Raw genomic sequence first — 144,179 nt, forward strand, 5'->3', positions numbered from 1 at the left:
CGCTGGCAACAGGTGAGTTCTGCAGGTATATTGATGCACATGATTGTATGGAATATCTGAATCAAACCTTTACTGCAAGACCTGACATACGGGATACACCTTTAGAAAATGTAGATGTGACATTTAACACAGATGGGAGTTGTCATAGACAAACTGACAATGGAGAGTTATGTACAGGTTATGCTGTGGTAAATGATTAGGACGTTATAGAAGCTGAACCTTTCGGCCCACCACAATCGGCCCAAGTTGCGGAACTGGTGGCATTAAAGAGAGCGTGTGAATTAGCGGAAGGCAAATTCTGCTAATATCTACACTGACTCTAGGTACGCCTTCGAGGTAGTACATGATTTCGGTGCCTTATGGTGTCTGAGAAAATTTATGACAGCAGCAGGCACACCAATTGCACATTCCAAACATAAAAGGACTACTAATAGCAATCCAATTGCCAAAGGCAGTGGCAGTAATTAAGTGTAAAGCCCATACATGTGAGGATGATCCAGTGTCACTGGGCAACAACAGGGCAGACAAAGCTGCAAAATGGGCAGCAGGGCTAAAAATGAATGTACCAACTGAACAAATCATGATTTTTCAAATAATTGATATGCTGAAATTAATTGAGATGCAAAATTTGTGTTCTATCCAGGAAAAGTCAGTCTGGAGGTCCAAGGGATGTGGGCAAGAGTCTTCTGGACTCTGGAGAGATGGACAAGGTAAGCCAGTGGCTCCCAAGGCATGCTACTCCAGCCTGGCTGAGGCAGCGCACGGTCTGACTCATTTGGGAAAGCAAGGTATGTGCAAGTTGGTGAGAGCATACTGGTGCACAATGTCCTGTCTGACCTGCTTGAGGAAAAACATTGGGAAAACAATCCCTACTGAACCATCCCACATTCCTCCGACTGATGGACTTTTCTAGGTAATACAAATTGATTTAATCCAGTTACCACCCTGCAGGAATCTCAAGTATGTATTAGTGTGCACTGACGTGTTTTCCAATTGGGTTGAGGCATACCCAGCTGCCACTAATACTGCTGCGTTTACTGCCAAGAAAATTGTTCAAGAGTTTGTGTGCAGATACGGTATCCCTAAAATTATCGAGAGTGATAGGGGTACTCATTTCACAGGTGATGTTTTCCAAAATATGTGTAAACTGATGGGTATTAATAGTCGACTTCATACCCCCTACTGACCGCAAGCCAGTGCCAAGGTAGAGATGATGAATGGTACTATTAAAAATAAATTAAGTAAGATCATGGAAGAAACTGGACTAGGATGGCCAGAGGCATTACCGTTAGTCCTACACAGCATAAGGACCACTCCTAGACCTCCTCTGAATCTGCCCCCATTTGAAATACTGTTTGGTAGACAACCTCATTTGATTATAAGTCCGCAGCAAGATTTGAAAGGTACCAATGAGGTAACTGTAAGGTATCTTATATCAATGAGTAAACAGTTAAAACAGCAACAGCAGAAACTGAAATTGATGTCCCTTGATATGCCTGAAACAAACTGTCATGATGTTGGACCTGGAGAATATGTTATGATCAGAAATTCCTTGCCTTCAGGTTGTTTGACTGATCATTGGGAAGGTCTGTATCAGGTGTTGCTGACGAGTACCACATCTTTGAAGGTGGCCGAGAGAGATACCTGGGTCCATTCCACTTACTGCAAGAAGGTCAACCAACCGGTGGAGAAACAAGGTTGGCGTGAGATATCTGAACTAAATAAATTTGCAGGTCATTGCTACGGCAATGGACTGGTCTGCTGTGTTAATTTTTGTATTCCCTTCCAGAGGCTCCATCATCCTGGTTTGTTTGGGGATCTCTGGTTTCTGTGACAGGGGACCGATAGAGGAGATGGGAGCTAATGGCAGTATTGATGGAGTGGAGTCAAGAGGAGGAGTGCTATGCCAATCAGGGGAGTGTCTGACCAATCTTAGTGCTGTAATTGTTAAGAGATCTGCTATTTTGGATACTCGGAGACAGTGTGAAGGTCTATTGTCTGAGGATTATTGTATGTGTGAGTTCTGTGGGTCCGTAGTCAACGAGAGATGCATCCAACAGTGTCAACCTAAGTATAATCAGTATTGGGGTGGGTGTCCTTTAGAGGATTATGACACCATGGTGAGCAAAATTTTTAACCAAACCGACTGTTGGGTGTGCTCTCAGGTGCCCCAAGGACAGCCTAATGTAGGTAATATAGGATTAGTGCCATTCCCATTAAATGTCTCTGAAATTCTAGAATCACAAAGAGGGCATGCACTAGATGGAAAATTTCTCAAATCAAAACCACCTCATTTTAAACTCCACCAGTACCAAGTAGATAAATCACTTTTACGTTTGAACATCACCAACTGGAATAACCAGACAGTGAACTTCTCACTACGAGCTTAGCATGAGCCTATGAATTATGAACTGTTATGCACAATTAGGTCAGGTGTAAGACATTTCTGGTATAAATATACACTGAGTAACACCAAAGAAATGATTGGTAGGGTTCCAGAAGGGTATTGTGCCAAGGTATTACAACGAGAAACTTGTATGAATCAAATGGGAGAACCTGAAGTAGGATCACTTGCTAGGGAAATGTGTGGGTTATTGATGTTTACTATCCCTTATGTTCTCCCCGATGATGTATATTATATATGTGGAAGGAAAGCGTATAAGTGGCTCTCTCTGAGTTCCAAAGGTTTGTGTTATTTGGGAAGAGTAGTCCCAGAAGTTATGACCCTTGGTGAAATGCTTGGTATTCATAAAGACACACCATCACCATATCTTCACACACAGTATGAACACAGAGACAAAAGAAATATGATACCCGGTGATGTGCATAAAGCCACTTAGTTAATCAGTGAGACAACTGACTTTCAAGTTTTGGTAGCATTGGATCCCACCAGGATCGCTCGGGATACACTAAATTTTAGATATATCCAAGACCTTGCTAAATTAATAGATAATATCACGGAGATGTATGATGACACATACAGGTATACAGGTAGGAAGTTGCAGGCCTACAAAAAAGAACTGGTGCAACACAGATTAGTCTTAAATTATTTAACAGCTGTCACTGGAGGGTATTATAACTTTGGCCACCCAATTTGGAGTTAAGTGTTGCACTTATATTACAAATGATACAAGCGATCCCAAGGAGGTAATAGACCAGAAGATGGATGAAATTCTGCAGCTAAAATGGGAATTTCGAAAGAACCATAATGCTTCAGTGGCTGAAGTAGAGGAGAATGTAGAGGAATGGGTTTCATGGTTGAACCCAGTGAAATGGTTCTCAGGCCTAGGAGAGTGGGTCCAGGAAATGATTGCGAGCATAGGTAAACTCCTGAATCCTCATACTGGTTGTCATCATAGTAATTGGCATATGTGTCAGGTGTGTTCCTACTGTGTTGAAATGTGGAAAATGTAAAGATAAGGTAAACCGGAAGAATGAAATTATGATGGTGGTCAGTAGTAACAATGTGAATACTGAGGTAAATTTAGAACTGCATTACAACCCTGAACTAGAAGGTACCGTCGTATAATATATAAGATTTAGACATGCATAAAATGTATTATTAAAATTTTATTTTAAAATATCTTAAATAATGTAAGTCCCTATTCCCCCTCAAGACTTCCTTTATAGGTTTGGTGCATCCCCACATCTTTCCCATGATCTCCCAAGATCCGCAGTGTGCGTATAGGGGTAGTTTTATGTCCCCTCCTAGAAACACATTATAGATGGATTAAGAACCACCTTGTGCCATCCCATAATATAACATTGAATAATATGTCATAATGTAAGCCTAAATTAAATTTTCAGATAAGAGTATGATAGCATGTTGTTTGCTATCAAAGGGTGGACTGTCGAAGCTGGATAATTGGCTGAGACAGGTTCGGTTTAAAATTAGATCGGGGTGACGTCATTTTGCAAATGGCAACGAGACGCCATTTTGCGACTGACCGCCTAGCGCCATTTTAGAGAATCACGCCATTATAAGTACATACGGTGATACTATTATTTAGCGTTGTATGATTACCACGCAATAGAAAGAAGTTAACAGTTTTCACCATACAAATACAGTCACTAAAACATATAAAATTATTAAACCTACAAAACACGTACCTTGGTGTACTCCACAAAACACATAGTCGCACAGCGCTAACTAGCGTCTTTTCCCAATTCCCCAATACTTACACACTGCACACTTACACAAAAGGTTCCTTAACATTAAAGTGTAATATTCAAGGTTTATTCAGTAATTATTAATGTTGTGAAATAAAGGTTATTTAATATCTAAGGCTAAGTACATGGTAAGAAGACCGTGTTTGGTGTTTTACAGATCCACTGTGTCTCAACAGATTTCCGGTATCATCGGTGAGAAGATCGGAACATGCGTCTGCAAACTATGGACTATAGAGAGTTAAAATACTAAAATGTACTCTGTAATGTTATCAGCTTAGATTAGCATGCAGCTGGAAAAAGGACACAAAGGGCGGTTGGAGGCTGTTTGCGTCTATTTGCATTGACCTATGAACTATCCTGTAACAAAAGCACCTTTAAAAAGAACCAATGGAATCATGCCAATCTGTTCTATTGTATTGCCTTTCCCTGTAAGTGTATATATGTGCGCTCTCTGACCCCAGTCTGGCGTCTTCTTGCTGTGCTGTTGACGGAGGTTTCTAATGCTGATGCCGGTATCTGGGCCCAGAGCATGTGCGTATATAACAACTGTACCTTGGGTCTGTATGATTTATTTGCGCTAATTGTCTTTAGATCACAGCGTGTAACCATCTGTTTTTATATTGAATAATAACCTTTTGTGCTTTGGAATCACATTCAAAGTCTGAAAGCATTTATTTACTGTGCAACTCATTACGCTAAATAGCGACAATTTTAGAAGGTATAGGCAGGATTTTAGAGGTTTTAATAAGGTATCGATACACTGAAATCCTTGAAGTGCTTGCGGTAAGGTAAGTCAACCACAAGCGCTGCGAGCTGTTCTGATGGTCCTCGATGTACCAATGTTTTAATACACTTCCTGGAGATGACTTGCGCTAGGGGGCGTCTCTACATATGCTAATGGGCGTCTACATACACAAAGTGATCGCTCGGCAATAAAAAGTGGGCGTGCTTATGCCTTTCCAAGCCAGCGCATGTCATGCCGTCACTTAGCCGAATTTGCATACGCTGGGGGCGAGCGATCCTATATGCCCATGACACTCCCAGAAGATGGAACCCAGTTAAGGACCAGAAAGTGTGGTCCATCAACAGATGGATCAATCCATACAAACAAGCGATCTCCGCCTTCCATGTGTAACCCCTGTCAATTAGACTAACTGGGGAAACTTCTGCACGATATATGGGCCTTATATCATTTTAGTGAACACAAAGTTAAATTGTTGTATAAATATATGTACAGTATATGACTTGTAAATGAAACATTACTACAGCATATAGGTCAAGAAAAATATAGTGAAGATAGAATTCTTCTTTATTTAATTTAGCAAAAAGACGACTTGTTGGTAAGGTTCTGTTATTTAGGGCGGAATGTCTGAGCATACAAAAATTACTTGTGAACAATGTTAAATTGCTTCTAGTGACAGAGGTGTGATGCTTTTCATTTATTCCAGGAAGTATCCTGTGATACAAAAACGTTTAACTATAAAAGATTGTGGGTTATTGAAGGTGGGTTAAGAAGGTCCTTGCAGCTCTGCCCTACAGCCAGAAAGTACGAGGAGACTCCGTCGGAGGAAGAGGTCACAACAAACCGCACTATCCTTCTACATTACAAGAGTAAAGGCACACATCCACTAGATGATTAAATTGAGCAATTGAACTATAACAATATTGTTATCGTTCAGTCGTTTGCACATCATTTTAAAAAATGGCTAAAATGACCAGCGATGCGCGTTCCCACTGGTCGTGTAGACATCTATCATCGGCCAAATATGTTGTACAACCTGACAGTAACGTCAGGTTCAGCATGTTTGGAGATGATTGATGTTCCTACACTGAACGACTGCTCATTTAGTGTAGGCACATCACAGACTGACAAACGATTGCACAATTACAATGTCGTAATCATGCAGTCGTTTTCATGTCTTTAAGTGGATGTGTGCCTAAACGTGTTTGGAATTCTAGAGATACATCAGAGTGTTACACATGCGCATGTCTGCAGGTCACTCACTGTGAAGGAGGTGGAGGGATCCACTCAGATCTCTCTTTCAATCCTGAACCTCCTTCCCATAGGAATGAGCGGGAAGCTGGGAATCAGCACCACCTGAAGATGGCGTGGATTCTCGCAAGCTAACTTCGATAATTTTCAGTGTTCGGGGCTTGGTGAATATTGGACGGCCATATCAGGCCCCTAATAATGAATGAGTCTGTTAGTTAGAACAAATATTTAGTTGTGATAGAATTATGAACCGTTTGTATAAATAAATTAAATTTGTCATTACCAGCCTGTTTATATGCAAAGATCCGTTAATGAATATGTTTGATTGATGTATCAGGGGTAAATAGGTACCAATCCTGGGGTGTGACATGCTGTATGCTGGGATAACAGAGCATAAAATGGGACCTGGCTCTATCACTGGGATCTTGGAGGGGAGAACAAACCTAGCTGTTTGGGGGCAGGTGGGAGTGCTGGGTACAGCCGTGCACTGTTGAGACAATTTCATGCCCCATAAAGTTAGCCCTGGCTGCAAATGATCACAGGTATTGTTGTTGTGCTCAGACTCTGACTGTAGGAAAGGTAAAGTGAGCGGACAGTTGATTGTAAAAAGAGTCTGTGACTTGAAAGACCCCAGAGCCCAGTAACTGAGATTTTCCAAATGCATAGGAGAGGTCACGTCTGATCTGTCAGTGAAGTTAGAAGTGTGATCTGATGTACAGGGCCATATTCATTATGTTAATTATTGGGGGTCAGGTGGCATCTGATAGTTAGCATTCTATTTCGCCAGGAACGTCGGAGCAATTTATCAGTTTCAGTCAAAAATCAGCTGTTTCCCTGCATTTGTAGCAGTGAAAATGATCACTGACATTAGTGCATGAACTAGGGATCACACCGGCGCACAAAGCCCCGGCAGAAGGAGCCGGACAGGGGCAGAGGGATCCGAAAGTATCCCTCTTCGCAACCCGGGACTCCTTCCCACAGGGAAGCAGTGACAGTGCACTAACAAATGGCAACTGAAGATGATGAATGTTCCTGAAGCCAAGCTTGATGAATTTAGGTCCCCACACTAGTGTATGGGAATGCCGGGCCACATTGGGAAGGAAAGTAAATAAAGTGATGATGAATATGGTCCTAAGTGAGAGCAAGGTGAATGACTAGAGGCATGCTGTGTACAGGTGATAAACCAAGCGGCAAACTCAGGGCGGGATGTACTAAGCATCGGATCCGCAATGTGACACATCCCGCCTGTCTTCGGGTACATATCGCGGTTCATTACCATGGTATGTAGCTAGAATATCGCAAAGGACAGCTCTCCCGATAGGAGCCGTCCTTAGCGATGGCTTCGGACAGAGGGGCTTCCTGGTTTAACACTCAGAAGTCCCTCTGGCATCCTTCTGCACATGCGTAGAAGGCCGTGGGGACAATGCATTCCGGTGCTTTGTACATATGGGGAATGCAGTAAACCGGCATTTTCGGGGGTTTTACCGCATTATCCCCGTTATTACATCCCACCATCAGTCATAAAGTAAAGACAATATCAGCTCTTTAGATCACCTCTGTGAGCCATAGCTTTCATACGGTCTGTGCTGTAGCTAAGAACTTTGCAGAAGAGACACAAGATGCAGTAAAAGTTTATTTTATCCTGGCTGATGGTCTAATCTGATTACTCCTAACGGTGTGTCATCGGCTCATGAACCACCTTACTAAACCTGCATACACCAATGTACCAATGTTCATTTTGAGATACTGATCCAGAGCAAGATGCAAACTGGCTTCACTTACGCCACATATAGGGCTCAATTCACTTCAACACGAATTGAATAGCGCCGGGAAGGAGCTCCTGGAGCTATTAATCCCGACTGAAGGATTTCTTCTCGCACCCCTCCTGGGGCCCAAATAGAAATCCGACAAAACTGCTGTCGCGATGCCAGTTTCTGCCCTGAGCACGGTGGAAACAGCATCGCGCCAGGCACTTAAGACGGAGAATACCGGTTCTAGCGACTAAACACCATGTTTGGCAGGAGAACAAACATTCTCCAAAATAACAGCATGCTGAATTGAATGGCTCCAGGAGCTCCTTCCCAGCGCTATTCAATTCGCATTGAATTGAATTGAGCCCATAGAGTGCAATAAACAATTTGTAATATGTAATATTGCCAAGGTCCTATAACTGGAATAGTCCTTACAAAATAAAAAAACTATATACATGGGTTATTGATAGAGCAAATAATTACTGTACCTGTCACCTATATTAATGTAATCAGACATTGGGCCTGATTCAGCATGGATTGCTATTCTTCTTATATACACACAACTGCATTGCTAATATCTGCGGTGCTAATTAAGTGTGTGCATTCATATTGCGTACTCAGCCTGACATAAGGATGCCCACTTACCTTTACAGACATCCGTAGACTTGGCCAACATAGAGAAACAATCGGTACTATCGAGTAACATTGGACCCAGACGCACAGGTAAGGAAGCCTAGACCTCACTCAGGAATTGCTAACTTCTGCTCATGCTATGAGTACTCAGGAGGCGTCTGGTATTGAAGTGGCTAATTTATGCACGCCCCTGCAACACCGTTGAAAAGCACAGCCATGCCTGCGTTCGCACGACCACACCCCCGACATCACCCACAAACGGCACTTCCTGTCATTCACTCTGCTCTGGGTCTGCGTAGCCTCTGCAAACGCAGTTTCCATCGCAATTGCTAGTTCACGCACTCCGCTGCATACTCATGCGCAGTGCGAATTAATCGACCGATTGTGGGCGTCTTTGTAACTGCGAACCAAGCTGAATCAGGCCCATTGTTTGCTTTTATGTGTAATAAATTCACAAATAGTTTTCTCCCGTCTTATAAAGTATAAGGTAATAATGGTCACTAAGGAATTCTGTGATCACATAAAGGTATGAAGCTGAAAGCTGGGTGCTTTTATAAAAGTATCTAAATTCTGGGGGGACTTTTGTTATCTATAATAATTAGGGGTGTGTTATAATTCACACATTTAACTAATACACAATGAAGTGAAGAATGAATAGAATGATGTAGGTGAATGCACAGGTTCACAGCACTGTGTCTAACTTACTTATGCAGACTCTCTGCTTCCTCAATGGTTTCTGGGAGAGTCTGCTGTCCTTTGGTTTCTGGGAGAAACAGCACAAGTACGCCAGACAGTATTCCGATCACAGCTGTGTACACAAAATAGGCCAGAAAATAGCATGAGCTCAGCATAGCACTTTGGAAAATCATTATATTTACTATATAATAAGCGAGAAACCCTGTCTGTCTGTGAGTTTGTTTGTCTTTTATGCATGGCCAGAGTTGTGGACCTAGCTGCACAAAATCTGGCATTAACAGGATTAGGTTTTTACCTAGGATTGAACTTCGTCAGGGCCACACACTATCACACAATACATAAAAAATGGGGACACTCTTAAATTACACTGGTTCTGGGGCTGATTCCAGTGGAAACTGTCAGTCTGATAAAAACCTGTGAGAAAGCTACAAAAGTATCCTTTTAACCTCAGTCTGAGCAAACACGATGACTCAAGCAAGTTCATATTAAATCCAGAGCCTCTGTGTTTGCATTCAAGGGCGTAATTAGAACTTTGTGGGCCATATAGCAAGATCTTAAAAGGGCCCCCCGTGTTAAAAAAACACATCCATTTGCCCCCACATAGACCCCATTCAATTTCTGCCACACAGAGCCCATTCAGGTTATGCCACGCACTAGTAGTGCCCCTTATACATTATGCCTCACAAAATGCGAAAAGGCAGTGTTTTACTATGGAGAAGTGGTTTCTTGAGAAAATGACAATTGCAGAAAAGTTCTCTCGAGAAAAATTACCTAATTTTCACTGAAAAAAAGGTAAATAGAATTGGGAGGAAAGTTATCTCACAAAAATTGTACCACATGACTACGGGTTTATGGGAGAAAATGGATTATCGCATCTAATTGGATACCCCCCTTAATCCGTAACTACTCCTCACAATAAAATATGTATTAGCAAACTAATATAATATATGTCTATTTTGTGTTACTTTTTTATATGTAGGTTGTTTGTGCACTATAGCAAATATGTTCATTTGCAAATATCTATTATGTCACTCTTATGGCTGTCTTACTAAATACTATAAGTGGTAGCTCCTTCCAGACATTTGCAAATCGGTAAACAAAGAAGGGCGTTTTAGTTCCACCAATATCACACACTGATGAGCAGACCATTATGCCAAGGATTCTGTAATAGGCATACCATACATAAATATAAGACATAATAACAGATTAGATAGATACATTCCTTGTACTATAAATTTCTGTTGCCGACCTTGGCTGTTGCTGCTGTCAGAAATGGGGAGGGACTGCGGCAGACATCGGAGGTATATTCGGGGTATGCTTAATATTTGCGGATATCCCCCGACACATCCCCATTGAGAACACTCTCAGTCCCACAACCCCCCCCCCCACCCTCTAACGGTTGCAGCATGTCAACCATACTGCGGCTCGGGCGGACTGCAACTTCTTTGCTGATCATTAAACATCTGTCTTGTATGCAAACCATTGGGTTTGCATACAAGTGTGAATCTGGCCTTATGTATTATCTGGTTGAAGCTCAGTTATATGATGATGATATTTGTTATATTTCTATGCAAACAGGCATCTTCTGGACCGTGACCAGGCATCTTCTGGTCCTTCTGCATGAATAGTGAATACCAAATGAAAACACTATCTACCCAGGGAGGATCAAATTCTTCAGAGGTTCCTCATTGCAGAGAAAGCACCATATAGGTAAGAAAGACTCTCGAGCTGGCTTGTACTTGAGGGATGGGTGGGGAGGGAGGACAAAAAATTAGTGCATCTGGCCCTAGGTTTCTGTTGCCAGCCCTGCACCCCTTAGTGACTTGCCACAGCCCCTGGCTCACCCCCCATGCTGGGCTGATTCACAAAGGCTGCCGGCTGCCACAATCGGAGCTCAGATCAGTGTTCAGAGTCTCTGCGCATGGTGCAAGCTTCAATGGAAGAACCGATGGTTGCCACTCTGCAGACCCCACCCCATTAACATAACCACCTCCACCAACCAGGGGAGTAGTGAGGGTGGTTCCAGTGGAGCATGAGCTCCAGGCGCCAAAATGGACAGAGGGCACCATTCAGGTTTCCCAAAATTCATGGGGCACTGCACAGTATGATGGCCGCCTGTTATTTTTATCTAGGTTTCTTTTCTCTATATCCTAAATAAGTTTTGGATCTGAGGGGGCGTGGCCTGATAGTAGAACTGAGCAGAGGTGTTTTGTGGGAGCTCCGGCAATAAAGCCAAAAATACCCCTTCTTTACCCCTTGAAAAAGGGTAATAACGGTTCCTGCCTTGCCATACGGGTTAAATTGGGCTTTGGAGAACTGTGCAAGACACCGGAACTTTGAGGCCTACTCCACGCCAAAAGCCGCGGCCTCGATTGCGTGCGCTACCCGCCGCTGATTCCGCAATACCGCGGATATACCTAAGGCGCTGAAGACATCAAAGGTACTCCCTCCCGCTAACCCCTCAGCCGCAAGTGACCCCAAGTACCTGCCGCTAGAGATTGTGGGCCTCATTCAGAGGCGGTCGAAGGATGCAAGCGGTCTCTCAGAAACTGGGCAGCCACTTGCATCCTGACCGGCCGCCTCTGTTGCGGTCGTTAGGCTGTGGGTTAACACCCACAGCTCTAACGACCGCTCCTGTGATGGTCGCGATGGTCAGAGACCATCGCGACCATCGGGGCTTACGACGAGACCCTAGGGTAGGGTCTCCCTTGTCGTAAGCCCCGGAGAGCTTCTGGCTCTGTCTGGGCTGCCACCCCCCGGCCCGCCTTCCAAACGGGACGAGCTGTCAATCAACATCGACAGCTCGCCCCCTTTGGATCGAGACACCGGCGCCATCGTGCGCATGCTCTGTGGGGGCCATCGACCCGGTCCGAGCGCATCTGCGCTAACGACCGGGTCTGAATGACCCCCTGTGTCTTGCTGGGGAAGCCGGCGGTGTGCTGTAGCACTGATCCTCTCACTCGGCTGGTTCACTCACTGCCAGCCGCTACAGCCTTGGTCAGTGACCTCCATCTCACCTCTCCCCGCCTGACTGACCACACATCTGAGGAAAGCTGTGCCTCCTCATTCAAATACCTGGTGAGCTGGAGAGTATATAATATAGTAGGGGAAATATTCTACAGGACATAACTTCTCCCCACATAAGAGATCCCATTGTGCATGATCTGCTACATTATACATGCAGCTGTGGATTAGCCCTCCACAACAACAATAATAATAGTATAATTTAATTTATCATACTGCCATTCACAAGGGTATTTAAAGTTATTAGGAAATTACATGTTGCTGAAACCAAATCTTTGCAGTTTTACTTACTTGACTTTGAACACCTCCTGTGGTAAATTTCAGTACTGTAGGAGATACACAAAAGAGACTGAGATGGTTCTGAATGCTTGTTAAATAACAAGTTATAACTACTTCCAGCGAGCAGACCTCAGCAAAGGCCGCTTTTAACTGAACTCCTTCGTAGGCAGGAGAACGCTGCGGGACTGATTCCCCGCAGACATACATCGCTGGAAGATAGAAAATCGCTGCTTATCCCTGTACAAGTGAACCGCAAAGCGCAACTATACAGGTGTATATAACAGCATACACTACATCCTTCAACTTGATTATTTGCATGGAAATGTACATGGCTAAACAACAGCGTGGCCCGAGAGGGGGCACTATTCCCAAAAACAAAGAGAAAAATACTACTGCTGACCCTCCTCATCTGTCTGGATCCCCGGAATACACCTGACATGACTGAAGAGAACTCTCAATATAGTGCTCAAACTCTTCAAAGAGCTCAGGAAATATCAGAAATCATATCTCCTTTGCTGAACCAAAAGTTGGCAGGAATTTCTGAGCTAAAACAATCTGTAGAATCAGCACTAGGCCAATTACTACAACACTCACAACGTCTAGATGAGGCAGAGCAGAGAATCTCAACTTTGGAGGATGAGCTCACAGAGTCAAAGGCCTTAATTCAGAAACAGGAGTCAACCATGGCCACATTTCACGACAAATTGGAAGACTTGGAGAACAGGAACAGGAGCAATATTCTCCGCATCATTGGCTTGCCTGAGTCTGTAAAACCAAGAGAACTGATGGACTTGGTGTCGCAATGGCTTCCTATAACGCTGGGCATCTATACTAAATCTCATCCCATTCTTATTGAACGTGTGCATAGGGTGGGCCCGGAAAACCACACTGACCAACGCAGGCCAAGACCAGTCATACTAAGAGTTCTAAACTATGCTGAAAAGGTTCATCTCTTAGAAGCCTATCGGAAGCACATTGATCTGACATACCAAGGTGCAAAATTACTAATTTTCCAGGACTCATCCTACAGTGTTGCTATGCGTAGGCGTGAATTCTCTCCGGTTTGCAAAGAACTGTTCGAAAACGGCTTCAGATTCGCATTATTGTATCCGGCTAAATTATGCATTCTACACAATGGCAAAACCCTCTTCTTTGACTCCCCAAAGACAGCATCTAACTTTCTTAGCTCAGCTATGTCGGTGTCTTCTCCTGTAGCTATGAGTGGTGACAGATCACCACACAACAATCGCTGATCAACTATTGTGATGCAAATATCCTTTATCACAGTGTAAATGTCTACTTTTACAATGCACTTAAGTTTGAAATTGATAGTATATTGTTTATACTTCTTTTTTTTAGGTTGCTTGCCTATGTTTTATAGATATTGGAATTCATGTATATGGGTACATGTTACATGTACATTTTTCTTATCAATTAAGTTCTATTTGTTGTTAATGGGACCATACCAGTTCCTAATTTTGGTTCTTAAAATGACACACATTGTCATAAATAGATGTAGTAGATACTTGTTAGACTATTTAAGATATATGATTATTCAGTTGAAATTGAGTTGTTCACTGTCCCATTTTGAGTCACGGCATGAGGGCTGGGACATGCCATGGCTAGACAAAACATTTAATCACATACGATTTTGGGTCAAAATAGGGATTGGCTAGATGGCAAAACCAATAGACACAACTCTAGACTCAGTAAGGGTGAAACATTCAGTTAAATTTATATCTTGGAATGTGGAAGGCCTAAACACCCCGATAAAAAGGAAAAAAAATAGTACAACAATTGAAAAGGTTTAGACCAGATGTGGCTCTACTTCAAGAGTCACATTGGAAAAATACAGCTAATAATGTAATCCGAGCTAATTGGATTAAAAATGTCACTGCGGCCTCATACTCTACAAAAACTAGAGGTGTAATTATTCTATTTAGTAAATCAATACAATATGATGTTATTGACACTCTTATAGACACACAAGGGCACTATGGGGGTCATTCAGACCCGGTCATTAGCGCCGATGCGCTCGGACCAGGTCGATGGCCCCCCACAGAGCATGCGCACGACGTCGCCGTCGTGCGCATGCGTGAGACCCGCTACGACCGACAGCGCTGGTCGAAGCGGGTCTCGAGCCAAAGGGGGCGAGCTGTCAATGTTGATTGACAGCTCGCCCCGTTTGGAAGGCGGGCCGGGGGGGTGGCAGCCCAAACGGAGGCGCTCCCATGGGAACGCCTACCATTTGGGGGAGGCCCCCGCTGACATCACTAGTGATGTCAGTGGAGAGCTTCCGGCTCAGACAGAGCCAGAAGCTCTCCGGGGCTTACGACAAGGGAGACCCTACCCTAGGGTCTCGTCATAAGCCCCGATGGTCGCGATGGTCTCTGACCATCGTGACCATCACCGGAGCGGTCGTTAGAGCTGTGGGTGTTAACCCACAGTCTAACGACCGCAACAGAGGCGGGCGGTCAGGATGCAAGCAGCCGCCCAGTTTCTGAGCGACCGCTTGCATCCTCCGACCGCCTCTGAATGAGGCCCTATATCTTTATGAAACTATACACAGACGGAGAAAAAATGACAATTGCTAATATTTATGGTCCAAACAATTCACGCAATCCTTTTTTTTCAGGAATATTTACCATTTTACAGGGATGGAGGGAAGGCCCTTTAATCCTGGGAGGTGATTTTAATACGGTGCTCTCCTCATCCTTAGACAGATCAGGAAATTTGGGTAGGCCAGACGGTAGTATACCCTCTTCTCTGTTATACATGAAGGAGTCAATGCAATTAACAGACCCTTGGCGACACCAACACCCAGACGATAGAGAATACACCTTCTACTCACATCCTCATGACACATTCTCCAGAATAGATTTTTGGTTAATATCCCCTTGTTTACTCCATAGAGTGATAGACTCTGGCATTTATGATATCATGATTTCAGATCATGCCCCCATTTGGTTCGTTCTTAAACTAGGCACACCAGTCTCCAGCTCATATAACTGTAGATTTCCCGCTTATCTTGCTAATTCAGAAGACTTTAAAAAACAGCTAGAACATAATTTTATAAATTATGCCACGGACAACTCACAACACATTCCTGACATTAACTTATTCTGGAACGCCTTGAAACTTGTGATGAGAGGCCATATTATTGGCTATGTCACTCACCGTCATTGGAAATTGCTTCATAAATTAAGAGAACTTAGTCAGACACTATCAGGAACATATTCCTATTTTATGCAACAACCCCACGGAAGACAACAAAAATAAATATAAAGAAGCCAAGCTGCTTTATGATAATGCCTGTGAGGAGCAAGCCTTATTAGATGTCACATTTCAAAAACAAAGATATTTCAAATGGGGTAACAGATCCGGCAAACTGTTAGCCTCCATGCTTAAACAACACACGACCCCTAAACATATCACGAAAATACTTTCTGACACCTCAGTGATTCTTGCGGACCCCAACAAAGTAGCGGAGGAGTTCCTTCAGTATTACCAGCAACTATATGAACTCCCAAACACTGATCAGAACTTAGGGATTGAATTCCTACGTCAGGCAGGACTGCCTACACTCAATGAGGAGGAGCGCTCTAGTTTGGACGACCCAATAACTGAGGAAGAAATTAAATGTATTATTAACTCATTACCAAGAAGAAAAACCCCGGGCCCTGACGGATTGAGCGCGGAATACTATAAAATGTTACTACCACACATTACCCCTTACCTTAAAGATTTGTTCAACTCCATACTGAATGGTAATACAGCCCCACCACAATTTAACGTGGCTCGTATTATAGTTCTCCCTAAGCCTAACCGTGACCCTACCTTAGCTTCATCCTATCGCCCCATCTCCTTGTTAAACCAAGACTTAAAAATATTCTCCAAACTAATAGCACAAAGATTACAACCTATCCTTTCTAGAATTATACACCCATATCAAACAGGCTTTATAAAAGGGAGACACTCCGTGCACAACATCAGAACTCTTATAGTGGCAATGACACACCCACCAGGCCAAAGAATTATCTATTATCATTGTCTTTTGACAAGGTATACTGGTCTCACTTGTAAAGAATTTTTCACTTACAACATTTTGGTCCAAATTTTAGTCATGTTTTTAAGGCGTTATGTAACTCCCCATCTGCATTCTTGACAATAAACAATCTGAATACCAAACATTTTACTTTACAAAGAGGAACACGTCAAGGCTGCCCGTTATCCCCCCTGCTATTTAACTTAGCAATTGACCCACTAATAAGAAATTTTTTACAGCAGGAGGGATGGAAGGGTATAACTATAGCTAATCAAGAACTCAAAGTTTCAGCCTTTGCTGATGACTTATTATTGTACTTCCAGAACCCCAGACAGGCTATCCCTTTACTACAAAATACACATAATATATTTGAGTCCATAGCGGGATTTCAGGTTAACACTGTTAAAACGGAGGCTTTAGCTTTCTACCCGCAAGCAAGTGATAACTGGGGGAATACTTTCCCTTTTAAATGGGCTTCTTCACAAATAAGCTACTTAGGCATCAATATACCTACACACCCCTCCCAATTATATGCTGCTAACCATGGAGGAATTCTATGCTCAAATGTTGAGAGACTTTAAGACATGGTCTATCTTACCACTATCTTATATTGGACGCTGTCATGTTGTGAAAATGGTGAGTTTTTCTCGCATCCTATATATAAATCAGATGGTACCCTTACTATTTAAGAGAAGAGATCTCCAGCTCTTGAATAAGGAGATGCGGAGATTTATCTGGACAGGAAAGAGACCCAGAATATCTCTTTTTAAACTTCAACAAGCCACTGATTTAGGTGGGGTAAACTTACCATGTATTAAAACTTATTCTTTGGTGGCTAATTACCGGTTTGCCATGGACTGGATTGGTGGCCATAGTAAGTTTAGCAATTATGGTATTGAACAAGCGTTTAGCCCTGGTACACATCTGGCAGCTCTATTACATATGCATCCGTCGAATATCCCGGCAGACATTAAATAGAATATACTTTTATCCACCACGTGTGCAGCCTGGAGACAAACCCATTCAACATTAAAATTATCCTGGTCCCATACTCTTTTTCTCTCATTGTCAGAGAAACCCCTTTTCCCTGGCGGTTGGACATCTCCTTACACGAAGGCCTGGTCCCTTCATGTTTTAATGTACTTATATCACATGATAGACACTAACACTCAGCAACCATACTCACATAGCCAACTTCAGCAACAATTCCCTAACCTACTCATTCCTATTTTTCCCTACTTACAAGCATCAAGCTACTTACAAAGAACAATGAGAGTACTTACAGAGGCAGACAAGCAATTTAGGCTGGATGAAATGCTACGTCTTCGGCTGGGTGATCCCTTCCCCTCTTCCAATATATATTCATATGTTAGACCCATAATAGATTTATCTAAAATAACGGGTGGATTGGCCAAGTGGAAAAATGACTTCCCTGATTTGGATTTATCCTTCCTAACCCAAGCCACCAAAAGACTAAACAAAGATTTAATTTCTGTCTCCTACGCAGAAATGAATTACAAAATTCTACACAGGGAATATTATACCCCTAGATTACAGTACTTAACAGTGAAATCCACAAACACTGACTGCTTTAAATGCAAATCTCCTAATGCTGATATCTACCATTGTCTATGGTCATGCCCATATGTCAAACAGTTTTGGGATCAAGTCTATTTGTATATTAAAAATACATTACACATGGACTTTTTGATGACTCCAGAATGGGCCTTTTGGAGTAAATATGAATCTTCTTCTGTATACATATTAAACACATCGGAAAAACTTCTACTGACTAAAATAGCAGCTACAGCCAAAAAAACAATCTTATCCTGCTGGATAGAACCTAATGCACCTTCCCTTAGTCTGATGATGCCAATAATACTTAACTTATTTAACATGGACTGGTCTTCCACAACTCTAGACAAAGAAAAGTTAACAAAGAAATATTTCTCAATATGGCTTCCTTTTATACATACATTAACACCCAAACTGAAATCGGCTCTGAAACGTAGTTTTCAGTGGACAATTTGGTAAAATTTAACAGTTATAGAAGGACAAGCACCCTTCTAATACAAAGAGAGAATTTAAAATAATCGATTTAAATGGTTACAGTCATATTTTTCTAAAGGTATATAGTTATGTGTTTATAAATATGTTGATGTTTAACTATAATTGTCATATAAGATATTATTACTCCAGGAGATAGTTGGAGTTGTTTAATTATGATACAAGAGAATACAACAAAGTCTACTGTATTATCAAATTAAATTTAATGTAATAACAATGTATATTACAACAAGTATCCTACAATATCATAACTTTTGAACTTATGTCAATAAATAAAAAAATTATATTAAAAAAAAAAGTTATGGATCTGAGATCAGTTTCTACATTTCATGCTGCCTCAAGCTGCCCAGATTATCCCCCCCACCTCTGTAATCATCTTCTGTCACCTCCCCTTTCCTGTCAGAGTGATTACATTCACTTCTCACCTCTTTAATTCCATCCCCTCTCTACCATGGGATCGGCTCTTTGCCCCGTCCACACTTTTCTTATTGGCTTCTATCACCACCCTTCTCCTCTCCTTTTCTTATTGGCTTCTGTCACTGGCCATCTCAGATCAGCAATTTCCTCTCCCCTCTCCTCTTTGATCCCCACCCTCCTTCTCTCCTCATTCATTCATTGTGTTTCAATGGACTTAATTAATAGTTACACATATGAGGTAAAATCCTAAACTTCAATTATAAGGTATGAGTTTAAAAAAAGTCACTGCTTCGCTATTAAAAGTAATGGAGGTGTTCCCAGGCATGACCACACAGTGTGCTTTGAAAGGTCTTTTAAAAAATATTAGGAGACCTGAAATAATAATAATGGTGGTAGACAGAACATGACATGGTTAGTAGTACTCACATTAATATAGGTGCATTTGTGAAGTAGGAGAATAGCTGAGAATGGAGCTTCCCATAGATGTTCCCACTCCAGTAACTAAAAACTGCTTGGGGCAGTAATTGCAGTAATATGCTGAGCACCCTGTGGAATCTCACTCTAGCACATGTATTCTGTCACTTTAAATTAAATGATCAGAATATATAATATATAATACAATCTCCTCTATTGATTAATAACAATGATTCAAAGGAGACAAAACTCAGATCCTAGGTGCTATACATAAATAAAGAAGTGCCAAAGGAGCTACCCCTTAATGTGAGATTCTATTCCACCAATGGGACCTCCATGCCCAGCATCATACTGCCACTGTATGCTGTTTTTCTCTTCACTTCAGTATTACCCCCGCAGGCTGGCCATACAGTACCCCACTGGCAGAGTTCAGTACAGGGAGGAAGGGCGATATGACATGCACTTGCTCCGTGGCGCCAAGGTTCCACACTACTCATCTGCCACCAACTATAGGGCTGCTTCAAGAAATTTTCCCGATTACTTTTCCATCCCAATCCACCCCTTCTGTTTATGTATTTCTATTCATATCTCATTGCCCCTCTGTGTGGATGTAGGTCTTCTATCCTCCTCTCAGCCCATTTGTTCATCAGAAATACACAAAGTAGCTTTCAGTTCCCTGGAACCCCCTCCAAATGCTGCAATAATGCCATCCAGATATGTAAAAATTCACAATCTCAAATTGAATTTGTTTAAAAAAAAATTATGAATATTTAAAACATTTTACTCATTTAAAAAATATATTTTAATTAGATTAATCTGATGCTGCCATCCTGATATGGTGACAACAGGGTACGTATTGCGGTAGTACAAGTACCTGTGTCTTGTGCTTTGCCTGTGCATATATATAATACTTCCCAATATTTAGTCATGCGAAATCTGAACAAAATATGCCCCACCCCCAACCCACCCAAACACCGGCCTGAGCACCGCCTTTAGAGGAAACTAAACCTGCTTCTATATAAGCTTTGCCGCCTTTGATGTATGCAAATTGGGATACCCGAGAGTATCAGAATTCAGCCACATTCATTGTGAATGAATTTACCTTTAGCTATGGATTTGACTAAGAATAATTGAAGAGATTAGAGAAATAATATTCCATTTATTATTCTTTTTTTTTTGCGATTTTTGTTTTGTAGTCTATATCATTTATTGTAAAATTATATTGGTATAATATTATCTTGACTGTGTACCTGATAAAAGTTGAATACAGCTCAGTATTCACCAAACTAACAATTTCATAGGACAGTGTAATACCCATTCTGCTCACACAGCCCAGTGTTACTCTAAGCCAATGTGATGTGATGTGATGTGATGTTAGACAGAATGTACTACACTGTTTGAAAATTAACCATGTTCATAGTTCACATCTCTTTCAAGACAATTACATACAACATTTGAGGATATAGGATATATTATTTGATTCTGAGTACTTAAAGACACATTGTCCCAATCTAAGCTCTTGCTCTCATTACCTACAGCAGAATCCTGGATGGGGATAACAGACAACCAGGCAAATTACCAAACCACCACTTGGTACAGTATAATATGTTTAAGTTATGTCAGAGGCACTCTTTGCTGGCCATTTCATGTATTTGACTCCATGGATAAAACTAGTCAACCTAATAACTTGTATTTTTATTTATATCCCAAACAAAGTACATATAACAATCTCATGTCTACTGTGTATATCTGCCATTACCCTGCACATCTTCCTTGCCTCTTCCCTGTTCCATCTGCTTTGATTGGAATACTGTAAGTAATATTTAACTTACATAGTGCATGCACAGCAAGGGAAGACGGTTGGATGGCAGGGGTCACATGCTCCTCCCAGGCTGGTCCAAAACTCACTGTTGCGTGCTAGCATTTGCAGGCTGAGGAGCATGTTGCCTGCAACATCACAGTGGCCCCCCGACCCCATGCAGCCATTTACACATTGCAGCGGTACAGCCTCTTGCTTGCCAGCCCCTCCACACACTATATACCACCAACCACCCACTACATAGATCTGCTTAGCTCAGGGACATGCAGTCAGGGGAGGCAGAGTAAGAGCCCATTGAAAAACAGGAGATGCGGCACCGATAGAAATGCCTAAGTGACAGAGACGTGCTTTCAGCCCACAACAAAACACGCCTCTGTCACTGTAGCAGATGTGATTATGCACTGGGCAACATCGTATCTAGCACTAGCAGCAGTGATGACCGTAGCGGGAATAGGTGCGGTGAGCGTGGCAGTAGTGGGCAATACTGATGCTGCCCGGCAACACTGGTGGCGGCATCGGTTTGGGCAAAATCGGCATTAGCGTGGCATTGGCGGCGGCACTGTGGGCATCGGCGGTACAGGCATCGGCATTGCGGGTAATGGGGCATTGGTGGTAGCGGGCATCGGTGGCCGCAGCAGTCTTTATTGGCGGCGGACTTGGCCTGTCAGCCATTACCTATTTAAAAAATGTCACTGCAGTGCCATTTTTGAAATCCAAGATGGCTGTCGCGAGCCAATTATGGCTCGTCACGTCATCGCCCTGGTCCTCTGGGCTGGCTTATAGAAGCCAGTGCAAGGCAGCGGCTGGCAGTCCTCCGGCAGAGAAGAAGCATGCAAGACCTCCTAAAGATAGAAGACGCCGGAAGCCCTGGGGAGGCAGTGGCCATCTAAAAGATCTTAAAGGCTGCTGCCCCCCAGGTAAAGACGCTGTATAAAAACTTTTATAAAGCAATCAAGTCTCTTGTATTTTTATTTATATTTTCTTTACAGGCGGAATACAGGTGCCAGCAGGCTCTTAATGACTGGGCATGTAGGCACTTGTGGTTCTCCAAGTGCCGGCATGCTGGGGCAGGCTTGCTGGGAACTGTAGGCTGCCTGTATAGAACAATATTATTATACCATGTACCCGGCACCCACCGCCACCAGGGGTGCGGGGCATAGCACTGGGTTTTTAGCCCAGTGCTGGATATTGCTCGGAAGGTGGAAACCCAAATTTAATATTTTTGGGATCCCCATGTTCTGAGGAATTCCAGCACTGGGCTGACTAGCTTGGGGGTGGTTAATGTGATAGTAGGGGGACCCCACACTGAGTGTACCCCCTGCTTTGGCATTATCCCTCTGGCTGCTTCAGCCTGGTGTTGGTTACTGTTAAATAAGGGGAAGCCTATTCTATTTTTTTTATATATATATTTATACAGGGGGGGTTAATCAGCCAGTGCCTCCCTAGCCATTGACCTCACCGTACGTCACTGGCTTAGCTACAATGGTTTAAACGAAAAATCATAATTAGCTTTATATAGTTAGAATTACAAGGCTTCTTATGCAGGAGCAGTTAGCTAATGTGTTAATTGGCTGACTATGGTACATGAGGTTGGAAGTTCGAGTCTTGTGTAAAGTATGCCGAGCATTGTCTGTTTTATGTATAAGGGGGTTTAACTGAACATAAACCTATCTCCTGTATGGGTGCAAGAACCAATAGAACATGCCTGCTTGCCCCTGCCTCCCCCCCAATCTGTAAAACATCCGGAATATTATTTGTGCTTGTAAGGAAACAGATATTCTCACCACTGCAGAGTTAGACATCGGCTATCGGAACCAATCCATCAGTGGTTCCAATGAAACGTCTTTCAATTCCCATACCTAATGTATGTACAGTACCTCCATCTCAGAGCTGGTCCTAGGCATAGGCAAACTAGGCAAATACCTGTGATGTTGCAATACCAAAAGCTTAGGGCTGAGCTCAGCTTGACAGTAGGCAGTGGCGGGACCGGGACAAGCGAACAGTGCCAACGGCTCTGCTCTTGCTGCCCTACCACAATCGGAGCTCTCAGCTCCAATTGGGGAGTTGCTCATACAGCCGGCAGCACCAGAGGCATGGAGTAGAGAAAGTGAGAGCAGAGGACAGTAACAAGGATGGCTGCTGGAGAAGTTCTGCTGCGCATACCCAGCCACAGCAGCTCCTCCTCCCATGGGTCTTTGCGGAGTCCAGCAGACTGATCGGATTCCGATAACCATACGGAACACACAGGGCTGAGCTGAGCATAGAGTGAGGAGCACAAACATGATGGCTTCAACATCTGCAGATTCCAGGCAGGCTGGAGGTGATGAGGTCACAGTTTTATTGGCCGGGAGAGTGCTGTGCAAGGCGTGCAGGAAGGTTTGGGTGTAATAATGTGTGGCATAATGTGTAATGGGCATTACTGTGCGGCATTATGTGTATAAGTGCATTACTAATGTGTGGCATAATGTGTAAAGGGCATTAATGTGTGGCATTATGTGTATGAGCACATTACTATTATGTGGCATAATGTGTAAGGGCTATTACTGTGTGGCATTATGTGTATAAGGGGTGCTTCTACTGTGTGGCATTATGTGTACAAGGTGCACCACTGTGTGGTATAAGGTGTATAAATGGCAGTACTGTGCGGTGTAATGTGTATAAGGTAAAGGGGTACTACTGTGTGGTGTAACGTGAATAAGGGACACTACATGTTATGTTATATAAATAATGTTGCACTACTGTGTGGCATCATTTGAATTGGAGGTACTATTGTGTGGCCACGACCCTTTTTTTGGCATCCCTATTAAAATATGTGCCAATACGCTAATGCTCTTGCTGGCCAGGGCACCAAAATGTGTAGTTACAGCCAGGCCCGGTGACAGGTGGCCTAAAGGTACACCCATACCGGGCTCCAAGGTCCAGATGGGCACAAAGCGGGGCAGCTGACGGCAGACTCAGTGCTCCAGCCAGCGCACTGTGGCCACTGGTACCCATTTCCGCTGCCCAGCTCCCTTGTAGTCTGGCCCGGACAGCGTTGGGCTCAACTTGCCGGTGTCTCAGACGCAGCCTGGGCCGGACATGACCTTTCAGTAAGCAACGCAGCGGCGATAGATCATAGGTCACGCCTCCACACATCATCCGCGTCTGTCAGGCACACAGGGTTGGTGAAGGGCTGGGTGCAGAGGAACTTGGCACAGGTGGCAGAGGAAGGCATAAGGGATGAAGGAAGGGGATAGAGGTAGACGAAGGTGAAGGGGTTTGGGGCTGAGGAAAATGAAGGAGGTTGGGGGTGAGGAAGGTGAAGAGGGCTTAGGAAGGTGAAGGGGGCTGTGGGCTAAGGAAGGTGATGTGGTCTAAGGATAGTAATGACGGTATGAGGCTGAGGAAGGTGATGAGAGGCTATTGGGCTAAAGATAGTGATGAGAGAATTAATTTGAGGAAGGTGGCTGGCTACAGAACTGAGGGTGGCTGGCTACAGACATTGTTCCTGCACCTGAGGGATCCATAGCACTGTCATCAAGAAGACCTTGGAAGAGATGGCAGACAAGAAATACAGCCTGCATCATCAGTGACAGTGTGGTAAGTAATAGTTTATTTTACTTTATTCAAAGGCTGGCATATCTGCAGTTAACATATCATGCTTCACATATCACACATGCAAGGGAGGTATGTGTGGATGTGGGGTTGGAGCTGATGGTGAGAAGGTGGGGCCCCCTGAGATATCAGTGTACCAGGCCCGAGATTTCTGTTGCTGGCCCTGGTTACAGCTCTATGTATGAGGATTGCTATGGGTGAGGGATGATGAATTTTGCTGGCTGCTACTGTGATATGTGCTGCTGGGTGATGGGTGCTGTGCTAGGAGAGGGGTTCTGGGTCAGAAGAGAAACTAGCAGCGGTGCTAGGGGACACCAGGAAAAATCTTCCCTAGGTCATCAAATTGTTTAGGGCCGGCTCTGCTCCATCTAACTTCATGGCCACGATACATAATTGGGCATCTTTGTCTCATTGTATGTTTCTATTCTCTTGTTTCTCTACCTTTGTGGCCATGTGGCTATGTGGCCCTGTGTATCTCTCTCTCTAATTTTGTATGTGCACCATGTCTCCCTATTTTTCTTTTTCACCTTATGTGTTTATCTTCACCCAAACCCCCCAGTAGTTATGTCTGTATCAATATTATGGACGCCTGACCCTTTGTTTCTCCATCTTTGTTTGTAATTATCGGTCCTCCAACCCTTCTGTTCCCTCATCTGCCCCACCACCCACATTCCTCCTGCTGCACAGGGTTGCCTACCCTCCCGATTTTAGCGGGAGTCTCCCGTTTTTTAATAAAACCTCCCGCTCCCCCGCAAACATTAACTAAACTCCCGATTTCTTAATCCCCCTAGGACTGCGCATGCGCGAACCAGTCTGTCGGGGGGCGGAGTCAGCCGAGGGACGTCACAACTCGTGACGTCATGATACTTAAAGGCCGGCCACTGCGGGGTTGTGGGTAACGGTGCCGGCTAGTCAGCAATCAGCGCACATGGACAGAGTGTGCTTGGGCGCGGCGGTGGCGGATCCAGGGGGGGGGTGATTGAAGCGATCGCCCCCCTAACGTCCTTGAATCTGTTCTGTGACTCGGAAGTAACAGTGCGCATCGTCTTCATCCTGGTTGGTGATGGGCCTGCCTCCTGCTCCCCCTCCTGCTCTGGGGACTAGTGCTGCTGCTTGCTGATGGGCCTGCCTCCTGCTCTGCTCCTCCCCCTCCTGTGTCCAGGGACTGAGTGCTGCTGCTGGCTGATGGGGCTCGCCTCCCACTCTGCTGCTCCTGTGTCCGGGGGCCTGAGTGCTGCTGCTCCCCCTCCTGCTTCGGCAGACTAGTGCTGCTGCTGGCTGATGGGCCCGCCTCCCACTCTGCTTCTCCTGTGTCCGGGGCCTGAGTGCTGCTGCTGGCTGAGACCCGCGAATCACGGGATTATGCCGCGGGGGGTGGAGCCTGATGATGGAAACTGCTCAGCCCCGCCCCCATCAACAACCTGCTGCAGCATGTCAGGATAGGATCCAAAAGTAAGTGTGTCTTATGATGAAAGTTATATAAGTGTGGGTGTGTATGTATGTATGTCCCTATGTATGTGTGGGTGTGTATGTTTGTCCCTATGTATGTGTGGGTGTATATGTATGTATGTCCCTATGTATTTGTGGGTGTGTATGTATGTGTGGGTGTGTATGTATGTATGTCCCTATGTATGTGTGGGTGTGTATGTATGTATGTCCCTATGTCATACTTGCCTACTTTTGAAAACTAGTTTCAGGGAGATTGTCGGTGGCTGAGGGGGCGTGTCATGTTCAGCCCTGGAGGCGTGTCTAGCTCCACCTATGGGCATATCTATTATCATTTAGGGGCGTGTCCTGCAGTGGCAGATGATAACTATAGTACTAAGAGCAGCATACCACCAGAGCTAGGTTTTGTATGGGTATCATACTACCAAAGGCTGTACAGTCAAATATCATGTGTTAGTTGCTATGTGATTGATGGTTAAGATGTATCTGTATATAATACTATAGTATGGTTTCAATCAGGCTGAAAAATTGTAAAAAAAAAAATTAAAACAAAGTGGCCGCCCTCATTCAGTGCAAGCGCTCGTTTTTTGCGATTGCCTCTGAATGAGGTCCTGAGTCCCCTCGCAGTCATTGATAAATTGTTTAATCAAGCACGTACAATGTGCAAACTAGAGAGGGTGCAGGGTGTGGTCATTGTGGTATGCAGGGCATGGAAATGCTGCCCCCTCTGAGCACTTTTCGAAAAACACTAATCATTGGAATCTATTGTTTGAGGCCATTTTATGGTTAATATCAGGCTTGTCTACCCTCCCTATATTAGCAGGAGGCTCCTGAAAGTACAGCTGCCTGTTAAAAAAAATATATAAATCATATATTGACTTGTTAACCATTAAATGTCCTTAGACAATAGTTGCCAATGATTAGGGCCAGCTGTATTTTTAGTTCCCTTATTGTGAAATATCATATATCCAGATTACAGTCACAGGCAACAACTGCACTCTGAAAGGGCACTCACTAACAGCTATCCATTTATTGGCTGGCAGTGAGTGCACTTTCAATGAGCAGTAATTGCCTGTGACAGTCAGCACCCCAACAGATATATATAAATATATATATATATATATATATATATATGGACAATAGTCCAGCATTCACATAAATCCACAGTCCAAAAAGTGCTCAGGTGCCTCCTAATGAAAGAAAAATATACTGCACGAAGAAGTGGCACTCTGAGACTTGAAAGCAGATAACGAATAATGTTTATTCCATGGGCTGGAAAAGAGACCAACGTTTCGGGGCCACACCGCCCCTTTGTCAAGGTGAGTAATGAAAAATAACTGAAAGACATACCTTATATATCCAAGAAAACCCGCTAAGAGAAGAAGCATGCCAGGAAGTTGTGCAGGTGCGCGGCTGCCGTGTCTCGGAATGATGACGTCATCCCGTCGATGACGCCCGGTAACCCGGGTAACCAAAGACGCGGACCAGCCTGAGTAGTAAATAAACAAAGGAAAGTGTTCAGTGACGGCTGCGGGGTCCGTTATAAACCCCGCAACACAATAAAACCAAAACAGTACTAGCACCAAGAATTAAAAATGCATATACCCGAAAGGAAAATAAGAGAGGGATAATAAAGACAATGAATTAAAGCCAATAGTTAAATGCCCCATAGGGAAGTAATCATAATAAGAAAAAGGCAAAGTTTACATACGTGTGTGTACTTAAGCTGTAAATACAGCCTCTAAGTAAACACAATTAGCATAGATACATGCTTATTCTCCGCAAAGTGACGGGCAACTGGCTGATATGTACTTTTCCCGCTCAAAGCCGCTTTGATGGCCGAGCGGTGTAGTGCCATCCTCTCATGAAGGGATCTGATGGTCTTCCCTACATAGTATTGACCGCAGGGACAAATAATAATGTATACGATATACGAAGAGGTACAGGTTAACACATGCTTGATAGTGAACTGCTGTTCAGTGTGTCGGTGCTTAAAGGTAGAGCCAGTGATCATACTGCGACATGTAGTACACCGTAGACACTTGTAACAACCATGCTCCTGAGAGAGGAAATTAAGAGATCCCGGAACCTTTGTAAAGTTAGTAATGTCCATATGGACAATCATGTCCTTGATGTTCCTTCCGCGAGTAAAACATGCCATAGGTCGTTTATCCTTGAAGCATTTTAAATCACTGTCTGTAGAGACTATAGGCCATCAATGATCATGTATCTTAAGACAGCAACAATATGGCCACTCAAAGCGAAATGACGGGCCACCGGTTGGACACTGCCAAAAAAAGCCGCTTTAAAAGGTTAGGAGTTGGGACTAGAAAGGGGTGGTGCCAGGACAGAAAAGAGGAGGAGTCAGGGTTATTATTAAACCGCCCCCCCCTAAAAGAAAAGTCTAGATCCGCCACTGGATGGCGGTGGCAACGGGCAGAGCGGAGCAGATCGGAGGCGACTCAGCAGCGCTGCACTGTGTGCAGAGACAGGTGTATGATCTGTGATGGCCTCACAAAATATAATTAGAAGCGGCCATTGAGACCTGTGTCACAAGCGTCATGAGTATATATATATGTCGTCCAACAGTGACAGCGAATTCGCCACCCGACTCGGACTTGGACGGGTCGCAGGAAACAACACCAGTCCCTTTAGGGACACCAGCCGTTACTACAAAAGGTCCAAAAGGCAGAGGCAGACCACCCACAGGGGGGCCAGAACTCGAGGCTCCAAAGACCTAGAACCAAAGAGAACCTAATTTACAACTTGTCTTCCAGAGAACTGAGCCCTACTGAACTCAGTGTCCTGGATAAAGGACTGTCTTTCATTCCAACCAATCACTACAACGAATTGTCTTGGAAAATTGATCTACACAAATTTTCACGCAAATTGCGTCTACAGGAGCATTTCCAGACTATCCCACCAACGCCTGTTACCACACATCAAGGCTTCATTAATTCTAAATCCAAGTTGAAATTTGACCCTCAATCGACTAACGCATCAATTAAGTCATTTACACGTCTTCTTGACAACTCTGTAGCTAGATACAACACTGCCGTAACCACCAAACACCACAATCTGTCTAAAAAAGAGAGAGAAGCATTAAGGGATTTGGGCTCATACAGGGACATTATTATCCGCCCCGCAGATAAGGGGGGCGGGATCGTGATTATGGACTTGAGTGCATATAGATCTGAGATCTGCGGTCAATTAGCGGCATCAGACACTTATAAACGTCTATCCGCGGATCCGACGGCACAATACAAGAGAGAACTGGACTCCATCCTAATGGAAGCAGTTTCTCAAGGTAAATTAACTAAGGAGCTGGGTACAGCACTTCAGCAGGAACACCCTGTAGTCCCAATTCTATTCACGGTCCCTAAAATTCACAAAGACTTAAGGAATCCCCCCGGGCGCCCGATCATCTCGGCAAGGAATTCCCTCTTCCAACCAATATCTGAGTTTCTTGACAGTATTTTACAACCCCTGGTGATGAAACAGAAAACCTTTATTAAAGATACTACAGGTTTCCTTAATCTCCTTAATAAAGTGGGCAAGATACCCAGTGGAACCCTGCTGTGTGTGATAGATGTCAGCAGCTTGTACACTAGTTTACCCCATGCTGGGGGGCTTACAGCTATGAGGGAATTCTTAATTAAAGAAAATATGGAATCAGTTAATCTGGAATTATTCCTGTGTCTATTGGACCTCACCCTTAAAAGAAATTATTTTCTTTTTGATGGGGATTTTTTTCTCCAGCTTAACGGATGCGCGATGGGGAGTAACGTGGCCCCTTCCTACGCGAACATTTATATGTTCAATGAGGAGAGATCTATGTTTTTTGATCAGCCTGAGATCTCAAAATTTATACTTACCTTTGCTCGCTATATTGACGATCTTTTCATGCTGTGGACCGGAGGTAGGGATCGTTTCTTTGAAATAATGGAACATATCAACCACAGAGATTCCCCCATCAGACTCACTTACCAAATGGACGAGTTTAGTATTAACTATCTTGACGTTCAAGTGAGTATTAATAATGGTTCCATTGGCACCAAAGTGTTTACCAAAGCGACTGACAAGAATACACTTCTGAGGGCTGATAGTCACCATCCACGCGCTTTAATAAAAGGACTCCCTAAGTCACAAATGATCCGTGTGGCGCGTATTACAAGCGATCATGAGTCCCTTGGAAACGAATTAGATATTGTGATCAACAAATTCTTGTGCAGGGGTTACAAACTAAACACCCTTCTTGAACATAAGGAATCAGTTATGGCGATGCCCAGGTCCCAACTGTTATTACCCCAGGTGAGGTCCAAAGAGGAAATTATTCTGTGGGTCAGCAAATATAACACCTCTAGTCCTGTCTTACCAAGGGCAATGAGGGCTTTGTGGCCTATAGTCTCTACAGACAGTGATTTAAAATGCTTCAAGGATAAACGACCTATGACATGTTTTACTCGCGGATGGAACATCAAGGACATGATTGTCCATATGGACATTACTAACTTTACAAAGGTTCCGGGATCTCTTAATTTCCTCTCTCAGGAGCATGGTTGTTACAAGTGTCTACGGTGTACTACATGTCGCAGTATGATCACTGGCTCTACCTTTAAGCACCGACACACTGAACAGCAGTTCACTATCAAGCATGTGTTAACCTGTACCTCTTCGTATATCGTATACATTATTATTTGTCCCTGCGGTCAATACTATGTAGGGAAGACCATCATATCCCTTCATGAGAGGATGGCACTACACCGCTCGGCCATCAAAGCGGCTTTGAGCGGGAAGAGTACATATCAGCCAGTTGCCCGTCACTTTGCGGAGAATAAGCATGATTTGCTTCACCTTAGACATATGATAATTGATCATGTGCCACCGTCCCTGAGGTTGCGATTGGGCTAACAAGCTTCTCCAAATGGAAGCTAGATGGATGTACAATTTGAACACCATCAGGCCTCACGGGTTGAACGAAAGGATCACGTGGAGTGTGTTCTGATGGTCCAATATTCGGGGTCCGGACAATCAGTCGAATTGGTCCATTTGCTTTACTTATAGGCTCCCCCATATTTTTGTTAATCTATGGCTAACAGTTCCAGCGACTTTGTTATGCACTGATATGCCTGTGGCTTTACAGCTCTTAGCATGTACCTCCTCCATTAATGCATTTTGTATCTATGCTAATTGTGTTTACTTAGAGGCTGTATTTACAGCTTAAGTACACACACGTATGTAAACTTTGCCTTTTTCTTATTATGATTACTTCCCTATGGGGCATTTAACTATTGGCTTTAATTCATTGTCTTTATTATCCCTCTCTTATTTTCCTTTCGGGTATATGCATTTTTAATTCTTGGTGCTAGTACTGTTTTGGTTTTATTGTGTTGTGGGGTTTATAACGGACCCCGCAGCCGTCACTGAACACTTTCCTTTGTTTATTTACTACTCAGGCTGGTCCGCGTCTTTGGTTACCCGGGTTACCGGGCGTCATCGACGGGATGACGTCATCATTCCGAGACACGGCAGCCGCGCACCTGCACAACTTCCTGGCATGCTTCTTCTCTTAGCGGGTTTTCTTGGATATATAAGGTATGTCTTTCAGTTATTTTTCATTACTCACCTTGACAAAGGGGCGGTGTGGCCCCGAAACGTTGGTCTCTTTTCCAGCCCATGGAATAAACATTATTCGTTATCTGCTTTCAAGTCTCAGAGTGCCACTTCTTCGTGCAGTATATTTTTCTTTCATTAGGAGGCACCTGAGCACTTTTTGGACTGTGGATTTATGTGAATGCTGGACTATTGTCCATATATATATATATATATATATATATTTATATATATATCTTTTGGGGTGCTGACTGTCACAGGCAATTACTGCACATTGAAAGTGCACTCAATGCCAGCCAATAAATGGATAGCTGTTAGTGAGTGCCCTTTCAGAGTGCAGTTGTTGCCTGTGACTGTAATCTGGATATATGATATTTCACAATAAGGGAACTAAAAATACAGCTGGCCCTAATCATTGGCAACTATTGTCTAAGGACATTTAATGGTTAACAAGTCAATATATGATTTATATATTTTTTTTAACAGGCAGCTGTACTTTCAGGAGCCTCCTGCTAATATAGGGAGGGTAGACAAGCCTGATATTAACCATAAAATGGCCTCAAACAATAGATTCCAATGATTAGTGTTTTTCGAAAAGTGCTCAGAGGGGGCAGCATTTCCATGCCCTGCATACCACAATGACCACACCCTGCACCCTCTCTAGTTTGCACATTGTACGTGCTTGATTAAACAATTTATCAATGACTGCGAGGGAACTCAGGACCTCATTCAGAGGCAATCGCAAAAAGCGAGCGCTTGCACTGAATGAGGGCGGTCACTTTGTTTTAATTTTTTTTTTTACAATTTTTCAGCCTGATTGAAACCATGCTATAATATTATATACAGATACATCTTAACCATCAATCACATCGCAACTAACACATGATATTTGACTGTACAGCCTTTGGTAGTATGATACCCATACAAAACCTAGCTCTGGTGGTATGCTGCTCTTAGTACTATAGTTTTCATCTGCCACTGCAGGACACGCCCCTAAATGATAATAGACATGCCCATAGGTGGAGCTAGACACGCCTCCAGGGCTGAACATGACACGCCCCCTCAGCCACCGACAATCTCCCTGAAACTAGTTTTCAAAAGTAGGCAAGTATGCTCCTGCACCCCCTCTTTCCCCCCCTCATCCCCTCCCCCACCACACACACACATTTTTTCCTCATGTCCCCTCTTCATGTTTTTCTCTTCTCTTCTTCGGTTGGTGGCTTCTGAAAAGATGAGATGTGGACAAACAGAGGCACAACCATGGTGAACGCCACATAATTGAACATGAGGAGTGTTGATAAGCACAATTTTATGTTTTTAATAAATTTCTAATAAATTAGGCTTAAAACACTATTAGTGCATGCACCTATGAGGATTTAAGACACTGACCGTTATTGCTAATTGAATATTTTGCATGCACTAAGGGAACGCTTTATTAAAGAGTGAAAAATACTTTAATAAATATATAGAGCTTACTCTCGCCTGAAAGGGTTACTTTTAATGATAATAACAGTGCTATAACCGGTGTTAACCCCATAGGCTGCAAGATTATAATTACATTATCAATACATGTGTAAATCTATTTAAGAAATTTTGCAATATCTGTTCTCTTATCGCCACCCTGAGATTGGCAATAATAATTAAAATTAATTTACAAAATACATAATTTTTTTTTTGTTTTAGCTTTTTGTTGTATTTTTCTATTGGTTGAACTGGAAGCCCAAATCTAGTATTATAAGTTCCAGTTCCAGTGGACATGCACAAGCTGGCTACCTGGTTTATGCAAATACAGTATGTGTGTCTCACACTACAAGAAGATCTTTTTTATGCACTGAATTCTTAGAAACCTTTATATATATATATATACTGTGTGTTCCAGATTGTGTATAGCTAACTAGCTTTTCAGTAAATATGTCCGCCTTCACATTGACCAGAATGTGTCACTACTAGAGATGAGCGGGTCCAGTTCTCTGAGAACCGGACCCACCCGAACATCCCGATTCCAAGCCGGATCGAAGTCCAGCTCGGGTTTTCCCACCTGACATGGATTCGAAAACGAGGCAAAATTTAATCAATTCTGCAATGGATTCTTGCAGGTTTTGGATTTCATATTAGTCCCTCCCCGCCGTGATCAGCGCATTTGTCTGCTGAGTTCATCAAGGAAGGGCTGTGCTGTCCGTCCAGGGGTGTGCTGTGCTATCCATCCACGGGTGTGCTGTCCATCCACGGGTGTGCTGTCCATCCAGGGGTGTGCTGTGCTGTCCGTCCAACGGCTGTGCTGTCCATCTAGGGACTGTGTGCTGAGACCTTCCAGTGGCTGTGCTGTTCATCCAGGGGCAGTGTGCTGAGTCCTTATAGTGGCTGTGTTGCTCATCCAGGGGCTATGTGCTGAGTCCGTCCAGGGGCTGTGCTGTCTGTCCAGCGACTGTGCTGAGTCCATCCAGGACCTGTGCTGTCCATCTAGGGGCTGTGCTTTCCGTCCAGGGGCTATGCATTGAGTCCATCCAGGGGCTGTGATGTCCATCTGTAAAAGTCACGAGAAGTTTAAAAAAAAGTTAAAAAGAAGTTTTTTTTGTGCTGTACCACAGTATATCCATATAAGCACTGTGAGGTTGCAGGGCATACCCCCCAGTGTATACATATAAGCGCTGTGACGCTGCAGGCTGTACCCCAGTGTATGCTTCTGTACCCCAGTGTACGAAAATGAAAATGGATGACTAGCACACCACACCCCTGGATGGACAGAACAGCCCTGGATGGACAGATCAGCCTTTGATGGACAGCTCATCCCTGGATGGACAGCACAGCCCTGGGTGGTCAGCACACTGGATAGACAGCACACCCCTGGATGGACAGTACACTGGATGGACAGCACGCCCCTGGATGGACAGTACACTGGATGGACAGCACGCCCTTGGATGTACATCACAGAAAACCCCTGGATGGACAGCACAGCACACACAGCCTGGACAGTACAGCCCTCCCTGCACGGACTCAGCAAGCAAATGGTGCCGATCACAGGAGGTAGGAACTTATATGCAATCCAAAATCCCCGAGAATCCGACGTGGGATCGATGATGTTTTGCCTCGTTATCGGATCCGAGTCAGGTGGGAAAACCCGAGCCTGACTCGGATCCGGCTCAGAATAACAATGTTTGGGCGGGTCTGGTTCCCTAAGGACTGGACCCGCTCATCTCTACTATCTACCACTGCAGTGCCACTCTGTGCCATGTTGGAAGCTGAACTGCCACATGTTTGTGATGTCCACTGCTGTCGCTTAGATTAGTCAGCCAGTTAGCTCCGTGCAACCTTTTGGCCTAAACTGGATGAATTCAATATTGTGAGCTGTGAAGTGGTCAAAATTGACTGTAAATGACTGGAAATTAATGTTATTTAGGTTAATAATACTGTAGGAACAAAAACAGGCCCAAATTATGTGATTTCAACTGTTTTATGATTTTTTAGAAACAAAATACAGATCCAAAACCAAAACACGCAAGGTCGGTTTTTGCAAAACCAAATCCAGATCCAAAACATGAAGGAGATACAGATCCAAAACCAAAACATGGGAGTTGCGCACATCTCTAGTCATTACATTTATATTTTTCATAGACTACAATTTATGTAATTCATATGACTTTGAAAAGTGACGAGTGAAATCTGATACTTGCATGACTTGGACGTATGATCATATGCATGTTACACTAACACTAAAATTATTATTTTATATATAATAGTAATCTTTAATTTGCTTTTCATTTATTTGTTACATCCTAAAGGCTCTACTAATTCCACACATTATATATTAGCTGTCTGATAAATGTGAAATAACAGGACCTGATTTCCTGTACTTACTGCAGTTATCGTCTACGCTGGAACTTTCATGTACAGTTGAGCTCACTCATGAAAATGCAAAAGTATTTTACTTTAATGTGTGGATTTTGCCTGGAACTTTTATGATGATATTGCTTAGCAGTGCTGCCCGGCTCCCTCCCCAGTCACCGCCACCCAAGTCACCACTAGGGAGGTCAATTCCAAATTCTGAGATTGGAAGCTTCCAATCTAGGGATTCAATCCCGGCTATTTTTAGGCCAAAATCCTGGGATCCCGCCGATCCCAGAATTAGCCTCCCTAGTGCCCATACATCATATTAAAGGGTCATCATTTTACTAGACATATGAAAATTTTTCATCCGAAGGTGAAATGGTCTGCAAAATGGCTGATTGTTATCATACACTGGCAATCTACAGCCCCGATTGGTCAGCAAAATCCAACATATTGGTCAACCAGATTCACAAATTCCAAACGCTTTTTGGTCGTAGATATCGGTAATCGGTGAAACCATACATGGAAGATTCTTTTGTACACAATCATCTGCAAAACGCAGAACTGCTCTAATTAATTTCTGGTATATGGGCCTATAGGTATTTGGTATTTTCTATAAGTTTCAATATTTTTTAAATTGTACAGCTACAGAGATAATTGTTAATGTTCAGACAAGAGAGAGATAAAGGATGAAGGAATAATTACAAGGCTTTTTTACTGTAGTAAATTCTATAGTAAATTAATCTAGAACTAGAAGTAAAGTTAGCTAAGAGGTGCAAATTTACACCTGGACAAACCATGTCGCAATGTAAATGACTGCTTCTTTTGCCTGTAGTGTACAAATACTGAGTAGTTTTACTTTAACAATGGGGTTAAAGCTGAACTAGGACCCACCTCCCATCCCACCTCTAAATCTGAACATATTAAATTTGCCCCCTCCCTTTAGAATAACATGGTTTTGCCAAGGTTCAGAATTGCATCTACTTACTGGATTTACACTTAAGTCTCAGAGAGGCCTACTCTCTATTATCTGGGATTCCAGAATATAGATAGACAGTAAAAAGATCGACAACATCTAGATAGACACCAGACGTCAGACAGTCAATAGGTCGATGGATTAAAGATCCACTTTAAAGCCCTGGTAGATTCCGGTGCCACTGGAAATTTTATTTCTGAGTCTTTGTTACAAATGCTAGACATTCCAGTTAATCCTCTACCCCCAAAATGTACCCATTTCGGGGGTAGACGGCAACATCATTCTAGGGGAATCCATTTCCTCTGTTACCACACTAGTGTCCCTCAGTGTTGCGTGTATTTATCAAGAGTTGTTGGAGTTCCTAGTCTTACCTAGGTCCTCCTACAGTTTAGTGTTAGGTTTACCTTGGTTAAAGCAACATAATCATTTATTAAATTGGTTTAATATGGAAATTCTTGCCCGGGGTCCGAATTGCCTTAACCAATGATTGTCTCGCGTACTCCCTGTTTGTACTCAGCAAGTTTCTTCCAAGATTCCTGTTCCAAATCAATTAAAGGTGTCTCCGGCTCTCTGCCTACCCGAGCCTTACCAGGACTTTGCTGATGTCTTTTGTGAACAGGCTGCAGACAAGTTACCTCCTCATCGTCCTGGAGACTGTTCTGTAGAAATTATTCCTGGGAAACTGCCACCCCGTGGCTGAGTCTACCCACTTTCCATTCCGGAGACTGCAGCAATGTCTGAATATATAAAGAGAATTTAGCCAAAGGGTTCATCAGACCATCCTCTTTGCCTGCTGGAGCTGGATTTTTCTTTGTACAAAAGAAGGATGGAGGTCTCAGGCCCTGCATAGATTATCGTGGCCTTAATCAAATCACTGTTAAGAACCGGTATCCTCTTCCCCTCATCTCCTGAACTCTTTGACAAGGTTCGTGGGGCTCACATTTTCACAAAGTTGGATCACCGCGGAGCATATAATTTAATCCGTGTTAAGGCTGAGGATGAGTGGAAAACTGCGTTTAATACTCGTACGGCCACTTTGAAGACCTAGTGATGCCCTTCGCGTTCAGTTTTCTGCAGTTTTCCAAAGTTATGTGAATGAGTTTTTCAGAGATGTTAATTTATACGTTTATCGCAGTCTACCTAGATGACATTTAATTTTTTTCGGAGGATTTACGATCACACTGATGTCATGTACGAGAGGTTCTATCTCGTCTTCGGAATCATTGTCTATATGGAAAACTTTCCAAGTGCCTTTTTGAGCAATCCTCTGTACCATTCCTGGGACATATTATCTCTGGGAAATCGTTCCAGATGGATCCAGACAAGCTGACTGCAATTCAGAATTGGCCTCAACCTAACTCCCTGAAGGCCATCCAACGCATTTTAGGATTTTCTAATTACTAAAGAAGGTTCATCTCTCATTTCTCTTCACAGGTTACAGCACGCACAAGGGAAGGAGCTAATCCTTGCCATTGGACTTCTGCAGCAGTTCAAGCATTTCAAAATCTGAAAACAGCTTTTTGTACTGCTCCAATTCTTCACCATCCTCAGCTTGACAAACCTTTTACTCTGGAGGTGGATGCGTCATCAGTAGGAGTGGAAGCTGTGCTGTCTCAAATGGCTGAGGACAGAAAAAACATCCATGTGGGTTCTTCTCACGAAAATTTTCCCTGGCAGGGAGGAACTATACTATTGGTGACCAGGAGTTACTGGCAATGTGCTTGGCACTTGAAGAATGGCACTATCTTCTGGAAGGGGCTAAGGGCCTGATTCAGAGCTGGACGCTCTGACACAGAGCTCGCTCTGAATCAGGGCCATCGCTACCATCGGGCTTGCGATGAGACCCTTGTGGTAGGGTCTCATTGCCGCAAGCCCTAGAGTGCTTTCGGCTCTACCAGAGCTGAAAGCACTCCCACTGACATCACTTGTGATGTCAGTGCGGCCAGCCCCAGATGGTAGGCGTTCCCACGGGAATGCCTCCGTCTGGGCAGCCACTCCCCCGGCCCGCCTACAAAAGGGGGCGTACTGTCACTCAACATATACAGCACGCCCCCTTTGGTACGAGACCCGAACCAACAGTTTGCCCGTCGCTATCCGGGTCTCGCGCATGTGCATGACGGAGCTGGCTCCGTCGTACGCATACGCACTGGGCCACCATCAACCCGCTTGCGAGCGCACAGCGCTTGTGAGCGGGTCTGAATCAGGCCCTAGATTCCCTATCACCATCATCACAGACCATAAAAACCTGCTATACTTGCAAACTGCTCATCGTTTAAACACTAGACAGGCTCGGTGGTCTCTCTTTTTCACCAGATTCAATTTTAAACTCCAGTTTTGACCTGGTATTCTAAACCAAAAAGCTGATGCCTTGTCCCGGTCCTTCATGACCACTCAGGAGGAAGAGGATCAATCCCAAACCTTTCCAATCCCGTAACCTCTTGTCTTTGCACCTACTCAGCTGCTGACTCTTCCACGTGGCAAGATCTTCATCGCTCCACAATTTCGTAAGAGCTTACTGACTTGGGCTCATGCCTCACTCTTTGCTGGACACTCTGGTATCTTCAAAACATACAAGTTTTTACAACAAACTTACTGGTGGCCTACCATAAGAAAAGACATTTGCGACTTTATTTTGTCCTGTGTTAAATGTGTCCAGCACAAGGTTCCCTGCAAAAAATTGTTTGTCCACTACGTCCTTTACCAACTCCAGTTGCTCCCTGGACTCACTTATCGATGGACTTTATTACAGAGTTACCTCCATCCCAAGGCCATAATACTATTTGGATAATTGTGGATCGCTCCTCGAAAATGGCTCACTTTGTTCCTCTGGTCGGTCTTTCTTCGGCTCCACAATTGGCAAAAAAAATTTTCTGGGATGTCCTTAGATTACATGGATTACCCAAGGAAATTGTCTCTGATGGAGGGGTACAGTTTGTAGCCAAATTTTGGAAGCATTATGCGCTTCTTGTGGTATTATGGTCAAACTGAGAGGGTGAACCAAGAGTTGGAGACTTTTATTAGACTCTTTGTGTCCTCTTCACAAGATGACTGGGTCGATCTTTTGCCTTGGGCAGAGTTTTCTCACAACTTTAGGTATCATACATCTTCTGGCTCCACGCCATTTTTTACAGTCAACTGTAGACATCCTTGTGTGCCTGATTTCCAAAAGTTACCATCCGTGGAAGTACCAGCTGTGACTAATCTGGCAGCCTCATTTGCAAATTTGTGGAAAGATACTGTATTCATTTCTCGTTGAAGAAGACCTCAAGTAGTTATATAAAAATTTGCAGATAAGAGACGTCTTGCTGTTCTTCTTCTGAGAGTGGGAGATAGGGTATGGCTGTCGTCCAAGAATATTCGCCTAAAAGTACCCAGTATGACATTTGCCACACGGTTCATTAGTCCATACCGCATCCGCAAGATAATTAATCCTGGGGTGTATAAATTGGAACTTCCTCCTCAACTTAAGATTTCAAATACTTTTCATATTTCTCTATTACGTCCATTAATTTTAAAGCAGTTTCAGCGCTCCTCTCCTAAAACACTTCAAGTCCAGACTCAAGGAGGTGTCGAATTTGAGATCGAAAAAATTATTGATTCTCGGTATTGTTTTAATGACCTTCAATACCTCATTGACTGGAAAGGGTGTGGTCCCTAGAAACAAGCGCGGATCAAGACTTCTGATGATCATGCTCCTCAGCTAATCCGAGCTTTTCATAGGAAGTTTCCTGATAGACCTTGTGGGTGTCCGGAGTCCACCCTGAAAAGGCCCCAGTACACCAGGAAGTTGCCTGAACAACGTTCGTCATTCTTAGTGTATGCTAGATTGGTCCTTGTTCCAGGTTCCCCTGAGATTACCTCGATGTCTTCTTCAGTGCATTTGTCCATCTCTGCCGGAGTTTAACCTGTGCTACATCCAGTGCAACAGTGCGTCATTTCATCTCAGCCTGTGTGCCACTAGGTATTACCATCCCAGCCAGTGAGCCAACTCTGTGGTATCTTCAGTGCAACAGTGTGTTATAACACCTCAGCCTGTGTGCACATCCTGCACTAGCTTAAGTGCAACAGTGCATCATAACACCTCAGCCTGTGTACAACTTAGCGTCTCCTTCCGGAGCTACAGTGCATCATACCACCTCTGCCTGTGTTCTATACCAAGGAGTCCTGCTTCAAAGCAATTGTGCGTCTACACACCTCTACCTGCGGGTACCTCAAGTACCAATTCCTTGTGCAACTGTGCCTTGTAGAAGGCATATTCCTCGGGCCACCATCTGTGTGGCTCTCTATTCCCACAGGGTTTGGACACCAGATCAAAGGGCCGCGACCTGCCTGCTGGGTGCAGCTAAATACCCATATCCTGATTGGTAGGGGCTACTGGTGAACTAACGTCCAAACTCTGTGGATGAGGAGGTCATACATTCAGGCCCCTCGCCTCTGATTCCTTCCCCAACCCCGGACCTCTGCTTTCAATCCCTCAGTGGCAAGCATGACAGCAGCCCAGCACATGCTGCTGTGTGCTGGGCTTCACTGGCAGATTGCTCACAGCTGCTAAGAGCAACTGTGAGGAGGGCTGCTCCCGGAGATGAGATTTGTAAAGGCGGTAAAGGAGAGGCAGTGGTACTCAGGAATAATAACTTTGTGTTATATATAGTGTGGACTATTTACCTGTAGTGTATGTGGCAGTGCTCTGTTATTCTTCTGGGCTATATGCTGTATAATTAATACATTAGCTTCAGTTCTCCGGTTGTGGGATATAAGCCATCGTGGTGATTCTGGAACACACCTGTAACAAGTGAAAATGTAACTCATCCTATATCTTCTTTTCTAATTGATAACATCATAAGGGTAATGTGACAGTTCCTGTCAAACTCTAACAGGGGACCACACCTGCTGAACAACCTGTTCCATACTTCTATCAACAAGTGTAAAATACACATCACAAACCAATATTGAAGTAAAAGCATAATTTCAGCCTAGTTATTACGATAATAATGAGGTATTTCTCACTGTAATCAACACAGAAATTGTGCACCATAAGTTGCAGGTTGGTGTAAGGCTGCATTATGACCCATTGTATGGTTATAACTTACTGTAGCAGCTCATAGCCGGTAACAGATTGATAATAAAAGACAAGACGTTCAGCATCCAGAAGGTCAGTGTGTTCTTTACACCTGCACATCATCGTGCAAGTGTTTTATCTTTTAAAAACAGCATTAGTTGGAGAGAGTGAGAGAGGCGCAGTGTGTCCATCTGAGCACGGCCTGACGTGTGAGTGGCTATGCGTGTTTTCCCGCTTTTAGTGACACGCCCAGATTGGCTTAGTCACCCCCCTGTTACCTCCAAGATACGCCCACTAAAAATCACAGAACCTGCGTCCGATTCTTTACTGCACATCTAAGCGGCAACGATTGGGATTCATGGGCAGATTTGCGCCATTGGCCAACTGCGTATGTTATCGACACTGCGTGCATCACTGAATCAGGCCCATATTCTCTAAGCGCTATGGATTATGGGTACAGTCATGAAAAAACTCTTGTCTTGTAATTTAATTCTAAGGTATTATATTTAATGCTATGCAAAGTGAATTTAATGTTGCTGATGCAACTGGCTATCCCTGAGATATTGTCATCACATCTACAACATTAAAAAAGCTATGGGCAAATAAAATCATAAAGCATACAACCTTATAAAATATGTCATTACAGCTAAATTAGAATGTGAATTGTATATTACTGTATTATAATTAGAGTGTGATTCATGTTATATTATAATATGAGTTAATTCAGGTTTGTTAGATGTGTTTGGTAGAGTAAGGAAATCTACCAATAATATGTCAAGAATGCAAAGTTTGGCAATGTGACTGCCAGTTGCAACCAATCCCTTGAATGTAAGCAGTAGACACCCATGCAAAAACTGCGCCAGATACGGCCCCAATACTAAAGAATAAGTTACATGACAAGCACCATCTAAACCCAACTCAGCTAAACTTTACCTAAGAACAGCAGTACACTGAAATTTAGAGAGGAGTTAAAATGGCACGTACTAACCACTGGGCCCCGTCTGAAGGACGACACCCCATGTACAAGTAACACGTCGCACAGGGCAAATAGAGGGATCCCCTAGCCTCGGTAAGGTAAGCCATCTGCCCCTTTCTAACTGTTCTGCCCTATAAAACCTAAGCCTGCGCGACATGACCGAAGCCCTGAACACAGTGTATATAAATAATAAACCAGAGGAAAGTCTTGCTGGACACAACAATCGCACTGACCCAAACAACCCCCAAAATCGCAGTTGAAAAACCAAACTGTAAAGAGTAACTCCTAAATCGACAGAAGCCACCTTGTTATAACCCCAAGCAACCTCCCCGAAAGCTGAAAGTCAAAGGATCTGCGGAAGTCCGCACCGACGGGAAAACCCTACGACAACCCTTAAGGGCTTTTGATAGCAGGAAAGATTATGAAGGGTCGTAAAGACCCCTCAACTTACAAAAGAAGGAGATTCCCATCAGCGCTGCGATCACAGAAGCCTTAAAGTGACCACGCTGGTAATATCCTCATATAAATGACAAAAGCATATCCCTTGAAGACCTAACCTCCTTAGAGCCTTGTGCGCAGAAGGCCTGCCAGTCCCGCCAGGCCACTAAATAAGTCTGCAGAGTTGCTGGTGCAAGCACCCTCCATGCCGGCCTGTTAATCTACCATACAAACAAAGGGCAATATAACCTCACTGCAGAAGCCGCTGGAGCCAGCATCTGAAAACTGGCAAAATAAAGCGAGACAAAACATACGCAAATTGCAGCATATACACCGGGCACATGACAGGCTTGAAATTAAATATGGGCCTCCAGGCAACACAAAACCAAATGCCTCAACAGCTGCAAAGCTGGAGGAGAGGGAGCCATCTGATTGTCAATGGCATGCACAACATCCAGAGTGTCGCACCTGAGAAACCATCTGCCGATTACTTAAACGACCACTCCATAGGTCAACCGCCACGACAATCGGAAACAATTCCAACAACAACAAAGTGCCAATAAGTCCTTCCACATGTAATTTCAGCAGCCAGGATGCCGCACATCAGTCACCATCAAAAAGGTCCCCTAATCTGACAGGCCAGCTGCCTTGGTAAAAGTTGTGATGTAGTATTAGCGACCGGGGCTGAAGGACAAATGCGCTCACCATTAGATTGAACTAGGGACTTGAACCATGTGCGGAGGTCATCCTCAATCTCAGAAGACAACCGCACATGGTGATGGGGCTTGCTTGCACCGAACATAGCCCCAAACAACGCATACCAACAACCCGCCCCAGAGGGATAAAATTACAACCTAGATAATGATTGCACAGTGCATAGCTTAACCCTCAAAAGGTATCCCCCAGAACTCAGAATGTTATCAGCATTAAGTTTGGAAAAACTAACAGGGTGTTAGATAATTCAGAGATCTTAGTTGCATATATTTGCAAAAATATGTGTAAGTCTCCAGGCAACGTCATGGCATCTCTGATACTGGAGGTTTCTAATTCCATGTCAAAGTCTGGGGCGCGGACCCCAAAAAGCCAGCAAAGGCCAGACACCCCAGGGTAGCACACCAGTGAAAGACTTTGGGCTCTATTTACTACAATCTGCATATTGAATGCGGATTGTAGTGTGATATTACCGAGTGAATTCGCATTGCGAATTCAGGCAATATCACCGGGATTTACTATAAATCCCTTGCAGGGACAGAGCTTGCGATAAAGCTCTGTCCCTGCGAATCCCATCCGCACTCTAGTCGCTGTATTTTCGGAAAAAATACCGCGACTAAGAGCCCGCGCATGCGCCGACCGACCACCGCTACTACCCCCCACCGACGCTAAGCCCCGCCCCCGATGCTAAGCCCCGCCCCCCACGATCGCGGATTCCCGCGACCCCCCCCTCCCTTCATTACACTTACCTGCATCCTCCTGGCCTCCGGTGATCTTCTCCGGGCCCCAGTGTACTATGGGAGACCAGCTGACCAGAGAGGAGCCATCATCGGGGGCCCGATCACCGATCCCTGGATTAAGGTAAGTAAAAAAAAATGTTTAATTTTTTTTTTTTTTTTTTTACAGCAATCAGCTTGCGGTCTGCTTAGACCACATAGCTGATTACTGGTACCGGCTCCCGCCTCTGCTCTCCCCGTTAGAGCAGAGTGGGAGCCCGGTAACCGGGGGAGACCCTGGATAACGCCACCTCCAGGTGGCGTTATTATCACAGGGATTCCCCTGGTATTTTTTTACAATTTATTTTTATTAACTTAAGTCGGATCACATTTCCCATTACAATTATGGGAAATGCGATCTGCTTTACTAAAAATAAGTGATACTGGGGGTTGGAGTAGAATTTTACTAATTCTACTCCAATTGCCCTGTAATAACTACAGGTGAAACTAAAATAATGTGAAAAGGGTGTGAAAACACCCGTTTTCACTTTATTTTAGTAAAAATAATGTTAATAAATAGAGCCCTAAAAGTGTTAGTAAGTGTTAATAATAAATAATGTTAATAAATCAAAAGCAATGTGTTAGGGGGTGATACACAGGTGAAGCGTGTAATTAAAATGCTAAATAAAGTAGTGTTAGTAGAAAATAAGTATTAACCCCAAGAGCACCACGCCACAAACTCATCCCCAAAAATAACCATGCCATTATCATGTGGCCTTATACTGGGCAATTATATGCCCTAGATTGTATGTTATTTTTGGGGATGAGTTTATGGCGTGGTGCTCCCTGGGTTAGTATGGCTGGACTGCTTTGAACACACTGACTGATGCGCTATACTCTGCTGATGGTGGCTATGTATAGGGGCACTGACAACACGCTGCACTATACTCTGCTGATGGTGGCTATGTATAGGAGCACTGACAGCACGCTGCACTATACTCTGCTGATGGTGGCTATGTATAGGGGAACTGACAGCACGCTGCACTATCTACTGATGGTGGCTATGTAGAGAGGCACTGACAGCACACTGCGCTGTACTCTGCTAATGGTGGCTATGTATAGGGGCACTGACAGCATGCTGCGCTATACTCTGCTGATGGTGGCTATGTATAGGGGCACTGTGACAGCACGCTGCGCTATACTCTGCTGATGGTGGCTATGTATTGGGGCACTGACAGCACGCTGCACTATACTCTGCTGATGGTGGCTATGTATAGGGGAACTGACAGCACGCTGCACTATACTCTGCTGATGGTGGCTATGTATAGGGGAACTGACAGCACGCTGCACTATACTCTGCTGATGATGGCTATGTATTGGGGCACTGACAGCATGCTGCGCTATACTCTGCTGATGGTGGCTATGTATAGGGGCACTGTGACAGCACACTGTGCTATGCTCTGCTGATGGTGGCTATGTATAGAGGCACTGTGACAGCATGCTGCGCTATACTCTGCTGATGATGGCTATGTATAGGCATACTTGCCGACAATCAGCTCCAGCCTTCAGGGAGGGAGCTGATTGCCGGCTAACAGCGGGGGGGGGGGGCGGGGCAGGTTATTGGTGGCGGAGCCGGGGGCGAGCCAGCCAATTGGTGGCACATTGGAGATGGGGGCGGGGCCGAACGATTGCATCATCGTGGCTCCGCCCCTCTTCACAATGCTGTTAATTTCGGCATTGTGAAGCAGGGGGCGGGGCCGTGATGACTCAATTCAGCGCGAATTGCGTCACCGGCTCCCCCACTGCGGGGGTTTCTAGTCTTTTCAGGGGGAGGACGGGAGGGTCGGAGGCTTCGCTATACTCTGCTGATGGTGGCTATATAAAGGGGCACTGACAGCATGCTGTGCTATACTCTGATGATGGTTGCTATGTATAGGGGCACTGAGAGCACGCTGCGCTATACTCTGCCGATGGTAGCTATGTATAGGGGCACTGACAGCACGCTGCACTATACTCTGCTGATGTTGGCTATGTATAGGGGCAGTGACAGCATGCTGCACTATACTCTGCTTATGGAGGCTATGTATAGCGGCAATAACAGCACGCTGAACTATACTCTGATTTTGGTTGCTATGTTTAGGGGCACTGACAGCATGCTGCGCTATACTCTGCTGATGGTAGCTATGTATAGGGGAACTGACAGCATGCTTCACTATACTCTACTGATGGTGGCTATGTATAGTGGCACTGTGACAGCACGCTGCACTATACTCTGAGGATGGTGGCTATGTATAGTGGCACTGTGACAGCACGCTGCACTATACTCTGAGGATGGTGGCTATGTATATGGGAACTGACAGCACGCCGTGCTATACTCTGCTGATGGTGGCTATGTATAGGGGCACTGTGACAGCACGCTACGCTATACTCTGCTGATGGTGGTTATGTATAGGGGCACTGTGACAGCACGCTGCGCTATACTCTGCTGATGGTGGCCACGTACAGGGGGCACTGACGGCATGCTGCGCTATATTCTGCTGTTGATGGATATGTATAGAGGCACTGTGACAGCATGCTGTGCTATACTCTGCTGATGGTGGCTATGTATTGGGGCACTGACAGCATGCTGCGCTATACTCTGCTGATGGTGGCTATGTATAGGGGCACTGTGACAGCACGCTGCGCTATACTCTGCTGATGGTGGCTATGTATTGGGGCACTGACAGCACGCTGCACTATACTCTGCTGATGGTGGCTATGTATAGGGGAACTGACAGCACGCTGCACTATACTCTGCTGATGGTGGCTATGTAGAGAGGCACTGACAGCACACTGCGCTGTACTCTGCTAATGGTGGCTATGTATAGGGGCACTGACAGCATGCTGCGCTATACTCTGCTGATGGTGGCTATGTATAGGGGCACTGTGACAGCACGCTGCGCTATACTCTGCTGATGGTGGCTATGTATTGGGGCACTGACAGCACGCTGCACTATACTCTGCTGATGGTGGCTATGTATAGGGGAACTGACAGCACGCTGCACTATACTCTGCTGATGGTGGCTATGTATAGGGGAACTGACAGCATGCTGCACTATACTCTGCTGATGATGGCTATGAATTGGGGCACTGACAGCATGCTGCGCTATACTCTGCTGATGGTGGCTATGTATAGGGGCACTGTGACAGCACACTGTGCTATGCTCTGCTGATGGTGGCTATGTATAGAGGCACTGTGACAGCATGCTGCGCTATACTCTGCTGATGATGGCTATGTATAGGCATACTTGCCGACAATCAGCTCCAGCCTTCAGGGAGGGAGCTGATTGCCGGCTAACAGCAGGGGGGGGGGCGGGGCAGGTTATTGGTGGCGGAGCCGGGGGCGAGCCAGCCAATTGGTGGCACATTGGAGATGGGGGCGGGGCCGAATGATTGCGTCATCGTGGCTCCGCCCCTCTTCACAATGCTGTTAATTTCGGCATTGTGAAGCAGGGGGCGGGGCCGTGATGACTCAATTCAACGCGAATCGCGTCACCGGCTCCCCCACTGCGGGGGTTTCTAGTCTTTTCAGGGGGAGGACGGGAGGGTCGGAGGCTTCGCTATACTCTGCTGATGGTGGCTATATAAAGGGGCACTGACAGCATGCTGTGCTATACTCTGATGATGGTTGCTATGTATAGGGGCACTGAGAGCACGCTGCGCTATACTCTGCTGATGGTAGCTATGTATAGGGGCACTGACAGCACGCTGCACTATACTCTGCTGATGTTGGCTATGTATAGGGGCAGTGACAGCATGCTGCACTATACTCTGCTTATGGAGGCTATGTATAGCGGCAATGACAGCACGCTGAACTATACTCTGATTTTGGTTGCTATGTTTAGGGGCACTGACAGCATGCTGCGCTATACTCTGCTGATGGTAGCTATGTATAGGGGAACTGACAGCATGCTTCACTATACTCTACTGATGGTGGCTATGTATAGTGGCACTGTGACAGCACGCTGCACTATACTCTGAGGATGGTGGCTATGTATAGTGGCACTGTGACAGCACGCTGCACTATGCTCTGAGGATGGTGGCTATGTATATGGGAACTGACAGCACGCTGTGCTATACTCTGCTGATGGTGGCTATGTATAGGGGCACTGTGACAGCACGCTACGCTATACTCTGCTGATGGTGGTTATGTATAGGGGCACTGTGACAGCACGCTGCGCTATACTCTGCTGATGGTGGCCACGTACAGGGGGCACTGACGGCATGCTGCGCTATATTCTGCTGTTGATGGATATGTATAGAGGCACTGTGACAGCATGCTGTGCTATACTCTGCTGATGGTGGCTATGTATAGGGGAACTGACAGCACGCTGCACTATACTCTGCGGATGGTGGCTATGTATATGGGAACTGACAGCATGCTGCGCTATATTCTGCTGATGGTGGCTATGTATAGGGGCACTGACAGCACGCTGCGCTATACTCTGCTGATGGTGGCTATGTATAGGGGAACTGACAGAGCGCTGCACTATACTCTGCTGATGGTGGCTATGTATAGGGACACTGACAGCATTGCGGCTCTATACTCTGCTGATGGTGGCTATGTATAGGGGCACTGTGACAGCACACTGCGCTATATTCTGCTTATGGCTATGTATAGGGGAACTGACAGAATGCTGCGCTATACTCTGCTGGTGGTGGCTATGTATAGGGGCACTGTGACAGAACACTGCGCTATACTCTGCTTATGGCTATGTATAGGGGCACTGACAGAATGCTGCGCTATACTCTGCTGATGGTAGTTATGTATAGGGGCACTGTGACAGCACGCTGCGCTATACTCTGCTGATGGTGGCTATGTATACGGGCAGTGACAGCATGCTGCGCTATACTCTGCTGATGGTGGCTACGTATAGGGGCACTGACAGCATGCTGCGCTATACTCTGATGATGGTGGCTATGTATACGGGCACTGTGACAGCACGCTGCACTATACTCTGCTGATGGTGGCTATGTATAGGGGCACTGACAGTACACTGCGCTATACTCTGCTTATGGATATGTATAGAGGCACTGACAGAATGCTTCGCTATACTCTGCTGATGGTGGCTATGTATAGGGGAACTGACAGCATGCTGCACTATACTCTACTGATGGTGGCTATGTATATGGGCACTGACAGCACACTTCGCTCTACTCTGCTAATGGTGGCTATGTATAGGGGCACTAACAGCATGCTGCGCTATACTCTGCTGATGGTGGCTATGTATAGAGGCACTGTGACAACATGCTGTATTATACTCTGCTGATGGTGGCTGTGTATGGGGCTACTGACAGCATGCTGCACTATAATCTGCTGATGGTGGCTATGTATAGGGGCACTGTGACAGCACGCTGCGCTATACTCTGCTGACGGTGGCTATGTATAGGGGCACTGACAGCACCTTGCGCTATACTCTGCTGATGGTGGCTATGTTTAGGGGGCACTGACAGCACCCTGCGCTATACTCTGCTGATGGTGGCTATGTATAGAGGCACTGTGACAGCATGCTGTGCTATACTCTGCTGATGGTGGCTATGTATAGGGGAACTGACAGCACACTGTAATATACTCTGCGGATGGTGGCTATGTATATGGGAACTGACAGGACGCTGTGCTATACTCTGCTGACGGTGGCTACGTATGGTGGCACTGACAGCATGCTGCACTATAATCTGCTGATGGTGGCTATGTATAGGGGCACTGACAGCATGCTGCACTATAATCTGCTGATGGTGGCTATGTATAGGGCAATTGACAGCATGCTGCACTATGCTCTACTGATTGTGGCTATGTATAGAGGAACTGCGACAGCATGCTGTGCTATACTCTGGTGATGGTGGCTATGTATAGGGGATGTGACAGCACGCTGCACTATACTCTGCGGATGGTGGCTATGTATATGGGAACTGACAGCACGCTGCGCTATACTTTGCTGATGGTGGCTATGTATAGGGGCACTGACAGCTCCCTGCGCTATACTCTGCTGATGGTGGCTATGTATAGGGGCACTGACAGCATGCTGCGCTATACTCTGCTGATGGTGGCTATGTATAGGGGCACTGACAGCATGCTGCGCTATACTCTGCTGATGGTGGCTATGTATAGGGGCACTGTGACAGCACACTGCGCTATATTCTGCTTATGGCTATGTATAGGGGCACTGACAGAATGCTGCGCTAAACTCTGCTGATGGTGGTTATGTATAGGGGCACTGTGACAGAACACTGGGCTATACTCTGCTTAAGGCTATGTATAGGGGCACTGACAGAATGCTGCGCTATACTCTGCTGATGGTGGCTATGTATAGGAGCACTGTGACAGCATGCTGTGCTATACTCTGCTGATGGTGGCTATGTATAGGGGAACTGACAGCATGCTGTACTATACTCTGATGATGGTTGCTATGTATAGGGGCACTGAGAGCATGCTGCGCTATACTCTACTGATGGTAGCTATGTATAGGGGCACTGACAGCATGCTGCACTATACTCTACTGATGTTGGCTATGTATAGGGGCACTGACAGCACGCTGTACTATACTCTGCTGATGTTGGCTATGTATAGGGGCAGTGACAGCATGCTGCACTATACTCTGCTTATGGTGGCTATGTATAGCGGCACTGACAGCACGCTGCACTATATTCTGATGATGGTTGCTATGTTTAGGGTCACTGACAGCATGCTGCGCTATACTCTGCTGATGGTGGCTATGTATAGGGGCACTGTGACAGCACGCTACGCTATTATAGGGGCAGTGTGACAGCATGCTGCGCTATACTCTGCTGATGGAGGCTACGTATAGGGGCACTGACAGCACCCTGCACTATACTCTGCTGATGGTGGCTATGTATAGGGGGCACTGATGGCATGCTGCGCTATATTCTGCTGATGGTGGATATGTATAGAGGCACTGTGACAGCACGCTGCGCTATACTCTGCTGATGGTGGCTATGTATAGGGGAACTGACAGCACGCTGTACTATACTCTGCAGATGGTGGCTATGTATATGGGAACTGACAGCACGCTGCGGTATACTCTGCTGATGGTGGCTATGTATAGGGGCACTGACAGCACGCTGCGCTATACTCTGCTGATGGTGGCTATGTATAGGGGAACTGACAGCGCGCAGCACTATACTCTGCTGATGGTGGCTATGTTTAGGGGAACTGTCATCATGCTGCACTATCTACTGATGGTGGCTATGTATAGGGGCAGCGACAGCTTGCTGTGCTATACTCTGCTGATGGTGGCTATGTATAGGGGATCTGACAGCACGCTGCACTATACTCTGCGGATGGTGGATATGTATATGGGAACTGACAGCACGCTGCGCTATACTCTGCTGATGGTGGCTATGTATAGGGGCACTGACAGCTCCCTGCGCTATACTCTGCTGATGGTGGCTATGTATAGGGGCACTGACATCATGCTGCGCTATACTCTGCTGATGGTGGCTATGTATAGGGGCACTGTGACAGCACACTGCACTATATTCTGCTTATGGCTATGTATAGGGGCACTGACAGAATGCTGCGCTATACTCTGCTGATGGTGGTTATGTATAGGGGCACTGTGACAGAACACTGCGCTATACTCTGCTAATGGCTATGTATAGGGGCACTGACAGAATGCTGCGCTATACTCTGCTGATGGTAGTTATGTATAGGGGCACTGTGACAGCACGCTGCGCTATACTCTGCTGATGGTGGCTATGTATAGGGGCAGTGACAGCATGCTGCGCTATACTCTGCTGATGGTGGATACGTATAGGGCACTGACGGCATGCTGCGCTATATTCTGCTGTTGGTGGATATGTATAGAGGCACTGTGACAGCATGCTGTGTTACACTCTGCTGATGGTGGCTATGTATAGGGGAACTGACAGCATGCTGTATTATACTCTGCAGATGGTGGCTATGTATAGGGGCACTGACAGCACGCTGCGCTATACTCTGCTGATGGTGGCTATGTATAGGGGCTCTGACTGCACGCTGCGCTACACTCTGCTGATGGTGGATATGTATAGGGGAACTGACAGCATGCTGCACTATCTACTGATGGTGGCTATGTATAGGGGCAGTGACAGCACACTGCGGTATGCTCTGCTGATGGTGGCTATGTATAGGTGAACTGACAGCACGCTGCACTATACTCTGCTGATGGTGGTTATGTATAAGGGCACTGACAGCACGCTGCACTATACTATGCTGATGGTGGATATGTATAGGGGAACTGACAGCATGCTGCACTATCTACTGATGGTGGCTATGTATAGGGGCACTGACAGCACACTGCGCTCTACTCTGCTGATGGTGGCTATGTATAGGGACACTGACAGCATGCTGCACCATACTCTGCTGATGGTAGTTATGTATAGGGACACTGTGACAGTACGCTGCGCTATACTCTGCTGATGGTGGCTATGTATAGGGGCACTAACAGCATGCTGCGCTATACTCTGATGATGGTGGCTATGTATAGGGGCACTAACAGCATGCTGCGCTATACTCTGATGATGGTGGCTATGTATACGGGCACTGTGACAGCACGCTGCACTATTCTCTGCTGATGGTGGCTATGTATAGGGGCACTGACAGCACGCTGCGCTATACTCTGCTTATGGCTATGTATAGAGGCACTGACAGAATGCTGCGCTATACTCTCCTGATGGTGGCTATGTATAGGGGCACTGTGACAGCATGCTGTGCTATACTCTGCTGATGATGGCTATGTATAGGGGACCTGACAGCACGCTGCACTATACTCTACTGATGGTGGCTATGTATAGGGGACCTGACAGCATGCTGCACTATACTCTGCTGATGTTGGCTATGTATAGGGGCACTGACAGCACGCTGCACTATACTCTGCTGATGTTGGCTATGTATAGGGGCAGTGACAGCATGCTGCACTATACTCTGCTTATGGTGGCTATGTATAGCGGCACTGACAGCATGCTGCACTATACTCTGATGATGGTGGCTATGTATAGGGGCACTGACAGCATGCTCCACAATAATCTGCTGATGGTGGCTATGTATAGGGGAACTGACAGCATGCTGCACTATACTCTACTGATGGTGGCTATGTATAGTGGCACTGTGACAGCACGCTGCACTATACTCTGAGGATGGTGGCTATGTATATGGGAACTGACAGCATGCTGTGCTATACTCTGCTGATGGTGGCTATTTTCAGGGGCACTGACAGCACCCTGCACTATACTGTGCTGATGGTGGCTATGTATAGGGGCACTGTGACAGCACGCTACGCTATACTCTGCTGATGTTGGTTATGTATAGGGGCACTGTGACAGCACGCTCCGCTATACTCTGCTGATGGTGGCTACGTACAGGGGGCACTGACGGCATGCTGCGCTATATTCTGCTGTTGATGGATATGTATAGAGGCACTGTGACAGCATGCTGCGCTATACTCTGCTGATGGTGGCTATGTAGAGGGGAACTGACAGCGCGCTGCACTATACTCTGCTGATGGTGGCTTTGTTTAGGGGAACTGACAGCATGCTGCACTATCTACTGATGGTGGCTATGTATAGGGGCAGTGACAGCACGCTGCGGTATACTCTGCTCATGGTGGCTATGTATAGGGGAACTGACAGCACGCTGCACTATACTATGCTGACGGTGGATATGTATAGGGGAACTGACAGCATGCTGCACTATCTACTGATGGAGGCTATGTATAGGGGCAGTGACAGCACGCTGCGCTATACTCTGCTGATGGTGGCTATGTATAGGTGAACTGACAGCACGCTGCACTATACTCTGCTGATGGCGGCTATGTATAGGGTCACTGACAGCACACTGCGTCTACTCTGCTGATGGTGGCTATGTATAGGGACACTGACAGCATTGCGGCTCTATACTCTGCTTATGGTGGCTATGTAAAGAGGCACTGTGACAGCACACTGAGCTATATTCTGCTTATGGCTATGTATAGGGGCAGTGACAGAATGCTGCGCTATACTCTGCTGGTGGTGGCTATGTAAAGGGGCACTGTGACAGAACACTACGCTATACTCAGCTTATGGCTATGTATAGGGGCACTGACAGAATGCTGCGCTATACTCTGCTGATGGTAGTTATGTATAGGGGCACTGTGACAGCACGCTGCGCTATATTCTGCTGATGGTGGCTATGTATAGGGGCACTGACAGCACACTGCGTCTACTCTGCTGATGGTGGCTATGTATAGGGGCAGTGACAGCACGCTGCGCTATACTCCGCTTATGGCTATGTATAGAGGCACTGACAGGATGCTGCTCTATACTCTGCTGATGGTGGCTATGTATAGGGGCACTGTGACAGTGTAACACCCCCAGTCTATATAGTGCAGAGTAGGTAATAGTTAGCTAATGTCATTACATCAAAGTTCTAACCTCAATTTGTCTTGACAACTCCCACGAGATATAATTTTAAGGCTAATCAACAGTATTCAATAGAAACATAGTATTTATACAAATCCTTGTGGTTCCGGCAAGAATTCATACGATTAGCAATACAATTGATATATTGGAGTCAGGAAAATGCATCAGGATCCACAAAATTTTATTATAGCCGGAACTCTGGAACACCTTGGATCCCCTTTCGGAATAATAGTTAAATGCAAACAGGTGCAAAATAAATCAACAACATACATTTACTCCAATACAGAGATATATACTGGAACTGTTTGCTTTACCTCTAAAATAATAGTTCAGTTCCCCTTTTGCATGCAAAGGATTGTCTAACAAAAATTGTTTGCAAACGTTGCCCGGGGTACTTGTATTATTGCTGATGATAGTAGGCTGGCACTATGATAGTGAGAGAAAATCCGACTTAGTTTTGAAAGAAAAGGGAAGTTCCTCTCCTACTAGAGCTATCCTTTCCTTTATTGGTTACATATAGTAGCAAGTGTTCTGACTGCTCGACCTAGAACTAGGTGAAGTTCACTAAACAGGTAAGTTTCTGTTATACGCCTCCTTTTAGCTTTAATAAATATGCCCTTCTCTAGCTCAGTATGAAGTGCCGGGAGGCACGGGTAACTTGAAGGAAGACGTTAACTCCAAAACTAGCTGGGTCTCCGGTAGCTGTATCCAATTTGATTAGTTAAACTTGGAGCTATTCTGTACTCGGGTAAGTATGCTGCAAAAGGACACTTTTAAGCTGAGCTGACTCTTTGAATTAAACTGACGGGACCAGGCATATCATGAATTATTATCTTGCATGTGCCCTGACAAGTTGTCTCAAAATGACGTGTAATTAGTTCCCTGCGGAACTGATAACCGGGTCTCCAGCACTTTAATTAAGAAGGCTGTGAACTGATACACCGCAGCTGATTAATCCTGTCAGACCCCAGGCACTGTTGGGATAAGGTGTATGATTTGCATATATGCTGTCTGTTGTACTCACGAATCCGCCTCCGGCTCAACCCCCGACTGAGGTAGCCGCGCCTCTAGCCTCCTCTCCGGAACGCAAGGAACAGCAGTCACTCACTGCAGTGGCTCTGCCCAGTTCCGCCTCCCAGTCAACGCCCCGGGGGAAGTCTCTGGTTACACAGTTGATGATGCTGGTGCACGCCGCACTTCGTCGCCGTCACTCCGGAGCTCCGATCCCATCAGCTGGTCACTTCCATCCCGCTGACCAGTTCACCTCCAGACCTGAGGTAAGTCACTCTCAGCGCAGGGCTCCTCTAAGTCCGATCACCTCAGGTGCACTACACGCAAAACGTCAGTGTCCAGCCTTTTTATAACCTTTTCAGCCTTTAGCGCGAGCCGGCTGTGCTCCCGCCAGACTCACGCGCCAGTCACTGTTCCCTTCTATACCTTATCCTAACGTCTCTGAAGCCAGCCGGGTTCCCCCCTCAACTGTCAGTAGTAAAGTCCCGACCTCGGGGACTCCCGGTGGCTGAATACAAGCTGAAAGGGTTGGAAGAGACCATTAGCTCCCTCGGGAGCGAGGTTAATAAGGGAGACATGGCAACACTGGGCAATTGATGAAAATGCCTAACAATAAACATTCATTACATGGATTACCATTTTTAAATAATATGTGAAATGACCACCAGGGACTCTAGGGGTATTACATTCCTCCCCACTAAAATGATGCATGTGCCCATGCATCCGCTTTTTCTAAGAATTTAAACAAACTGTTTTCACAATCACGAATATGTAACTACAGTTGTAGCAACACTAACAGTTAGTTTATAATAGTTATCAACAGAACTGATACATTTTTTCTTTAAGGTAACAAGTTGAAACAATTAATGAACAGACTATTGCCTGTATCTTATGGGAAGAACCCCCTTATTGCTTCTTTTGGAGCGTCTGAAGCTGGGAAGTTTGGGGGTTTCTTCACACTCCAATGTTGGGTTGGGGCCTGTCAGCTGCTCCTAGGGCAGTGAAAGTCTAGAGTCAGACACTAATGGCCAGTACATGCTCATCATCATCTCCAGGACATTGTACGATGGTTGATTGAGCTTAATCTCTGAGTTCGGTGGTATTAGGTTGATCTCCAATTCTGGAAGATACAATTTAAGCTGGTTCCGATGAACTACTTTTTCTGTGCCATCATTTTCTCTAACTATCTGGTAGATTGCAATTTCAGGGTTAGGAATCTCGGTCACCCTATAGGGTACTGACTCCCATTGTAGATCCAGCTTGCTATGCCGTCGGTTATTCTTCTGGAGAACTCTGTCGCCCACACTAAAGGGTTTTGCTTTGGCTTTGAGGTTGTAATACCTCTCTTGGCATTGTCTTTCATGGTCCATTTGTTGATGAACAATGGTTTGGGCCATTTTTAACCTTTGCTGATGACCCTCGACCCATTCCGTGGTAAAGTTGAAAGGAAGAACAGTATTTTCGGGTAGTCCCAACTGTACATCTACTGGCAATTTACCAGTTCGACCGAAAAGTAAATAGTAGGGTGTGTACCCTGTCGACTCATGTATTGTATTATTGTAGACAAATATCAATTCGGCTATCAGAGTAGGCCATTCAAATCGCTGTGAAACTGGTGTTGCTCTTAGCATATTGATTAGAGTTCTATTCATTCTTTCGCACACACCATTTCCCTGCGGATGATAAGATGTGGTGTGCATTTTTTTGCATTTGTACAGGGTGCATAATTCCTGAAAAAGTTGCGATTCAAATGCAGGGCCTTGATCGGTTAATATTTTGGAAGGATAGCCATAAGGTCTGACGAAAGCACGCCAAAAGATTTCTGCAGTGGTCTTTGCTGATAGATCCCGGACAGGGAGGGCCACTGCAAATTTAGTAAAATGGTCAATCATGGTGATGGCATATTGATATCCCAGTCGACCGGGTTCTAATTTGACATGGTCAATTGAGACGAGTTCTAGGGGATGTTGAGTGACAATTGGATGGAGTAATGCTTTCTGTGTAGGCGAAGCAGGTTGCTGTAGTGCACAGGTGGGACAGGTTCGACACCAGTTTTCCACATCTTTTCTCAGATTGATCCAATAGAATCTCTGTCGCAAATTTCTTTCCAACTTCTGACATCCAAAATGCCTGGACCGATCGTGGTAGGCCTGTAACAAATCCTTAACTTTCGTCCGGAGTGCCACTAGCTGTCGCATAATCTCATGAGTTTTTGGATTGGTGTATTGGCGGACAAGCACACCTCTATGTAGACTCAGTCATTTTCTTTGTCGCCAGAGTTGCGTCAGTTCAGATCCTGCCATTTGTCTCTCCAGCTTAGTAAGTCCACGTTGTCTACTAATCAATTCTTTCAACTGGTGTATACATGGGTCTTCATCTTGTGTCTGTGCCCATTCTAGTTCCTCCTGTCCAGCATCCCCTGAGCGGGCTTCAATTCTGCTTGACATCAGAGCACGTTGTTCAGACGAATTGGGAACAATGCCAAAGGTGGGGATCTCGGTGGACTCCCATGGGTCTTCATCTGTCTCCTCTTCCTCAGGGCATGGCAAACGGGACAGAGCATCGGCATTAATATTACTGTGACCACTTCTGTATTTAATCTGGTAGCGATAATTGGCCAGTCGAGAGGACCATCTTTGTTCCAACGCACTCAACTTGGCGGTTTCCTGATGGACCAATGGGTTGCAGTCGGTGTAGGCAACAAAGGGAGTGGCGGCCAAATAATCACGGAACTTCTCAGTTACAGCCCATATGAGAGCCAAGAATTCCAGTTTGAATGCACTATAGTTGCTATCGTTCCTTTCCGTTTTCCGCAAGCTTCGACTAGCGTAAGCAATCACTCTTTCTTTTCCATCCTGAACCTGGGACAGGACAGCTCCCAAACCCTGTTTGCTGGCGTCGGTAAACAGACTGAAAGGTTTGGTGTAATCTGGATAGGCCAACAAGGGCGCTTCAGTTAGGATCTTCTTTAACCGATCAAATGCCTCTTGTCTTTCGATAGTCCAACTGATAGGAATTCGCTTGTGATATTGTTCTTTGGAAATTCCCCGAAGTAACTCTATAAGTGGAGCCGAGACTTGAGCGAAATTTTGGATAAACCGTCTGTAATATCCAATGAAGCCAAGAAATCTTCGCACGTCCTTCACAGTTTGAGGAATGGGCCATTCCAATACAGCTTTGATTTTATCTGGATCGGGAGAAACTCCTGTGGAACTCACAACATGACCTAGGTAATGGACTTCAGGCTTCAGCAGATGGCATTTTGAAGGCTTCAATTTATGGCCATATTTGATCAAACTCTGGAGAACCTCCCGAAGATGCTGGAGATGTTCAGTATAGGATCCAGAAAAAACGATGACGTCATCCAAATACAAGAGAACAGTTTCAAAATTCTTGTGGCCTAAGCAGTGTTCCATTACCCGTTGGAACGTGGCGGGTGCGTTACACAGTCCAAATGGCATTCGTTGGAACTCGAATAATCCCATTGGGGTGATGAAGGCAGTCTTCTCCTTATCTTCCTCGGCCATTTGAATTTGCCAATACCCACTCATTAAATCTAAGGTTGAAAAGTACTGGGCTGATTTTAAAGCAGTGAGAGATTCCTCAATTCTGGGCAGAGGATAAGCGTCCTTATGGTAGAGGTTATTTAATTTCCGATAATCCACGCAAAAAAGGAATTGCCCATCTTTTTTTTGGACAAGGACCATTGGAGCTGCCCAGGGACTGTGACTTTCTCGAATAATTCCGGTGGCCTTCATGTTCTCTATCATTTGCCGTACTGGTTGATATAATCCTGGAGCCAAAGGACGATGCCTTTCTTTAACAGGAGGACTATCGCCAGTGAAAATACGATGTTGGATTTTCATGACTACTCCCAAATCAGTCGAGTCTTTGCTAAAAGCTTCAGAGTTCTCTTTAGCTACTTGGAGTGCTCCTCGTTTTTGGTCTTCCGGTGTACTGATGTTCCCAATTTGCAGCTCTTCCCACCAAGTGGGTTCTTGTTCACGTTCGGCTTCAACCGTTGCTGTTGTTTCTTCTTGTTTTGCTATTAAAGTGGGATTTAGTACATCTTGAAAGGTGGTCCACATTAGGTTAGCAATTGGTTGACTCCGATATAGTTTGACGGTGCGATTGTGAGGATTAAAAACTCGAACAGGGACTCTTCCATTTTTTACAGTAACCAGGGATCTGGCCACAACCACATCATTTCTCGCAGCTATCACACATGGTTCGATTAAGGCTTCATACTCTTGTCCACTCGGTCCTGAGCGGGCTTTTCCCCACAGTATAGTCTCAGAGTTCGGTTGTAGTTTGACGGGTTTGTTGTCAGTCAGTCGGACTTTGCCAATGGCTCCTGGGCTCTGAGCCAATCTCTGATGTCCCTGTAGGACTTTAATGGCTTTCTGCAGGACTCGCTGGTTTGGCGGAATTACCTTGGATAACTCTCCTCTTAGGATAGAAACTAATTCTTCAGGGCAATTCTGCAATATATTCATGCCTAAAATCACAGGAGCCACTTTGGCCTCACTCGTTTCGGTCACCAAGCATCCCTGCCCAGAAAGTAAAGTTTGTCCAATTTTTACACTAGCCTCCCAATATCCTACACATGATATTCCAAGACCATTACTGGCAATGAGTTGCAGCCAAGTTGGTGGAGGCAAAAGAAGTTGTCCCATTTCCCAATGTTGTTTGTAAGTGGGAAGTTGTATGGTAGTAATTTGTGACCCCGTATCTATCATGGCGAGAGTCTCTATGCCATTGATAGTGATTGGGATAATGGGGCACTGTCCAACGTACCGGGGCCACCACTCTTCCGGTTTGGGATCTATGCTACCGGTTCCCCCCGAGGCTCGGCCCCCATCCTCGGGGTGTTGGAGTTTAAAGGTTCCGTGGAATTACAGTTTCGTTCAATATGTCCGCTCCTTTCACATCTTCTGCAGATAGGACGACCTTGAGAATCAAATTTATCAGTAGCTCTTCTTCCATTTCCTCGAGGTGGTTCCCACCAATCACCACTGGTACGCCTCCACTCCAAATTCCCTCTCCTTCCTGAGGGATCGCTAGGTTTCTGCCGAGAAAGCTGACGCATCTCCTTACGCATTTCAGCTAACTCTACTGTTAATCCTTCTAATTGACCCTGTAAGACCTGCATCGGATCTCGAGTAGGTATCTGGACATTCTGACCTGCTTTCTCCTTCCCTACCTTGTTGCTTTCACAGCCAACAGCATGATATGCTTTCTGATATCCAGGCATTTCGGGAAAATTGACTTCTTGTCCCGCACAGTGCCCAATGATTTTGATAGCCGCCTCCTTGAAATCGAGGAATGAGTAATCCTTCAATTGCATTCTCAGCATCCAAAGCTGACTTCGAACTCCTTCTCCATTGGCCCCTTCAATCAACTGAGAAATCAGAGCTTCATCTGCATTTCCTATTTCTTGATTGTCCACCACTTGTACTGCTTTTAAAGCTTCCTGTAAACTCAGAGCATAATCCCTGAGCGTCTCACCGGCCCGTTGTTTTCGGCCATAAAACTTAATTTTTAGTTCAGAAATAGTTCTGGTTTTAAACGTGGTTCTTAATCGTTGCAGGATTTGATCTATTTTTTTGTTTTTCCTCACGTGGCCATGAAGCAACTTCTCGGAGGGCAGCACCCTTGAGTTGCCCTATCAGTATTTCCACCTGTTGTTGTTCACTGAGGGGGTACAGGCGAAACATAGATTTCATCTTGGTCTTGAATTCAGCTAATGTATTTCCCTCTGTTCCCTGATAATCTCCATTATAAATCGGAAGCCACGGGGCTCCGAAATAATAGGGTAAGGTAATTGGGTTAAGGTTAGCCATGGCTGGCCGAGTTTTGGATGAGTCTCCCACAGCTTGTTCTTCATCAGAAGACATGTTTATTTTTTTTCGGATCCTGTTCGTATGACGCCAAATAAAAGGTGTAACACCCCCAGTCTATATAGTGCAGAGTAGGTAATAGTTAGCTAATGTCATTACATCAAAGTTCTAACCTCAATTTGTCTTGACAACTCCCACGAGATATAATTTTAAGGCTAATCAACAGTATTCAATAGAAACATAGTATTTATACAAATCCTTGTGGTTCCGGCAAGAATTCATACGATTAGCAATACAATTTCAATAAATGCAAATACAATTGATATATTGGAGTCAGGAAAATGCATCAGGATCCACAAAATTTTATTATAGCCGGAACTCTGGAACACCTTGGATCCCCTTTCGGAATAATAGTTAAATGCAAACAGGTGCAAAATAAATCAACAACATACATTTACTCCAATACAGAGATATATACTGGAACTATTTGCTTTACCTCTAAAATAATAGTTCAGTTCCCCTTTTGCATGCAAAGGATTGTCTAACAAAAATTGTTTGCAAACGTTGCCCGGGGTACTTGTATTATTGCTGATGATAGTAAGCTGGCACTATGATAGTGAGAGAAAATCCGACTTAGTTTTGAAAGAAAAGGGAAGTTCCTCTCCTACTAGAGCTATCCTTTCCTTTATTGGTTACATATAGTAGCAAGTGTTCTGACTGCTCGACCTAGAACTAGGTGAAGTTCACTAAACAGGTAAGTTTCTGTTATACGCCTCCTTTTAGCTTTAATAAATATGCCCTTCTCTAGCTCAGTATGAAGTGCTGGGATGCACAGGTAACTTGAAGGAAGACGTTAACTCCAAAACTAGCTGGGTCTCCGGTAGCTGTATCCAATTTGATTAGTTAAACTTGGAGCTATTCTGTACTCGGGTAAGTATGCTGCAAAAGGACACTTTTAAGCTGAGCTGACTCTTTGAATTAAACTGACGGGACCAGGCATATCATGAATTATTATCTTGCATGTGCCCTGACAAGTTGTCTCAAAATGATGTGTAATTAGTTCCCTGCGTAACTGATAACCGGGTCTCCAGCACTTTAATTAAGAAGACTGTGAACTGATACACCGCAGCTGATTAATCCTGTCAGACCCCAGGCACTGTTGGGATAAGGTGTATGATTTGCATATATGCTGTCTGTTGTACTCACGAATCCGCCTCCGGCTCAACCCCCGACTGAGGTAGCCGCGCCTCTAGCCTCCTCTCCGGAACGCAAGGAACAGCAGTCACTCACTGCAGTGTCTCTGCCCAGTTCCGCCTCCCAGTCAACGCCCCGGGGGAAGTCTCTGGTTACACAGTTGATGATGCTGGTGCACGCCGCACTTCGTCGCCGTCACTCCGGAGCTCCGATCCCGTCAGCTGGTCACTTCCATCCCGCTGACCAGTTCACCTCCAGACCTGAGGTAAGTCACTCTCAGCGCAGGGCTCCTCTAAGTCCGATCACCTCAGGTGCACTACACGCAAAACGTCAGTGTCCAGCCTTTTTATAACCTTTTCAGCCTTTAGCGCGAGCCGGCTGTGCTCCCGCCAGACTCACGCGCCAGTCACTGTTCCCTTCTATACCTTATCCTAACGTCTCTGAAGCCAGCCGGGTTCCCCCCTCAACTGTCAGTAGTAAAGTCCCGACCTTGGGGACTCCCGGTGGCTGAATACAAGCTGAAAAGGTTGGAAGAGACCATTAGCTCCCTCGGGAGCGAGGTTAATAAGGGAGACATGGCAACACTGGGCAATTGATGAAAATGCCTAACAATAAACATTCATTACATGGATTACCATTTTTAAATAATATGTGAAATGACCACCAGGGACTCTAGGGGTATTACATTCCTCCCCACTAAAATGATGCATGTGCCCATGCATCCGCTTTTTCTAAGAATTTAAACAAACTGTTTTCACAATCACGAATATTTAACTACAGTTGTAGCAACACTAACAGTTAGTTTATAATAGTTATCAACAGAACTGATACATTTTTTCTTTAAGGTAACAAGTTGAAACAATTAATGAACAGACTATTGCCTGTATCTTATGGGAAGAACCCCCTTATTGCTTCTTTTGGAGCGTCTGAAGCTGGGAAGTTCGGGGGTTTCTTCACACTCCAATGTTGGGTTGGGGCCTGTCAGCTGCTCCTAGGGCAGTGAAAGTCTAGAGTCAGACACTAATGGCCAGTACATGCTCATCATCATCTCCAGGACATTGTACGATGGTTGATTGAGCTTAATCTCTGAGTTCGGTGGTATTAGGTTGATCTCCAATTCTGGAAGATACAATTTAAGCTGGTTCCGATGAACTACTTTTTCTGTGCCATCATTTTCTCTAACTATCTGGTAGATTGCAATTTCAGGGTTAGGAATCTCGGTCACCCTATAGGGTACTGACTCCCATTGTAGATCCAGCTTGCTATGCCGTCGGTTATTCTTCTGGAGAACTCTGTCGCCCACACTAAAGGGTTTTGCTTTGGCTTTGAGGTTGTAATACCTCTCTTGGCATTGTCTTTCATGGTCCATTTGTTGATGAACAATGGTTTGGGCCATTTTTAACCTTTGCTGATGACCCTCGACCCATTCCGTGGTAAAGTTGAAAGGAAGAACAGTATTTTCGGGTAGTCCCAACTGTACATCTACTGGCAATTTACCAGTTCGACCGAAAAGTAAATAGTAGGGTGTGTACCCTGTCGACTCATGTATTGTATTATTGTAGACAAATATCAATTCGGCTATCAGAGTAGGCCATTCAAATCGCTGAGAAACTGGTGTTGCTCTTAGCATATTGATTAGAGTTCTATTCATTCTTTCGCACACACCATTTCCCTGCGGATGATAAGATGTGGTGTGCATTTTTTTGCATTTGTACAGGGTGCATAATTCCTGAAAAAGTTGCGATTCAAATGCAGGGCCTTGATCGGTTAATATTTTGGAAGGATAGCCATAAGGTCTGACGAAAGCACACCAAAAGATTTCTGCAGTGGTCTTTGCTGATAGATCCCGGACAGGGAGGGCCACTGCAAATTTAGTAAAATGGTCAATCATGGTGATGGCATATTGATATCCCAGTCGACCGGGTTCTAATTTGACATGGTCAATTGAGACGAGTTCTAGGGGTTGTTGAGTGACAATTGGATGGAGTAATGCTTTCTGTGTAGGCGAAGCAGGTTGCTGTAGTGCACAGGTGGGACAGGTTCGACACCAGTTTTCCACATCTTTTCTCAGATTGATCCAATAGAATCTCTGTCGCAAATTTCTTTCCAACTTCTGACATCCAAAATGCCTGGACCGACGTGGTAGGCCTGTAACAAATCCTTAACTTTCGTCCGGGGTGCCACTAGCTGTCGCATAATCTCATGAGTTTTTGGATTGGTGTATTGGCGGACAAGCACACCTCTATGTAGACTCAGTCATTTTCTTTGTCGCCAGAGTTGCGTCAGTTCAGATCCTGCCATTTGTCTCTCCATCTTAGTAAGTCCACGTTGTCTACTAATCAATTCTTTCAACTGGTGTATACATGGGTCTTCATCTTGTGTCTGTGCCCATTCTAGTTCCTCCTGTCCAGCATCCCCTGAGCGGGCTTCAATTCTGCTTGACATCAGAGCACGTTGTTCAGACGAATTGGGAACAATGCCAAAGGTGGGGATCTCGGTGGACTCCCATGGGTCTTCATCTGTCTCCTCTTCCTCAGGGCATGGCAAACGGGACAGAGCATCGGCATTAATATTACTGTGACCACTTCTGTATTTAATCTGGTAGTGATAATTGGCCAGTCGAGAGGACCATCTTTGTTCCAACGCACTCAACTTGGCGGTTTCCTGATGGACCAATGGGTTGCAGTCGGTGTAGGCAACAAAGGGAGTGGCGGCCAAATAATCACGGAACTTCTCAGTTACAGCCCATATGAGAGCCAAGAATTCCAGTTTGAATGCACTATAGTTGCTATCGTTCCTTTCCGTTTTCCGCAAGCTTCGACTAGCGTAAGCAATCACTCTTTCTTTTCCATCCTGAACCTTGGACAGGACAGCTCCCAAACCCTGTTTGCTGGCGTCGGTAAACAGACGGAAAGGTTTGGTGTAATCTGGATAGGCCAACAAGGGCGCTTCAGTTAGGATCTTCTTTAACCGATCAAATGCCTCTTGTCTTTCGATAGTCCAACTGATAGGAATTCGCTTGTGATATTGTTCTTTGGAAATTCCCCGAAGTAACTCTATAAGTGGAGCCGAGACTTGAGCGAAATTTTGGATAAACCGTCTGTAATATCCAATGAAGCCAAGAAATCTTCGCACGTCCTTCACAGTTTGAGGAATGGGCCATTCCAATACAGCTTTGATTTTATCTGGATCGGGAGAAACTCCTGTGGAACTCACAACATGACCTAGGTAATGGACTTCAGGCTTCAGCAGATGGCATTTTGAAGGCTTCAATTTAAGGCCATATTTGATCAAACTCTGGAGAACCTCCCAAAGATGCTGGAGATGTTCAGTATAGGATCCAGAAAAAACGATGACGTCATCCAAATACAAGAGAACAGTTTCAAAATTCTTGTGGCCTAAGCAGTGTTCCATTACCCGTTGGAACGTGGCGGGTGCGTTACACAGTCCAAATGGCATTCGTTGGAACTCGAATAATCCCATTGGGGTGATGAAGGCAGTCTTCTCCTTATCTTCCTCGGCCATTTGAATTTGCCAATACCCACTCATTAAATCTAAGGTTGAAAAGTACTGGGCTGATTTTAAAGCAGTGAGAGATTCCTCAATTCTGGGCAGAGGATAAGCGTCCTTATGGGTGAGGTTATTTAATTTCCGATAATCCACGCAAAAAAGGAATTGCCCATCTTTTTTTTGGACAAGGACCATTGGAGCTGCCCAGGGACTGTGACTTTCTCGAATAATTCCGGTGGCCTTCATGTTCTCTATCATTTGCCGTACTGGTTGATATAATCCTGGAGCCAAAGGACGATGCCTTTCTTTAACAGGAGGACTATTGCCAGTGAAAATACGATGTTGGATTTTCATGACTACTCCCAAATCAGTCGAGTCCTTGCTAAAAGCTTCAGAGTTCTCTTTAGCTACTTGGAGTGCTCCTCGTTTTTGGTCTTCCGGTGTACTGATGTTCCCAATTTGCAGCTCTTCCCACCAAGTGGGTTCTTGTTCACGTTCGGCTTCAACCGTTGCTGTTGTTTCTTCTTGTCTTGCTATTAAAGTGGGATTTAGTACATCTTGAAAGGTGGTCCACATTAGGTTAGCAATTGGTTGACTCCGATATAGTTTGACGGTGCGATTGTGAGGATTAAGAACTCGAACAGGGACTCTTCCATTTTTTACAGTAACCAGGGATCTGGCCACAACCACATCATTTCTTGCAGCTATCACACATGGTTCGATTAAGGCTTCATACTCTTGTCCACTCGGTCCTGAGCGGGCTTTTCCCCACAGTATAGTCTCAGAGTTCGGTTGTAGTTTGACGGGTTTGTTGTCAGTCAGTCGGACTTTGCCAATGGCTCCTGGGCTCTGAGCCAATCTCTGATGTCCCTGTAGGACTTTAATGGCTTTCTGCAGGACTCGCTGGTTTGGCGGAATTACCTTGGATAACTCTCCTCTTAGGATAGAAACTAATTCTTCAGGGCAATTCTGCAATATATTCATGCCTAAAATCACAGGAGCCACTTTGGCCTCACTCGTTTCGGTCACCAAGCATCCCTGCCCAGAAAGTAAAGTTTGTCCAATTTTTACACTAGCCTCCCAATATCCTACACATGATATTCCAAGACCATTACTGGCAATGAGTTGCAGCCAAGTTGGTGGAGGCAAAAGAAGTTGTCCCATTTCCCAATGTTGTTTGTAAGTGGGAAGTTGTATGGTAGTAATTTGTGACCCCGTATCTATCATGGCAAGAGTCTCTATGCCATTGATAGTGATTGGGATAATGGGGCACTGTCCAACGTACCGGGGCCACCACTCTTCCGGTTTGGGATCTATGCTACCGGTTCCCCCCGAGGCTCGGCCCCCATCCTCGGGGTGTTGGAGTTTAAAGGTTCCGTGGAATTACAGTTTCGTTCAATATGTCCGCTCCTTTCACATCTTCTGCAGATAGGACGACCTTGAGAATCAAATTTATCAGTAGCTCTTCTTCCATTTCCTCGAGGTGGTTCCCACCAATCACCACTGGTACGCCTCCACTCCAAATTCCCTCTCCTTCCTGAGGGATCGCTAGGTTTCTGCCGAGAAAGCTGACGCATCTCCTTACGCATTTCAGCTAACTCTACTGTTAATCCTTCTAATTGACCCTGTAAGACCTGCATCGGATCTCGAGTAGGTATCTGGACATTCTGACCTGCTTTCTCCTTCCCTACCTTGTTGCTTTCACAGCCAACAGCATGATATGCTTTCTGATATCCAGGCATTTCGGGAAAATTGACTTCTTGTCCCGCACAGTGCCCAATGATTTTGATAGCCGCCTCCTTGAAATCGAGGAATGAGTAATCCTTCAATTGCATTCTCAGCATCCAAAGCTGACTTCGAACTCCTTCTCCATTGGCCCCTTCAATCAACTGAGAAATCAGAGCTTCATCTGCATTTCCTACTTCTTGATTGTCCACCACTTGTACTGCTTTTAAAGCTTCCTGTAAACTCAGAGCATAATCCCTGAGCGTCTCACCGGCCCGTTGTTTTCGGCCATAAAACTTAATTTTTAGTTCAGAAATAGTTCTGGTTTTAAACGTGGTTCTTAATCGTTGCAGGATTTGATCTATTTTTTGTTTTTCCTCACGTGGCCATGAAGCAACTTCTCGGAGGGCAGCACCCTTGAGTTGCCCTATCAGTATTTCCACCTGCTGTTGTTCACTGAGGGGGTACAGGCGAAACATAGATTTCATCTTGGTCTTGAATTCAGCTAATGTATTTCCCTCTGTTCCCTGATAATCTCCATTATAAATCGGAAGCCACGGGGCTCCGAAATAATAGGGTAAGGTAATTGGGTTAAGGTTAGCCATGGCTGGCCGAGTTTTGGATGAGTCTCCCACAGCTTGTTCTTCATCAGAAGACATGTTTATTTTTTTTTCGGATCCTGTTCGTATGACGCCAAATAAAAGGTGTAACACCCCCAGTCTATATAGTGCAGAGTAGGTAATAGTTAGCTAATGTCATTACATCAAAGTTCTAACCTCAATTTGTCTTGACAACTCCCACGAGATATAATTTTAAGGCTAATCAACAGTATTCAATAGAAACATAGTATTTATACAAATCCTTGTGGTTCCGGCAAGAATTCATACGATTAGCAATACAATTTCAATAAATGCAAATACAATTGATATATTGGAGTCAGGAAAATGCATCAGGATCCACAAAATTTTATTATAGCCGGAACTCTGGAACACCTTGGATCCCCTTTCGGAATAATAGTTAAATGCAAACAGGTGCAAAATAAATCAACAACATACATTTACTCCAATACAGAGATATATACTGGAACTATTTGCTTTACCTCTAAAATAATAGTTCAGTTCCCCTTTTGCATGCAAAGGATTGTCTAACAAAAATTGTTTGCAAACGTTGCCCGGGGTACTTGTATTATTGCTGATGATAGTAGGCTGGCACTATGATAGTGAGAGAAAATCCGACTTAGTTTTGAAAGAAAAGGGAAGTTCCTCTCCTACTAGAGCTATCCTTTCCTTTATTGGTTACATATAGTAGCAAGTGTTCTGACTGCTCGACCTAGAACTAGGTGAAGTTCACTAAACAGGTAAGTTTCTGTTATACGCCTCCTTTTAGCTTTAATAAATATGCCCTTCTCTAGCTCAGTATGAAGTGCTGGGAGGCACGGGTAACTTGAAGGAAGACGTTAACTCCAAAACTAGCTGGGTCTCCGGTAGCTGTATCCAATTTGATTAGTTAAACTTGGAGCTATTCTGTACTCGGGTAAGTATGCTGCAAAAGGACACTTTTAAGCTGAGCTGACTCTTTGAATTAAACTGACGGGACCAGGCATTATTATCTTGCATGTGCCCTGACAAGTTGTCTCAAAATGATGTGTAATTAGTTCCCTGCGTAACTGATAACCGGGTCTCCAGCACTTTAATTAAGAAGACTGTGAACTGATACACCGCAGCTGATTAATCCTGTCAGACCCCAGGCACTGTTGGGATAAGGTGTATGATTTGCATATATGCTGTCTGTTGTACTCACGAATCCGCCTCCGGCTCAACCCCCGACTGAGGTAGCCGCACCTCTAGCCTCCTCTCCGGAACGCAAGGAACAGCAGTCACTCACTGCAGTGGCTCTGCCCAGTTCCGCCTCCCAGTCAACGCCCCGGGGGAAGTCTCTGGTTACACAGTTGATGATGCTGGTGCACGCCGCACTTCGTCGCCGTCACTCCGGAGCTCCGATCCCATCAGCTGGTCACTTCCATCCCGCTGACCAGTTCACCTCCAGACCTGAGGTAAGTCACTCTCAGCGCAGGGCTCCTCTAAGTCCGATCACCTCAGGTGCACTACACGCAAAACGTCAGTGTCCAGCCTTTTTATAACCTTTTCAGCCTTTAGCGCGAGCCGGCTGTGCTCCCGCCAGACTCACGCGCCAGTCACTGTTCCCTTCTATACCTTATCCTAACGTCTCTGAAGCCAGCCGGGTTCCCCCCTCAACTGTCAGTTGTAAAGTCCCGACCTCGGGGACTCCCGGTGGCTGAATACAAGCTGAAAGGGTTGGAAGAGACCATTAGCTCCCTCGGGAGCGAGGTTCATAAGGGAGACATGGCAACACTGGGCAATTGATGAAAATGCCTAACAATAAACATTCATTACATGGATTACCATTTTTAAATAATATGTGAAATGACCACCAGGGACTCTATGGGTATTACAATAGCATGCTGTGCTATACTCTGCTGATGGTGGCTATGTATAGGGGAACGGACAGCACGCTGCACTATACTCTGCTGATGGTGGCTATGTATAGGGGCACTAACAGCATGCTGCGCTATACTCTGCTGATGGTGGCTATGTATAGAGGCACTGTGACAACATGCTGCACTATACTCTGCTGATGGTGGCTATGTATGGGGTCACTGAAGAATGCTGCACTATAATCTGCTGATGGTGGCTATGTATAGAGGCACTGTGACAGCACGCTGTGCTATACTCTGCTGATGGTGGCTATGTATAGGAGCACTGACAGCATGCTGCACTATAATCTGCTGATGGTGGCTATGTATAGGGGAACTAACAGCATGCTGCACTATACTCTACTGATGTTGAATATGTATAGGGGCACTGTGACAGCACGCTGCACTAAACTTTGCTGATGGTGGCAATGTATAGGGGAACTGACAGCACACTGCAATATACTCTGCTGATGGTGGCTATGTATATGGGAACTGACAGCACGCTGTGCTATACTCTGCTGATGGTGGCTACGTATGGGGGCACTGACAGCATGCTGTACTATAATCTGCTGATGGTGGCTATGTATAGGGGCACTGACAGCATGCTGCAGTATAATCTGCTGATGGTGGCTATGTATAGGGCAACTGACAGCATGCTGCACTATACTCTACTGATGGTGGCTATGTATAGAGGCACTGCGACTGCATGCTGTGCTATACTCTGCTGATGGTGGCTATGTATAGGGGATCTGACAGCACGCTGCACTATACTCTGCGGATGGTGGCTATGTATATGGGAACTGACAGCACGCTGCGCTATACTCTGCTGATGGTGGCTATGTATAGGGGCACTAACAGCTCCCTGCGCTATACTCTGCTGATGGTGGCTATGTATAGGGGCACTGACAGCATGCTGCGCTATACTCTGCTAATGGTGGCTATGTATAGGGGCTCTGTGACAGCACACTGCACTATATTCTGCTTATGGCTTTGTATAGGGGCACTGACAGAATGCTGCGCTATACTCTGCTGATGGTGGTTATGTATAGGGGCACTGTGAGAGAACACTGGGCTATACTCTGCTTATGGCTATGTATAGGGGCACTGACAGAATGCCGCGCTATACTCTGCTGATGGTGGCTATGTATAGGGGCACTGACAGAATGCAGCGCTATACTCTGCTGATGGTGGCTATGTATAGGAGCACTGTGACAGCATGCTGTGCTATACTCTGCTGATGGTGGCTATGTATAGGGGAACTGAAAGCATGCTGCACTATACACTACTGGTGGTGGCTATGTATAGGGGAACTGACAGCATGCTGCTCTATACTCTACTGATGGTGGCTATGTATAGGGGCACTGACAGCACGCTGCGCTCTACTCTGCTGATGGCTATGTATAGGGGCACTGACAGAATGCTGCGCTATACTCTGCTGATGGTGGCTATATAAAGGGGCACTGACAGCATGCTGTGCTATACTCTGCTGATGGTAGCTATGTATAGGGGCACAGACAGCACACTGCACTATACTCTGCTGATGTTGGCTATGTATAGGGGCAGTGACAGCATGCTGCACTGTACTCTGCTAATGTTGGCTATGTATAGCGGCACTGACAGCACGCTGCACTGTATTCTGATGATGGTTGCTATGTTTAGGGGCACTGACAGTATGCTGCGCTATACTCTGCTGATGGTGGCTATGTATAGGGGCACTGTGACAGCACGCTACGCTATTCTCTGCTGATGGTGGTTATGTATAGGGGCACTGTGACAGCATGCTGCGCTATACTCTGCTGATGGAGGCTACGTATAGGGGCACTGACAGCACCCTGCGCTATACTCTGCTGATGGTGGCTATATATAGGGGGTACTGACGGCATGCTGCACTATATTCTGCTGTTGGTGGATATGTATAGAGGCACTGTGACAGCACGCTGCGCTATACTCTGCTGATGGTGGATATGTATAGGGGAACTGACAGCACGCTGTACTATACTCTGCAGATGGTGGCTATGTATATGGGAACTGACAGCACGCTGCGCTATCTACTGATGGTGGCTATGTTTAGGGGAACTGTCATCATGCTGCACTATCTACTGATGGTGGCTATGTATAGGGGCAGTGACAGCACGCTGCGGTATACTCTGCTGATGGTGGCTATTTATAAGGGAACTGATAGCACACTGCACTATACTATGCTGATTGTGGATATGTATAGGGGAACTGACAGCATGCTGCACTGTCTACTGATGGTGGCTATGTATAGAGGCAGTGACAGCACCCTGCGCTATACTCTGCTGATGGTGGCTATGTATAGTTGAACTGTCAGCACGCTGCACTATACTCTGCTGATGGTGGCTATGTATAGGGGCACTGACAGCACACTGCGCTCTACTCTGCTGATGGTGGCTATGTATAGGGACACTGACAGCATGCTGCGCTATACTCTGCTGATGGTGGCTATGTATAGGGGCACTGTGACAGCACACTGCGCTATATTCTTCTTATGGCTATGTATAGGGGCACTGACAGAATGCTGCGCTATACTCTGCTGGTGGTGGCTATGTATAGGGGCACTGTGATAGAACTCTGCGCTATATTCTGCTTATGGCTATGTATAGGGGCACTGACAGAATGCTGCGCTATACTCTTCTGATGGTAGTTATGTATAGGGGCACTGTGACAGCACGCTGCGCTATACTCTGCTGATGGTGGCTATGTATAGGGGCAGTGACAGCATGCTGCGCTATACTCTGCTGATGGTGGCTACATATAGGGGCACTGATGGCATGCTGCGCTATATTCTCCTGTTGGTGGATATGTATAGAGGCACTGTGACATCATGCTGTGCTATACTCTGCTGCTGGTTGCTATGTATAGGGGAACTGACAGCACGCTGTACTATACTCTGCAGATGGTGGCTATGTATATGGGAATTGACAGCATGCTGCGCTATACTCTGCTGATGGTGGCTATGTTTAGGGGAACTGTCATCATGCTGCACTATCTACTGATGGTGGCTATGTATAGGGGCACTGACAGCACGCTGCGTTATACTCTGCTGATGGTGGCTATGTATAGGGGAACTGTCATCATGCTGCACTATCTACTGATGGTGGCTATGTATAGGGGCACTGACAGCACGCTGCACTATACTATGCTGATGGTGGATATGTATAGGGGAACTGATAGCATGCTGCACTATCTACTGATGGTGGCTATGTATAGGGGCAGTGACAGCACACTGCGCTATACTCTGCTGATGGTGGCTATGTATAGGTGAACTGACAGCACGCTGCACTATACTCTGCTGATGGTGGCTATGTATAGGGGCACTGACAGCACACTGCGCTCAACTCTGCTGATGGTGCCTATGTATAGGGACACTGACAGCATGCTGCGCTATACTCTGCTGATGGTAGTTCTGTATAAGGGCACTGTGACAGTACACTGCGCTATACTCGGCTAATGGTGGCTATGTATAGGGGCAGTGATAGCATGCTGCACTATACTCTGCTGATGGTGGCTACGTATAGGGGCACTGACAGCATGCTGCGCTATACTCTGCTGATGGTGGCTATGTATAGGGGCACTGACAGCACGCTGTGCTATACTCTGCTGATGGTGGCTACGTATGGGGGCACTGACAGCATGCTGTACTATAATCTGCTGATGGTGGCTATGTATAGGGGCACTGACAGCATGCTGCAGTATAATCTGCTGATGGTGGCTATGTATAGGGCAACTGACAGCATGCTGCACTATACTCTACTGATGGTGGCTATGTATAGAGGCACTGCGACTGCATGCTGTGCTATACTCTGCTGATGGTGGCTATGTATAGGGGATCTGACAGCACGCTGCACTATACTCTGCGGATGGTGGCTATGTATATGGGAACTGACAGCACGCTGCGCTATACTCTGCTGATGGTGGCTATGTATAGGGGCACTAACAGCTCCCTGCGCTATACTCTGCTGATGGTGGCTATGTATAGGGGCACTGACAGCATGCTGCGCTATACTCTGCTAATGGTGGCTATGTATAGGGGCTCTGTGACAGCACACTGCACTATATTCTGCTTATGGCTTTGTATAGGGGCACTGACAGAATGCTGCGCTATACTCTGCTGATGGTGGTTATGTATAGGGGCACTGTGAGAGAACACTGGGCTATACTCTGCTTATGGCTATGTATAGGGGCACTGACAGAATGCCGCGCTATACTCTGCTGATGGTGGCTATGTATAGGGGCACTGACAGAATGCAGCGCTATACTCTGCTGATGGTGGCTATGTATAGGAGCACTGTGACAGCATGCTGTGCTATACTCTGCTGATGGTGGCTATGTATAGGGGAACTGAAAGCATGCTGCACTATACACTACTGGTGGTGGCTATGTATAGGGGAACTGACAGCATGCTGCTCTATACTCTACTGATGGTGGCTATGTATAGGGGCACTGACAGCACGCTGCGCTCTACTCTGCTGATGGCTATGTATAGGGGCACTGACAGAATGCTGCGCTATACTCTGCTGATGGTGGCTATATAAAGGGGCACTGACAGCATGCTGTGCTATACTCTGCTGATGGTAGCTATGTATAGGGGCACTGTGACAGCACGCTGCGCTATACTCTGCTGATGGTGGCTATGTATAGGGGCAGTGACAGCATGCTGCGCTATACTCTGCTGATGGTGGCTACATATAGGGGCACTGATGGCATGCTGCGCTATATTCTCCTGTTGGTGGATATGTATAGAGGCACTGTGACAGCATGCTGTGCTATACTCTGCTGCTGGTGGCTATGTATAGGGGAACTGACAGCACGCTGTACTATACTCTGCAGATGGTGGCTATGTATATGGGAACTGACAGCATGCTGCGCTATACTCTGCTGATGGTGGCTATGTTTAGGGGAACTGTCATCATGCTGCACTATCTACTGATGGTGGCTATGTATAGTGGCACTGACAGCACGCTGCGTTATACTCTGCTGATGGTGGCTATGTATAGGGGAACTGTCATCATGCTGCACTATCTACTGATGGTGGCTATGTATAGGGGCACTGACAGCACGCTGCACTATACTATGCTGATGGTGGATATGTATAGGGGAACTGATAGCATGCTGCACTATCTACTGATGGTGGCTATGTATAGGGGCAGTGACAGCACACTGCGCTATACTCTGCTGATGGTGGCTATGTATAGGTGAACTGACAGCACGCTGCACTATACTCTGCTGATGGTGGCTATGTATAGGGGCACTGACAGCACACTGCGCTCAACTCTGCTGATGGTGCCTATGTATAGGGACACTGACAGCATGCTGCGCTATACTCTGCTGATGGTAGTTCTGTATAGGGGCACTGTGACAGTACACTGCGCTATACTCGGCTAATGGTGGCTATGTATAGGGGCAGTGATAGCATGCTGCGCTATACTCTGCTGATGGTGGCTACGTATAGGGGCACTGACAGCATGCTGCGCTATACTCTGCTGATGGTGGCTATGTATAGGGGCACTGACAGCACGCTGCACTATACTCTGCTGATGGTGGCTATGTATAGGGGCACTGACAGCACGCTGCACTATACTCTGATTATGGCTATGTATAGAGGTACTGACAGAATGCTGCGCTATACTCTGCTGATGGTGGCTATGTATAGGGGCACTGTGACAGGATGCTGTGCTATACTCTGCTGATGATGGCTATGTATAGGGGAACTGACAGCACGCTGCACTATACTCTACTGATGGTGGCTATGTATAGGGGAACTGACAGCATGCTGCACCATACTCTACTGATGGTGGCTATGTATAGGGGCACTGACAGCACACTGTGCTCTACTCTGCTGATGGTGGCTATGTATAGGGGCACTAACAGCATGCTGCACTATACTCTGCTGATGGTGGCTTTGTTTAGAGGCACTGTGACAGCATGCTGCACTATACTCTGCTGATGGTGGCTATGTATAGGGGCACTGACAGCATGCTGCACTATAATCTGCTGATGGTGGCTATGTATAGGGGAACTAACAGCATGCTGCACTATACTCTACTGATGGTGGCTATGTATAGGGGCACTGTGACAGCACGCTGCACTATACTCTGCTGATGGTGGCTATGTATAGGGGCACTGACAGCACCTTGTGCTATACTCTGCTGATGGTGGCTATGTATAGGGGGCACTGACAGCACCCTGCGCTATACTCTGCTGATGGTGGCTATGTATAGGAGAACTGACAGCACGCTGCACTATACTCTGCTGATGGTGGCTATGTATAGGGGCACTGACAGCACACTGCGTCTACTCTGCTGATGGTGGCTATGTATAGGGACACTGACAGCATTGCGGCTCTATACTCTGCTGATGGTGGCTATGTATAGGGGCACTGTGACAGCACACTGCGCTATATTCTGCTTATGGCTATGTATAGGGGCACTGAGAATGCTGCGCTATACTCTGCTGGTGGTGGCAATGTATAGGGGCACTGTGAAAGCACGCTGCGCTATACTCTGCTGATGGTGGCTATGTATACGGGCAGTGACAGCTTGCTGTGCTATACTCTGCTGATGGTGGCTACGTATAGGGGCACTGACAGCATGCTGCGCTATACTCTGATGATGGTGGCTATGTATAGGTGAACTGACAGCACGCTGCACTATACTCTGCTGATGGTGGCTATGTATAGGGGCACTGACAGCACACTGCGCTCAACTCTGCTGATGGTGCCTATGTATAGGGACACTGACAGCATGCTGCGCTATACTCTGCTGATGGTAGTTCTGTATAGGGGCACTGTGACAGTACACTGCGCTATACTCGGCTAATGGTGGCTATGTATAGGGGCAGTGATAGCATGCTGCGCTATACTCTGCTGATGGTGGCTACGTATAGGGGCACTGACAGCATGCTGCGCTATACTCTGCTGATGGTGGCTATGTATAGGGGCACTGACAGCACGCTGCACTATACTCTGCTGATGGTGGCTATGTATAGGGGCACTGACAGCACGCTGCACTATACTCTGATTATGGCTATGTATAGAGGTACTGACAGAATGCTGCGCTATACTCTGCTGATGGTGGCTATGTATAGGGGCACTGTGACAGGATGCTGTGCTATACTCTGCTGATGATGGCTATGTATAGGGGAACTGACAGCACGCTGCACTATACTCTACTGATGGTGGCTATGTATAGGGGAACTGACAGCATGCTGCACCATACTCTACTGATGGTGGCTATGTATAGGGGCACTGACAGCACACTGTGCTCTACTCTGCTGATGGTGGCTATGTATAGGGGCACTAACAGCATGCTGCACTATACTCTGCTGATGGTGGCTTTGTTTAGAGGCACTGTGACAGCATGCTGCACTATACTCTGCTGATGGTGGCTATGTATAGGGGCACTGACAGCATGCTGCACTATAATCTGCTGATGGTGGCTATGTATAGGGGAACTAACAGCATGCTGCACTATACTCTACTGATGGTGGCTATGTATAGGGGCACTGTGACAGCACGCTGCACTATACTCTGCTGATGGTGGCTATGTATAGGGGCACTGACAGCACCTTGTGCTATACTCTGCTGATGGTGGCTATGTATAGGGGGCACTGACAGCACCCTGCGCTATACTCTGCTGATGGTGGCTATGTATAGGAGAACTGACAGCACGCTGCACTATACTCTGCTGATGGTGGCTATGTATAGGGGCACTGACAGCACACTGCGTCTACTCTGCTGATGGTGGCTATGTATAGGGACACTGACAGCATTGCGGCTCTATACTCTGCTGATGGTGGCTATGTATAGGGGCACTGTGACAGCACACTGCGCTATATTCTGCTTATGGCTATGTATAGGGGCACTGACAGAATGCTGCGCTATACTCTGCTGGTGGTGGCAATGTATAGGGGCACTGTGAAAGCACGCTGCGCTATACTCTGCTGATGGTGGCTATGTATACGGGCAGTGACAGCTTGCTGTGCTATACTCTGCTGATGGTGGCTACGTATAGGGGCACTGACAGCATGCTGCGCTATACTCTGATGATGGTGGCTATGTATACGGGCACTGTGACAGCACGCTGCACTATACTCTGCTGATGGTGGCTATGTATAGGGGCACTGACAGCACGCTGCGCTATACTCTGCTTATGGCTATGTATAGAGGCACTGACAGAATGCTGCGCTATACTCTGCTGATGGTTGCTATGTATAGGGGCACTGTGACAGCATGCTGCACTATATTCTGCTGATGGTGGCTATGTATAGGGGCACTAACAGCATGCTGCGCTATACTCTGCTGATGGTGGCTATGTATAGAGGCACTGTGACAACATGCTGCACTATACTCTGCTGATGTTGGCTATGTATGGGGGCACTGACAGCATGCTGCACTATAATCTGCTGATGGTGGTTATGTATAGGGGAACTAACAGCATGCTGCACTATACTCTACTGATGGTGAATATGTATAGGGGCACTGTGACAGCACGCTGCACTATACTTTGCTGATGGTGGCTATGTATAGGGGCACTGACAGCACCTTGCTCTATACTCTGCTGATGGTGGCTATGTTTAGGGGACACTGACAGCACCCTGCGCTATACTCTGCTGATGGTGGCTATGTATAGAGGCACTGTGACAGCCTGCTGTGCTATACTCTGCTGATGGTGGCTGTGTATAGGGGAACTGACAGCACACTGCAATATACTCTGCGGATGGTGGCTATGTATATGGGAACTGACAGCACGCTGTGCTATACTCTGCTGAAGGTGGCTATATATAGGGGCACTGACAGCACGCTGCACTATATTCTGATGATGGTTGCTATGTTTAGGGGCACTGACAGAATGCTGCGCTATACTCTGCTGATGGTGGCTATGTATAGGGGCACTGTGACAGCACGCTACGCTATTCTCTGCTAATGGTGGTTATGTATATGGGCACTGTGACAGCAAGCTGCGCTATACTCTGCTGATGGAGATAACGTATAGGGGCACTGACAGCACCCTGCGCTATACTCTGCTGATGGTGGCTATGTATAGGGGGTACTGACGGCATGCTGCGCTATATTCTGCTGTTGGTGGATATGTATAGAGGCACTGTGACAGCACGCTGCGCTATACTCTGCTGATGGTGGCTATGTATAGAGGAACTGACAGCACGCTGTACTATACTCTGCAGATGGTGGCTATGTATAGGGGCACTGACAACACACTGCGCTATACTCTGCTGATGGTGGCTATGTATAGGGGAACTGACAGCGCGCTGCACTATACTCTGCTGATGGTGGCTATGTTTAGGGGAACTGTCATCATGCTGCACTATCTACTGATGGTGGCTATGTATATGGGCAGTGACAGCACGCTTCGGTATACTCTGCTGATGGTGGCTATTTATAAGGGAACTGATAGCACACTGCACTATACTATGCTGATTGTGGATATGTATAGGGGATCTGACAGCATGCTGCACTGTCTACTGATGGTGGCTATGTATAGGGGCAGTGACAGCACCCTGCGCTATACTCTGCTGATGGTGGCTATGTATAGGTGAACTGTCAGCACGCTGCACTATACTCTGCTGATGGTGGCTATGTATAGGGGCACTGACAGCACACTGCGCTCTACTCTGCTGATGGTGGCTATGTATAGGGACACTGACAGCATGCTGCGCTATACTCTGCTGATGGTGGCTATGTATAGGGGCACTGTGACAGCTCACTGCGCTATATTCTTCTTATGGCTATGTATAGGGGCACTGACAGAATGCTGCGCTATACTCTGCTGGTGGTGGCTATGTATAGGGGCACTGTGATAGAACTCTGCGCTATATTCTGCTTATTGCTATATATAGGGGCACTGACAGAATGCTGCGCTATACTCTGCTGATGATAGTTATGTATAGGGGCACTGTGACAGCACGCTGCTATACTCTGCTGATGGTGGCTATGTATAGGGGCTCTGACAGCACACTGCGCTCAACTCTGCTGATGGTGCCTATGTATAGGGACACTGACAGCATGCTGCGCTATACTCTGCTGATGGTAGTTGTGTATAGGGGCACTGTGACAGTACACTGCGCTATACTCGGCTAATGGTGGCTATGTATAGGGGCAGTTACAACATGCTGCGCTATACTCTGCTGATGGTGGCTACGTATAGGGGCACTGACAGCATGCTGCGCTATCTACTGATGGTGGCTATGTATATTGGCTGTGACAGCACACTGCGCTATACTCTGCTGATGGTGGCTATGTATAGGTGAACTGACAGCACGCTGCACTATACTCTGCTGATGGTGGCTATGTATAGGGGCACTGACAGCACACTGCGCTCAACTCTGCAGATGGTGCCTATGTATAGGGACACTGACAGCATGCTGCGCTATACTCTGCTGATGGTAGTTGTGTATAGGGGCACTGTGACAGTACACTGCGCTATACTCGGCTAATGGTGGCTATGTATAGGGGCAGTGACAGCATGCTGCGCTATACTCTGCTGATGGTGGCTACGTATAGGGGCACTGACAGCATGCTGCGCTATACTCTGCTGATGGTGGCTATGTATAGGGGCACTGACAGCACGCTGCACTATACTCTGCTGATGGTAGTTGTGTATAGGGGCACTGTGACAGTACACTGCGCTATACTCGGCTAATGGTGGCTATGTATAGGGGCACTAACAGCATGCTGCACTATACTCTGCTGATGGTGGCTATGTTTAGAGGCACTGTGACGGCATGCTGCACTATACTCTGCTGATGGTGGCTATGTATAGGGGCACTGACAGCATGCTGCACTATAATCTGCTGATGGTGGCTATGTATAGGGGAACTAACAGCATGCTGCACTATACTCTACTGATGGTGGCTATGTATAGGGGCACTGTGACAGCATGCTGCACTATACTCTGCTGATGGTGGCTATGTATAGGGGCACTGACAGCACCTTGTGCTATACTCTGCTGATGGTGGCTATGTATAGGGGGCACTGACAGCACCCTGCGCTATACTCTGCTGATGGTGGCTATGTATAGAGGCACTGTGACAGCATGCTGTGCTATACTCTGCTGATGGTGGCTATGTATAGGAGAACTGACAGCACGCTGCACTATACTCTGCTGATGGTGGCTATGTATAGGGGCACTGACAGCACACTGCGTCTACTCTGCTGATGGTGGCTATGTATAGGGACACTGACAGCATTGCGGCTCTATACTCTGCTGATGGTGGCTATGTATAGGGGCACTGTGACAGCTCACTGCGCTATATTCTGCTTATGGCTATGTATAGGGGCACTGACAGAATGCTGCGCTATACTCTGCTGGTGGTGGCTATGTATAGGGGCACTGTGAAAGCACGCTGCGCTATACTCTGCTGATGGTGGCTATGTATACAGGCAGTGACAGCATGCTGCGCTATACTCTGCTGATGGTGGCTACGTATAGGGGCACTGACAGCATGCTGCGCTATACTCTGATGATGGTGGCTACATATAGGGGCACTGACGGCGTGCTGCGCTATATTCTCCTTTTGGTGGATATGTATAGAGGCACTGTGACAGCATGCTGTGCTATACTCTGCTGCTGGTGGCTATGTATAGGGGAACTGACAGCACGCTGTACTATACTCTGCAGATGGTGGCTATGTATATGGGAACAGACAGCACACTGCGCTATACTCTGCTGATGGTGGCTATGTTTAGGGGAACTGTCATCATGCTGCACTATCTACTGATGGTGGCTATGTATAGGGGCACTGACAGCACGCTGCGGTATACTCTGCTGATGGTGGCTATGTATAGGGGAACTGTCATCATGCTGCACTATCTACTGATGGTGGCTATGTATAGGGGCACTGACAACACGCTGCACTATACTATGCTGATGGTGGATATGTATAGGGGAACTGACAGCATGCTGCACTATCTACTGATGGTGGCTATGTATAGGGGCAGTGACAGCACACTGCGCTATACTCTGCTGATGGTGGCTATGTATAGGTGAACTGACAGCACGCTGCACTATACTCTGCTGATGGTGGCTATGTATAGGGGCACTGACAGCACACTGCGCTCAACTCTGCTGATGGTGCCTATGTATAGGGACGCTGACAGCATGCTGCGCTATACTCTGCTGATGGTAGTTGTGTATAGGGGCACTGTGACAGTACACTGCGCTATACTCGGCTAATGGTGGCTATGTATAGGGGCAGTGATAGCATGCTGCGCTATACTCTGCTGATGGTGGCTACGTATAGGGGCACTGACAGCATGCTGCGCTATACTCTGCTGATGGTGGCTATGTATAGGGGCACTGACAGCACGCTGCACTATACTCTGCTGATGGTGGCTATGCATAGGGGCACTGACAGCACGCTGCGCTATACTCTGCTTATGGCTATGTATAGAGGTACTGACAGAATGCTGCGCTATACTCTGCTGATGGTGGCTATGTATAGGGGCACTGTGACAGGATGCTGTGCTATACTCTGCTGATGATGGCTATGTATAGGGGAACTGACAGCACGCTGCACTATACTCTACTGATGGTGGCTATGTATAGGGGAACTGACAGCATGCTGCACTATACTCTACTGATGGTGGCTATGTATAGGGGCACTGACAGCACACTGTGCTATACTCTGCTGATGGTGGCTATGTATAGGGGCACTAACAGCATGCTGCACTATACTCTGCTGATGGTGGCTTTATTTAGAGGCACTGTGACAGCATGCTGCACTATACTCTGCTAATGGTGGCTATGTATAGGAGAACTGACAGCACGCTGCACTATACTCTGCTGATGGTGGCTATGTATAGGGGCACCGACAGCACACTGCGTCTACTCTGCTGATGGTGGCTATGTATAGGGACACTGACAGCATTGCGGCTCTATACTCTGCTGATGGTGGCTATGTATAGGGGCACTGTGACAGCACACTACGCTATATTCTGCATATGGCTATGTATAGGGGCACTGACAGAATGCTGCGCTATACTCTGCTGGTGGTGGCTATGTATAGGGGCACTGTGAAAGCAAGCTGCGCTATACTCTGCTGATGGTGGCTATGTATACGGGCAGTGACAGCTTGCTGTGCTATACTCTGCTGATGGTGGCTACGTATAGGGGCACTGACAGCATGCTGCGCTTTACTCTGATGATGGTGGCTATGTATACGGGCACTGTAACAGCACGCTGCACTATACTCTGCTGATGGTGGCTATGTATAGGGGCACTGACAGCACGCTGCGCTATTCTCTGCTTATGGCTATGTATAGAGGCACTGACAGAATGCTGCGCTATACTCTGCTGATGTCGGCTATGTATAGGGGCACTGTGACAGCATGCTGCACTATATTCTGCTGATGGTGGCTATGTATAGGGGCACTAACAGCATGCTGCGCTATACTCTGCTGATGATGGCTATGTATAGAGGCACTGTGACAACATGCTGCACTATACTCTGCTGATGGTGGCTATGTATGGGGGCACTGACAGCATGCTGCACTATAATCTGCTGATGGTGGCTATGTATAGGGGCACTGTGACAGCACGCTGCGCTATACTCTGCTGTTGGTGGCTATGTATAGGAGCACTGATAGCATGCTGCACTATAATCTGCTGATGGTGGCTATGTATAGGGGAACTAACAGCATGCTGCACTATACTCTACTGATGGTGAATATGTATAGGGGCACTGTGACAGCACGCTGCACTATACTTTGCTGATGGTGGCTATGTATAGGGGCACTGACAGCACCTTGCTCTATACTCTGCTGATGGTGGCTATGTTTAGGGGACACTGACAGCTCCCTGCGCTATACTCTGCTGATGGTGGCTATGTATAGAGGCACTGTGACAGCATGCTGTGCTATACTCTGCTGATGGTGGCTATGTATAGGGGAACTGACAGCACACTGCAATATACTCTGCGGATGGTGGCTATGTATATGGGAACTGACAGCACGCTGTGCTATACTCTACTGATGGTGGCTATATATAGGGGCACTGACAGCACGCTGCACTATATTCTGATGATGGTTGCTATGTATAGGGGCACTGACAGTATGCTGCGCTATACTCTGCTGATGGTGGCTATGTATAGGGGCACTGTGACAGCACGCTACGCTATTCTCTGCTAATGGTGGTTATGTATAGGGGCACTGTGACAGCATGCTGCGCTATACTCTGCTGATGGAGATAACGTATAGGGGCACTGACAGCACCCTGCGCTATACTCTGCTGATGGTGACTATGTATAGGGGGTACTGACGGCATGCTGCGCTATATTCTGCTGTTGGTGGATATGTATAGAGGCACTGTGACAGCACGCTGCGCTATACTCTGCTGATGGTGGCTATGTATAGGGGAACTGACAGCACGCTGTACTATACTCTGCAGATGGTGGCTATGTATAGGGGCACTGACAGCACACTGCGCTATACTCTGCTGATGGTGGCTATGTATAGGGGAACTGAAAGCGCGCTGCACTATACTCTGCTGATGGTGGCTATGTTTAGGGGAACTGTCATCATGCTGCACTATCTACTGATGGTGGCTATGTATAGGGGCAGTGACAGCACGCTGCGGTATACTCTGCTGATGGTGGCTATTTATAAGAGAACTGATAGCACACTGCACTATACTATGCTGATTGTGTATATGTATAGGGGAACTGACAGCATGCTGCACTGTCTACTGATGGTGGCTATGTATAGGGGCAGTGACAGCACCCTGCGCTATACTCTGCAGATGGTGCCTATGTATAGGGACACTGACAGCATGCTGCGCTCTACTCTGCTGATGGTGGCTATGTATAGGGACACTGACAGCATGCTGCGCTATACTCTGCTGATGGTGGGTATGTATAGGGGCACTGTGACAGCTCACTGCGCTATATTCTTCTTATGGCTATGTATAGGGGCACTGACAGAATGCTGCGCTATACTCTGCTGGTGGTGGCTATGTATAGGGGCACTGTGATAGAACTCTGCGCTATATTCTGCTTATTGCTATGTATAGGGGCACTGACAGAATGCTGCGCTATACTCTGCTTATGGTAGTTATGTATAGGGGCACTGTGACAGCACGCTGCGCTATACTCTGCTGATGGTGGCTATGTATAGGGGCACTGACAGCACACTGCGCTCAACTCTGCTGATGGTGCCTATGTATAGGGACACTGACAGCATGCTGCGCTATACTCTGCTGATGGTAGTTGTGTATAGGGGCACTGTGACAGTACACTGCGCTATACTCGGCTAATGGTGGCTATGTATAGGGGCAGTGACAGCATGCTGCGCTATACTCTGCTGATGGTGGCTACGTATAGGGGCACTGACAGCATGCTGCGCTATCTACTGATGGTGGCTATGTATAGGGGCTGTGACAGCACACTGCGCTATACACTGCTGATGGTGGCTATGTATAGGTGAACTGACAGCACGCTGCACTATACTCTGCTGATGGTGGCTATGTATAGGGGCACTGACAGCACACTGCGCTCAACTCTGCAGATGGTGCCTATGTATAGGGACACTGACAGCATGCTGCGCTATACTCTGCTGATGGTAGTTGTGTATAGGGGCACTGTGACAGTACACTGCGCTATACTCGGCTAATGGTGGCTATGTATAGGGGCAGTGACAGCATGCTGCGCTATACTCTGCTGATGGTGGCTACGTATAGGGGCACTGACAGCATGCTGCGCTATACTCTGCTGATGGTGGCTATGTATAGGGGCACTGACAGCACGCTGCACTATACTCTGCTGATGGTGGCTATGTATAGGGGCACTGACAGCACGCTGCGCTATACTCTGCTTATGGCTATGTATAGAGGTACTGACAGAATGCTGCGCTATACTCTGCTGATGGTGGCTATGTATAGGGGCACTGTGACAGCATGCTGTGCTATACTCTGCTGATGATGGCTATGTATAGGGGAACTGACAGCACGCTGCACTATACTCTACTGATGGTGGCTATGTATAGGGGAACTGACAGCATGCTGCACTATACTCTCCTGATGGTGGCTATGTATAGGGGCACTGACAGCACACTGTGCTCTACTCTGCTGATGGTGGCTATGTATAGGGGCACTAACAGCATGCTGCACTATACTCTGCTGATGGTGGCTATGTTTAGAGGCACTGTGACAGCATGCTGCACTATACTCTGCTGATGGTGGCTATGTATAGGGGCACTGACAGCATGCTGCACTATAATCTGCTGATGGTGGCTATGTATAGGGGAACTAACAGCATGCTGCACTATACTCTACTGATGGTGGCTATGTATAGGGGCACTGTGATAGCACGCTGCACTATACTCTGCTGATGGTGGCTATGTATAGGGGCACTGACAGCACCTTGTGCTATACTCTGCTGATGGTGGCTAAGTATAGGGGGCACTGACAGCACCCTGCGCTATACTCTGCTGATGGTGGCTATGTATAGGAGAACTGACAGCACGCTGCACTATACTCTGCTGATGGTGGCTATGTATAGGGGCACTAACAGCATGCTGCACTATACTCTGCTGATGGTGGCTATGTTTAGAGGCACTGTGACAGCATGCTGCACTATACTCTGCTGATGGTGGCTATGTATAGGGGCACTGACAGCATGCTGCACTATAATCTGCTGATGGTGGCTATGTATAGGGGAACTAACAGCATGCTGCACTATACTCTACTGATGGTGGCTATGTATAGGGGCACTGTGATAGCACGCTGCACTATACTCTGCTGATGGTGGCTATGTATAGGGGCACTGACAGCACCTTGTGCTATACTCTGCTGATGGTGGCTAAATATAGGGGGCACTGACAGCACCCTGCGCTATACTCTGCTGATGGTGGCTATGTATAGAGGCACTGTGACAGCAAGCTGTGCTATACTCTGCTGATGGTGGCTATGTATAGGAGAACTGACAGCACGCTGCACTATACTCTGCTGATGGTGGCTATGTATAGGGGCACTAACAGCATGCTGCACTATACTCTGCTGATGGTGGCTATGTTTAGAGGCACTGTGACAGCATGCTGCACTATACTCTGCTGATGGTGGCTATGTATAGGGGCACTGACAGCATGCTGCACTATAATCTGCTGATGGTGGCTATGTATAGGGGAACTAACAGCATGCTGCACTATACTCTACTGATGGTGGCTATGTATAGGGGCACTGTGATAGCACGCTGCACTATACTCTGCTGATGGTGGCTATGTATAGGGGCACTGACAGCACCTTGTGCTATACTCTGCTGATGGTGGCTAAGTATAGGGGGCACTGACAGCACCCTGCGCTATACACTGCTGATGGTGGCTATGTATAGAGGCACTGTGACAGCAAGCTGTGCTATACTCTGCTGATGGTGGCTATGTATAGGAGAACTGACAGCACGCTGCACTATACTCTGCTGATAGTGGCTATGTATAGGGGCACTGACAGCACACTGCGTCTACTCTGCTGATGGTGGCTATGTATAGGGACACTGACAGCATTGCGGCTCTATACTCTGCTGATGGTGGCTATGTATAGGGGCACTGTGACAGCACACTGCGCTATACTCTGCTGATGGTGGCTATGTATACAGGCAGTGACAGCAGGCTGCGCTATACTCTGCTGATGGTGGCTACGTATAGGGGCACTGACAGCACGCTGCACTATACTCTGCTGATGGTGGCTATGTATAGGGGCACTGACAGCCCGCTGCGCTATACTCTGCTTATGGCTATGTATAGAGGCACTGACAGAATGCTGCGCTATACTCTGCTGATGGTTGCTATGTATAGGGGCACTGTGACAGCATGCTGCACTATATTCTGCTGATGGTGGCTATGTATAGGGGCACTAACAGCATGCTGCGCTATACTCTGCTGATGGTGGCTATGTATAGAGGCACTGTGACAACATGCTGCACTATACTCTGCTGATGGTGGCTATGTATGGGGGCACTGACAGCATGCTGCACTATAATCTGCTGATGGTGGCTATGTATAGGGGCACTGTGACTGCACGCTGCGCTATTCTCTGCTGATGGTGGCTATGTATAGGAGCACTGACAGCATGCTGCACTTTAATCTGCTGATGGTGGCTATGTATAGGGGAACTAACAGCATGCTGCACTATACTCTACTGATGGTGAATATGTATAGGGGCACTGTGACAGCACGCTGCACTATACTTTGCTGATGGTGGCTATGTATAGGGGCACTGACAGCACCTTGCTCTATACTCTGCTGATGGTGGCTATGTTTAGGGGACACTGACAGCACCCTGCGCTATACTCTGCTGATGGTGGCTATGTATAGAGGCACTGTGACAGCATGCTGTGCTATACTCTGCTGATGGTGGCTATGTATAGGGGAACTGACAGCACACTGCAATATACTCTGCGGATGGTGGCTATGTATATGGGAACTGACAGCACGCTGTGCTATACTCTGCTGATGGTGGCTATATATAGGGGCACTGACAGCACGCTGCACTATATTCTGATGATGGTTGCTATGTTTAGGGGCACTGACAGTATGCTGCGCTATACTCTGCTGATGGTGGCTATGTATAGGGGCACTGTGACAGCACGCTATGCTATTCTCTGCTAATGGTGGTTATGTATAGGGGCACTGTGACAGCATGCTGCGCTATACTCTGCTGATGGAGATAACGTATAGGGGCACTGACAGCTCCCTGCGCTATACTCTGCTGATGGTGGCTATGTATAGGGGGTACTGACGGCATGCTGCGCTATATTCTGCTGTTGGTGGATATGTATAGAGGCACTGTGACAGCACGCTGCGCTATACTCTGCTGATGGTGGCTATGTATAGGGGAACTGACAGCACGCTGTACTATACTCTGCAGATGGTGGCTATGTATAGGGGCACTGACAGCACACTGCGCTATACTCTGCTGATGGTGGCTATGTATAGGGGAACTGACAGCGCGCTGCTCTATACTCTGCTGATGGTGGCTATGTTTAGGGGAACTGTCATCATGCTGCACTATCTACTGATGGTGGCTATGTATAGGGGCAGTGACAGCACGCTGCGGTATACTCTGCTGATGGTGGCTATTTATAAGGGAACTGATAGCACACTGCACTATACTATGCTGTTTGTGGATATGTATAGGGGAACTGACAGCATGCTGCACTGTCTACTGATGGTGGCTATGTATAGGGGCAGTGACAGCACCCTGCGCTATACTCTGCTGATGGTGGCTATGTATAGGTGAACTGTCAGCACACTGCACTATACTCTGCTGATGGTGGCTATGTATAGTGGCACTGACAGCACACTGCGCTCTACTCTGCTGATGGTGGCTATGTATAGGGACACTGACAGCATGCTGCGCTATACTCTGCTGATGGTGGCTATGTATAGGGGCACTGTGACAGCTCACTGCGCTATATTCTTCTTATGGCTTTGTATAGGGGCACTGACAGAATGCTGCGCTATACTCTGCTGGTGGTGGGTATGTATAGGGGCACTGTGATAGAACTCTGCGCTATATTCTGCTTATGGCTATGTATAGGGGCACTGACAGAATGCTGTGCTATACTCTGCTGATGGTAGTTATGTATAGGGGCACTGTGACAGCATGCTGCGCTATACTCTGCTGATGGTGGCTATGTATAGGGGCACTGACAGCACACTGCGCTCAATTCTGCTGATGGTGCCTATGTATAGGGACACTGACAGCATGCTGCGCTATACTCTGCAGATGGTAGTTGTGTATAGGGGCACTGTGACAGTACACTGCGCTATACTTGGCAATTGGTGGCTATGTATAGGGGCAGTGACAGCATGCTGCGCTATACTCTGCTGATGGTGGCTACGTATAGGGGCACTGACAGCATGCTGCGCTATCTACTGATGGTGGCTATGTATAGGGGCTGTGACAGCACACTGCGCTATACTCTGCTGATGGTGGCTATGTATAGGTGAACTGACAGCACGCTGCACTATACTCTGCTGATGGTGGCTATCTATAGGGGCACTGACAGCACACTGCGCTCAACTCTGCAGATGGTGCCTATGTATAGGGACACTGACAGCATGCTGCGCTATACTCTGCTGATGGTAGTTGTGTATAGGGGCACTGTGACAGTACACTGCGCTATACTCGGCTAATGGTGGCTATGTATAGGGGCAGTGACAGCATGCTGCGCTATACTCTGCTGATGGTGGCTAGGTATAGGGGCACTGACAGCATGCTGCGCTATACTCTGCTGATGGTGGCTATGTATAGGGGCACTGACAGCACGCTGCACTATACTCTGCTGATGGTGGCTATGTATAGGGGCACTGACAGCACGCTGCGCTATACTCTGCTTATGGCTATGTATAGAGGTACTGACAGAATGCTGCGCTATACTCTGCTGATGGTGGCTATGTATAGGGGCACTGTGACAGCATGCTGTGCTATTCTCTGCTGATGATGGCTATGTATCGGGGAACTGACAGCACGCTGCACTATACTCTACTGATGGTGGCTATGTATAGGGGAACTGACAGCATGCTGCACTATACTCTACTGTTGGTGGCTATGTATAGGGGCACTGACAGCACACTGTGCTCTACTCTGCTGATGGTGGCTATGTATAGGGGCATCAACAGCATGCTGCACTATACTCTGCTGATGGTGGCTATGTTTAGAGGCACTGTGACAGCATGCTGCACTATACTCTGCTGATGGTGGCTATGTATAGGGGCACTGACAGCAGGCTGCACTATAATCTGCTGATGGTGGCTATGTATAGGGGAACTAACAGCATGCTGCACTATACTCTACTGATGGTGGCTATGTATAGGGGCACTGTGACAGCACGCTGCACTATACTCTGCTGATGGTGGCTATGTATAGCGGCACTGACAGCACCTTGTGCTATACTCTGCTGATGGTGGCTATGTATAGGGGGCACTGACAGCACCCTGCGCTATACTCTGCTGATGGTGGCTATGTATAGAGGCACTGTGACAGCATGCTGTGCTATACTCTGCTGATGGTGGCTATGTATAGGGGAACTGACAGCACACTGCAATATACTCTGCAGATGGTGGCTATGTATATGGGAACTGACAGCACGCTGTGCTATACTCTGCTGATGGTGGCTATATATAGGGGCACTGACAGCACGCTGCACTATATTCTGATGATGGTTGCTATGTTTAGGGGCACTGACAGTATGCTGCGCTATACTCTGCTGATGGTGGCTATGTATAGGGGCACTGGGACAGCACGCTACGCTATTCTCTGCTAATGGTGGTTATGTATAGGGGCACTGTGACAGCATGCTGCGCTATACTCTGCTGATGGAGATAACGTATAGGGGCACTGACAGCTCCCTGCGCTATACTCTGCTGATGGTGGCTATGTATAGGGGGTACTGACGGCATGCTGCGCTATATTCTGCTGTTGGTGGATATGTATAGAGGCACTGTGACAGCACGCTGCGCTATACTCTGCTGATGGTGGCTATGTATAGGGGAACTGACAGCACGCTGTACTATACTCTGCAGATGGTGGCTATGTATAGGGGCACTGACAGCACACTGCGCTATACTCTGCTGATGGTGGCTATGTATAGGGGAACTGACAGCGCGCTGCTCTATACTCTGCTGATGGTGGCTAAGTTTAGGGGAACTGTCATCATGCTGCACTATCTACTGATGGTGGCTATGTATAGGGGCAGTGACAGCACGCTGCGGTATACTCTGCTGATGGTGGCTATTTATAAGGGAACTGATAGCACACTGCACTATACTATGCTGTTTGTGGATATGTATAGGGGAACTGACAGCATGCTGCACTGTCTACTGATGGTGGCTATGTATAGGGGCAGTGACAGCACCCTGCGCTATACTCTGCTGATGGTGGCTATGTATAGGTGAACTGTCAGCACACTGCACTATACTCTGCTGATGGTGGCTATGTATAGTGGCACTGACAGCACACTGCGCTCTACTCTGCTGATGGTGGCTATGTATAGGGACACTGACAGCATGCTGCGCTATACTCTGCTGATGGTGGCTATGTATAGGGGCACTGTGACAGCTCACTGCGCTATATTCTTCTTATGGCTTTGTATAGGGGCACTGACAGAATGCTGCGCTATACTCTGCTGGTGGTGGGTATGTATAGGGGCACTGTGATAGAACTCTGCGCTATATTCTGCTTATGGCTATGTATAGGGGCACTGACAGAATGCTGCGCTATACTCTGCTGATGGTAGTTATGTATAGGGGCACTGTGACAGCACGCTGCGCTATACTCTGCTGATGGTGGCTATGTATAGCGGCACTGACAGCACACTGCGCTCAATTCTGCTGATGGTGCCTATGTATAGGGACACTGACAGCATGCTGCGCTATACTCTGCAGATGGTAGTTGTGTATAGGGGCACTGTGACAGTACACTGCGCTATACTTGGCAATTGGTGGCTATGTATAGGGGCAGTGACAGCATGCTGCGCTATACTCTGCTGATGGTGGCTACGTATAGGGGCACTGACAGCATGCTGCGCTATCTACTGATGGTGGCTATGTATAGGGGCTGTGACAGCACACTGCGCTATACTCTGCTGATGGTGGCTATGTATAGGTGAACTGACAGCACGCTGCACTATACTCTGCTGATGGTGGCTATGTATAGGGGCACTGACAGCACACTGCGCTCAACTCTGCAGATGGTGCCTATGTATAGGGACACTGACAGCATGCTGCGCTATACTCTGCTGATGGTAGTTGTGTATAGGGGCACTGTGACAGTAAACTGCGCTATACTCGGCTAATGGTGGCTATGTATAGGGGCAGTGACAGCATGCTGCGCTATACTCTGCTGATGGTGGCTAGGTATAGGGGCACTGACAGCATGCTGCGCTATACTCTGCTGATGGTGGCTATGTATAGGGGCACTGACAGCACGCTGCACTATACTCTGCTGATGGTGGCTATGTATAGGGGCACTGACAGCACGCTGCGCTATACTCTGCTTATGGCTATGTATAGAGGTACTGACAGAATGCTGCGCTATACTCTGCTGATGGTGGCTATGTATAGGGGCACTGTGACAGCATGCTGTGCTATACTCTGCTGATGATGGCTATGTATCGGGGAACTGACAGCACGCTGCACTATACTCTACTGATGGTGGCTATGTATAGGGGAACTGACAGCATGCTGCACTATACTCTACTGTTGGTGGCTATGTATAGGGGCACTGACAGCACACTGTGCTCTACTCTGCTGATGGTGGCTATGTATAGGGGCACCAACAGCATGCTGCACTATACTCTGCTGATGGTGGCTATGTTTAGAGGCACTGTGACAGCATGCTGCACTATACTCTGCTGATGGTGGCTATGTATAGGGGCACTGACAGCAGGCTGCACTATAATCTGCTGATGGTGGCTATGTATAGGGGAACTAACAGCATGCTGCACTATACTCTACTGATGGTGGCTATGTATAGGGGCACTGTGACAGCACGCTGCACTATACTCTGCTGATGGTGGCTATGTATAGCGGCACTGACAGCACCTTGTGCTATACTCTGCTGATGGTGGCTATGTATAGGGGGCACTGACAGCACCCTGCGCTATACTCTGCTGATGGTGGCTATGTATAGAGGCACTGTGACAGCATGCTGTGCTATACTCTGCTGATGGTGGCTATGTATAGGAGAACTGACAGCACGCTGCACTATACTCTGCTGATGGTGGCTATGTATAGGGGCACTGACAGCACACTGCGTCTACTCTGCTGATGGTGGCTATGTATAGGGACACTGACAGCATTGCGGCTCTATACTCTGCTGATGGTGGCTATGTATAGGGGCACTGTGACAGCACACTGCGCTATATTCTGCTTATGGCTATGTATAGGGGCACTGACAGAATGCTGCGCTATACTCTGCTGGTGGTGGCTATGTATAGGGGCACTGTGAAACCACGCTGCGCTATACTCTGATGATGGTGGCTATGTATACGGGCACTGTGACAGCACGCTGCACTATACTCTGCTGATGGTGGCTATGTATAGGGGCACTGACAGCCCGCTGCGCTATACTCTGCTTATGGCTATGAATAGAGGCAATGACAGAATGCTGCGCTATACTCTGCTGATGGTTGCTATGTATAGGGGCACTGTGACAGCATGCTGCACTATATTCTGCTGATGGTGGCTATGTATAGGGGCACTAACAGCATGCTGCCCTATACTCTGCTGATGGTGGCTATGTATAGAGGCACTGTGACAACATGCTGCACTATACTCTGCTGATGGTGGCTATGTATGGGGGCACTGACAGCATGCTGCACTATAATCTGCTGATGGTGGCTATGTATAGGGGCACTGTGACAGTACACTGCGCTATACTCGGCAATTGGTGGCTATGTATAGGGGCAGTGACAGCATGCTGCGCTATACTCTGCTGATGGTGGCTACGTATAGGGGCACTGACAGCATGCTGCGTTATCTACTGATGGTGGCTATGTATAGGGCCTGTGACAGCACACTGCGCTATACTCTGCTGATGGTGGCTATGTATAGGTGAACTGACAGCACGCTGCACTATACTCTGCTGATGGTGGCTATGTATAGGGGCACTGACAGCACACTGCGCTCAACTCTGCAGATGGTGCCTATGTATAGGGACACTGACAGCATGCTGCGCTATACTCTGCTGATGGTAGTTGTGTATAGGGGCACTGTGACAGTACACTGCGCTATACTCGGCTAATGGTGGCTATGTATAGGGGCAGTGACAGCATGCTGCGCTATACTCTGCTGATGGTGGCTACGTATAGGGGCACTGACAGCATGCTGCGCTATACTCTGCTGATGGTGGCTATGTATAGGGGCACTGACAGCACGCTGCGCTATACTCTGCTTATGTATAGAGGTACTGACAGAATGCTGCGCTATACTCTGCTGATGGTGGCTATGTATAGGGGCACTGTGACAGCATGCTGTGCTATACTCTGCTGATGATGGCTATGTATAGGGGAACTGACAGCATGCTGCACTATACTCTACTGATGGTGGCTATGTATAGGGGAACTGACAGTATGCTGTACTATACTCTACTGATGGTGGCTATGTATAGGGGCACTGACAGCACACTGTGCTCTACTCTGCTGATGGTGGCTATGTATAGGGGCACTAACAGCATGCTGCACTATACTCTGCTGATGGTGGCTATGTTTAGAGGCACTGTGACAGCATGCTGCACTATACTCTGCTGATGGTGGCTATGTATAGGGGCACTGACAGCATGCTGCACTATAATCTGCAGATGGTGGCTATGTATAGGGGAACTAACAGCATGCTGCACTATACTCTACTGATGGTGGCTATGTATAGGGGCACTGTGACAGCACGCTGCACTATACTCTGCTGATGGTGGCTATGTATAGGGGCACTGATAGCACCTTGTGCTATACTCTGCTGATGGTGGCTAAGTATAGGGGGCACTGACAGCACCCTGCGCTATACTCTGCTGATGGTGGCTATGTATAGAGGCACTGTGACAGCACCCTGCGCTATACTCTGCTGATGGTGGCTACGTATAGGGGCACTGACAGCATGCTGCGTTATCTACTGATGGTGGCTATGTATAGGGGCTGTGACAGCACACTGCGCTATACTCTGCTGATGGTGGCTATGTATAGGAGAACTGACAGCACGCTGCACTATACTCTGCTGATGGAGGCTATGTATAGGGGCACTGACAGCACACTGCGTCTACTCTGCTGATGGTGGCTATGTATAGGGACACTGACAGCATTGCGGCTCTATACTCTGCTGATGGTGGCTATGTATAGGGGCACTGTGACAGCACACTGCGCTATATTCTGCTTATGGCTATGTATAGGGGCACTGACAGAATGCTGCGCTATACTCTGCTGGTGGTGGCTATGTATAGGGGCACTGTGAAAGCACTCTGCGCTATACTCTGATGATGGTGGCTATGTATACGGGCACTGTGACAGCACGCTGCACTATACTCTGCTGATGGTGGCTATGTATAGGGGCACTGACAGCACGCTGCGCTATACTCTGCTTATGGCTATGTATAGAGGCACTGACAGAATGCTGCGCTATACTCTGCTGATGGTTGCTATGTATAGGGGCACTGTGACAGCATGCTGCACTATATTCTGCTGATGGTGGCTATGTATAGGGGCACTAACAGCATGCTGCGCTATACTCTGCTGATGGTGGCTATGTATAGAGGCACTGTGACAACATGCTGCACTATACTCTGCTGATGGTGGCTATGTATGGGGGCACTGACAGCATGCTGCACTATAATCTGCTGATGGTGGCTATGTATAGGGGCACTGTGACAGTACACTGCGCTATACTCTGCAGTTGGTGGCTATGTATAGGGGCAGTGACAGCATGCTGCGCTATACTCTGCTGATGGTGGCTACGTATAGGGGCACTGACAGCATGCTACGCTATCTACTAAACCTTCTATCGGATGAGGTGTTGTCATGTGTGCAAACCACTTATCATACTAACATAAAATAAAGACACTGAGACGTGGATTTGGCAGATAACTTGATGGCGATTTATTGGAGAAATTAATATTATTTATTAATTCTTAAATTAAGGATGTATGGTGGCAAAGAAAGGACGGCCAGAAATCAGCCAGATCTGCTATGCCCACACACAAACAACAAAAGACATAGCAGGCGTAGATCGCCCAGAGTGCATACACATAACCATGTAAACCATGTCAAACACAAAAGGTAACGCTCACCCTCTAACTTGACTACCCACCCGTTTAGGTGATGATACTGCCCCCCGTTAGGTTGGTACAGCCAACTACCAGTCAACGAAGGGAGCGCCCTTAAATCATAATTGCACCTGGACTGGTGAACTGCCGTTCTTTCCCGCCACAGCAAGGTTCAGCTTATAGAACCGCCGCACCGCCACCATACCAAGTACTACCCCAATAACGCCAACTCCTCAAAAAGATCCCCAATAAACAATGACACACCCTCCTCTGTTAAATGAACTCCATCAGGTCTATACATATAACTAAATCGAAATTGAATGTTATTATGGTAAATGAAACGGCCATAATTGGCCATCACAAATTTGGCAACTGCGAAATTAAGTTTCTTCCTAGCTTCGTCATTAGCAGGAAAACTCCTAACCCCACGCCAGACCTGTCGAGGTACAATGCAAGACCAAATTAATTTACACAAGGGCCAGGCCGATAGCACCCTCGCCAAATCGTTGACAATATCAACTCGCAATTCTACAGTGGACCTCTGCCCTAAGTCGTTGCCTCCTAAATAAGCCACCAAAATACGTGGCCTACCAAAAAGCCTTGCATACTCTAACAGTTTAGGACAAAAGGAATGCCATCTCATACCTCTGGAACCTATCCAAAGGACCCTAGCTGAATATTCAAAAATTGGAGCTTGATCTGAACTCAAACCTAGCAGCCCAGAAAATATATGAGTGGCCTATAACCCAAATGTCCTGCGTGTCAAAGAGCAATCCTAAAGGTGGAGGAAAGCAGTAAATAAAAAATTAGTAATTGTCATAAAACAATAAAATTTTATGGTGTATTAGTGGGATCTGATAGAACATAAGTGAGTATCTGCCAAAAAGAAAAATTTTCTATTGGTCGCCGACTTTACTATTTGAAGTGGCTGAGACAAACAGAAGACACAAAGGGGAAGAATGGGTGGGGGGGAATTGGGAAAAAACAGGTGAAGTCGGCAAGAGGTAAAATAAAAACCTGCTGAGGGATGGACTATGGCCTAATTAAATGATTGAGAATAGCCGAATTGAATCCGTCAGTTCAGGTAAAAATTGTAAAATCCCTCAAGACTCCCATTGCCAGCAATGGCGAGTAGCTAATCCCGAGTAGGACGGACAGGGGTAACAGACAAGACAGGACAGTACATGAGACAAGACAAAAACCAGGCAAGCATAAAATATAAACGTAACCGGAACAGACTGTGAAATGACTTTAAACAAAGGGCCTTCATGCCTAGGTCGAATGTAACCTTTATAACTATCCGATTTCCAATGTCCTAGGGCCTTAATTTCTGATGCCGAGAAACCCGCAGCTGCCGCCGAAGTTGCGGCTCCGATCAGAAACGAGTGTGTACCAAAATCTTGAGGCGGGAGGCCTAAAACTGATACACACCTCTTCAAAAACCAACCAAACTGGTATTTGGTAAGCGGAGTCCTGTCCATATGCATGAGTCATGAACCAGGAACATCCGGCCGCAATAACTCATACCGCATAGCTAGTGCCACGGGGCAGATCTGTTCGTCCCTAGATGGACCCAACGAGATCCACCTACCCCTACCAGTCTGGTCGGTCTTCGACTGCCGAATCCTACAGAGAACAGACCTCTCACTGACCAGGATATCCGAGAGGAGCATGGCGGCATCAACCCATTTGGATGATGCCACCAGCTCCGATACCCTCAAGGTGCCGTGAAAAGCCTCCGAAAACACCACTTGAATCAGGACCGCCTCATACGCAGTAAGAGCCACTCCGAGAACCGCCCCTAATACTGCCGGAAGCAGATGAGCGTCCACAGGTCTCCTACGGTCAGCTACTGGCCGGGAGACCCGTGCCCAACCCTTTAAAGCCTTCACTATCAGAAAACTTTTAGTAAAGTCAGGTTGGCCCTTCAATTTACAATAAAATGCAATGCCCCCCAAAGAGCGCGCAACAGAAGCCCTGGATCTGCCAGCCAAACGGAGACTCCAAATAAAAGAAAGCATCGAACGATGCTGACTCTTACCTGCCTGTTTGCTGCTACGGGAATAATCTTCCCATTCATTCCATGCCTGCCGATATGCTCGCAACGTGGAGGGGGCTAAAGACTGTTCTGCTTAGCCCTCCATGCCGGCTCGATCACCTGCCAAACATAAGAGGGGCAAAGCACAACGTCAGCACCAGGGCCACAGATCGGGACCTAGCCCACTGGAAACGTGATAACGCATCGTCTATCTCATTCTCCACCCCAGGAACGTGTCTTGCCTTAAACATGATGTTACAGCGCAAACATGTGAGCACAGCTGCGCTAGCAAGCGCAAAACCAGCAGGGAAGCCGCATGTTGCTGATTGTATCGCATGGACCATGCCCAGGTTGTCCCACCTGATAATGATGCTGCGATTGCGTAACCATTCCCCCCAGATTTCCAAGGAAACCATTATGGGAAAGAGTTTGAGAAGGAGTAAGTCCTTAGTCAAACCCTTTCCCACCCATTCTTCCAGCCAACGGCCAACGCACCAGGAGCCATCAAGGTAACATCCGAACCCCGTGGTGCCTGCTGCGTCGGTGAACAGCTGCAGCTGCAAATTGTCAGCGGCTGGAGACATCCACAACCGAACGCCATTAAAATCCCGAAGAAACGAGACCCAGACAGAGAGGTCCTGCTTAATCTCTGAGGATAAACGTAGCAAATGTCTCGGTTAGTGACACCAGCCGTGGCCCTTTCCAATTTACGTGAAAAAGCTCTGCCCATTGGAATTACTTTACAGGCCCAGGAGGGATTGCGCCTGCCGCAGGGTAATTCTACTGGAAGCCGTGCATTCCGCTATGGCATTACTTGACAGGCTTATCGAGAGGAATGCGACAAGAACCCACCGAGGTACAGATCTCGATACCCAGGAATGACAAGGGGAAGGGTCCTCCGTTTTGTCCACAGCAACGGGAACTCCAAATGAAAAAACAGCGCTCGTAAAGAAAACAAAAGATAACTGCATCTGCCTGAACCGGAAGGGCCGACACATAGAAAGTCATCGAGATAGTGGGCTATTCCATGACTACCGCAAAAATTAAATAAATAAATTCCGCGCACCAGTGTAGGAAGGTGCTAAAATGCTCGAAAAACGCACAGGACACAGAACACCCCATAGGCAAGCATTTGTCTATGCAATATCCGTTGTCCAAGCTAAAAACCCATAAACTGGAATGACTCTGGGTGCAAAGAAAGTAGACGAAAAGCTGACTCAACATCTATCTTAGCCATCAGTGCGCCCGGACCATAACACCTAATGACGTCCAAAGCATCGTCAAAAGACTGGTACACCACCGAGGAAACCTCAACTGGTATGGCATAATTTACTGACGAGCCTGGCGGATAAGACAGATGTTGCATGAGCCCTTATTTTCCTGGAATTTTCTTGGGAACCACTCCCACCGGGGAATTCACAAGATCCCTAATGGGGGTTCTGCAAAAGGCCCAGCAATGCGCCTGCGCTAACCTCGCCAGCCACTTTTTCCCTAAGAATGTGAGGCAATTCAAAGGCAGACTTCAAATTTCTAGGCGAATATGTGTCGACATCCCTGCAAATAGGTAAACGAAAACCAAAACTGAAGCCTTTTAACGAAAATTCTGCGTCCTGCAGAACCGGGTACCAACTCAACCATTTTGCTATCGCTGTGACACGGACAGGGGATGGAACTTTACTTAGCACTTGTGCCTTTTGCTGGCTGTGCAGGCTGCTGCTGGGCACCCCCCTTGAAACACTTGGCAACTGGGTGATTGACACCACATCGCAAGCAGAGGTGACGAAAACGACATTTTAATGTGGAATTATTAAAGGCGAAGCATTTTCCCCAGACGCCTGCTGTTAGCCCTGACGAACTGAACTAGCTGCTTTGCACGCGTTGTACCCCTCATAGGCAGGACGCGAAGGCTGCGTGACCTCCAGCAATGTATATTTGTCGAAGTAGGAGCATAGCTGAGAATGGAGCTTCCCGGTGATAGCTGCTTGGGGCAGTGATTGCAATAATAAGCTGTGCACCCTGTAGAAATTCACTGTAGCACATGTATTCTGTCTATTTTGTAAGTTAAATGCTCAGAATACAGTATATAATACAATCTCCTCTATTGGCTGATAATAATGATTCAAAGGAGATAAAAGCTAGATCTTAGGTGCTATAGATAAATAAAGCAGTGTCAAAGCCATTACCCCTTACTGTCATATAACGCATCACTAAAGCATTCTATTCCCCCAATGATACCTCAATGCCCAGCATAATACTGACACTGTTTGCTGCAACTGTTTTCTACCATTAAGAGGGCATAATCAGCACTTAGACCATCTATAAAATACATCATACGAATGTACTGAATGATATAATTCTGGCATATACAGGACCAGCAAACACAGTAAGTAATTATATGTAGAAGTAGAGCCATCCTGTCTGAGCTGAATCTTTTTATTTCATGTGCCGGCTCCTTTACAGATCATATGAGCAAGTTGGGGAATCTGGGAGAGGGCAGAAAAAGAAACCATGCACTGTCCTGGAAACAGATGCACAGATTGGTCCCCCTATGTACTGGATGGTGTATTATCCAGTATTAATAATTGATCCAATAGGTGATCCATATCAGTGCACCCCGTACAGTGCATGTTTTCCAGATCTAGTTGGTGCACAACAATATTCATTACTGGCTTTTTAACTTTTTCTACTGGCTGACACATTTAAAAGATCAACAGGGACTGTAGTGCTAGTTATTTCATTTGTGACACTGAGGGGATCCTAAAAAACATGCAACTTTAGTATTATATGCTATTTCTATTGTAGTCATCATGGTGTGGGCTGAGGGGGGGTTCAGGCAAGGCACTCATAAACCCCTCCTGCATTTGCCTATGGTGCTGGTCATTGCAGCCACAAAGATAATATTGACCAGGGGCATTAAGGACTAAAGGGAAGCACCCCTCCCCCACACTGGCACACCTTCCACAAAGCTGCTGCAGCCTGAGGGGGGATAGAACTATCAATAGGGGAACCACACCTGCAGCTCCTAATAACATGGGGGCACTGTGGAGCCAGGGACCAGGGTCAGGGGAGGCTCATTACTAGGCAGGACATAGCTACACCCACCCCCAGCAGAACAAGAAATCAGAAACGACAGTGATTGAGGACAGAAAGGAAAAGTAAAAGCAATGATATGAAGTAAATGAAAAGAGACTAAATACAATAAGGAAAAGGAGGAGAGAAGAAGGAGAAGCACTAAGAGAGTTTTATTAAGGAAAATGACAACTGACAAAATGCACTTCCCTGTCCTGGAGCAATCTGGAACCAAGAGGCTTTGGCCCTCACTTCTAGCCCCTTATATGTCTCTATTGAAAACCCGCCCCTGCTAACGATAGGCTAACTCTAAACAGTAATTTGCATACATGCCGGCCCCCATCCTAGAGGTTTAACACACCTCTTTTCTTATGCAATCTTTCGGTTTCACTGATGGTGGCTATGTATAGGGGCTGTGACAGCACACTGCGTTCAACTCTGCAGATGGTGCCTATGTATAGGGACACTGACAGCATGCTGCGCTATACTCTGCTGATGGTAGTTGTGTATAGGGGCACTGTGACAGCACACTGCGCTATACTCGGCTAATGGTGGCTATGTATAGGGGCAGTGACAGCACGCTGCGCTATACTCTGCTGATGGTGGCTACGTATAGGGGCACTGACAGCATGCTCCGCTATTTTCTGCTGATGGTGGCTATGTATAGGGGCACTGACAGCACGCTGCACTATACTCTGCTGATGGTGGCTATGTATAGGGGCACTGACAGCACGCTGCGCTATACTCTGCTTATGGCTATGTTTAGAGGTACTGACAGAATGCTGCGCTATACTCTGCTGGTGGTGGCTATGTATAGGGGCACTGTGAAAGCACGCTGCGCTATACTCTGATGATGGTGGCTATGTATACGGGCACTGTGACAGCACGCTGCACTATATTCTGCTGATGGTGGCTATGTATAGGGGCACTAACAGCATGCTGCGCTATACTCTGCTGATGGTGGCTCTGTATAGAGGCACTGTGACAACATGCTGCACTATACTCTGCTGATGGTGGCTATGTATGGGGGCACTGACAGCATGCTGCTCTATAATCTGCTGATGGTGGCTATGTATAGGGGCACTGTGACAGCAAGCTGCGCTATACTCTGCTTCTGGTGGCTATGTATAGGAGCACTGACAGCATGCTGCACTATAATCTGCTGATGGTGGCTATGTATAGGGGCACTGTGACTGCACGCTGCGCTATACTCTGCTGATGGTGGCTATGTATAGGAGCACTGACAGCATGCTGCACTATAATCTGCTGATGGTGGCTATGTATAGGGGAACTAACAGCATGCTGCACTATACTCTACTGAAGGTGAATATGTATAGGGGCACTGTGACAGCACGCTGCACTATACTTTGCTGATGGTGGCTATGTATAGGGGCACTGACAGCACTTTGCTCTATACTCTGCTGATGGTGGCTATGTTTAGGGGACACTGATAGCACCCTGCGCTATACTCTGCTGATGGTGGCTATGTATAGAGGCACTGTGACAGCATGCTGTGCTATACTCTGCTGATGGTGGCTATGTATAGGGGAACTGACAGCACACTGCAATATACTCTGCGGATGGTGGCTATGTATATGGGAACTGACAGCACGCTGTGCTATACTCTGCTGATGGTGGCTATATATAGGGGCACTGACAGCACGCTGCACTATATTCTGATGATGGTTGCTATGTTTAGGGGCACTGACAGTATGCTGCGCTATACTCTTCTGATGGTGGCTATGTATAGGGGCACTGTGACAGCACACTACGCTATTCTCTGCTAATGGTGGTTATGTATAGGGGCACTGTGACAGCATGCTGCGCTATACTCTGCTGATGGAGATAACGTATAGGGGCAATGACAGCACCCTGCGCTATACTCTGCTGATGGTGGCTATGTATAGAGGCACTGTGACAGCACGCTGCGCTATACTCTGCTGATGGCGGCTATGTATAGGGGAACTGACAGCACGCTGTACTATACTCTGCAGATGGTGGCTATGTATAGGGGCACTGACAGCACCTTGGTCTATACTCTGCTGATGGTGGCTATGTTTAGGGGACACTGACAGCACCCTGCGCTATACTCTGCTGATGGTGGCTATGTAGAGAGGCACTGTGACAGCATGCTGTGCTATACTCTGCTGATGGTGGCTATGTATAGGGGAACTGACAGCACACTGCAATATACTCTGCGGATAGTGGCTATGTATATGGGAACTGACAGCACACTGTGCTATACTCTGCTGATGGTGGCTACGTATGGGGGCACTGACAGCATGCTGCACTATAATCTGCTGAAGGTGGCTATGTATAGGGGCACTGACAGCATGCTGCACTATAATCTGCTGATGGTGGCTATGTATAGGGCAACTGACAGCATGCTGCACTATGCTCTACTGATTGTGGCTATGTATAGAGGCACTGCGACAGCATGCTGTGCTATACTCTGCTGATGGTGGCTATGTATAGGGGATCTGACAGCACGCTGCACTATACTCTGCGGATGGTGGATATGTATATGGGAACTGACAGCACGCTGCGCTATACTCTGCTGATGGTGGCTATGTATAGGGGCACTGACAGCTCCCTGCGCTATACTCTGCTGATGGTGGCTATGTATAGGGGCACTGACATCATGCTGCGCTATACTCTGCTGATGGTGGCTATGTATAGGGGTACTGTGACAGCACACTGCACTATATTCTGCTTATGGCTATGTATGGGGGCACTGACAGAATGCTGCGCTATACTCTGCTGATGGTGGTTATGTATAGGGGCACTGTGACAGAACACTGGGCTATACTCTGCTTATGGCTATGTATAGGGGCACTGACAGAATGCTGCGCTATACTCTGCTGATGGTGGCTATGTATAGGAGCACTGTGACAGCATGCTGTGCTATACTCTGCTGATGGTGGCTATGTATAGGGGAACTGAAAGCATGCTGCACTATACTCTACTGATGGTGGCTATGTATAGGGGATCTGACAGCATGCTGCACTATACTCTACTGATGGTGGCTATGTATAGGGGCGCTGACAGCACGCTGCGCTCTACTCTGCTGATGGCTATGTATAGGGGCACTGACAGAATGCTGCGCTATACTCTGCTGATGGTAGCTATGTATAGGGGCACTGACAGCATGCTGCACTATACTCTGCTGATGTTGGCTATGTATAGGGGCAGTGACAGCATGCTGCACTATACTCTGCTTATGGTGGCTATGTATAGCGGCACTGACAGCACGCTGCACTATATTCTAATGATGGTTGCTATGTTTAGGGGCACTGACAGTATGCTGCGCTATACTCTGCTGATGGTGGCTATGTATAGGGGCAATGTGACAGAACGCTACGCTATTCTCTGCTGAAGGTGGTTATGTATAGGGGCACTGTGACAGCATGCTGCGCTATATTCTGCTTATGGCTATGTATGGGGGCACTGACAGAATGCTTGCGCTGTACTCTGCTGATGGTGGTTATGTATAGGGGCACTGTGACAGAACACTGGGCTATACTCTGCTTATGGCTATGTATAGGGGCACTGACAGAATGCTGCGCTATACTCTGCTGATGGTGGCTATGTATAGGAGCACTGTGACAGCATGCTGTGCTATACTCTGCTGATGGTGGCTATGTATAGGGGAACTGAAAGCATGCTGCACTATACTCTACTGATGGTGGCTATGTATAGGGGATCTGACAGCATGCTGCACTATACTCTACTGATGGTGGCTATGTATAGGGGCACTGATAGCACGCTGCGCTCTACTCTGCTGATGGCTAAGTATAGGGGCACTGACAGAATGCTGCGCTATACTCTGCTGATGGTAGCTATGTATAGGGGCACTGACAGCATGCTGCACTATACTCTGCTGATGTTGGCTATGTATAGGGGCAGTGACAGCATGCTGCACTATACTCTGCTTATGGTGGCTATGTATAGCGGCACTGACAGCACGCTGCACTATATTCTAATGATGGTTGCTATGTTTAGGGGCACTGACAGTATGCTGCGCTATACTCTGCTGATGGTGGCTATGTATAAGGGCAATGTGACAGCACGCTACGCTATTCTCTGCTGAAGGTGGTTATGTATAGGGGCACTGTGACAGCATGCTGCGCTATACTCTGCTGATGGAGGCTATGTATAGGGGCACTGACAGCACCCTGAGCTATACTCTGCTGATGGTGGCTATGTATAGGGGGTACTGACGGCATGCTGTGCTATATTCTGCTGTTGGTGGATATGTATAGAGGCACTGTGACAGCACGCTGCGCTATACTCTGCTGATGGTGGCTATGTATAGGGGAACTGACAGCACGATGTACTATACTCTGCAGATGGTGGCTATGTATTTGGGAACTGACAGCACGCTGCGCTATACTCTGCTGATGGTGGCTATGTATAGGGGCACTGACAACACGCTGCACTATACTCTGCTGATGGGGGCTATGTTTAGGGGAACTGTCATCATGCTGCACTATCTACTGATGGTGGCTATGTATAGGGGCAGTGACAGCACCCTGCGCTATACTCTGCTGATGGTGGCTATGTATAGGGGAACTGTGACAGCACACTGCGCTATATTCTTCTTATGGCTATGTATAGGGGCAATGACAGAATGCTGCGCTATACTCTGCTGGTGGTGGCTATGTATAGGGACACTGTGACAGCACGCTGCGCTATACTCTGCTGATAGTGGCTATGTATAGGGGCAGTGACAGCATGCTGCGCTATACTCTGCTGATGGTGGCTACGTATAGGGGCACTGACGGCATGCTGCGCTATATTCTGCTGTTGGTGGATATGTATAGAGGCACTGTGACAGCATGCTGTGCTATACTCTGCTGCTGGTGGCTATGTATAGGGGAACTGACAGCACGCTGTACTATACTCTGCAGATGGTGGCTATGTATATGGGAACTGACAGCACGCTGCGCTATACTCTGCTGATGGTGGCTATGTTTAGGGGAACTGTCATCATGCTGCACTATCTACTGATGGTGGCTATGTATAGGAGCACTGACAGCACGCTGCGGTATACTCTGCTGATGGTGGCTATGTATAGGGGAACTGTCATCATGCTGCGCTATACTCTGCTGATGGTGGCTATTTATAGGGGCACTGACAGCACGCTGCAATATACTATGCTGATGGTGGATATGTATAGGGGAACTGATAGCACGCTGCACTGTACACTGCTGATGGTGGCTATGTATAGGGGCACTGACAGCACACTGTGCTCTACTCTGCTGATGGTGGCTATGTATAAGGACATTGAGAGCATGCTGCGCTATACTCTGCTGATGGTAGTTATGTATAGGGGCACCGTGACAGTACGCTGCGCTATACTCTACTGATGGTGGCTATGTATAGGGGCAGTGACAGCATGCTGCGCTATACTCTGCTGATGGTGGCTACGTATAGGGGCACTGACAGCATGCTGCGCTATACTCTGATGATGGTGGCTATGTGTACGGGCTCTGTGATAGCACGCTGCACTATTCTCTGCTGATGGTGGCTATGTATAGGGGCACTTACAGCACGCTGCGCTATACTCTGCTTATGGTTATGTATAGGGGAACTGACAGCACGCTGCACTATACTCTACTGATGGTGGCTATGTATAGGGGAAATGACAGCATGCTGCACTATACTCTACTGATGGTGGCCATGTATAGGGGCACTGACAGCACACTGTGCTCTACTCTGCTGATGGTGGCTATGTATAGGGGCACTAACAGCATGCTGCACTATACTCTGCTGATGGTGGCTATGTTTAGAGGCACTGTGACAGCATGCTGCACAATACTCCGCTGATGGTGGCTATGTATGGGGGCACTGTGACCGCACGCTGCGCTATACTCTGCTGATGGTGGCTATGTATAGGGGCACTGACAGCATGCTGCACTATAATCTGCTCTTGGTGGCTATGTATAGGGGAACTAACAGCATGCTGCACTATATTCTACTGAAGGTGGCTATGTATAGGGGCACTGTGACAGCACGCTGCACTATACTCTGCTGATGGTGGCTATGTATAGGGGCACTGACAGCACCTTGTGCTATACTCTGCTGATGGTGGCTATGTATAGGGGGCACTGACAGCACCCTGCGCTATACTCTGCTGATGGTGGCTATGTATAGAGGCACTGTGACAGCATGCTGTGCTATACCCTGCTGATGGTGGCTATGTATAGGTGAACTGACAGCACACTGCAATATACTCTGCGGATGGTGGCTATGTATATGGGATCTGACAGCACGCTGTGCTATACTCTGCTGATGGAGGCAATGTATAGGGGCACTGACAGCACCCTGCTCTATACTCTGCTGATGGTGGCTTTGTATAGGGGCACTGACAGCTCCCTGCGCTATACTCTGCTGATGGTGGCTATGCATAGGGGCACTGACAGCATGCTGCGCTATACTCTGCTGATTGTGGCTATGTACAGGGGCACTGTGACAGCACACTGCGCTATATTCTGCTGATGGTGGCTATGTATAGGGGCACTGACAGAATGCTGCGCTATACTCTGCTGATGGTGGTTATGTATGGGGCACTGTGACAGAACACTGGGCTATACTCTGCTTATGGCTATGTATAGGGGCACTGACAGAATGCTGCGCAATACTCTGCTGATGGTGGCTTTGTATAGGGGAACTGACAGCACGCTGCACTATACTCTACTGATGGTGGCTATGTATAGGGGCACTGTGACTGCACACTGCGCTATACTCTACTTATGGCTATGTATAGGGGCACTGACTGAATTTTGCGCTATATTCTGCTGATGGTGGCTATGTATAGAGGCACTGTGAAAACATGCTGCACTATACTCTGCTGATGGTGGCTATGTATGGGGGCACTGACAGCATGCTGCACTATAATCTGCTGATGGTGGCTATGTATAGGGGCACTGACAGCACGCTGCACTATATTCTGATGATGGTTGCTATTTTTAGGGGCACAGACAGTATGCTGCGCTATACTCTGCTGATGGTGGCTATGTATAGGGGCACTGTGACAGCACGCTACGCTATTCTCTGCTGATTGTTGTTATGTATAGGGGCACTGTGACAGCAAGCTGCGCTATACTCTGCTGATGGAGGCTACGTATAGGGGCACAGACAGCACCCTGCGCTATACTCTGCTGATGGTGGCTATGTATAGGGGGTACTGATGGCATGCTGCGCTATATTCTGCTGTTGGTGGATATGTATAGAGGCACTGTGACAGCACGCTGCGCTATACTCTGCTGATGGTGACTATGTATAGGGGAACTGACAGCACGCTGTACTATACTCTGCAGATGGTGGCTATATATATGGGAACTGACAGCACGCTGCGCTATACTATGCTGATGGTGGATATGTATAGGGGAACTGACAGCATGCTGCACTGTCTAGTGATTGTGGCTATGTATAGGGGCAGTGACAGCACCTTGCGCTCTACTCTGCTGATGGTGGCTATGCATAGGTGAACTGACAGCACGCTGCACTATACTCTGCTGATGGTGGCTATGTATAGGGGCACTGACAGCACACTGCGCTCTACTCTGCTGATGGTGGTTATGTATAGGGACACTGACAGCATGCTGTGCTATACTCTACTGATGGTGTCTATGTATAGGGGCACTGTGACAGCACACTGCGCTATATTCTTCTTATGGCTATGTATAGGGGCACTGACAGAAAGCTGCGCTATACTCTGCTGGTGGTGGCTATGTATAGGGGCACTGTGACAGAACACTGTGCTATACTTTGCTTATGGCTATGTATAGGGGCACTGACAGAATGCTGCGCTATACTCTGCTGATGCTAGTTATGTATAGGGGCACTGTGACAGCACGCTGCGCTATACTCTGCTGATGGTGGCTATGTATAGGGGCGGTGACAGCATGCTGCGCTATACTCTGCTGATGGAGGCTACGTATAGGGGCACTGACAGCACCCTGCGCTATTCTCTGCTGATGGTGGCTATGTATAGGGGGTACAGACGGCATGCTGCGCTATATTCTGCTGTTGGTGGATATGTATAGAGGCACTGTGACAGCACGCTGCGCTATACTCTGCTGATGGTGGCTATGTATAGGGGAACTGACAGCACGCTGTACTATACTCTGCAGATGGTGGCTATGTATATGGGAACTGACAGCACGCTGCGCTATACTATGCTGATGGTGGATATGTATAGGGGAACTGACAGCATGCTGCACTGTCTAGTGATGGTGGCTATGTATAGGGGCAGTGACAGCACCCTGCGCTATACTCTGCTGATGGTGGCTATGTATAGGTGAACTGACAGCACGCTGTACTATACTCTGCAGATGGTGGCTATGTATATGGGAACTGACAGCACGCTGCGCTATACTCTGCTGATAGTGGCTATGTTTAGGGGAACTGTCTTCATGCTGCACTATCTACTGATGGTGGCTATGTATAGGGGCACTGACAGCACGCTGCACTATACTATGCTGATGGTGGATATGTATAGGGGAACTGACAGCATGCTGCACTATAGTATCTACTGATGGTGGCTATGTATAGGGGCAGTGACAGCACACTGCGCTATACTCTGCTGATGGTGGCTATGTATAGGTGAACTGACAGCACGCCGCACTATACTCTGCTGATGGTGGCTATGTATAGGGGCACTGACAGCACACTGCGCTCTACTTTGCTGATGGTGGCTATGTATAGGGACACTGACAGCATGCTGCGCTATACTCTGCTGATGGTAGTTATGTATAGGGGCACTGTGACAGTACACTGCGCTAAACTCGGCTGATGGTGGCTATGTATAGGGGCAGTGACAGCATGCTGCGCTATACTCTGCTGATGGTGGCTACGTATAGGGGCACTGACAGCATGCTGCGCTATACTCTGATGATGGTGGCTATGTATACGGGCACTGTGACAGCACGCTGCACTATTCTCTGCTGACGGTGGCTATGTATAGGGGCACTGACAGCACGCTGCGCTATACTCTGCTTATGGCTATGTATAGAGGCACTGACAGAATGCTGCGCTATACTCTGCTGATGGTGGCTATGTATAGGGGCACTGTGACAGCATGCTGTGCTATACTCTGCTGATGATGGCTAAGTATAGGGGAACTGACAGCACGCTGCACTATACTTTACTGATGGTGGCTATGAAAAGGGAACTGACAGCATGCTGCACTATATTCTACTGATGGTGGCTATGTATAGGGGCACTGACAGCAAACTGTGCTCTACTCTGCTGATGGTGGCTATGTATGTGGGCACTGTGACAGCACGCTGCGCTATACTCTGCTGATGGTGGCTATGTATAGGGGCACTGACAGCATGCTACACTATAATCTGCTCATGGTGGCTATGTATAGGGGAACTAACAGCATGCTGCACTATACTCTACTGATGGTGGCTATGTATAGGGGCACTGTGACAGCACGCTGCACTATACTCTGCTGATGGTGGCTATGTATTGGGGCACTGACAGCACCTTGTGCTATACTCTGCTGATGGTGGCTATGTATAGGGGGCACTGACAGCACCCTGCGCTATACTCTGCTGATGGTGGCTATGTATAGGGGCACTGACAGCACACTGCGTCTACTCTGCTGATGGTGGCTATGTATAGGGACACTGACAGCATTGCGACTCTATACTTTGCTGATGGTGGCTATGTATAGGGGCACTGTGACAGCACACTGCGCTATATTCTGCTTATGGCTATGTATAGGGGCACTGACAGAATGCTGCGCTATACTCTGCTGGTGGTGGCTATGTATAGGGGCTCTGTGACAGAACACTGCGCTATACTCTGCTTATGGCTATGTATAGGGGCACTGACAGAATGCTGTGCTATACTCTGCTGATGGTAGTTATGTATAGGGGCACTGTGGCAGCACGCTGCACTATACTCTGCTGATGGTGGCTATGTATACGGGCAGTGAGAGCATGCTGCGCTATACTCTGCTGATGGTGGCTACGTATAGGGGCACTGACAGCATGCTGCGCTATACTCTGATGATGGTGGCTATGTATACGGGCACTGTGACAGCACGCTGCACTATACTCTGCTGATGGTGGCTATGTATAGGGGCACTGACAGCACGCTGCGCTATACTCTGCTTATGGCTATGTATAGAGGCACTGACAGAATCCTGCGCTATACTCTGCTGATGGTGGCTATGTATAGGGGCACTGTGACAGCATGCTGCACTATACTCTGCTGATGGTGGCTATGTATAGGGGCACTAACAGCATGCTTCGCTATACTCTGCTGATGGTGGCTATGTATAGAGGCACTGTGACAACATGCTGCACTATACTCTGCTGATGGTGGCTATGTATGGGGGCACTGACAGCATGCTGCACTATAATCTGCTGATGGTGGCTATGTATAGGGGCACTGTGACAGCACGCTGCGCTATACTCTGCTGATGGTGGCTATGTATAGGAGCACTGACAGCATGCTGCACTATAATCTGCTGATGGTGGCTATGTATAGGGGAACTAACAGCATGCTGCACTATACTCTACTGATGGTGAATATGTATAGGGGCACTGTGACAGCACGCTGCACTATACTTTGCTGATTGTGGCTATGTGTAGGGGCACTGACAGCACCTTGCTCTATACTCTGCTGATGGTGGCTATGTTTAGGGGACACTGACAGCACCCTGCGCTATACTCTGCTGTTGGTGGCTATGTATAGAGGCACTGTGACAGCATGCTGTGCTATACTCTGCTGATGGTGGCTATGTATAGGGGAACTGACAGCACACTGCAATATACTCTGCAGATGGTGGCTATGTATATGGGACCTGACAGCAGGCTGTGCTATACTCTGCTGATGGTGGCTACGTATGGGGGCACTGACAGCATGCTGCACTATAATCTGCTGATGGTGGCTATGTATAGGGCAACTGACTGCATGCTGCACTATGCTCTACTGATTGTGGCTATGTATAGAGGCAGTGCGACAGCATGCTGTACCTATACTCTGCTGATGGTGGCTATGTATAGGGGATCTGACAGCACGCTGCACTATACTCTGCGGATGGTGGCTATGTATATGGGAACTGACAGCACGCTGCGCTATACTCTGCTGATGGTGGCTATGTATAGGGGCACTGACAGCTCCCTGCGCTATACTCTGCTGATGGTGGCTATGTATAGGGACACTGACAGCATGCTGCGCTATACTCTGCTGATGGTGGCAATGTATAGGGGCACTGTGATAGCACACTGCACTATATTCTGCTTATGGCTATGTATAGGGGCACTGACAGAATGCTGCGCTATACTCTGATGATGGTGGTTATGTATAGGGGCACTGTGACAGATCACTGGGCTATACTCTGCTTATGGCTATGTATAGGGGCACTGACAGAATGCTGCGCTATACTCTGCTGATGGTGGCTATGTATAGGAGCACTGTGACAGCATGCTGTGCTATACTCTGCTGATGGTGGCTATGTATAGGGGAACTGACAGCATGCTGCACTATAACCTTCTGATGGTGGCTATGTATAGGGGCACCGATAGCATGCTGCGCTCTACTCTGCTGATGGCTATGTATAGGGGCACTGACAGAATGCTGCGCTATACTCTGCTGATGGTAGATATGTATAGCGGCACTGACAGCACGCTGCACTATATTCTGATGATGGTTGCTATGTTTTGCGGCACTGATAGTATGCTGCGCTATACTCTGCTGATGGTGGCTATGTATAGGGGCAATGTGACAGCACGCTACGCTATTCTCTGCTGAAGGTGGTTATGTATAGGGGCACTGTGACAGCATGCTGCGCTATACTCTGCTGATGGAGGCTACGTATAGGGGCACTGACAGCACCCTGAGCTATACTCTGCTGATGGTGGCTATGTATAGGGGGTACTGACGGCATGCTGTGCTATATTCTGCTGTTGGTGGATATGTATAGAGGAACTGTGACAGCACGCTGCGCTATACTCTGCTGATGTTGGCTATGTATAGGGGAACTGACAGCACGATGTACTATACTCTGCAGATGGTGGCTATGTATTTGGGAACTGACAGCACGCTGCGCTATACTCTGCTGATGGTGGCTATGTATAGGGGCACTGACAGCACGCTGCACTATACTCTGCTAATGGTGGCTATGTATAGGGGAACTGACAGCGCGCTGCACTATACTCTGCTGATGGTGGCTATGTTTAGGGGAACTGTCATCATGCTGCACTATCTACTGATGGTGGCTATGTATAGGGGCAGTGACAGCACCCTGCGCTATACTCTGCTGATGGTGGCTATGTATAGGTGAACTGACCGCACGCTGCACTATACTCTGCTGATAGTGGCTATGTATAGGGGCACTTACAGCACACTGCGCTCTACTCTGCTGATGGTGGCTATGTATAGGGACACTGACAGCATGCTGCGCTATACTCTGCTGATGGTGGCTATGTATAGGGGCACTGTGACAGCACACTACGCTATATTCTTCTTATGGCTATGTATAGGGGCACTGTGACAGCATTCTGCGCTATACTCTGCTGATGGAGGCTACGTATAGGGACACTGACAGCACCCTGAGCTATACTCTGCTGATGGTGGCTATGTATAGGGGATCTGACAGCTCCCTGCGCTATACTCTGCGAATGGTGGCTATGTATATGGGAACTGACAGCACGCTGCGCTATACTCTGCTGATGGTGGCTATGTATAAGGGCACTGACAGCTCCCTGCGCTATACTCTGCTGATGGTGGCTATGTATAGGGGCACTGACAGCATGCTGCACTATACTCTGCTTATGGTGGCAATGTATAGGGGCACTGTGACAGCACACTGCACTATATTCTGCTTATGGCTATGTATAGGGGCACTGACAGAATGCTGCGCTATACTCTGCTGATGGTGGTTATGTATAGGGGCACTGTGACAGATCACTGGGCTATACTCTGCTTATGGCTATGTATAGGGGCACTGACAGAATGCTGTGCTATACTCTGCTGATGGTGGCTATGTATAGGAGCACTGTGACAGCATGCTGTGCTATACTCTGCTGATGGTGGCTATGTATAGGGGAACTGACAGCATGCTGCACTATACTCTACTGATGGTGGCTATGTATAGGGGCACTGATAGCACGCTGCGCTCTACTCTGCTGATGGCTATGTATAGGGGCACTGTGACAGAATGCTGCGCTATACTCTGCTGATGGTAGCTATGTATAGGGGCACTGACAGCACGCTGCACTATACTCTGCTGATGTTGGCTATGTATAGGGGCAGTGACAGCATGCTGCACTATACTCTGCTTATGGTGGCTATGTATAGCGGCACTGACAGCACGCTGCACTATATTCTGATGATGGTTGCTATGTTTAGGGGCACTGACAGTATGCTGCGCTATACTCTGCTGATGGTGGCTATGTATAGGGGCAATGTGACAGCACGCTACGCTATTCTCTGCTGAAGGTGGTTATGTATAGGGGCACTGTGACAGCATGCTGCGCTATACTCTGCTGATGGAGGCAACGTATAGGGGCACTGACAGCACCCTGAGCTATACTCTGCTGATGGTGGCTATGTATAGGGGGTACTGACGGCATGCTGTGCTATATTCTGCTGTTGGTGGATATGTATAGAGGAACTGTGACAGCACGCTGCGCTATACTCTGCTGATGGTGGCTATGTATAGGGGAACTGACAGCACGATGTACTATACTCTGCAGATGGTGGCTATGTATTTGGGAACTGACAGCACGCTGCGCTATACTCTGCTGATGGTGGCTATGTATAGGGGAACTGACAGCACGCTGCACTTTACTCTGCTGATGGTGGCTATGTTTAGGGGAACTGTCATCATGCTGCACTATCTACTGATGGTGGCTATGTATAGGGGCAGTGACAGCACCCTCCGCTATACTCTGCTGATGGTGGCTTAAACTTTCTATCGTCAGATGATAGCTGTGACCCATAAACTTAAACTAAACTTAACTAAAATAAACACAGGAGACCAAGTTATGCCGTTTAAATTAATTGGTCAGCTTTATTTGGTTACAAAGGTAGACATGGTGGCAGGAGAAAGAACGGCAACTAACCCGCGTCCGCTTGTCTTAGGCCGGAAGTAAATCACAACTTGTGAGGGCCAACTATCCCAGACAAGGGTAGGGTGATCTTAAAAACTTGCAAAGGGCCAACTATCCCTTTCAGAGCAAGTGATGCGGCCCCAACACCCATGCCAATGCACCATTCATCCTGCTCGGTCGAGAGGTGCCGCTGACCACAATAGGGTGAAATCAGCCTATCAGTGCATTGAAGGGGTGCGCACCGCTATTACTGCTGCAAGATGGACACTTCAATATTGCCGGTCTTTCCCCGCCAATGAAATAAAGCCGACATAAGACACAAGAGGGTAGGGAGGGTGGGAGATCAATTCAAAAGAGGCAGATTTTACCACAGTAGATTCTCTACACCCTCTCACTAACTCCGCCCCTAACCCAACGTCCTATCGCATCTGCCTATAACTGTAAACAAACATTTTTAACTTTATTAACCCCTCTATCCCTGACTAGAAGTTTATGTGCCGTCGGCTCTATTCCTAACCTCCGTTATATTAAACTTTCTATCGTCAGATGATAGATGTGACCCATAAACTTAAACTAAACTTAACTAAAATAAACACAGGAGACCAAGTTATGCCGTTTAAATTAATTGGTCAGCTTTATTTGGTTACAAAGGTAGACATGGTGGCAGGAGAAAGAACGGCAACTAACCCGCGTCCGCTTGTCTTAGGCCGGAAGTAAATCACAACTTGTGAGGGCCAACTATCCCAGACAAGGGTAGGGTGATCTTAAAAACTTGCAAAGGGCCAACTATCCCTTTCAGAGCAAGTGATGCGGCCCCAACACCCATGCCAATGCACCATTCATCCTGCTCGGTCGAGAGGTGCCGCTGACCCCAATAGGGTGAAATCAGCCTATCAGTGCATTGAAGGGGTGCGCACCGCTATTACTGCTGCAAGATGGACACTTCAATATTGCCGGTCTTTCCCGCCACAGCGGCTCTCAGGAGAGAAGCAGCCCGCCACCATGCCAACCAACCAAACCCTTAAAAACTGCAAAAATATCTTCTAGAAACAAAAAATTACCCTCCTCAGTAAGATGAACTCCATCCCTGCGGAAAAGGTGGGCATCCTGAATCCGAATTAAAGGATGGTGCACCACTAGCCCTCCCATTTCCAGCACGTGCCTAGCCACCCATTTGTTAACCTTCCTCCTGGACCTGTCCAAAGCCACACTATTATAGCAATAGCGCCAGGAAAGCCTGGCGATGATAGGGGACCACACCAAAAGGCAGTTAGGCAATAACCGAACCACCTCTCTCAAGTCACGAACAATCGCATGGCGCAACTCTAAGGACGTTTGCTGACCCAAATCGTTGCCCCCGAGATGGATAATTAACACTAAAGGGGGACCAAATTCAGCTACTGCCCTGTGCAAGTTGCGCAACAAAGCTTCCCACAGCATGCCCCTCTGCCCCAACCACCTAACACTCTCCCAACGTGGGAACACGGAGGCATCTTCAGCAAAGCGCGACTGCCCGGCCCAAAAAATAAAAGAGTGACCAATCAACCAAATGGGCCTAGCGTCCTGGAAACCTGCAAATATACAGAAATATAATAGATAAGTATATATGCAACATGTAAATCACGAAGGAGGAGTGGGAGGGTGGGAGGGGGGAAGGAAGACTTGACCCGAGGTGAAAACCTACAAAAAAACCTGCTGGATCTTTTCTATATTTCATTCGTTCACATTAATATTATTTTAAGCTAAACGATCAATGTCCAAAGCAGGGCAAAAAACAGGGCAAAATCTCTCGGGACCCCCACCGGAAAGGCAGCGAGTTGGCCAAGGCACTCAAGTCCAAACGAATAAAGTATAACAATTTATGATTCCAGACGAACATAACTTCTGTAAGCATTGGACTTCCATCTTCCGAGAGCCTGGATCTCCTGTGAAGAAAGACCCGAGGAGGCCGCAAAAGTGGCGGCACCTATTCTAAAAGAATGGGTGCCGTAATCCGAAGGGGAAAGCCCGAGGTGCCGTATGCAGCGATGGAAGACCGATCTAAATTGGAATTTAGTCAAAGGACTTCCGTCCTCGTGCATAAGCCAAGCCCCCGGCCGCATTGGCCTGCAAAGAGTATATTGGGAGGCTAAGTGAACCGGACAAATCCCGTCATCAGGACAGGACTTCAGGGACACCCAGCGACCTCTACCCATCTGATCGGTCTTGGAACGCCGAATACGGCACAGCAGCGTATCACGCAGCAAAATGTGACAACGAAGCAGAGGGGGCTGAGCGCGGCGCGAAGACGCTACCAGCTCGCTGATGCGAAACGCCCCATGAAAGGCCATCGCAAAAGCGAGTCGGAATAACAGAACCTCGAATTGCGAAGAACAAATGCCCGTCAAACTTTCACCTAGACGCGCTAACAAATCAGGACCAATAGGACGACGTCGGTCATCCGCGGCAGGCCTGACGCGAGACCAACCCCTAAGGGCCCTTTGTATTAAAAAACCCTTAGTTATGTCCCTCCGCCCCGCTAGGCGCAAAAAGAACGAAATCCCAGCAAGCCTCTGGGCAACATAAGCCCGCGACCTTCCGGAATCGAACAAGAAACAAACAAAAGCAACCATATTAGTATCACGAAATTTACCTGACGAACTCCGCCCTTGCAAAAACTTCTCCCACTGTTGCCAAGATGTCTGGTAGGCCGTCAACGTCCGTGGGGCCACGGACCGACGTGCGAGATCTTCCATTCTGGTTTGATGATCTGCCAGCAATGAAATGGACAAAGCTCACCTTTTAATGCCGCGTACGGGGCCAATTCGCGGAACCGTCGCCAATCCTGTCTGGAGAGCGCATCAGCAATGGAATTATTAGTACCCGGCACATGACGAGCTGTGAACAATATGTTAAACTGCAAAGCGCGCAGAACCAGCCAAGCAAGAAGCCGCAACACTGGCAGCGATGACGATCTTTGGTTATTGATCGCATGTACTACCCCCAGGTTATCGCACCAAAAAACTATGGAACGGTCGCGCAACCGCTGACACCATAGCTCTAATGCCACCACTATGGGAAACAGCTCCAGTAGGAGCAAGTTCTTGGTCAATCCTGCCTGCACCCATTCCGCCGGCCAAACTGAAAAACACCAATCTCCTCCCAAAAAAGATCCGAAACCTGATGATCCCGCAGCATCCGTGAAGAGCTGCAGGCAAGCATTAGGCTGAGGATCCGCAGGCCAGACGCGCACTCCATTAAAATCGACCAAAAAAACGTCCCAAACCGCCAGGTCCAGCTTTAGCTCAGACGACAGTCGCAGAAAATGGTGCGGGTGACGCAGCCCTACCAAAGCCCTCTGTAGCTTCCGACAGAAAATCTTCCCCATCGGGATAACTCGACACGCGAAGTTAAACAGCCTGAGCAGGGATTGACCTTGACGAAGAGTTACCTTTCCTCCTGCCAACGCTAGGAGGATAGCATCCTGCAAGCGACGAATCTTGTCCGGCGGCAGCCGGCAAAGACCCTCCAAGGTATCAATTTCAATACCCAAGAAAACCAGCTTAGTGGCTGGGCCCTCAGTTTTATCTTGCGCAATAGGTACTCCAAATTCCGAGAAGAGTGCTTGCAATGAAAAAAAAGGAGACGATTGCAGCGACGCGAGCCAGCTGGACCTACGCACAAGAAGTCATCCAAGTAATGGGCTATGCTCGTCTCCCCAGACCCCACCGCGACACACCAATGGAGAAAGGAACTGAAACGCTCGAAGAACGCGCAGGAAATAGAACAACCCATCGGAAGACATTTGTCCAGGTAATAGCCATCCGTCAACCGAAACCCCATGAAACGAAATGATTCAGGATGCAGGGGCAACAATCTGAAGGCGGACTCAATGTCCACTTTCGCCATGAAAGAACCCGGACCCGCTGCGCGAACCAAGGCTAACGCAGATTCGAATGACTGGTACTGTACGCGGCAGACCTCAACATCTATGGCGTCGTTAACCGACGTGCCTGACGGATGTGACAGGTGCTGAATTAAACGGTAACTCCCGGGGGCCTTCTTGGGGACAACACCCACAGGGGAAAGGACCAGATCGGGTATCGGAGGCTGCGGGAAAGGTCCAATCATGCGCCCCACCCCTACCTCCTTCATAACCTTATCCTTTAGTACGTGAGGTAAATCGCAGGCCGAGCGTAAATTCCTAGGGGACCCGGAACTGACAGGCCGTATTATTGGAAGCGAAAATCCTTCTGCAAAACCCTTACGCAAAAAGGCGGCGGCGTCCCGCACAGGATACCAGTCTAACCATTTTGCCATGGCATCTAGATGAATGGGGGTCAACGCTTTACTTTGAAGTCCCGGCCCCTGACCGTTTGGCAGAGGGTACTGCAGAGGAGGCCTGAGCTCCTCCTGGACCGCGGGAGCAGTCCTTACTGGGGTGTGCCGCACCGCAGCGGAGGCACTGGTGTCGAAAGCGACACCTGTCACCAAGGGTACAATTCCCATTGTTGTATGCGTAACACTTCCGCTTGTTTTGCCCTCCATTGGCTGTCCTTGGTGCCGAGGGGGACGAGGGTTGAACTGGCCGCCCAGGGGACTGATCAGCAAGGACGCGTGTAGGCTGTGTCACCTCCATCCACACTTCAACATCTTTACAACCCAATTCCATGACCTTAACCCGATCTTGCTTCCGACGAAACTCTTCGTCGTATTGGCGCCACGCCGTACTGCGTGAGGCCTTGAATAGGCCATGTATCAGGTGTAAATATCGTATAACATTAAGGTACTCGGAAGGCCTGGTTTTTAGATAGCAAGTTGAGAACACGCAGAACCCAGATAGCCAATTCGTGTAAGACTTAAAGGCCTCCAGACCAATACCCCCTTTTGTCTTTGCGGTCGCAGCAGCTTTCTTCGCCGTAGCTGTAAGGGTGAACATATCTACGTAGCGCCCTTTTTTGATCCGCTGCTTAACCCTGGTACGCATACCTCGAGTGACAGCTGTATTAGCGCAGTGTACAACATCCTCCGGACCTGCTCCGCGATCTACACTGGTACTACTGCCAGAGGACCGTTCGCTAGAATGCCTATGACGACGTGAGCGACGTCTGCGAGACCTCCTTGCCCTTTTACGCCTAGCCTTCTGCGAACTATCGCTTGAAGAGGAGGAGGAAATGGAAGTAGACCCGCAGTCAGATGTACTGTCACACTCACCAGAAGCACTGGCAAGGGCATTGGTAACTCCAGCGCCTGCGTTAGCTCCGACTACCGCCGTCGCACTTCTGGTCGGGGCTGCGACCACTGTTAACTCCTCCAGACTGTCGTCTGTAAAAGAAGAGACTGAGGCGGCATCGTGCGCATTGTCTGTGTCCGTAGCCTGAGTGGGCTGAGGAAGGGAGATGGCAGAGGGAGAGAAAGAAACGGAAGGAGCTGCGGGCATGGGAGCGAGGGAAAGACCGCAAATCCTGCCTAATTGCTGCACCAGAGGGCCAAGCTGCGTCTGCACGGCGGACGCCGCCAACGCAGAAGGGCCTCCAGTGTCAGTGTTTCCAGGCTGCTGGGTCAAAAGCGGTGTCAGTGCACCCACCACAGACACCAGCAGTCCGGCTATGGCACCAGCATCCAGCAACGGAGCACTCCCTGGTGTCGCAGGCCCTGCAGGCATAGCAGACGCCTGAGCAGCTGCCACCCCCGTAGGCCTGGAGGAGCTGGCAACTACAGACATGGGGGACCCCATGTCTGCATCATTATGAACAGAATTCAGCAGAAGAGGGGGCGGATTAACCTGCCTGTCACTATGCAGGCATTGGCTCCGCCCCCTTTGTCTCCGCCCCCCGCCTGTAGGAATATTGGCCTGCGTGCAAGCCGGCGCCATGACAGGCATCCGGCCTGCACGCTTATGTGGCCGCTTCCGCCGCCCTTCCCCCCGGACTTCAGCCGGCTCACTCTGAGCGGCCATTGGGGGAGAAGGGCCGGGCGGTGTAACTGCCCGCTGCTGGCCGCGTGAACGGCCGGAGCGCGCACCCGCTACATGCACGGGCGCTGTATTATGCCCGGCCGCCGATGCCCGCCTGCCCTGGTCCCCCGTCGCACTAGTACTGGCGACCAGCGGGGAACCAGGGGCAGGCGGAGGCAGCAACTGCGGCGTTTCGCGGGACCGCCGCGTCCACGTGCACGGGACCGCAGCGTCGCCAGAGAAGGGTGCCGCTGTACCTGACCCTCCCGAACGCCGGGAGGGTAGGACCTGAGGAGGATAAAGCGCGCCGGGCCCGCCACCGTCTGACAGACGGGCGGGTACCGAGCGCGCGCGCTGGGGGCGGCTCATAGTGCTAATGCACGGCAAGGGATAGAACAAAGAAAGAGAAAGAAAAGTTAGATAAGAAAAAAGAGTGTAGATATAGGGAGAGTATGGAGAAGAGAGTAGGGAAAGATATAAAGTAGGGAAAAAGAAAGTAGGGATGTACAAACGATTATCCCAACAGACAGATCTGCTAATAAGGAACTGTACTTTCCTGGTCGCAGATCAATTCAAAAGAGGCAGATTTTACCACAGTAGATTCTCTACACCCTCTCACTAACTCCGCCCCTAACCCAACGTCCTATCGCATCTGCCTATAACTGTAAACAAACATTTTTAACTTTATTAACCCCTCTATCCCTGACTAGAAGTTTATGTGCCGTCGGCTCTATTCCTAACCTCCGTTATATATGTATAGGTGAACTGACCGCACGCTGCACTATACTCTGCTGATAGTGGCTATGTATAGCGGCACTTACAGCACACTGCGCTCTACTCTGCTGATGGTGGCTATGTATAGGGACACTGACAGCATGCTGCGCTATACTCTGCTGATGGTGGCTATGTATAGGGGCACTGTGACAGCACACTGCGCTATATTCTTCTTATGGCTATGTATAGGGGCAATGACAGAATGCTGCGCTATACTCTGCTGGTGGTGGCTATGTATAGGGGCACTGTGACAGCATGCTGCGCTATTCTCTGCTGATGGAGGCTACGTATAGGGGCACTGACAGCACCCTGAGCTATACTCTGCTGATGGTGGCTATGTATAGGGGGTACTGACGGCATGCTGTGCTATATTCTGCTGTTGGTGGATATGTATAGAGGCACTGTGACAGCACGCTGCGCTATACTCTGCTGATGGTGGCTATGTATAGGGGAACCTACAGCACAATGTACTATACTCTGCAGATGGTGGCTATGTATTTGGGAACTGACAGCATGCTGCGCTATACTCTGCTGATGGTGGCTATGTATAGGGGCACTGACAGCACGCTGCACTATACTCTGCTAATGGTGGCTATGTATAGGGGAACTGACAGCGCGCTGCACTATACTCTGCTGATGGTGGCTATGTTTAGGGGAACTGTCATCATGCTGCACTATCTACTGATGGTGGCTATGTATAGAGGCAGTGACAGCACTCTGCGCTATACTCTGCTGATGGTGGCTATGTATAGGTGAACTGACAGCACGCTGCACTATACTCTGCTGATAGTGGCTATGTATAGGGACACTGTGACAGCACACTGCGCTATATTCTTCTTATGGCTATGTATAGGGGCAATGACAGAATGCTGCGCTATACTCTGCTGGTGGTGGCTATGTATAGGGGCACTGTGACAGCACGGTGCGCTATACTCTGCTGATGGTGGCTATGTATAGGGGCAGTGACAGCATGCTGCGTTATACTCTGCTGATGGTGGCTACGTATAGGGGCACTGACGGCATGCTGCGCTATATTCTGCTGTTGGTGGATATGTATAGAGGCACTGTGACAGCATGCTGTGCTATACTCTGCTGCTGGTGGCTATGTATAGGGGAACTGACAGCACGCTGTACTATACTCTGCAGATGGTGGCTATGTATATGGGAACTGACTGCACGCTGCGCTATACTCTGCTGATGGTGGCTATGTTTAGGGGAACTGTCATCATGCTGCACTATCTACTGATGGTGGCTATGTATAGGGGCACTGACAGCACGCTGCGCTATACTCTGCTGATGGTGGCTATGTATAGGGGAACTGTCATCATGCTGCGCTATACTCTGCTGATGGTGGCTATGTATAGGGGCACTGACAGCACGCTGCACTATACTATGCTGATGGTGGATATGTATAGGGGAACTGACAGCATGCTGCACTATCTACTGATGGTGGCTCTGTATAGGGGCAGTGACAGCACACTGCGCTATACTCTGCTGATGGTGGCTATGTATAGGTGAACTGATAGCACGCTGCACTATACTCTGCTGATGGTGGCTATGTATAGGGGCACTGACAGCACACTGCGCTCTACTCTGCTGATGGTGGCTATGTATAGGGACACTGAGAGCATGCTGCGCTATACTCTGCTGATGGTAGTTATGTATAGGGGCACTGTGACAGTACGCTGTGTGGTACCCCAAGCGTTCGGGTATCACTAAATACCACTGTAGGATTATATTTATTTCAATTGTATTTAATGTTGGTATCATTAAATACCACTGTAGTATTGTATTTATTTCAATTGTATTTAAGGTTGGTGCCCGGGCTGACATTACCCTATTCCCTGGTGAGTTATGGTTTATACTGTTGGGACTTGGACTACAGATATATGTGGGGGGGCACGAGGCAGGGTAGCTCCCATGAGACTGTAAGGGGAGCCCTGCACCAGGCTCTGAGAATGGAGAACTGCAGCTAAGGAGTAGGGAGCCACACGCGACTCTGGCAGGAGGAGAGTGAGCGCGGGCAAAAGAACCTGGACAAAGCCGATATAAGGGGCTGCTGGGCCAACCGTTAGGAGACTAACGGTTGCCGAGTCCGGAGGGAGCCATCGTGAGGAGCGGTGATCCGTCTGTCGGGAGGTGATCAGCGGTAAAACGCAGGCAGCACAGCCAGAGGTCTCTGTCGTGGACTTAGAGTGAGTCCCGGAGCGTCTCTCCGCCCTCCGGAGAGACAGTGACAGTCATCCGTCAAGGCGGAGCTCAGGGCGGAGCCGGGCGTTTGTGACAACCCTCTCCTGCCTCTTAACCAAGTCCGGAGGTGGAGACAGACGCGGTACTAGGCGGGCCCAGTGAAGAGAGACACTAGAGGAGTGCTGGTGAGTGACAGCTCCCCTTTGGGACTCCGTGCATTTAGCCAAAAACACTTAACAGGAGTGGGAGACAGAGCCAGAGAAGTCACATATATAGCACACTGATCAGGAAGGAGCAGTAGTCTTGATAAAAGCGCTATTGTCGCAGTTACCTTACTCAGCCAGCTTACCAGCTTCACAGACTAGAGGGACTGATACAGAGCTGCTATTTAATTCTCAATCTCCACCAGAAATACCTACTTCAGTTATTTCCAATACTCCCAGTAACCCCTTAGTGAACTATACAAATAAGGGACAGCGCAGCTGTAGTGAGGTGCAGCCAAATAATCGTCTCTTCTCATCCTGCGAGGCTATTCTCATGACAACGTCATCAACTTAGAGCAAGACTATCAATCTAACACTCTGTTGGCTGTGTAGAGCAAGTATCACTCTCAGCCTCCACAAATAATAAGACTTAGAAAGAAAGTCGATACAGTGAAGCAAAGCTAGAGACAGGATTTAACCAAGGAATTAACCCAAGTTGTCTGTATTTCTCAGGAGAGTATAGACTCATTACAGCGACAACTGTGCACCATCGTTAGTAACTTAGCTGGCCAGCCATCAGGGGATTGTACTATTTTGACTGTTTACTGTGTTACATGTTGTTAAGATATTTGAGTAACGATAGAGTCATTGCCTGTATTCCGATGTTTGCCTAAAGTATCGGGTTAACCCATTTAATTTACAGAAAGACGGTGGAGAAGATGTCTTGGTTCCAGTGTAATAAAATATCCCGTGGACCTGTGTCCATTACTGTAGTGAATTCATATATGTATGTTATTTATGCAATGTATTGAATTATATTTTCTGTATTCTGAGTTAAAGTAACTCATTTGTTATTGTTTGGAGTAACAATAAACCCAGATATTCTTCAATAGCCATTGAATTGATATATTGTAAGGAGATTCATAAACCGGTCATTGCATCCCAAGAGAAAGAGTCGCTCCAAAGTGAGACTTATCGGTTGTCTCGGTAAGACCTTACTAATACAGTAATCAGCGGGGTGTTACAAAAGTGGCGTCACGACGAACAGGATTCCAAATTTAAAACAACCCAAGAAAATGTCACAAAGTCAGCAGTCATCGGGAGATTCAATTCAACAGAATCCAGTCATGTCACAATTGAACCCTATCACGCTACCTTACTACTTTGGGGCCCCTTGGCTCCCGACATACACAGAGGATGATCAAGATATGGAAGGTAATTCCCTGAGGGATTTCAAAAATAAAATGAAGAGTATGTTTCGCTTGTATCCATTAACAGACTGTCAGCAAGTGGAGATACTTATAGGTCAGTTGAAGGGATCTGCCCTGCGGGAAGTTACCTCTTGGCCAAGGGATGAGAGACAGAATATCGATCAAATTTTACAGAGGTTGGCCGATACTTTTGAGATTAGAACTACTTCAGAATTGAAAATGAAGTTTTATGCAAGGAAACAACAAGATGGTGAATCCCTTCGTAGCTATGCTCTGAGTCTCCAGGAAGCCCTGCGGCGCATACAAGCAGTAGACGCTGCGGAAGTAAGGAATGTAGAGGAAAAACTTATCACGCAATTCATTGAAGGTTCTCGGAAGATCATATGAGAACCCAGCTACGTATGCTAAGAATGCAGCTACCCAGAAGTTCGTTCTTGGATTTCAAAGAGGCCGCCATAAAAATGGTAGGATATAAACGAAATGAGGAAGTAACTTTCCCGGAGATGCCGGCTTTCCAGGAAATGACTCGTGACTTACCTGTAGGAAGCTCAGTAAAAATAAAAGAGCGTGTGGTCCAAGGTGCGCAAGCCTCCACTCCCGATCCCATGAACACACTCAAAGACCAGATTGAAAAATTAACCTCAGGGATGGCTGAGATGTGCCAGGAATTTCGGAGGTTCACTAAACAAACCAATGAACCTAGGGAAAGTAATTGGCGAACGGAAAGAAGAAGAATGCCGTCTGATTGGTGGACCCCTCCCCGTTCTGGAGGACGTAGGCCTACTGACCGGTTTGATGCTCAAGGGCGTCCAATTTGTCGTAGATGCAATCTTAGTGGACACATTGAATGGAACTGCAATCAAAATGACGCTTTAAACTCCAATACCCCGAGGATGGAGAACAATCCTCGGGGAGAACAAATGGAATAGAAACAACACCGGAGAAGTGGTGACCCCAATACGTGGGGCGTTGTCCAGTCGTTCAGATCTCTCTAGATGGAGTGGAGTTACCAGCTATGCTAGACACTGGATCCCAAGTCACCACCATTCAATTGAAACGTACCAGCAGCATTGGGGACCCGAACAAGTTTTCCTTCCACCACCGACGTGGTTAAAATTAATTGCCAGCAATGGATTAGGAATATCGTGCCAAGGGTATTTTGAGACTGATATTCAAGTGGGAAAAGCTATATTGAATAAACAAGGGTGTCTAGTCACCAACGTAGATGATGATAATACTATTCCTGTCATAATTGGAATGAATATTCTCCAAAGATGTCAAGAACAGCTTATATTAGCCCTCAAAACGGAACTGTATGGGAAAAAAACCTTAGAGCGACAGGCGCTGCAGCATACCCTTAAAGTGATTCAGGGACATCAGAGGATCGCCAACCAAGATGGGGAGGTAGGGAAAGTGTGAGTGGCCGATCACCGGCCAGTAATCTTGCAGCCTAATTCAGAAACGGTAATATGGGCTAAAGCACGTTGTGGACCGCAGGGAACTAACTATGAAGCCATTGTGGAGCCCAATGACATACTGGATCGGGATGATGTCGTAGTAGCTAGATCATTGGTGGAAGTTAAGGGTGGGCGAGTACCGTTGAGGATCTTAAACCCCCATAACCACCACATTAGACTGTTTCGTAATTACCCCATCGCGAAGCTGTCCCTGGTAACTTTTCAAGATGTCATCGATCCAAAATTCGAGGTAACACAACATAACATGGCGACAAGAGTTGAAATTGCGTGGTGGAAAGCAATACAGATTTGTGAAATGGAGACGCCAAGTATGCAAAAAGAGGGGGCCCTTCAGGTTGTCCTCGAAAACCCGGAAGCCTTCAGCACTGATTCATCTGATTTCGGAACGGTGACTGATATTTTACATCATATCCCTACGGGCGATGCTGTGCCAATCAAAGAAAGACACCGGCCTTTGGAGCCAGCTCTCTATCAACCGGTTAGGAAAATGTTAGAGGAAATGATGGCGTCAGGAATCATTAAGGAGAGTCATAGTCCTTGGGCGGCTCCGGTGGTGCTGGTCAAGAAAAAAGATGGACAGTTGCGATTCTGCGTTGACTATCGTAAATTAAACAACGTTACTCACAAGGACGCCTACCCCCTTCCGCGGATTGAAGAGTCATTGTCGGCATTAAAGTCAGCCAAATTCTTTTCTACTCTTGACTTGACCAGTGGATACTGGCAAGTACAGATGGCTCCAGAAGATAAAGAAAAAACTGCCTTTATAACACCAATGGGCTTGTTTGAATTTGAAAGGATGCCTTTTGGACTCTGTAACGCTCCAGGAACCTTTCAACGAGTTATGGAGCATTGCTTGGGGCATAGAAACTTTGAGATGGTCCTGCTATATTTGGATGACGTAATAATTTTTTCTAAAACCTACCAAGACCATCTGCAACACTTGAGAGAAGTCTTTGAACAACTAATCAAACATGGACTCAAGTTGAAGCCGTCCAAATGCTACCTCCTCAAGTCTGAAGTTTCCTACCTGGGGCACATTGTGAGCGCGGAAGGAGTTGCGCCGGATCCGGATAAAATTCAAGTAGTAAAAGAGTGGCCCATTCCACGGACTATCAAAGATGTCAGACGATTTTTAGGCTTCGTGGGGTATTATCGTCGCTTCGTTGAGCACTTTGCTGAGATTGCAGCCCCTATCCATGAATTGTTGCGGGGAATTCCGAATACTGGACGTACTAGAAATGTCCCAGTGCTGTGGACTTCACAGTGCCAGGAGGCCTTTGATCAACTAAAGACCATACTTACGCAAGCACCGTTGTTGACTTACCCAGATTATAGCCATCCATTCCATCTGTACACCGATGCTAGCAATTTGGGATTGGGAGCAGTCCTGTCACAAGTGCAGGAAGGAAGAGAGCGTGTCATCGCTTATGCAAGCCGAAGTCTAAGGCGCACTGAGAGAAATGATTCCAACTACAGCGCCTTTAAATTAGAGCTACTGGCACTTGTTTGGGCGGTAACTGAAAAATGTAAGCACTATTTGCTAGCCACTCCCTTTATCGCATTCACTGACTGTAGTCCTTTGGCACATCTCCCCACTACTCAACTAGGCGCTCTGGAACAGCGGTGGGTCTCCAGATTGGCTAACTTCCCCATCGATATTCGATACCAAAGTGGAAAGAGTAATAAAAATGCAGATGCCCTGTCTAGAATGCCATCGAGTAAAGAAACACCAGAAACGGGTGATGAAGAAGAGGCAATTGAGATGCCCACATTCAAACGAATACCAAAAAGGATCAAACAAAATATCATACATCAGAGGGGATTGATATGGAGTCTGAAGTCAATGAAAACAGAGACCATCTATGGCGACAATTGCAGGAGAATAGTCCCATCCTCCAACAACTCAAGAAGCTGATTCAAAACCGTAGTTTCCTACCCAAGTTAGTACGGCAAAAGGTCTCATCGGAATTGCTGAAACTGTGGGGACAGCGAGACAGATTGTCTGTGAGGCATCACCTCCTGATTCGAAACAGTACCGATCCCAAAACTCATTCCCCAATTATTCAAATTGTTGTACCCAAAGCAGAAGTTGACTCGGTTCTGCAGGCCTACCATGATAGGTCAGGACACTTCGGATACCAAAAAACTGAAGCAAGTTTAAGGATACGATTCTACTGGACAAATATGCGCCAGGACATAGAGAAATGGTGCAATGCATGTGTCCCATGTGCCCTAAGGAGAAGAATGCCTACGTCACAGAAAGCTCCTTTACACCCCATAATTACTTGTCATCCTCTAGAAATGGTCACCATCGATCATGTGAAATTGGAGAGAAGTCGCACGGGTTATCAGTATGCCCTCACAATGGTAGACCATTACACCAAGTATGCCGTCATTTTGCCGGTTCGGGACATTACTGCAAAAACCACTGCGGAGATATTTTGGAGAGCTTTCGTACGTCCATACGGCTATCCGAGAAAAGTCCTCACGGACCAAGGCTCAGCCTTTGAGTCTCACCTGTTTCAAGAACTATGTAACTTGTATGGGTGTGAGAAATTAAGAACCACACCCTATCACCCCCAAGGGAATGGCGTTTGCGAGCGAATGAATCAAACCATCATCAATTTACTCCGAGCCATTCCTTTACCACAACGAAATGAGTGGCCCACCTTACTAGCCGAATTGGTCTATGTTTATAATAATACCATCCACCAGACCACGGGATACACTCCCTACTATCTATTGTTCGGACGCCAGGGACAACTGCCTGTAGATGTACAACTGGGAATATCTTTGGAAGATACACGAGATGAAAACACTCAAAACGAATGGGTAGCTGAACATCAGCGTAGACTAAAAACAGCCTATGAATTAGGCACGAGGCAGGGTAGCTCCCATGAGACTGTAAGGGGAGCCCTGCACCAGGCTCTGAGAATGGAGGACTGCAGCTAAGGAGTAGGGAGCCGCACGCGACTCTGGCAGGAGGAGAGTGAGCGCGGGCAAAAGAACCCGGACAAAACCGATATAAGGGGCTGCTGGGCCAACCGTTAGGAGACTAACGGTTGCCGAGTTCGGAGTGAGCCATCGTGAGGAGCGGTGATCCGTCTGTCAGGAGGTGATCAGCGGTAAAACGCAGGCAGCGCAGCCGGAGGTCTCAGTCGTGGACTTAGAGTGAGTCCCGGAGCGTCTCTCCGCCCTCCGGAGAGACAGTGACAGTCATCCGTCAAGGCGGAGCTCAGGGCGGAGCCGAAGGCATTTGTGACAACCCTCTCCTGCCTCTTAACCAAGTCCGGAGGCGGAGACAGAGGCGGTACTAGGCGGGCCCAGTGAAGAGAGACACTAGAGGAGTGCTGGTGAGTGACAGCTCCCCTTTGGGACTCCGTGCATTTAGCCAAAAACACTTAACAGGAGTGGGAGACAGAGCCAGAGAAGTCACATATATAGCACACTGATCAGGAAGGAGCAGTAGTCTTGATAAAAGCACTATTGTCGCAGTTACCTTACTCAGCCAGCTTACCAGCTTCACAGACTAGAGGGACTGATACAGAGCTGCTCTTTAATTCTCAATCTCCGCCAGAAATACCTACTTCAGTTATTTCCAATACTCCCAGTAACCCCTTAGTGAACTATACAAATAAGGGACAGCGCAGCTGTAGTGAGGTGCAGCCAAATAATCGTCTCTTCTCATCCTGCGAGGCTATTCTCATGACAGCGTCATCAACTTAGAGCAAGACTATCAATCTAACACTCTGTTGGCTGTGTAGAGCAAGTATCACTCTCAGCCTCCACAAATAATAAGACTTAGAAAGACAGTCGATACAGTGAAGCAAAGCTAGAGACAGGATTTAACCAAGGAATTAACCCAAGTTGTCTGTATTTCTCAGGAGAGTATAGACTCATTACAGCGACAACTGTGCACCATCGTTAGTAACTTAGCTGGCCAGCCATCAGGGGATTGTACTATTTTGACTGTTTACTGTGTTACATGTTGTTAAGATATTTGAGTAACGATAGAGTCATTGCCTGTATTCCGATGTTTGCCTAAAGTATCGGGTTAACCCATTTAATTTACAGAAAGACGGTGGAGAAGATGTCTTGGTTCCAGTGTAATAAAATATCCCGTGGACCTGTGTCCATTACTGTAGTGAATTCATATATGTATGTTATTTATGCAATGTATTGAATTATATTTTCTGTATTCTGAGTTAAAGTAACTCATTTGTTATTGTTTGGAGTAACAATAAACCCAGATATTCTTCAATAGCCATTGAATTGATATATTGTAAGGAGATTCATAAACCGGTCATTGCATCCCAAGAGAAAGAGTCGCTCCAAAGTGAGACTTATCGGTTGTCTCGGTAAGACCTTACTAATACAGTAATCAGCGGGGTGTTACAAAAGCGCTATACTCTACTGATGGTGGCTATGTATAGGGGCAGTGACAGCATGCTGCGCTATACTCTGCTGATGGTGGCTACGTATAGGGGCACTGACAGCATGCTGCGCTATACTCTGATGATGGTGGCTATGTGTACGGGCACTGTGACAGCACGCTGCACTATTCTCTGCTGATGGTGGCTACGTATAGGGGCACTGACAGTATGCTGCGCTATACTCTGATGATGGTGGCTATGTGTAGGGGCACTGTGACAGCACGCTGCACTATTCTCTGCTGATGGTGGCTATGTATAGGGGCACTGACAGCACGCTGCGCTATACTCTGCTTATGGCTATGTATAGGGGAACGGACAGCACGCTGGACTATACTCTACTGATGGTGGCTATGTATACGGGAAATGACAGCATGCTGCACTATACTCTACTGATGGTGGCCATGTATAGGGGCACTGACAGCACAATGTGCTCTACTCTGCTGATGGTGGCTATGTATAGGGGCACTAACAGCATGCTGCACTATACTCTGCTGATGGGGCTATGTTTAGAGGCACTGTGACAGCATGCTGCACTATACTCTGCTGATGGTGGCTATGTATGGGGGCACTGTGACCGCACGCTGCGCTATACTCTGCTGATGGTGGCTATGTATAGGGGCACTAACAGCATGCTGCACTATAATCTGCTGATGGTGGCTATGTATAGGGGAACTAACAGCATGCTGCACTATATTCTACTGATGGTGGCTATGTATAGGGGCACTGTGACAGCACGCTGCACTATACTCTGCTGATGGTGGCTATGTATAGGGGCACTGACAGCACCTTGTGCTATACTCTGCTGATGGTTGGTATGTATAGGGGGCACTGACAGCACCCTGCGCTATACTCTGCTGATGGTGGCTGTGTATAGAGGCACTGTGACAGCATGCTGTGCTATACTCTGCTGATGGTGGCTATGTATAGGTGAACTGACAGCACACTGCAATATACTCTGCGGATGGTGGCTATGTATATGGGAACTGACAGCACGCTGTGCTATACTCTGCTGACGGTGGCTATGTATGGGGGCACTGACAGCATGCTGCACTATAATCTGCTGATGGTGGCTATGTATAGGGGCACTGACAGCATGCTGCAATATAATCTGCTGATGGTGGCTATGTATAGTGGAACTGACAGCATGCTGCACTATACTCTACTGATGGTGGCTATGTATAGAGGCACTGCAACAGCATGCTGTGCTATACTCTGCTGATGGGGGCTATGTATAGGGGAACTGACAGCACACTGCACTATACTCTGTGGATGGTGGCTATGTATATGGGAACTGACAGCACGCTGTGCTATACTCTGCTGATGGAGGCTATGTATAGGGGCACTGACAGCACCCTGCTCTATACTCTGCTGATGGTGGCTATGTATAGGGGCACTGACAGCATGCTGCGCTATACTCTGCTGATGGTGGCTATGCATAGGGGCACTGACAGCATGCTGCGCTATACTCTGCTGATTGTGGCTATGTACAGGGGCACTGTGACAGCACACTGCGCTATATTCTGCTGATGGTGGATATGTATAGGGGCACTGACAGAATGCTGCGCTATACTCTGCTGATGGTGGTTATGTATGGGGCACTGTGACAGAATACTGGGCTATACTCTGCTTATGGCTATGTATAGGGGCACTGACAGAATGCTGCGCTATACTCTGCTGAAGGTGGCTATGTATAGGGGAACTGACAGCACGCTGCACTATACTCTACTGATGGTGGCTATGTATAGGGGCACTGTGACAGCACACTGCGCTATATTCTTCTTATGGCTATGTATAGGGGCAATGACAGAATGCTGCGCTATACTCTGCTGGTGGTGGCTATGTATAGGGGCACTGTGACAGCACGCTGCGCTATACTCTGCTGATGGTGGCTATGTATAGGGGCAGTGACAGCATGCTGCGCTATACTCTGCTGATGGTGGCTACGTATAGGGGCACTGACGGCATGCTGCGCTATATTCTGCTGTTGGTGGATATGTATAGAGGCACTGTGACAGCATGCTGTGCTATACTCTGCTGCTGGTGGCTATGTATAGGGGAACTGACAGCACGCTGTACTATACTCCGCAGATGGTGGCTATGTATATGGGAACTGACAACACGCTGCGCTATACTCTGCTGATGGTGGCTATGTTTAGGGGAACTGTCATCATGCTGCACTATCTACTGATGGTGGCTATGTATAGGGGCACTGACAGCACGCTGCGGTATACTTTGCTGATGGTGGCTATGTATAGGGGAACTGTCATCATGCTGCGCTATACTCTGCTGATGGTGGCTATGTATAGGGGCACTGACAGCACGCTGCACTATACTATGCTGATGGTGGATATGTATAGGGGAACTGACAGCATGCTGCTCTATCTACTGATGGTGGCAATGTATAGAGGCAGTGACAGCACACTGCGCTATACTCTGCTGATGGTGGCTATGTATAGGGACACTCACAGCATGCTGCGCTATACTCTGCTGATGGTAGTTATGTATAGGGGCACTGAGACAGTACACTGCGCTAAACTCAGCTGATGGTGGCTATGTATAGGGGCAGTGACAGCATGCTGCGCTATACTCTGCTGATGGTGGCTACGTATAGGGGCACTGACAGCATGCTGCGCTATACTCTGATGATGGTGGCTATGTATACGGGCACTGTGACAGCACGCTGCACTATTCTCTGCTGACGGTGGCTATGTATAGGGGCACTGACAGCACGCTGAGCTATACTCTGCTTATGGCTATGTATAGAGGCACTGACAGAATGCTGCACTATACTCTGCTGATGGTGGCTATGTATAGGGGAACTGACAGCATGCTGCACTATATTCTACTGATGGTGGCTATGTATAGGGGCACTGACAGCACACTGTGCTCTACTCTGCTGATGGTGGCTATGTATAGGGGCACTAACAGCATGCTGCACTATACTCTGCTGATGGTGGCTATGTATGTGGGCACTGTGACAGCACGCTGCGCTATACTCTGCTGATGGTGGCTATGTATAGGGGCACTGACAGCATGCTACACTATAATCTGCTCATGGTGGCTATGTATAGGGGAACTAACAGCATGCTGCACTATACTCTACTGATGGTGGCTATGTATAGGGGCACTGTGACAGCACGCTGCACTATACTCTGCTGATGGTGGCTATGTATAGGGGCACTGACAGCACCTTGTGCTATACTCTGCTGATGGTGGCTATGTATAGGGGGCACTGACAGCACCGTGCGCTATACTCTGCTGATGGTGGCTATGTATAGAGGCACTGTGACAGCATGCTGTGCTATACTCTGCTGATGGTGGCTATGTATAGGTGAACTGACAGCACGCTGCACTATACTCTGCTGATGGTGGCTATGTATAGGGGCACTGACAGCACACTGCGTCTACTCTGCTGATGGTGGCTATGTATAGGGACACTGACATCATTGCGGCTCTATACTTTGCTGATGGTGGCTATGTATAGGGGCACTGTGACAGCACACTGCGCTATATTCTGCTTATGGCTATGTATAGGGGCACTGACAGAATGCTGCGCTATACTCTGTTGGTGGTGGCTATGTATAGGGGCTCTGTGACAGAACACTGCGCTATACTCTGCTTATGGCTATGTATAGGGGCACTGACAGAATGCTGCGCTATACTCTGCTGATGGTAGTTATGTATAGGGGCACTGTGGCAGCACGCTGTGCTATACTCTGCTGATGGTGGCTATGTTTACGGGCAGTGAGAGCATGCTGCGCTATACTCTGCTGATGGTGGCTACGTATAGGGGCACTGACAGCATGCTGCGCTATACTCTGATGATGGTGGCTATGTATACGGGCACTGTGACAGCACGCTGCACTATACTCTGCTGATGGTGGCTATGTATAGGGGCACTGACAGCACGCTGCGCTATACTCTGCTTATGGCTATGTATAGAGGCACTGACAGAATGCTGCGCTATACTCTGCTGATGGTGGCTATGTATAGGGGCACTAACAACATGCTGCACTATACTCTGCTGATGGTGGCTATGTATAGAGGCACTGTGACAACATGCTGCACTATACTCTGCTGATGGTGGCTATGTATGGGGGCACTGACAGCATGCTGCACTATAATCTGCTGATGGTGGCTATGTATAGGGGCACTGTGACAGCACGCTGCGCTATACTCTGCTGATGGTGGCTATGTATAGGAGCACTGACAGCATGCTGCACTATAATCTGCTGATGGTGGCTATGTATAGGGGAACTAACAGCATGCTGCACTCTACTCTACTGATGGTGAATATGTATAGGGGCACTGTGACAGCACGCTGCACTATACTTTGCTGATGGTGGCTATGTGTAGGGGCACTGACAGCACCTTGCTCTATACTCTGCTGATGGTGGCTATGTTTAGGGGACACTGACAGCACCCTGCGCTATACTCTGCTGATGGTGGCTATGTATAGAGGCACTGTGACAGCATGCTATGCTATACTCTGCTGATGGTGGCTATGTATAGGTGAACTGACAGCACACTGCAATATACTCTGCGGATGGTGGCTATGTATATGGGAACTGACAGCAGGCTGTGCTATACTCTGCTGATGGTGGCTACGTATGGGGGCACTGACAGCATGCTGCACTATAATCTGCTGATGGTGGCTATGTATAGGGCAACTGACAGCATGCTGCACTATGCTCTACTGATTGTGGCTATGCATAGAGGCACTGCGACAGCATGCTGTGCTATACTCTGCTGATGGTGGCTATGTATAGGGGATCTGACAGCACGCTGCACTATGCTCTGCGGATGGTGGCTATGTATATGGGAACTAACAGCACGCTGCGCTATACTCTGCTGATGGTGGCTATGTATAGGGGCACTGACAGCTCCCTGCGCTATACTCTGCTGATGGTGGCTATGTATAGGGGCACTGACAGCATGCTGCGCTATACTCTGCTGATGGTGGCAATGTATAGGGGCACTGTGACAGCACACTGCACTATATTCTGCTTATGGCTATGTATAGGGGCACTGACAGAATGCTGCGCTATACTCTGATGATGGTGGTTATGTATAGGGGCACTGTGACAGATCACTGGGCTATACTCTGCTTATGGCTATGTATAGGGGCACTGACAGAATGCTGCGCTATACTCTGCTGAAGGTGGCTATGTATAGGAGCACTGTGACAGCATGCTGTGCTATACTCTGCTGATGGTGGCTATGTATAGGGGAACTGACAGCATGCTGCACTATACTCTACTGATGGTGGCTATGTATAGGGGCACTGATAGCATGCTGCGCTCTACTCTGCTGATGGCTAAGTATAGGGGCACTGACAGAATGCTGTGCTATACTCTGCTGATGGTAGCTATGTATAGCGGCACTGACAGCACGCTGCACTATATTCTGATGATGGTTGCTATGTTTAGCGGCACTGATAGTATGCTGCGCTATACTCTGCTGATGGTGGCTATGTATAGGGGCAATGTGACAGCACGCTACGCTATTCTCTGCTGAAGGTGGTTATGTATAGGGGCACTGTGACAGCATGCTGCGCTATACTCTGCTGATGGAGGCTACGTATAGGGGCACTGACAGCACCCTGAGCTATACTCTGCTGATGGTGGCTATGTATAGGGGGTACTGACGGCATGCTGTGCTATATTCTGCTGTTGGTGGATATGTATAGAGGAACTGTGACAGCACGCTGCGCTATACTCTGCTGATGGTGGCTATGTATAGGGGAACTGACAGCACGATGTACTATACTCTGCAGATGGTGGCTATGTATTTGGGAACTGACAGCACGCTGCGCTATACTCTACTGATGGTGGCTATGTATAGGGGCACTGACAGCACGCTGCGCTATACTCTGCTGATGGTGGCTATGTTTACGGGCAGTGAGAGCATGCTGCGCTATACTTTGCTGATGGTGGCTACGTATAGGGGCACTGACAGCATGCTGCGCTATACTCTGATGATGGTGGCTATGTATACGGGCACTGTGACAGCACGCTGCACTATACTCTGCTGATGGTGGCTATGTATAGGGGCACTGACAGCACGCTGCGCTATACTCTGCTTATGGCTATGTATAGAGGCACTGACAGAATGCTGCGCTATACTCTGCTGATGGTGGCTATGTATAGGGGCACTAACAACATGCTGCACTATACTCTGCTGATGGTGGCTATGTATAGAGGCACTGTGACAACATGCTGCACTATACTCTGCTGATGGTGGCTATGTATGGGGGCACTGACAGCATGCTGCACTATAATCTGCTGATGGTGGCTATGTATAGGGGCACTGTGACAGCACGCTGCGCTATACTCTGCTGATGGTGGCTATGTATAGGAGCACTGACAGCATGCTGCACTATAATCTGCTGATGGTGGCTATGTATAGGGGAACTAACAGCATGCTGCACTCTACTCTACTGATGGTGAATATGTATAGGGGCACTGTGACAGCACGCTGCACTATACTTTGCTGATGGTGGCTATGTGTAGGGGCACTGACAGCACCTTGCTCTATACTCAGCTGATGGTGGCTATGTTTAGGGGACACTGACAGCACCCTGCGCTATACTCTGCTGATGGTGGCTATGTATAGAGGCACTGTGACAGCATGCTATGCTATACTCTGCTGATGGTGGCTATGTATAGGTGAACTGACAGCACACTGCAATATACTCTGCGGATGGTGGCTATGTATATGGGAACTGACAGCAGGCTGTGCTATACTCTGCTGATGGTGGCTACGTATGGGGGCACTGACAGCATGCTGCACTATAATCTGCTGATGGTGGCTATGTATAGGGCAACTGACAGCATGCTGCACTATGCTCTACTGATTGTGGCTATGTATAGAGGCACTGCGACAGCATGCTGTGCTATACTCTGCTGATGGTGGCTATGTATAGGGGATCTGACAGCACGCTGCACTATGCTCTGCGGATGGTGGCTATGTATATGGGAACTAACAGCACGCTGCGCTATACTCTGCTGATGGTGGCTATGTATAGGGGCACTGACAGCTCCCTGCGCTATACTCTGCTGATGGTGGCTATGTATAGGGGCACTGACAGCATGCTGCGCTATACTCTGCTGATGGTGGCAATGTATAGGGGCACTGTGACAGCACACTGCACTATATTCTGCTTATGGCTATGTATAGGGGCACTGACAGAATGCTGCGCTATACTCTGATGATGGTGGTTATGTATAGGGGCACTGTGACAGATCACTGGGCTATACTCTGCTTATGGCTATGTATAGGGGCACTGACAGAATGCTGCGCTATACTCTGCTGAAGGTGGCTATGTATAGGAGCACTGTGACAGCATGCTGTGCTATACTCTGCTGATGGTGGCTATGTATAGGGGAACTGACAGCATGCTGCACTATACTCTACTGATGGTGGCTATGTATAGGGGCACTGATAGCATGCTGCGCTCTACTCTGCTGATGACTAAGTATAGGGGCACTGACAGAATGCTGCGCTATACTCTGCTGATGGTAGCTATGTATAGCGGCACTGACAGCACGCTGCACTATATTCTGATGATGGTTGCTATGTTTAGCGGGACTGATAGTATGCTGCGCTATACTCAGCTGATGGTGGCTATGTATAGGGGCAATGTGACAGCACGCTACGCTATTCTCTGCTGAAGGTGGTTATGTATAGGGGCACTGTGACAGCATGCTGCGCTATACTCTGCTGATGGAGGCTACGTATAGGGGCACTGACAGCACCCTGAGCTATACTCTGCTGATGGTGGCTATGTATAGGGGGTACTGACGGCATGCTGTGCTATATTCTGCTGTTGGTGGATATGTATAGAGGAACTGTGACAGCACGCTGCGCTATACTCTGCTGATGGTGGCTATGTATAGGGGAACTGACAGCACGATGTACTATACTCTGCAGATGGTGGCTATGTATTTGGGAACTGACAGCATGCTGCGCTATACTCTACTGATGGTGGCTATGTATAGGGGCACTGACAGCACGCTGCACTATACTCTGCTAATGGTGGCTATGTATAGGTGAACTGACAGCGCGCTGCACTATACTCTGCTGATGGTGGCTATGTTTAGGGGAACTGTCATCATGCTGCACTATCTACTGATGGTGGCTATGTATAGGGGCAGTGACAGCACCCTGCGCTATACTCTGCTGATGGTGGCTATGTATAGGTGAACTGACCGCACGCTGCACTATACTCTGCTGATAGTGGCTATGTATAGGGGCACTTACTGCACACTGCGCTCTACTCTGCTGATGGTGGCTATGTATAGGAGCACTGACAGCATGCTGCACTATAATCTGCTGATGGTGGCTATGTATAGGGGAACTAACAGCATGCTGCACTCTACTCTACTGATGGTGAATATGTATAGGGGCACTGTGACAGCACGCTGCACTATACTTTGCTGATGGTGGCTATGTGTAGGGGCACTGACAGCACCTTGCTCTATACTCAGCTGATGGTGGCTATGTTTAGGGGACACTGACAGCACCCTGCGCTATACTCTGCTGATGGTGGCTATGTATAGAGGCACTGTGACAGCATGCTATGCTATACTCTGCTGATGGTGGCTATGTATAGGTGAACTGACAGCACACTGCAATATACTCTGCGGATGGTGGCTATGTATATGGGAACTGACAGCAGGCTGTGCTATACTCTGCTGATGGTGGCTACGTATGGGGGCACTGACAGCATGCTGCACTATAATCTGCTGATGGTGGCTATGTATAGGGCAACTGACAGCATGCTGCACTATGCTCTACTGATTGTGGCTATGTATAGAGGCACTGCGACAGCATGCTGTGCTATACTCTGCTGATGGTGGCTATGTATAGGGGATCTGACAGCACGCTGCACTATGCTCTGCGGATGGTGGCTATGTATATGGGAACTAACAGCACGCTGCGCTATACTCTGCTGATGGTGGCTATGTATAGGGGCACTGACAGCTCCCTGCGCTATACTCTGCTGATGGTGGCTATGTATAGGGGCACTGACAGCATGCTGCGCTATACTCTGCTGATGGTGGCAATGTATAGGGGCACTGTGACAGCACACTGCACTATATTCTGCTTATGGCTATGTATAGGGGCACTGACAGAATGCTGCGCTATACTCTGATGATGGTGGTTATGTATAGGGGCACTGTGACAGATCACTGGGCTATACTCTGCTTATGGCTATGTATAGGGGCACTGACAGAATGCTGCGCTATACTCTGCTGAAGGTGGCTATGTATAGGAGCACTGTGACAGCATGCTGTGCTATACTCTGCTGATGGTGGCTATGTATAGGGGAACTGACAGCATGCTGCACTATACTCTACTGATGGTGGCTATGTATAGGGGCACTGATAGCATGCTGCGCTCTACTCTGCTGATGACTAAGTATAGGGGCACTGACAGAATGCTGCGCTATACTCTGCTGATGGTAGCTATGTATAGCGGCACTGACAGCACGCTGCACTATATTCTGATGATGGTTGCTATGTTTAGCGGGACTGATAGTATGCTGCGCTATACTCAGCTGATGGTGGCTATGTATAGGGGCAATGTGACAGCACGCTACGCTATTCTCTGCTGAAGGTGGTTATGTATAGGGGCACTGTGACAGCATGCTGCGCTATACTCTGCTGATGGAGGCTACGTATAGGGGCACTGACAGCACCCTGAGCTATACTCTGCTGATGGTGGCTATGTATAGGGGGTACTGACGGCATGCTGTGCTATATTCTGCTGTTGGTGGATATGTATAGAGGAACTGTGACAGCACGCTGCGCTATACTCTGCTGATGGTGGCTATGTATAGGGGAACTGACAGCACGATGTACTATACTCTGCAGATGGTGGCTATGTATTTGGGAACTGACAGCATGCTGCGCTATACTCTACTGATGGTGGCTATGTATAGGGGCACTGACAGCACGCTGCACTATACTCTGCTAATGGTGGCTATGTATAGGTGAACTGACAGCGCGCTGCACTATACTCTGCTGATGGTGGCTATGTTTAGGGGAACTGTCATCATGCTGCACTATCTACTGATGGTGGCTATGTATAGGGGCAGTGACAGCACCCTGCGCTATACTCTGCTGATGGTGGCTATGTATAGGTGAACTGACCGCACGCTGCACTATACTCTGCTGATAGTGGCTATGTATAGGGGCACTTACTGCACACTGCGCTCTACTCTGCTGATGGTGGCTATGTATAGGGACACTGACAGCATGCTGTGCTATACTCTGCTGATGGTGGCTATGTATAGGGGCACTGTGACAGCACACTGCGCTATATTCTTCTTATGGCTATGTATAGGGGCAATGAGAGAATGCTGCGCTATACTCTGCTGGTGGTGGCTATGTATAGGGGCACTGTGACAGCATTCTGCACTATACTCTGCTGATGGAGGCTACGTATAGGGGCACTGACAGCACCCTGAGCTATACTCTGCTGATGGTGGCTATGTATAGGGGATCTGACAGCACGCTGCACTATACTCTGCGAATGGTGGCTATGTATATGGGAACTGACAGCACGCTGCGCTATACTCTGCTGATGGTGGCTATGTATAGGGGCACTGACAGCTCCCTGCGCTATACTCTGCTGATAGTGGCTATGTATAGGGGCTCTGACAGCATGCTGTGCTATACTCTGCTTATGGTGGCAATGTATAGGGGCACTGTGACAGCACACTGCACTATATTCTGCTTATGGCTATGTATAGGGGCACTGACAGAATGCTGCGCTATACTCTGCTGATGGTGGTTATGTATAGGGGCACTGTGACAGATCACTGGGCTATACTCTGCTTATGGCTATGTATAGGGGCACTGACAGAATGCTGCGCTATACTCTGCTGATGGTGGCTATGTATAGGAGCACTGTGACAGCATGCTGTGCTATACTCTGCTGATGGTGGCTATGTATAGGGGAACTGACTGCATGCTTCACTATACTCTTCTGATGGTGGCTATGTATAGGGGCACTGATAGCACGCTGCGCTCTACTCTGCTGATGGCTATGTATAGGGGCACTGACAGAATGCTGCGCTATACTCTGCTGATGGTAGCTATGTATAGGGGCACTGACAG

The 144,179-nt window shown here is 47.3% G+C and overlaps 1 protein-coding gene across 1 annotated transcript; it reads right to left on the reverse strand.

The window, feature by feature from the left end:
* Positions 1-67,964: 67,964 nt before the first annotated feature.
* LOC148521890 (uncharacterized) lies at positions 67,965-69,035 on the reverse strand. Its single transcript, XM_088474454.1, has one exon. It carries the CDS (start codon positions 69,033-69,035, stop codon positions 67,965-67,967), a length of 1,071 nt encoding a protein of 356 aa, XP_088330580.1.
* Between the last annotated feature and the right edge of the window lie 75,144 nt (positions 69,036-144,179).

Source organism: Taudactylus pleione, unplaced genomic scaffold (assembly GCF_031769625.1).
Source record: "Taudactylus pleione unplaced genomic scaffold, aTauple2 ptg000154l, whole genome shotgun sequence".
Lineage (NCBI taxonomy): Eukaryota > Metazoa > Chordata > Amphibia > Anura > Myobatrachidae > Taudactylus > Taudactylus pleione.

What these genes read in the sequence shown, in the direction of transcription:
- LOC148521890 (XM_088474454.1), bottom strand. Translation starts at nt 69,035, where the DNA reads ATGTCTTCTGATGAAGAACAAGCTGTGGGAGACTCATCCAAAACTCGG.